The 144,179-nt window shown below is 35.1% G+C and overlaps 1 protein-coding gene across 2 annotated transcripts; it reads right to left on the reverse strand.

Annotated features, from left to right (window-relative positions):
* Positions 1–3,927: 3,927 nt before the first annotated feature.
* Positions 3,928–107,436, reverse strand: LOC149547607 (Prolyl oligopeptidase family protein). Of its 2 annotated transcripts, none has more exons than XR_016353900.1 (11): positions 106,914–107,351; positions 103,444–103,727; positions 103,167–103,361; positions 100,979–101,325; positions 99,016–99,307; positions 98,305–98,463; positions 57,249–57,614; positions 56,944–57,064; positions 27,237–27,285; positions 27,031–27,154; positions 3,928–4,240 (listed from the first exon to the last, which is right to left on the reverse strand). XR_016353900.1 is itself a non-coding variant. In XM_089791719.1 (11 exons), exons 1-11 carry the CDS (start codon positions 107,251–107,253, stop codon positions 4,168–4,170), a joined length of 2,295 nt encoding a protein of 764 aa, XP_089647845.1. In that variant the 5' UTR covers positions 107,254–107,436; the 3' UTR covers positions 3,928–4,167. The 2 variants fall into 2 exon arrangements, 1 of the variants encoding a protein (XP_089647845.1); XM_089791719.1 differs by having other exon boundaries at positions 56,999–57,064; positions 106,914–107,436.
* Between the last annotated feature and the right edge of the window lie 36,743 nt (positions 107,437–144,179).

Consider the following 144,179-nt stretch of genomic DNA (forward strand, 5'->3'; position numbering starts at 1 on the left):
AATCATAATCATTGGTAAATAGTACGTAGTGAACAGATAGATCTATCAAGGGACCACATAACATTGAGGTCTTAAATTTTCATGGACAAATTAGAAGAAATGAATACACATAAAGGAATATACCTAAAACATTTATCATTGTCAAAACAAGAATGTGAAGCAATCAAAATATAGAGAGGATAACATTGTAACTTGGCAATGATAGTGATTGCTTCAAGACAATGAAATATTTTTGGCCAAGTAATTCATGGACGATATGATCAACTTGAGTGGGATTGCCTTCGGAACGATTTCACTTAGAAAGAGCTTAGGTCAAGCCTCATCAATTTAGCAGCTATAAAGACCACAAGAGTAATGATGGGGAGAATGTTGCTCTTGCAAGAAAGGGCAATCACAAGAAAGCCTCAAACAAAGGGAATCAAGCAAGAACCTTCAAGTTCAGATGTATTGCATGTGTCATGAATGGGTATGAATCTAATTTCAGTATCTATTATTCAAGATAAAGGATATAGCATACTACTCTTTTGAGGACAAAAGGTGTGTTTTAAGCACCAAGCTTGAAAATTAGTAAAACAAATTAAGGTCAGAAGCAACAAGTTATATAAATTTTAAGTAGAATCCCAAGTTATTAAGTGGTAGCAAGAATAAAAGAGATATGAGAGAATTGTGATATAGCAGGATGAGTCACATTCATCATGAAGCAATTAAGTTTCTCAGAGAAGCATAACAAGTATTCCAGGAGTAAGCACTGAACATGATGTTTTCAAAAGTTGTATATTTGGAAAGTTTTCAAAAGCATCTTCTCCAAGGAGTGACAAGGGTGTTTTACAATTAATACATTTTGATACTTGTTTGATACTTGTGTTCCATTATCCACTAAGTCTCTCAAGAATTATGAATATTTTGTAGCCTTTATTGAGGAATTCTCTAGGAACACTTGAATTTACTTCTTAAAGACATGATATGAAATCTTCAATCATTTCCAAGAGTTTAAGGATCTTGGGAAGAATCTATCAAAGAAGAAGATAAGGGTTCTTCATACAAATCATGGGGGTTAGTACATTGAGACATCCTTCAAGAATCTTTGCACTAAGGAAGAAATCAAGAGAGAATGGATAGTTCCTTACAACCCATGGCAGGATAGGGTTGCAAGAATTTAAAAATGGAACAATCATCGGTGCAACTAGCGCCATGTTAGTATGATCATAACTTGACTAGATATATTTGGACAAAAGCACGTAACACAAAGCCTTATGTTCAAAATAAAGTCTCACACAAAGTGTTAGGAAAGATGACAATTGAGGAGGCATTTACAAGACAAAAGCCAGAATCAATTACTTTCAAATTTTTAGCAGTATCGCTTATTGTCATGTTCTAAATAAGAAGTGCACCAAAATTGATTCAACTACAAAGAATGGATACTTCATTGGTTATGATGAAACATCCAAGGCATAAATTATATATATTCCTGTAAGATCAACTTAAGGGCACGCGTTAAGTTTTTGAAAGAGAATGCCTTCAAGAGATCTCATGATCAACAAACAATTGATCAGAATCAGCAAGCAAAAGCTCCAAGTATTGAACTACAATCTCAAACGAGCATGACAATACAAGTGTTTGAGGAAAATTATCATCATGTGAAATGATACGTGATGTGGAGCTTGAAGCTACAACCACTACAAGAATCACAAGGATACTGAACCATTAGATGAACAAAATTTTGTGTAAGTCCCTAGATCAAACGCAGGGGACAACATATCTCCATAAAGATCCTCAAACTATGTAGCATTAATGAGTTAGTAGATTGACAACGAGCCTTCTAGCTATACAGAGGTTGCACAACTCCAAGTTTAGCTAGATGTTATGGTGGAGTTCTACTTCATCATGCATAATGAAGTTTGGGAGGTAGCATCTGAACCTTTGGACAAATCAGCAATTGCCTCATGTTGGGTCTATAATATCAAGCACATTGCAATGGTAGCCTTTACAAATTCAAAGCTAGATTTGTGGCCAAGGGATTCTCTTAGAGAGAGGGGGGAAATTATGAGAAGACATTTGCTCTCGTACTTAGGTATACTTCCATTAAAATTTGTGAAGATGGCATGGCATATTCATCAAATGGATGCCACAAGAGTGTTCTCGAATGGAATCATTGAAGATGAGGTGTACATTGAGCAGTCGAAGAATTTTGAAAAACATGGGAGGGAAACAAGTGTATGTTGATTAAAGAGAGCACTATACAAACTCAAACAGGCTCCTAGAGCCTAGCATAGTTGTATTGGCATTTGCTTGCAAAATATGGGCTTTCTAAAGAGTGCGGCAAATGTAAAACCACATTATAATATGGTTCAAGAAGAAGCACTCATTCTCATTTTGTATGTGAATGATCTTTTTTTAACCAAATCACATAGCTCATAGGAAATTGCAAGAGGAATTTGCTACAGAGTTCAAAATGCAAGCCTTGAAGTTAATGCATTTTTTTCTAGGACTCGAGGTGCGGCAAATAGATGGGAAAATCTTCCTTAGTCAAGGGAGATATGATTTGGAGATATTGAAGAAGTTCAAGATGAGGGATTGTAGATCCATGTCTACACCTACGATAACCAATTGGAAGAAGATTAAAGCATCAAAGCATAAAGTTGTAGTTGTAGACCCCATCTTTTGTAGACAAGTTATTGGCTATCTCATGTATTTGGTTAACACAAGGCCTAACATTTGTTTTGCATTCAACACTCTTACTTAGTTCAAGGTGGGACCAAAGTTAGTTCATTGGACAACAACAAAACATTTGTTGTGATATCTACAAAGTACAATTTCAGCATTGGATTAGGGGTTGCCTTTGGTTCAACGAGAAGCAAAAGTTAGTTGCATTAAGCTCTATAGAAGCAGAGTGCATCAAAGAAAACATGGCTCCATGTAAGGCCATATGCCTTTAGAAGCTACCATTTGCTCTTTTTGGTCAATAAATGTTGTCATTCATTATTCATTGTGATAATGAGAGTTGTGTCAAGCTATATGAGAATCTAGTATTCCATGATCGACCAGAACATATCAACATTAAATGCAAATTCATCAAGAATTGTGTATAGTGTGGATTAGTTTGATTACAACATGTGCCTAAATATCAACAAATGGAAGACATTCTGATGAAGACCCTGAACAAAGAAAATATGTTTTCTTTAGGGAAAGTTGGGTGTCGTAGAGAACACTTTTCTCACTAAGAGGGAGTGTTAAACTTCGTAATTGGCCAAATGTTCCACCCTTGAGAGGTGTCGTGGAGATTGAAAACACAAAAAAATGTGAATGAACACCTGTTAGGATTCCAAGCCCTTTCACTTTGTGACCCTTCGGTATCCAAATGAGAAAGTATAAATAAGGGATCATTAAGCCGCATTGAAAGAGAGGATTTTTATGGGAATTAGTTGAGCTAGGATTTTTATGGGAACAAATTGAGCTTTAGTCAAACAAACGAGAGTTGTTTAGCAATGTAGGAAGGATAAACTTGTAACTCTCAAACTATAAAGAGAGGTACAACAAGTGACTAACAATTCCTCAATAACAATTTGCCAAACATATTAATAATATACCTCAAATATGGAAACTGGTTTTCCCCAGATTAGGGTTTCATTTGGTGCTAACTTTTGTATATAAGTAGGAATAATACTAGGCTAATAGCACATGTTGGGTAAGAGGAAATTCAGAATATGTTGATGCATCCAAAAAAACATGCAGGCCCAAAAACCTTTCATTATACCAACATTGCACCATGGATGTCCTTGTTGATAAAATGTTTATCATTATAACTAAACATTTGTTTCAAATTGACCATGAAATGTTAATTTCTTATAGACAAAAGGACTTTGAAAGAATAAATTAATAATAGCTAGAACTAAAGTCTCATTGCCAAAAATGTGAACATCAACCAAATTTTGAAGTCATGCAAACTATAATTTATTGAGTGCACCAAGAATTGATATATTTATTTAAACAAAATGAAGCTTTGGCTAAAAGAAAATGTTTCAACCAATAAAATGACATTATCATCATTACCTGATGGAAGCAATATTTTCATTGGAAACATCTTCTAAACAAATTTCCATAGGCAAATCTTAATAGAAATCAAAGCCTCCATAAGCTTACATTTGATCAACAACAATGACAATATTTTCATGTATTAACCATGCCCACTGATTTCAAAAAGAAAGCAGTTATAAAAGCATCTTCCTCTAGTCGATCAAACCTACAATAAAATAAGTCAATGTCATAATATTAGAACTCTAGACATAGATGAGAATCATCATGTAGTTGAGATAAATACACATGAAATAACAAACATAACATTTTAAATAACAAAGATACAAATAAAACGTGTTAATTTGATAGAGGAGAAAATTGTTGACTATTATTATTTGCTAGGAAAAAATTGAGTATAAAGTGGAGAATTGATATGGTATTATCAATTTGCATTAAACTGTATTTTTAGTTCCAAATTAAAATTTCATTATTATTTCTTACATAGCACATTTGTTTCATTGGGCAAAAGTTGAAATAAAACCAAGTTCTTTTGTAGGTCAATCAAAAAAGTCACTTTTAAATCAATTTACATGTGACAACAGGCAATTGCCTACAGTTATTCCATGCTAATACAAAAATTTTATGTATGATCTTGATTCTTACCCTCAAGCTCAAAAAGTGAAACAAAACATTGCATTGAAGATGCACACAGAGAAAACAAACAACTAAAATAACTCCTAATGAATAATGGAAGATTGGTAATAGACTAATAGGTGATGCAAATGTAGGCATACAATTAATATGGGAGGTAGCAAGGCCTATAATATCAGCTATCTTACTAAGGGTCATTCCCCATCCATACACATGCTATTACAGCTATTTGCCTATAGTTATTCCTTGTAAATAGGAAAAGATTTCCATATAAATTTACCCTCTAGATGAAAAAATTGAAACAAAGCATTATTGTGAAGATGCACATAGATGAAACATAAAACTGAAATAGCTCATATCCTAGAATGAAAAGTTTAATATTGGTACTAACTGACATGGATGCAAAGATGTAATTCACAAGGGAAATAGAAAGGCCTAAAATATCATCTATGTTGCCCACATCTTTCAACCAAAATTTTACAAGCACCATATGCTCAAGTGCAATGAGATTAGGTTGTAAAGAATGGAGTATCTAAACTAATCCTCAATTACAGTTAATCATAAACATATAGAACATGTGTTGTTTGCCAAAAAAGAAAACTTGGTCAAAATTGTTGGTTTTTCGAGGATTGTTGCAAATGTAGTAGCATTGTCTTATTGGTATTGTATTTTCCACATGCAACAATCACTTACGCTTATATTGAGTGCAAGTCATGAATAGACATGTCCCTTCATGGTACATGTCTATTTGTTAATCAAATAATTAATATAATAATATATTTAATCATAATCATATATATATATCTAACATAAGCTATCAAACATCAACACCCCCTCTTAGCTAGGGAGGATAGACACACGTATTACCACAAAGTAATATAAGTTAGCAAGATTAAGAATATCTTTGATCAGACGATATCCATCATTTTTGATATCATGAGTATTGGCCTTCAAAATATATGATATTCACCAAATACTCCAAGTAATGGTTTCTAGAGTATCAACACTTGATACTCACCATGTACTGAATAAAATAATTGTCTGCAGAATATCAACATATGATACTCTTTGAGTAATGGTCTCTAGAATGTTGAGATGCAAGTTATTCACCAAGTGTTGGGAGGTTGGTGCCTTTGTCCCTTTTAGGTGAAGGTATTGTTCAACATAGACAGGTGGATTTGTGACATGTGCTTAACCGCCTCTCATGGATCCTTGTCTCTGGTTGTTGTGACGTTCATCGATAGCTCAAGCTTTTGGTGTAATGGAAACTATGATTCCAACAAGTGGTATCAAAGCGATGGGTTATGAGTTCAAATCCCTTAGGTCATGCTGAGGGGGGGGATTGTTGGGAGGTTGGTGCCTTTGTCCCTTCTAGGTCAAGGTACCCTTCAACATAGACCGATGGATTTGTGACATGTAATTAATCGCCTCCTGTGGGTCCTTGTCTCTGGCTGTTATGACATTCATTGATAGCTCGAGTTTTTGGTGTAACGGCAACGGTCACTCCAACACCAAATACTGAGTAATAGTCTTCCAGAACATCAAGTTGCATAACACTCACCATGAACTCAAAAATTGTATATAAGGTATGTGCACACGCACTCTCATTATGCTTACACTAGTACATTAGGGGGTCATTTTCGACGACAGGCTAATTTGGCTTGTCAAATTCATTTTTTAAAAAATATGATCCCGATTACATCAAAATTTCGACAATAGTTAAGTTTATCGTTGAAATTTCGATGCCTGTTAAGTTTATCATCATAATTTCGACGTTGTTAGGGATATAAACAAAACAAAACAAAACAAAAAAGTGAAACTTCATTTATTCACGTAGCAAAGTGCGGGCGGGAGGCTTCAGAGGCGTGACGAAGATCTTTTCAGCACCATTCAAGTAAGGGTTCATGGATTAACTTTCGTTCTCGTCCTCTTATGTTTGGAACTTGATTTCAAGGTAAGGGTTCATGGATTAACTTTCATTCTCGTCCTCTTTTGTTTGGAACTTGCTTTCAAGGAAAGGGTTCATGGATTAACTTTCATTTCTGCTAGATACATTACCATAATCATTGTTTTGGCACTTGCTTTTAGTCCGACATGACGAAAGGACAGTTGCCCAGCTAAAAAAAGCCCGATGGAAAATTCATCTGCTCTATTTTCTTTTTTACAACAATTGCACCAAACTGCATTGCAAACAGTAGGCTCCTCTAGTTTTGACCCAAAGCTCTATGTCAATTTGCCTCTCCACTATACTTTGTCTGTCACTACGCAGCCTTTCTTAGCCTTGCCTCAGCCCATACCAAAAAAAAACCTCTGATTTTCTCGGCAAGTATTTTGGACAAGCAAGAGATGGTGTAGGTGTTCATTCTTCGACAAATTTTGTCACAGAGCCGGATAGATTACTAACGAGCATTAAAAACCTTTGGAATGTATTGAGCAGGAAAGTTAATAAAAGTGTGGGTGAAGACCCTGATGTCCATACCCTTTTTTCGTTACTAGAGGCTCTCATTATCCCCGACTCACACTTTAGAGAAGTTTATTATTGGGACGATTACTAGATAATAAGGTATTTCTGAGATTTCTATGCTTCTATCTTCTATAATGTATAAGAGTTAATATTGTATCCATAAATTGATAATCATTCATAACCACAACTATCTGTAGAATTTTCAATGCTTCATAGACACTTGACAATTTGGATTCCATCTTCTTAATCATTGGAAAATTGAACTCTTATTACATATTTATTGTTTATCTGTTGAATTGGTCACTATCGTAAATCTTCATCTCCATGTATTGGTTGTCACTACATATCTTTGTTTTGTCATCTTATCATTGAATGCAAACACTAGTGTCTCATTTCTTAGCCAACTAGTAAGTCACTATACTATTTCGTGAATATGCAAACCTCCTTTAGATGTATCGTTGGAATCGCGATCATTTCTTTTGCCCCTGTTATGACTCTGTCTTTTGGATTATCACGGTTTTTATTAAATTTTTAATTGTCTTCCTAACATGATGTGGCAACATTATTCCATTTTCTTATATTATATATGAATTGTTCATTCAAAATCTTCTCTTTATCTTTATATCACTGTCTTGGAGCATCGACAACATTATTGAATATAATTGTCTCAATCTTGACTATAAATGTTTACTCTTCTAATCATTTTCAACACCAACATGGATATCCATGTATTGGATGATGATTGAGAGGTTATTCAAACTATGTATTTATGTCATACATATGTGTGTTGTTTTAATTGCCACTCCCAAATAGTCGCTTGTATATGTCATTTATTGTTGTCATCACTTTAGCTTCATGTCCACTACATGATATATTTATCATAAACTTTGTCTTATTTAAGTCTAAAGAATTATATAGCAGCATTCATGTCCTACACAAAGTGACGTCTTATTCAAAACAGAGGGAAAAGATTCATTTTAAATCTATGTGTTCACTGTTTTACTTCTTAAATATTTGTGCCTTGATTACCTGTTTGGAAACAAACATTGTTGCATTAAATAAATCTTTACTTTACAATAATCATTCATAAATTGTGAACTACAACTCATCAAAATCAATGTAAAAATCAATCATCATGTGGTATCCCTAAAGAAGAAGAAATACCATGGATCAAGAGGAGGCACATAGTACACCATTGAGACTTCAACTTAATCACAAAATGGAACAAATTACAATCATGGCATAGATCATTACAGATGCTGAAAACATATAACCAAGGTATGACATTATTCTGATTTTCGTAAAAACAATTTTGATCATGAGGTAGCATCCATTTCACATGAACTAAATAACATGGTTGAGTCTTGCTATGTTCGTACTCAAGTTGATAGTGGTCCACACGAGATATATATTGTGGACTCGAGGCATAAAGGTCATGATTTTGTTCATCACATTGTCAAAGTTGTTAAAAGAACACAAGATATGTGTATGGGTGGTCACAAAAAGCTAAGAAGGCCAAACTATTTATTGCCCAATCAAGACAGCACTTACAAGAGATCTAAGAAGGCCAATTTTACACGTTTTCATTTCTGATTGTTATATGAGGAATCTATCATTGTATCTAATGGATTTTGTAATTCATCCTTTCATGAGAATTTTGACTATAGGGAACTATATGTCTTCGCACGCTGGCATCTTAAAACATCTTAGGTGGCTTTATCTCTTGCACTATCTCTACTTGCCCTCGAACTAGATACTCCAAGCAAGTGGGTGTTCTGAAAATAAAAAGTAAAACATTCATCTTCATCCTATACCCCTTCTACATAACAAAAATTAGGGTTTTCCACTGTGGGGATTAGGAAGGAGACTCCATTTCAATTAAAACCCTAACCACAGTCTACTAAGTCACAAGGTTCGAATTCGAATTCGAGTTCGGCAACTATAAAATTTGAATGAAGTTCGGGAAAGAGTAAAAATTCGGAAAAAAATTCGAATTAAATTCGCCTTATACAATTTTAATTATTTTCTAGATGTATGTAATATATCTTATCAATTATCAAAATAGTAAAAATTGCTAAATAGATCTCACAACTTCATAAGCCTAATGAGGCATTTATTAAGTACAAAACATAAGAAACATGTGAAATCACAATAGCAAAGATATTTTCAATCAAAAGTCAAGACTTCATAGCTTCAAGAAAGCTCGAAGTCATCAAGAACAATTGGCTCAGATGGTGTAGTATCATCATCAGTATCACTACCCAATTCTTCCTCAAAAAAGTCAGGCTCATCTGCGTCTGGTACTGCTATGTCTTCCAAAGTCTGTTGTTGTGAAGATGACTCATTTGTTGATTTGTTCATAAGCAATTTTAAATTGCTGCGAACATAGACAAGATCTCCCAACTTTCCAGACAACAACTTGTTCCTCTTTTTGGAATGGATGTGGTCAAAGCAACTCCAATTTCTCTCACAAGCTGATGAACTTGCTCCTTGACTCAAAATTCGAATGGCAAATCGCTGAAGTTCAGGAGTTTCTGCCCCATAGCTCATCCACCATCTATAACTAGGTACCTCATCTCGTGTCATATCATATTTGGCTGCTGCTATTCCAAACATCCCTTCCGCTTTTCTGTATTTCCAACATTGTTCTCTAATTAGAGATGCAATTGTTGGATCTGGTTCAAATCTACTAATGGCTTCATAAAACCCTGCCATAATATCAGCATCACCTTGTCTATCAATGTGAAACAGTTTAGGCTCCAAATAGCAAGTTGCTGCATGTAAAGGAGTGTGCATCATTTTCCATCTTGAATCAACAGTCTCCCATATCTCTATGTACTCTGCTTCCACATTATTTAGTGCTCTCTGAATAGCTTCCTTGCAACGGTCCATGCTTTCATAAAGCATTCCAAGGCAAGGAGTGTCACCATCAACCATGCGGAGCACGTCAACAATTGGACTACATATATTTAAAACCTTTGCCCCACTTTCCCAAAAGCTACTATTTAAAACAATTTGCTCTATCATCTTCCCCTTACCACTTTTTGAGAGAGTTGAATTTTCCCACACATTGGAACAAATTACAGATCTTAAAGCCGCTTTCTCTTCAACCACTCTTCTCAAAGTGATATAAAATGAAGCAAATCTTGTATCACAAGGCCTCAACAACTTTCTAGATGCATGTTGCCTGTAAAGGCTCAATGTGAGACGATGATTTCGTATGAAATTCGCAACTTCTCTTCCTCTATGAATTACTTCATGTATCCAAGGGAATTTTGCCAAATCATGAAGCAACAAATCCAAACAATGAGCTGCACATGGACTCCAATAAATTTTTGGGTACTTCTTTACAATCAGCTTGCCAGCTCCCACACAATTTGTTGCACTATCAGTAATCACTTGAACCACATTTGCAACCCCTACTTCAAGAATTGCTTCCTCTAATATCTGAAATATATATTCAGAAGTTTTTTTATGATTCATAGTGTCAATAACCTTCAAGAATACAACACCTTCAGGACAAGACACTAAAACATTAATCAATGGTCTTTGACAGATTTCCGACCATCCATCACTCAATATAGTGCACCCTGTTACCTTCCAAGAGGCTTTGACCACATCTAATTTATCAGTCACTCTATCTTTTGACCTCTCTAAGAGAGTTGTTCTCAAAGCCTCACAAGAAGGAGGTATGTACCCTTTGCCAAACTCTCCAGCCTTTTGAAATACAACACGATAAAGTGGATTTCTAGCTACATTGAAAGGAATTGCACTAGTATAGAATAAATCAGCTAGTAAATCATCAACTACTTGTTTCTCACATGGTTTCCAAAAGCTATTCAGAGTTCCGCTCTCTTTTGTTGCCTTTACAACCTGAGGTAGACATGAAGATGATGGTATAGTTGATGTGAATCTAGAGACGTCTTCAATTCTTTGTTTCTTTTGTGCCTTCTTCATCTTTTGAGCAATAGAAGACGAATGCTCTTTCTCTAAAATCGCCCTAAGCTCTTGGGTCACACCTGGACATGCAGTAACACCCCCACCTTTACCTGCTGTAATACCAAGCAAGTGATCCATGACCCTTGTTAAACTTCCAGTAATAACTTTCGGACACAAGTTACACTGAGCTTTATTAGGACCGTTTTGAGTCACATGTTTCCACGCCTCCGAAGTTGATTTGTGGGGAGCCATATTACAATCTATAAAATAAAAAACAAAATAATATGTTATTATTTCAAACTTTAAAACAAAATAATTCAATAAATAATTTAAAAATGTTAATTTAGAATTAAACATGTTAAAGTTTAACTTTTTACACTAATAATTATATTATTTAAACTAATAATTATATTATTTAAAAATTGAAATATACATTTACTAAACATAATATAATATATCTATTTATTTATTAAATTATAATAAAAATTATAAACTTACAAAGCAAAATAAAGTAAACATATTAATATATATCTAATCAACTCTAAACTCTAATATTTTAAAAGTTTTCCAAATTATGTTAATTACAAATTAATATATCACTATTTTAAGTCAATTTTAAAAAATAAATCAAATATTGAATTAACTATTACAAAATACATTACAAAGAATTATAAAAAGATTAAATTTTTTATAAACTATATAAAATGAAATAATTTTTTTATACAAATTATATTAATAAAAAACTATATAAAATGAAATAAATTTTTTATACAAATTATATTAATAAAAAACTATATACAAATTTTATATCTAAAAACTATATTAAAAAAACAAAACTAAATATAAACTTAATACCTATTGAAAATAAAAACTTATAATAATATATTACAAAGTTATAAATCTACAAATAAAACTGGATCATCATCATATTATTACAAATAACAACTATTGAAATTGCGAAAAATTGAATCAATAATTTACAAAGTTGTTACTATTGAAGTTGCGAAAAACAAATATATCGCAGGACATTCACGATTCACCCAGGCGGGCACGACAAGGGTTTAGACGTTCACCCAGGTGGGCACAAGAGGGGTTCAGACGTTCACCTAGGCCAGGAGAGGGAAAACGTGATGAAGGCAGGATGCAGGAGAGAGTTAAATGCCGCTTCAACAAAAAATGCCGCTGGACAAACGTTTCAGAAAACGCAACCTCAACAAACTCCTCATTTGCATTGGATTTTCTTCTTATTCGCATCGGATTTTATAGACGTTTTTGCTCGACAATACCCTACAAACTCTGCCGGCAATTTCTAAATATACTTGACGAAGTCCGTTTTTGGCAGTCGAATGAATGGCGGATTTGAACGAATTTTTAAAGCAAGTTTCAAATTCGGCAATATCTGAATATCAAGCTTGATATTCGCCGAATCTTGTGACTTAGAGCACAGATTAGGGTAACTAGCAAACACAAAAAAAATCAAAAGTACTTCAAGCTTAACCTACACACCTCAAACTAATTAGCACCTTTTCTAGGAAGAAAAAACACAACTTTTCATAATATAAGCATGTACCTACTGTAAAACTGTAAGGAGATCTTAAAATTGTACTTGTTGTCTGCACATATTTTCCCACCAAAATTGCTTTCTTAGTGATTCAAATCCGTACATATCAACTCCAACCCTTTCCTAGGTTGAAGAACATTCATTTATAGGCTATATATCTTGACCTTACATATTCATTCCTACTTGTTCGATCAAAACAAAACTCTTGTTGACCTTCCAAATTTGTTAAAAAGTTGTTCAACAACAATATTTGTTGCATGACAACTTTTTACAACTTTCCCATATTTCTAATCAAATGCCTTCCAATGCCTTCTAAGGTGATAAATTTGCATATGCAGATGTGGCGGCCAGGCGAGCGTGCGCGTGTGTGCGTGTGGAGAGATCATGTGGATTGTGGAGATCAATGGAGCAAGTGAGCAAGCGTGCGTGCATGCGTGTGTGTGTGTGTTATAACATTGTGTTATAACACTAGCATAGGTGTTTGAAGTGGTTCCAAATGATTACACAATGGCATTACCTCTAAACCATGCAAAGGATGTTAAAGTGGTTCCAAATAATGAAACAATGACATTACCTTTAATCCAAATAATAAAACAATAAAACTCACTCAACCCGTGCTAAGTGACAAGCCATGTACATCTTTTTCAAGTTTGACATTTCTCTTTTTCTAACTCACAATCCAAGAATAATTTTTCTAAACACATACTCACTAGTAAGAGATTGAGCCAAAAGAGCTAAAAAAATGATTGCGCACAATAATCATCTTTTTACATTCTTTTAGGCATAATTGTTCTTATATTTTATGATATTTGGTAAGAACAAAATTCCAAACTAATCAAGTAGGTGATCCAAAATTTAATCATAATTGGTTGAGGCATGTTTAAATGCCTTATTTCACATGTTATTGAATGTCTCTTAAATGTTCAAGGTAGTAACTCCTTACACACTCTTCGCTGAAGTTATTCTCACTACCACAATGACATTACCTCTAAACCATGCAAAGGATGTTGAAGTGGTTCCCAACCTTGAAACACTCTCATAACTTAAGAAATGGCAAAGCAAATGCAAATGCAGTACATGACAAAATGCACAACTTGTAGTCTGTATATATATAGAGAGATCTTTTTTAAGTTGCTTATTACATATTAGCACAATAGAAAAATTGTTCCAAGTCCATATATATTTCAGAATCCAAATAATAAAAGAATAAAACTCACTCAACCCATGCTAAGTGACAAGCCATAACCTAGTTCAATTGGTGTAGTTGTTGATTAGCTGGGTTGATTACAAATTCCTATAGAATTGTCATCAGATTAGGTACAATAAAACAAAAATCCAGTTGTTCCTAGCTAGGATTACCTTGACTGCTCTATTTAGACTCATTGATTATTGTCACAAGCTTTTAAACATAATTATATAAGGAGTGAGTTAGGACATTTATAGGTTAACCTTACATTAACTATAAACTACAACACAAAGGTTGCACTACGGTATTACAGGGTTGTAATTATAAAAAACCGCCCAATTCACCTGAGTGGGTGTATGATGATGAAGAGTTGTATGAGGTGAGGAAAGCTCACCAATGGTTATAGGAATATAGCTACATCGAAACAATTAGAAACCAGAACTACATATTCGTTAGAGTGAGTAGTTCAAGGGTCTTGTTCCTATGTATATGGGTATGTAGGCAGCCTGGTAGGCGGAGTGTGCATCCAGTGTGCAGACGCCTTGGACATAGTTAGGTGGCACTTAACCATGTATATATGTATGTATGTATGTAACCATTCTCTACATAACAATGCCATTCACATGGGGGAGGCGAGAGGGGGTAGGGCGGGTGGCAGTTGAGCTTGCACCTTCGGCAATACTTCATTTCCATTATTTGCACTCTCTAAATCAGAGGTATATAACTTTATCACTTGTAACTATAATTTTCAAATAGTACAAACCACAATAGTTTCTTATAATTCTATGCTTCTCTTTGTAAGTTTATAAAATTGAAGTTTAAAAATTAATTGCATTTATGTACATCTTTTTCAAGTTTGATATTTCTCTTTTTCCTTGGACATAGTTAGGTAGCACTTAACCATGTATGTATCAGGTAGGTGATCCAAACTTAAATCATAATTGGTTTATGCATGTTTAAATACCTTATTTCACATGTTATTGAATGTTATGTGTTTATGTGCTACTATTAATGAATGTTAAAGGATATATGTTCTAGGCTATTATACCAGTTCTTAAGCCCAAAATAGATAAATCATGATTTGAAATGTAAACTTGGGTGCTTAACTTAATGAATTAGCACACCAAGCGAAAGACCTTGTGTGATGAAGAATTATATGATTTTCTACATATTTCACCACATAGCAGTGCATTGCAAATTCACATACATTCTTGAGTAGACATTTGTGAGCACCAAGGGTGTGAAGGCTCCATGCAAAAACATGTAGAAGCAAAAAAGGTCATGATGAACATTTTCGATAACATGTTTGCCAAGAGCATACACAAGTTCCTCAAGGTGACTTCGCATTATTAAATTTTCATGTTTGCCAACCCCACTGCTCTTCCTCCATATCCCGCACAAATAAAAAATGATGCCTCCAACATTGCAACCATATGATAAATGGGAATAGCAGATGCTCGAGCCATAACCTAGTTAAATTGGTCTAGTTGCTGATTAGCTGGGTTATTTAAAAATTCTTGTAGAACTGTCATCATATTAGGTACAATAGAACGAACAATCAATTGTTCCCAGCTAGCAGGACCAAATACAGTTTTCCAAGGTGATAAAATTGCATATGCAGATGCATCACTTAACAAACTAATTATATAAAGGGTGCATCATTGGAATATTTGAATCAAACAAAATGCAATCAAAGGAATGAAGTTGTAGTGCTAACCCACATGCAAGAAGAGATTCAAGATGACAAGAAGATGGTGATGAGTCAATGCAAGACCACAGACAATATAGAGTAGGTGTCTCTTAATGCAAAGGCAATGAGTTATCCATGGACGATAAACACAATTGAGTGCAAAAAAATGAAGTGAAAACAGTAAGGTTAAAGTTGTTGAATTGGATAAAGCCATCATTTTTCGCAATTGGTATGTTGAAAAGTCAAAGTATTGTATAGGTTAGTGAAATAGTTATTTCAATTCATGCATTCATGCAACTAGCGCTTGCACCAAGGTAGGGTGCAAGTGTATAGCCCATAGATTTGGTCGGGTTTGAACATTTGACTCTGCCATGAAGTCCTATTTGATTGACGACTTGAATTATTGAATGTTCACAAGATGAAAGTACATTACAAGTAGGTCAATCTAAACATTTTAACCCAACCACATTTAAAAGATAATACATAATAAATAGTACAGATAATGCACATGATAAGAATAAGTTTAGCAAATCAAGACCAACAATGCTGTCAAAATAATAAATTTAAATTATTAAAGACATCCATTTTCAGCCTCATGGCTCAAAATGCACTATCTAAATAACAGGTATACATACCAATCCCAAAAACGTCTCTTGCAATCACAACCAATGTCAAATATTTTCAAACTTGGTAGTAGCTTCTCCAAACCAACGTCTTCTAAAAGCAAGTACTACATGTACCAATAAAAGTAAAACTGGAACCTTAATTAAAGGTCCAATAGTTGCAGCTAGGGCTTCCTCAAAACCTATACCAAAACTTCCAACAGTTATTGCTAGTTCAAAGTTGTTACTTGACACAGTGAAAGATTGTGACAGACTGCAAATATGTGATTTTCTGGAAAAATGTATATAAGTTTTGGACAGGCCAGTCCATGTCAATGTCACTGGTCTAAACCCATAGGTGGCATAAAGGATAAGACCATTTGCGGCCTGCAGAGATGCTGGCAATGACCATGTTCCTCAACTGGGACTACAAAAATATTTGGACTGGAAACTAGAAAACATATGCAAAATGTTGAGGAATGAGCCATACTGAAAGTGTTCCTATTTATTCTGCAACGTTCTAACTGTCCAAGGATCTTTAAAATTGGGGTTGTAAATATATACATTGGTGAGAAGAATTAATGCACGCTCTCTGCATATACAATCCTAACATGTGATATTGCATGGCCACACAGGGTCTCCAGGGCACTTGTCATGCCTAAGATCCTCATTCCTTTATAATAATATCCAAAACTAAGATTTACTATTAAGAATTGGAACAATATTGACAGAATAAATGCTCTGAAAGAAGCTATCTATTTCATTTATTATTGGGAAATAAGGCACCAATAGACTTACATGAACTGTTTATTGGACTATATAAACATACAAAAGAAAGGAAGAAGTAATGAATAATTAGGTCAAAAATTTTATGTCAATAATTAGATGATTACAACTGTTGATTCGCAGAATGACCAATACACATGGTGTGCCATGAGTAAAGTAAAATGGAACAGAATAAAATTTTACATTCAGATTCATATACTAACAAAGAGTCCTAAATTGAATCCCAAAATGACAATAGTGTGTATGGCAATGGCAACCAATTCTAATTTGCTCAGCTGTCCTGCAAAAGCCTAAGGTACTTGTTCCATTTAGAGCTAGGCGACTAAATATGGCAGGCCATGCAATAGCCCATATTTTCATTGATTCATCTGCAATCCTCTTTCCTAACTAACTTGAACATGTAAATGATCCACTTTTATTGCTCCCTTGCAAATTACAAGAAATTTCATTGCCCCTTGCAAATTACAAGAAACTTCTACATCCCCACTCAGTTCATCACAAATAAGGGAATCTTCTAAAGAGTCTACCATAACTCTCATCTTTATAGCCAAATTTTAACATACCAGAGTCAAACACACCATATATCTAAAAAATATAGCCCCAACGTGCTAAATTTATAACACATTCGTACATCAATGGAGGTGTTGACAATGTTGATTGAAAAAATGGCGATCCTCAAAAGTGTCATAGAATGAACATGTGTCATTACGGTCTTCTAAATAGCAGTCTATTGTCAACAAATACAAAATACAAATGAATAACGACTATAATATTCTCTGATAAATCTTTTCAATAAGTAAAAAAAAGAAATGGACCAGTGCTAGTTGAATTTCAGTGATATATAATGAATCTCCTTCACATTTTTCATGGTTGTAAAAACTTCTTTATTCTTGTGGACTTTGTTGAGGACATCAGAAACTTGTGTACTCTACTCTTTAAGAGGTTATTCATGAAAGCACAATCTTCTCTAATCTTCTGGCCAAGATAATTTTATGCGAACAAATGCAGTTCAAGATCTAATGGTAGGACTTCACATTCATTATAATTGATAGTTTTTGCAATCTTGTAAGAAGAATCCATAAAATCATCAGGTTAGTTTCTCTCAGTCCCTGCATGTAAAAATCCAGGTTATTTTAGTGTGTTGATTCCAACCAAATCAATTGTTTTGAGTTTTTTCTAGATCATTCTTGTTAGCCTGTCATTAGCTTGATATACAATGAGAATATTTCTTCTTCTTTTTTGAAAACTTGAGTTGTCGTCGAAATTTCGATGTGGTTTGTCGTCAATGGTATGACAAAATCATTGAAGCATCTCTAGTTGGAGTCAATAGTTCGACGGGGTTTGTCATCGATGGTATAACATACCCGTTGAATCATCTCTGGTTGGCGTTGATAGTTCGACGGGTTTTGTCGTCAATGGTATAACATACCCATCGAATCATCTCTAGCTGGCCTCGATAGTTCGACGTTTCGAATTAGTTGTCTAAAGTCGGCATGTGACATAGATGGGGATGATTTTCAACAGATCTTCTCATCGATACATCAACGGTCGTGAAGTGCGTCAAACTTTCGACACAATTCTAGTGACATTGACTTTCAATGTTTAATTGTCGAAATTTCAACCACCACCACATCAAAAAATAGGTCCAAATTTACTAGTGTTACCTTGTAAACATTCACCATGCAAAGCATAATCTATCATGATCTACATAGACATCATAAAATATCCATCATAATAGAAAATTAAGTTATTGTAAGATTGTCACAATTCAATAACTTCTACAAATACAAGTGACATCATTTGGAAGCCGTCACTTCCTCATGATATACACGGGAGACAGGCTCATTAAAACCACATAGTCACAAGGTATATTCATGAAGCGCAATCCTCTTGACTGCTACAATTTATTGATCACTGGAGGATCCATCTCAACATGGTTTACTCCCTTTGAATCAATAAGACAAAGATCATTGAAGGCTGACTGAATCACATCCTCTATCTGCTCTCTCTCTTTGAAGGTTGCCTCTAATGAAATGGCAAACTCCCTCTTCCTACAGTAACATTCTCAGAGGAAAAACTCAAGGCATGTAGTTCATATAGAAATATGGATATGAGATAATACTCGACGATAATAATTTTGCATAATAATATAATATCATCTCAATATAATATAGATAAATGTATATGCTTTGAACATATAAGCATGTCTTCCATTTTCTATATTTATATATATACTACGATCTATATTTTCAAATATATTATTTCCTTTATTAATATCACATATAAAAATCAATTTCATTTATTTTCATAACAAATTGTTTAGAAAATATATTTTATATTATTTACAAATATAGTCACCATATATTTTCCATTATACTATCTCATATAATATAACTAAGAAATAGTTATTAATGATGACACATCTTTTAAATAATTTTCTAAAGATCCAATAATGAAAGGAATAAACATATACTTACCTCCAATATCACTCTAAGAGTTGTTTGTTTCATGCAAAATGTTGGAAGTAGCAAGTTTCCATATATATGAAGCCCGATAACATTTGACGACTTCTTTTGTTGCAGGAAAGGCAGAGTGGTGAGGTACACAACAAGTGCTACTTGTTGCTCCACCTTCGAACATGTGTATCCCATTTAGAATGCTCAAGTATAGCATGTGAATTGAATAGAGAGTACGTATTTCTCCCATTTCCCCCTCCTAATCCCAACATTCCATGAAGTTTGATATTTACCAATTAAAATCAAGTTACACATCGTGATTAAATTCCCCATAAAATTGTAACGTGTATGATTTGTTGCTATGTGGACGAAGACACTTGTTAGATGCGATGGAATTCTCATTATGCCTATGAGGAATAGCCTTTATCTCTTTGATGTTGCTTGTTTCCTTTGTAGCAGTTGTTGTATTTACATTAACCAAGAGAGCCACTACTTCCCCGTCAAGAACCCTTGATTTCTTTACATTGCTATTTGTCAACGATATGATGAACTTTGTTACTTCCTTCTACAGTTAAATTCACTATGTCAACCATATATGAGCATTATGTTCAAAAGATGTCTCTTTGTCCCTGTGTGTCCTTTCTAGCACAAGAATGGTGCCAACACGCCCGGGTGAATTTGTTCGACCAAAGAACAATGCACACCCTAATGTAATTATGCATTCATAGTGATGGCAATGCCCTTTGATTAAAACTACTTGCCCCTTTAATTTAGACTCATGCAAATGACACTCAAAATACATAAACAACCCCCACTTGAATTACGTTGTCACTGTAATTTTCCCTTATGTCCACTTGAACTTGATGCTTCCCTTAAATAATGCACCTCTTTTGTGAAAGTGAGGCCAAATTGAAAGATAGTTGTCCTCATAGATATCTTGCTATTTGGGTTCCAATATTCATCAAAGACGATGCCCCTATGGAAAACGATCAACCTTGTTCAAAATGGAATAGGTTGCATGGTTCAAAATTGGCATTGACGCAATACAAGGCAGGAGAATCACCAAAGGAGATGTCCTAGTCCCCAGCAAATAACCACACAGCGGAAGAATAACAATAATGTAGAGATATACATACAAATTAATGTCAATAAGATTTACATCCAACGTGCCCGACTGTTAGGCCTTTCGAGTTACGGCCAAATACATAAGCAAATACAACAATAGCTCTACAAGACCCAAACCCTAGCTAGTCCAAATCCACACTCTGATAGAAACCCTAAGAAGAATCTAAACTTGTGCTCACAAGCCACCAAGCAACTTTATTGTTTCCCAAGCCCCAACTACTAACTCTACTCAACTTTGCTCTTCTCGGCTACTCCTCTCTAGCTAACTTCCTCCATGTTGGATCTCATGCCGAATGAATAATGCCTATAGACTCCACAAGACCCTCTACTTACACTAAACCAAGCCACAAGTCGGCCTAGCATAAAAGACATTAAATAAACACTCTCATTAAATACACCTTCAAGCTTGGCAACAAACATTAAATACATCAAATCAGGAGCATTCCACTAACTTTTAAAATGCCACCTATGCACCTCAATAAATGAAATGACAACTATTTTTCTTATTTTTCTTTTTATGCCACCCATGTGCGTCAGTAAATGAAAAAGTTTCTTTTCTCTATTTTTGCCATTTTTATTTTTATTATTATTTTTTCTCTAATTTTCATCACTTTCTCTCTCCACAATTTTTTTAAAAAATGTAAAGTATGATCCATTTTATTTTGTGATGCAAGATGCTCCTGCATCAGGCATTCCTTCCTTGTCTGCAATCTTCCTTGCCACTGTGACATGAATTCACCCGATTCGATTTCAATGCAAACATATTTTTCAGCCTACGAGTCCCACACTTGGCTGTGAGTAGTGAAGACAAGGGAACACCCTAGCAGTTCATTGTGAATATCATCATATCTTCATACAGGTTTGGAAAACATTGACACAATCTTTCCTTGTACATCAAACTTGGCAGGGTCAACGTATCTTCTATTTAAAACACCCACCAATCTCGCTACCATCTTTTGTATCTTTTGATGATTTCCATCACATCATATTCCTCGTGGATCATTACCTCTGGATCCCTCTAAGCAACATACCAAGCCAAATCAATATCCAATGCCTGCCTATATGCCAAACAGTTGTTAATTTCATTATTCCATGCCTTTCACCACTGCCATTTCTAATCATTTTACATTTGCACCTACTCTGATACCATGTTGCTTTCTCAAGGATCATTGGAAATGTAGTAGCGTTGCCTTATTGATATTGTATTTTTCCAAATGCAACGATCTCTTACATTTATATTGAGTATAAGCCATGAATAGACATGTCCCTTCATAGGACATGTGTGTGTGTGTAAGCCATGAATAGACATGTCCCTTTGTAGGACATGTGTGTATGTGCGCGCGCGCGTGTGTGTGTGTTTATCTCACAGAAGCTATCAAACATCAACAAAATATTGTGATGAGCATGTTATGTCGTCAATGAAATTATTAAGTGAATTTATATCTTATTCAATCATCATCTCCAAATCAATAAGACAATTGATCATATATATATATATATATATATATATATAGAGAGAGAGAGAGAGAGAGAGAGAGAGAGAGAGAGAGAGAGCAATGATTCATGAAAAAATAGTTAATAATATCTATAGATAGATAGATAGATAGATATATTCATACAACTATAAAATTATAATTGTCATTATATTAATTACATAATAATGAATGGACATGTCTAATAAAAGAGCATGTCTCTTCTTGGCTTATTCTCAATATAAATAAGAGAGATTGTTGTCTTTGAGAAACACATACTTTTTAAGCAGTGTTATTAAATATGTAGCGATCCTTAACTCAACGTGGTATCAGAGCAAGTTCCCTACCAAGCCTGTGCACTTCAGAAATACTCTATTGGCGATAATAAATTGCTAGCAATAATATCTAAAGGCAACTAATCAAAAAAAATTGCAAATCGAAGCCCTTTAAGATAATATTTCAGGCATTAACAGAGCTAGGAAGTCAATCATTTATATATCACTGAGTTGGCAACATACAACTGGTGAATTGAAAATTTGAACCAAGCAGTTTGGAATTCAAATTAAACCTATGCTTAAAAAAAGAATTGTGATATATTAGTTAGAATTAGCGATCCTTACCTAAATTGAGTCACACAATATGTAGTAGCGATTCACTCATGCTATTTTCACAATATCAGCCAATGATACCCAATGGAAGATATCATAGCAATGCGAACATTCTTTAACCCCCAAAATTGTGAAGATATCTGTCCTCTCTACAACTCAATATAAACACAACTTTATTCAATGGAAAGAATCCATTATAAGTTGCATAAGCTTCAAAGGGTATGTCACAGTTTTCATCGAGCCAATGTCTTCAATTGCAACATCCTCCCAACAGAGTGGGATAGTGTTACAAGATTCAAGAATTGGCAGATTAACGGATTTTCGGATGATTGATTGATTAACAGAGGAACAAATGTGTTCCTTATAAAGAATTAAAAGGACGTTGTTTCTAAAAGAAACAACATAGACTAAAGACGGAATTAGAAACAAAACTAGAGACAAGATAGGAAACATTCCTATCTGGACTGAAGAAAAAAGAGACGGGATAGGAAACATTCCTATCTAGACTGAAAGACAGACTACAGACAAGTAGATGACTATTATAGAAAGTATAAGATATTATCTTAATACCCTCCCTTAATGGTCAACGTACGAATGTCGGAACATTCTGGGATAATTGAGACCCTCCCTGGATCTACATAATGTTGAAACCAAGAAGCTTTGCCAGAAGAGTGCTATGACTCAAAATAGGTTGCATTTACAAAACTTCGTTTTTGTGGAAAAAACGGTAAAACCCAGAATCTCACGCAACCTTGCGTATTACAGACAACTTGAAATGATTTTTGAGGAGAAAATCAACAAACCCAGAATCTCACACAACCTTGCGTATTACAGACAACTTGAAATGATTTTTGAGGAGAAAATCAACAAACCCATAATCTCACACAACCTTGCGTATTACAAACAACTTGAAATGTTTTTTGAGGAGAAAATCAACAAACCCATAAAAAACAGAAACAGATTCAAAAGGCGAAAAATGCAACTTCGCCTTGATCAGGACCCGAAGAAGTCGGATGCTGCCTAACACCCAGAACAAGTTGATCGGTGTTTCGATATTCGAAGATTGCGATGATGCGCTGCTTCCAGGTTCCATCATTGCAACCATTGAATTTGGAATTATGTTCAAGCAAAATATTTGTCAAAGATGCCATGGCACGTTTTTCAATGAAAAACTATGAAAATTTGTGAAGGCACGTTCTTCGAGGCAAAAAATACGAAAGACCCAGAAGAATCAAAGAATGACCCAGAAGAGAGCTCGAAAAAACCAAAAGGAATCTGCTGTCATTTTTTGGATCCGCTGGCTCGAAAATCAAGGCACAAAAATCGAGGCACCCAAAAAAACGGACGACAACCCAGTTGAGCTCTCGAAAAACCCACCAAGAATCTGCAAACAAAATATTTTTTCAACCCAAAAAATTAGGGTTTCGAAAAAAACGGCCCTAGCTAAAAAAAGCTTGAAAAAATTTCAGATTTCTTGATAAAAAATGGCAAATTTTTCTTCAAGGATCGATGTGCATGGACGAATGGGGCTAGAGTGTGCTGAACAAACACAAGTAGACCCGAGTTCGGAAATTTCTCTAAGCCGAAAACCCTAAGCGGGTTTTTAGAGAAATTCAATAGAAATAATTTTGAAAAAATTTAAACAAATAATTTCACGAAGAAATTATAAATTTTTTCGAAAAAATTTAAGTAATAGCTCTGATACCATGTTACAAGATTCAAGAATTGGCAAATTAACGGATTTCCGGATGATTGATTGATTAATAGAAGAACAAATGTGTTCCTTATAAAGAATTACAAGGACGTTGTTTCTTTTAGAAACAACGTAAACTGAAGACGGAATTAGAAACAAAACTAGAGACAGGATAGGAAACATTCCTATCTGGACTGAAGAAAAAAGAGACGGGATAGGAAACATTCCTATCTAGACTGAAAGATGGACTACAGACAAGTAGTTGACTATTATAGAAAGTATAAGATATTATCTTAATAGATAGTCTACCTCAAGCCTTCATCCATGCCAACAACACCTTCTATAAAGGATGAATAGAGCGAGGGAATTATCAATGATTGAATGATCACCCATCATACTTAAAGACTATAAGGAGAATTGTTAACACTAATGCCAATATCAAAATAATAGGGGGGTGGGGGGTGGGGTTCCTTAAAGATCACTTCTTGCTCTAAAATGAGTCACAAAAGGCACTCAATTGAAAATGGAAGAAATGGAGGAATGACAAAAGGCCAGCTGAAGTGCTCTAAAATCGCCCAATACAAAATAAGGATAGTGAATTCGAACTTCCCCAAACTACTCAAGCACACATAGAAGTTGGTCAAAGTCAACCATTCATTTGAGATTTATACTTCATAAGCATTTGATGCAACAAGGAGAGTTAGAAAATAGAATTGAGCAGTCTCCAAATACATAGGAACAAGACGTGATGAGGGATAAGAATGCCATGTGGAGTTAGGAGATCAAAAGTGTCATTTGAAGTTTAAAGAAGAATTCATAATAATAATGTTGAGAATAAATTGTTAAATGCAAAAATCAACATAAGTTTGTGTGATTATGATTAAGGAAAGGGTGTAATTCATTTCTAAAAGGACATGATTTCTTATACCTAAAAAGTCATATCTTATAATGTTTAAGATATAAATATGACTTAGGGTCATGTGCAAAATGGTAGGGAGTAGATGCTAAAAGAAACTACAAATAAGACTTTCACATACATGTAGAAAGGACTCACATTGTGAAGGATGTAATTGGATATTTGATCCAAAATAAAGAGGTGAGTTTTTTTGTTCTTTTTTTTTAGAACTACCTTTATTTACTTATTGTAATTAATCTCTTATTTGTATTTCTATACGTATTATAAGAGTGGTTTGCCTTGAGTTTTCCCTTCCTCTCTAGGGATGTTCTCGCAAGAAAAGGAAGATTGAGATCAAATTCAAAGGGAGTCTGATACTTCACCAGAGGCAACATTGGATGAGGAGCCCAAAAGATTGATTTTCAGAGGAAGTTTGAAAATCCATGTGAGTGACTCCATAATTTTAATGAGTCTTGCCCCCCGTGTACATCATGAGAAAGTGACGACTTCCAAATGATTATCACTTGTATTTGTAGAAGTTATTGAAAGGCGGCAATTTTACAATAACGTAGAAGGTTTTGCAAATGGGGTTGCAAGCTTTGGGTTTAATTGTGGAGGAAACTCCGTAGTTAAGCGCGCTCAGGCTGGAGTAGTACTGGGATGGGTGACCTCCCGGGAAGTCCCGGTGCTTCACCCCTGTGAGCATCACCTAGATCCAATGAGTGCTAAGTGTTCCATTTATTCTCATGAGAGATGGATTCATGTTGAATCACTACTCATGAAACATGGGTCATCAAGTTTGACTCAAAATCACACAGTTAAATCCTGATATTCACATCACAATTTGACTAGTTGTGGAAATCATGTCCTACTTATCAACGCAATCTTCTATTATGTGGATATCTTATGATGTCTAAACAAACCAGGATAGATTACATCTTAAATGGTGGATTAAATTCCTTAAACAAACCATGAATGTTCCTATGGTAAGTATCATGGAGGATACATGTGCACATACCTTATGAACATTTTTTAGTACTTGGTGAATGTCATGAAACTTGATGTTCAGGAGGCCATTACTTAAGAGTACTTGGTGAATATCATGCAACTTGATGTTCAGGAGGCCATTACTCATAGTACTTAGTGAATATCTCACAACTCGACATTCATAGATCATTACTCAGATATTTGGTGAATATCATGCGACTTGATATTCTAAGGCCATTGCTCGATGTACTTGGTGACTAGCATGCAACTTGATATTATGAGGCTGCTACTCTTGATATCATGAGATGATATCTAGTGGTGAGTATGTAGTATGTTTTGATCAAAGATATTCTTAAACATGTCATCTTTGATATTACAATGAGGTAATATCAAATTTATGTGTTTATCCTCCCTAGCTAAGAGGGAGTGTTATTGTATTTGGTAGCTTCAATCAAATAAACCTATGAGTCTAAAGTATTGAAGTTAACTAATATCATGTGATATATAAAATATTGTCATCATATTAATTATATAATAATGTATAGACATGTCCCATGAAGGGACATGTATCTTCTTGGCTTATTCTCCATATAAATTAGAGAGAGATCACTGCCTTTGAAAAACACATACTTTACAAGCAGTGCTATTACATTTGTAGTGATCCTAAACTCAGCAACAACCAATAAAACATACTAAGGCTATTCATATGAAGGTTTCAACAAAAAACTTAAAGACGCTATAATTAGAGCTCTATAATTATGTATGATGAAATCATAAGGCAAGCATTAAAATATATTCTCAAAATGTAATTTGGGTCAAATAAAATAACAAAGACAGCTTGATAAAAGCAAATTTCTACATCTTAATTTTGATAAGGAAATAAGTAATGATATATCCTTACCGGCCAGATTTTGAAAAGTGTCCAGCGCCAAGTTCACACCTGAATAGTAATAAATTATCATTTGTCTTCTTTTCTCTTAACTTCGCAACATATTTCGCAGGCTCCGAGTACAAAACACGTGGATCTGTTTCATGTGTTACCACATTACAATATGTACAAAAAAATTTTAAAATTGAAATAAACCAACGCTAAAACTCTATGCTTACCATGAAGACCTCCAGTGACTAAAATGTTGGGGTAATTCTGTGCCTGAACCTGTAATATTTCGGCCCCCAATTTGGAGATATGGTTAGACATTTCTAGAATAATGTGATAATGTTTTCCATGATATAAAAAGAAAATAAGGTTGATTAAAAACATTTCAACGCAAACTAAATAGATGGTAGTAATGTGTTAAAAAGTGTGAATAAAAAGATAAAGAACAATACCGTCTGGCATATCTCCAAAAGAAAATGAGAAAAAAAAAATGTTCATTAATAGTTGCTCATTCATTGCATCACCCATGAAAACAAGTTGATCTTCTCAAAAAGTAAAAATCTTGAGTTTTTTCGGTCTTTTGAGACTGCTAGGGATATCTATATAAACATATTTTTAAAGAAGGCATGGAATCTGTGGACATTCTGGATCACAGATTGTGCAAATGATAAACTTCTCCAAATGTTTGACCTGCAGCTGACAAGTAGATGACTAGGATAAACTTAATTTCATGCAATAATCATCCATGCAGCAGAAAACTGGCTTAAATTCTTTTGGACTGCACACAGCTGTAAAATGAACCAGAGTGTGACTGCTATCCGTTGAAAGAATGCATACAACTGTAGAATACAAATATAACTCTTTTCCAACAATGGGCAAACATTCAACTGCATACAGCTGTAAAACAAACAAAACTATGCTGAATAGAGCTGTAGAATGAAAGCATACAGCTATAAGACAAGAATAAGAGAACATAACTGTAACCACTTTTTGCCAAAGGAAAGGCATATGGCTGCACACGGATTTTGAATGATGACATATATAATAGTTTAGAGGGATATCACACTTATTATTTCAAGAGACATAGCGACTCGTAGAAATGTCATGTGCGCTAGAGCCATTTAAATAGCAAATATAGAGTGAAAAAGTTTGATATAAGTGGGGAATCGGGGATTGATAACAGAACAAAAGGTAAACAGAAAAGGTCCGAAGTACTGGTAGCATATTGACATTTTATCAGCACAAATAAATGGAAATCAATACAGAAACAACAATAAAAGTGAGGCTTTGAAACAAGGGACTATGGATGTTGAACAATAATATCATAATAGACTGGGAGAAGAGGGATTTGAATCTTGGTAAGACCATTTGTTGGTTATGTAATTTTATTATTGTGAGATAAATCCAAATGCTATGGCTTTCATGGTTTGAAATATATTAACCATAGCACCAGTTGGAAGATCATGCGTGCCTTGAGCTGTTCCACCAAGCCCAGGAGTACATAAATACAACCCACCATTCAACCTCCCAGCCCCTCATGGGTTGTCTCTACTGGAATGGCTTCCTAGCTACTTGCATTCATCATATGCACTATCTTGCCTCAAAAATGTGTTGGCCAATTGCATTAGAATTTTAAGTGAATTACTATCTCTAGTCCATTATGCATAGGCAGATTCATAGTAAGAATAACAATATAAAGCTCTCTCTCTCTCTCTCTCTCTCTCTCTCTCTCTCTCTCTCTCTCTCTCTCTATGTATATATATATATATATATATTCTTGTGTATAGCAATGTGTAATATTCTAGTTCCAAACAAATAAAATACCAATAATAAACAGCCAAATCATTATGCATTATACACCACAAATTGGATAGGTGTACAAGCTGCTGATTGTTATTTATATATTCTGAGTTCAGCAATCTGATTAGATTGAATGCTCAATGATTCGCCTTCTTAGATCTACCTTTCTTTAGAATAATAGCAGATGTTTTACTAAAGCCTAATATGAATATGTATGTTATATCCTGCTCCTGTACATAGTATATACCCAGACATATAGATGTAAAAGGGGTTCTGATTTTCTTCAGGGATCCAAATGACATATAAAAGATTAGATATGTTTAGATCTATTTATCCATACTCATACTCATTCCTTGCTGGGTTACCCCTTTACTGTTTTTTAATGCAGATTTTGTATTCTTCTGATCTCCTCATACCTGCCCTCTACACTGAAAAATTACCTTTTTATGGGGAGAAATCCCATCTTTTAGCATATCCCCTTCTCAAGAGGCACATCACTTCCTTCTCGGTCACTTACTGTTTAATGCCCTAAATGATGGTTAATTATAAGTTCACCTTGACACCATAACTAGCAATACAATCTTGGTCAGCCATTTACTAGCATATGTTTTATTTATTTTTGATACCAAACAAGTTGATCATCTTGAATGACTATCACCAATATTCCTCACTTGCATCAACCTTTTTACCTATTGAATCGCCTAGGTTCTCTAAGTATTTAAGATACAATTATTATGTCTTTTGCCCTAGTCTCAGGCAAGGCATGACAACTATATTGGCAGCTCAGGGTTTATTCAGTTCATTAGGCATCAGTTTTTCATTCGGCCCTTTTCATGATGGAATCAGGGCAGTATTGAAGCCATTTTTTACATTTTAATTGATCAAAGCATTGGCACTTTGGAAGCTGTGTTTTACCAAACAAAGTATGGCTCGTATGGAGTTTGTACAGATGCAACGGATCAGCATTGAATAGGATATTGTTTTGTGAATGGAGTTTGCAAAGTATTTTGTGGATTCGTCACCCAAAAATTTAAAGCCATTTCATTAGCAAATGTCTCTAATGTAAGCTATGGATATTTGGCCATTAGCTTTTTGTCATTCATAGCAAGATATTGAGCGTCGCTGCAGCGAAGCAGTGGAACAGGCTGTTCTTTTGGCCTACAACATTTTATCACACATTAGAGGCATGCAGCTTTTTGGGCCTTTACATAGCCCACATTGCTTTGGATGTGAGCTAAGGCTCACACTGACAAAGCCTCCATCTCATGCATGCTAGATGCTTTGACCATTGTTGTGGCTTATTGCTTTTACCCATAGTGAGTTGTTGACATGCTGTCATGACCCAAGAACCTAACCCATCTCTCATCTCTAAGGAGCTCCGTTTTTGCTGCCACATTGTTCTTTGGGGTCGTATGGCAGGACCAAGAACTATTGTGGATTATTAAAGTGCCTAAAACAGGTCTGATTTTCCATAACTTTCAGAAATGAAGTAATTCTTTGGAACACAAAATATCGTTAAAAAGTTGCTTTGACAAGCTTTGTTGTGGATGACGTACCTTCTAATATTTTGCCATTTTATGCGAGTTTTACTATCTTGAACTTGCAAGTTGTTATTGTCATTTATCTAGGAAAATTGGTGTTTGCAAATTGTAATCACAAAATACTGTACAAAAGTTGCTTCAAGGAAATTTGTTGTGGACAATGTACTTCCTAAAATTTTGCTATGTTATGCCAGTTTTACTAGCTTGAATTCGCAAGTTTTTATTATCATTTATCTTGGCAAATTTGGTGATTGTGAATTGTAAATCAGTCTAAATCTATTTTGGGATGGTGCAGTATTTTGCATATTAGTCTTTCGTGTGCCTTTGTGTATCAAGTCAAACCCTAGAATTGAATTCCTCACTCCACACAATTATCACACATGGAAGCTCAACATGCCACTGCATGTTGTTGCAATCTTGGGTTCTTTGGCTAATGTTGGATACCGACCAACCCAAATTCACTAATGCACTTGAGCAAATTGTTCACAGAAACAAAATGGATGAGGCAAAAGGACTCATAGGTATTCATGGGTTAGAGAATTTGTTGTTACACATTACTATTGTAATACAATGAAAGAGGTGGGATAAGTTTATAGTGTTGTATGGTAAGGTCAATCATTCAATAATCTTGTAGCTTTAAGCTGATCTCACTTCTCTCCCCACAAATGCATTTCCCACAATTCCAGATTTCCTTGCACAGTTCAAGTTGAAGGATATGGTCATGCCAAAGAAAATAAGGAGTATATTTCTAGATCTTGTCTAAGCTAGAGGTCTTTTTCAAGTGTTTTCCTCTATTTTCTACTATACTATAGATGCAATGGGAGAAGACCATTAGATGCCTTCTTTTGAGGAGTTTTGTGTTCAAAATGACCAGGGAGCAAGCCAAGTTGATTCAAATGGATGTTCTTCCTTAGAGTAATGCTTTGATAGCTCATTTTTCTAATGGCAAGGGTTACAATAAGAAGTCGTCCAAAATAGACTCATCTTCACGTGGTGAGTGTACCTCCAACCCTCAGGAGAATTATGATAAGAGACTAATCCTCCTCCTTTCTTAGAAGAGTCATCTTCCAGGTCTAAGAAGAACAAGGAAAATTGTTCCTTTTGTGGCAAGTGAGGGCATAATAATGCACATTGTTTTGCGAGGTTAGCAACATTAGAAGAAGCTATGAGGAAGTGTAATCTTGACATGCCTAAGTCTTCTTCTTTGGGAAAAGGGAAAGCTCTTTCAGCTATAGCTTTTTCCTCTAGCAATTCCAGTTGAATTCTTCATATCAGTGCTTCTCATCACATGACTCGTACTGTGGATCTTTTTTATTCTCTTTTTGATAGTCCTGCATCACATATTGTTGTTGGGAACTGAAGTCAGATTCACCATTTGGGGATATGCTTAATTCAAATGCAGGATGGTAGCAGTGATGATGTTCTTGATATTTCATAAAATCTGTTTTTCATCTATCAAATTCACAATCATGGAGATATTAGGCTTGTTGAGTTCTCTCCTACTGGTATCCAAGATCTTGAGAAAGTCGCTGCTACAAGAACACTTGATCCTGCATCGTGTTCATATTAGCTTCATGGATTTGAGTCTTCATCAAGTTATCCCTTATTGCTCATTCAAATTTTACAAGCAAACTTTGGCACAAAAGGCTCGGGCATCTCAATTACATATCTTTTCAGGATACAAGTACACAGCATATGGTGATTGGTCTAACCAAGATCTCGTGTTCAAAGGAAGTATGTTAAGGTCACGTTCTTGGCAAACATCACAAGGATCCATTTCTCGAGGGTTTGACCACACAAGCTTCAGCTCCACTTGATTTAGTGGATGATGACCTCATGTCACTCCTCACTTCATTTATAAGGGCCAAGTATATGCTGACATTTATTGATAACTTTTCTAGGCTCATATGGGTGTACTTTATGAAGCACAAGGATGACGTTCTTCAATATTTCATGATCTTCCTTGCAATTGTGGAAAAGTAGTCAAAAGATTCCCACAATTGATTGGGGGGTGCGGTAGCCAATCAAGCCTTTTAGGAATTTTGTCATGCTCAAGGAATTCTTCATCAACACCTAGTGTCATACGTTCCTCAGCAAAATGGTGTTGTGGAGCAATAGAATAGAATCTTACAAGAGGTCGCCAATTGCTAAGTCACAAGGTTCAAATTCGAATTCAAGTTCAGCAAGTATAAAATTCGAATGAAGTTCAAGAGGACTAAAAAATCAGAAAAAAATCGAATTAAATTTGCCTTGTATAATTTTAATTATTTTTAAATATATGCAATATATCCCATAATTTATAAAAATAATTAAAATCGCTAAATAGATTTGACAACTTTATAAGCATGATGACACATTTATAAAGTATAAAACATAAGAAACATGTGAAATCACAATAGAAAAGATGTGTTTTATTCGCAATGTTACAATCAAAAGTCAAGACTTTATAGCTTTAAAAAAGCTCTAAGTCATCAAGAGCACTTGGTTTAGATGGTGTAGCATCATCATCAATATCACTACCCAATTCCTCATCAAAAAAGTCGAGCTCATTTGTGTCTGGTACTGCTATGTCTTCTAAAGCTCGTTTTTGTGAAGATGACTCATTTGCTGATTTGTTCATGAGTGATTTTAAATTGCTGTGAACATAGACAATATCCCCCAACTTTCTAGACAACAAAGTGTTCCTCTTTTTGGAATAGATGTGGTCAAAGCAACTTCAATTTCTCTCACAAGCTGATGAACTTGCTCCTTGACTCAATATTCTAATGGCAAATTGCTTAAGTTCAGGATTTTCTGCTCCATAGCTCATCCACCATCTATAACCAAGTACCTCATCTCGTGTCATATCATACTTGGCTGCTCCTATTCCAAACATCCCTTCCACTTTCCTGTATTTACAACATTGTTTTCTAATTAGAGATGCAATTGATGGATCTGGTTCAAACCTATTAATGGCTTCATAAAACCCTGCTATAATTTTAGCACCACCTTGTCTATCAATGTGAAATAGTTTAGGCTCCAAATTACAAGTTATTTCATGTAAAGGAGTGTGCATCATTCTCCATCTGAAATCAACAATCTCCAATATCTCTATGTACTCTGCTTCCAAATTATTTAGTGCTCTCTGAATAACTTCCTTGCAATGATCCATGCTTTCATAAAGCATTCCAAGGCAAGGAGTGTCACCATCAACCATATGGAGCACATCAACAAATGGCTCGCATATATTTAAGACCTTTACCCCACTATCTCAAAAGATGCAATATAAAATAAATTGATCTATGATCTTCCCTTTAGCACTTTTAGAGTGTATAGAATTTTCCCATTCATTGGAACAAATCACCAGTGTTACACCAGTAGGGGGGTACTTCAGAACGCCGGGACGAGTTTCCGTGACACAGGAAAAATGGGCCTCATTTTCAGGATGACAGGGGGACAGCCAAGGGATGGCAACAAGGGGAGGATGGGCCAGAGAGAAGTATTATACATATAGAACTTGAAATGCTAGTTATGAAATGATGTTTTCAGCAATTCACTAGAACATACCAAATTAAAATACTTGAACATAGCAAAACTGCAACATGAATTAGAACCATTGACATTCAACATAGTAAGGTATAATAGTAACATTCAAAAATCAAAATTCAAATAGAAATTCAAGTACACATCCTAGCGGTGGCATGGTTGCAGAATGGCGGAGGTGGGGGTGCTTGGGTACTCAAGTACCCGGTGCGGGGACATCTCGAGGGTGGGTACTTCAAGGTTTGGGAGGGGGTGCGAGTCTCTGGGTTACACTGCAAATTACAGATCTCAAAGTTGCTCTCTCCAACCACTCTTTTCAAAGCGATATAAAATGAAGCAAATCTTGTATCACAAGGCCTCAACAACTCCCTAGATGCATGTTGTCTATGAAGACTCAAAGTAAGACGATGATTTTGTATGAATTTGCAACTGCTCTTCCTCTATGAATTGCTTCATGTATCCAAGAGAATTTTTCCTTGTCATGAAGCAACAAATCCAAACAATGAACTAGACATGGACTTGAATAAATTTGTGGGTACTTCTCTACAATCAGTTTCCCAGCTCCCCCACAATTTGTTGCACTATCAATAACTATTTGTTGCATATCAGTAACTACTTGAGCCACATTTGCAACACCTTCTTCAAGAATTGCTTCCTCTAACATTTGAAATATATATTCAGAAGTTTTTTTTTTATTCATAGTGTCAATAACCTTCAAGAATACAACACCTTCAGGACAAGCCACTAAAACATTAATCAATGGCTTTTTGACATATATCTGACCATCTGTCACTCAATAAAGTGCAACCTGTTGCCTTCCAAGAGTCTCTGACCACAACTAATTTCTCAATCACTCTATCTTTTGACCTCTCCAGAAAGGGTTGTTCTAAGAGTCTCTAAAGAGGGAGGTATGTACCCTTTGCCAAACTCTGCAGCCTTTTGAAATACAGTACGAAAAAGTGGATTTCTAGCTACATTGAATGGAATCGCACTTGTATAGAATAAATCAGCTAGTAAATCATCCACTTCTTGTTTATCACCTAGTTTCCAAAAGCTACTCAATGTTCCAATCTCTTTTGACACCTTTATGTCTAAGGTAGACATGAAGAGGGAGCTATAGTAGATGTGAATCTAGAGATATCATCTTCAATTCTTTATCTCTTTTGTGCCTTCTTCATCTTTTCAGCAATAGAAGATGAATGCTCTCTCTAAAATAGCTCTGATCTCTTGAGTCAAACTTGGAAATGCAATAACCCCTCTACCTTTACCAGCTATAATACCAAGCAAGTGATCCATGTCCCTTGTTAAATTTCCAATAAGAACTTTTCGACACAAGTTACACTAAATTGTAACCCCATTACAAGTCACATGTTTCCATGCCTCCGAAGTTGATTTGTTGGGATCCATATTACAATCTGTAGAATTGAAAACAAAATAATACATTATATCCAATATATTAACTAAACTTTTTTTAAATGAAAAGAATGTTAATTATTTTAGACTTTAAAACAAAATAATTCTATAAAATTAAAGTTTGATTTAAATATGTTAATATAAAATAAACCAATATCATATTACATATTAGTATGAAATTAAAATTAAACATGTAAAATTCAACATTTAACACTTTTATAATTACATTATTTGAAATATACATTTATAAAACATAATAAGATATACTTTTTTATTTATTAAATATTAATAAAAGTTATAAAGCAAAACAAAACAAAAAATATTAATATATATCTAATTCACTATAAACTTTAATATTTTACAATTTAAAGACCTATGATATTAAAAAGTTAATAATATATCAATATTTTAAATTATAATTTTTTTAAAACAAATATTACATAACCATTATAAACTATTATATGGCAAATCAATTACCAATTACCATTACAAAATATTGTAAGAAAAATTGTGATTAAAACAATTACCAATTATAGTCAAGAAATTTAAAATATTATTTAATGACCATAATTTTTCTTAATAAGAGATTTAATTTTCTAATAGATATTCATTACCAATTTAAAATAATTCTCTAATTAATTTTCTAAACTTGTCATTTAAAATTATTTGCTACAATAACAGATATAATAAAACTAAAACATATATTGCATAACATTCCCATGTATTTTCTATACCTTTAAATGAAAACCTAAACTTTTCCTAGGCACTGATACCTCATGCGACGCAGATTTTCCTGGGTGCCGAGAAGAATTCCAACCACCTCATACGGCAAAAATAGCAAACACTATTGCAAATCCACCTTCCAACGCTTTAGAAATTGCAGATGCTGCTCTCAAATTGATTCGCCTCTTTAGCTCTCCATAGAACAAATTTAAATTGCAGAACAACTGGCATTTATTTTTGTGCCTTTATAGGGCTCGAGAGCAACAATTTGGCTCGAGAGCAACAATTTATAGACAAAAATTGGTTGAAAACCCTACAAACGTTGCAGGTTCATTAATACAGTAATTTCTATTTTTTTACTGCAGTAAAAAACCATTCCGCTTTTTGCCTACAAATTTCTAGCGATTTGAATTTTTTAGGAATATTCCAAATTTGGCAATTTTCGAAATTCATGCTTCTTGTTCACCGAATTCTATGACTTAGGCCAATTGTACTCTTCAATCTAGTTCCATGGCTCCAACATTTTGGGCAAAGGCTATCAATTGTGTTGTCTACATTCAAAACCATATACCTTACAGGGCAATGCAAAATATGACTTCCAAGGAGGCTTGGTCTCATGTCAAGCTCAAGGTTTCCTTTTTTTAGGGTATTTGGTAATGATGCATGTAAATTCATTCAAGATGGTAGGTGCAAGGCAACAAAGGAGAAGAGTCAATAGTTTATCTTTGTTGGCTATGGTGAGGATGTGAAGGTTCTTGGTTGTTTGATCCTATCACTAGATAGGTATATTTTCATCATGATGTTCATTTTGATAAGTCTTTTCAATCTAAAGGATTGTCCATCCCAAGCCTCTTCCTCTATTTTTCCCAATTTTTCTTTAGAAGAAGTTTTGATTCTAAAAGAGGATGAAGATGGTATTGATCTAATTGTTGACATGACTCCATCTTTTCTTTCTCCTCCACCTGTAGTGCGTCTCCCATTTGCATTATGCATGATGTCCTGATGGATGTGACCTTGGTGTTCTTATCGAGTAATCATCATGGGATCTATGAGTGGTCTACACCCTTTGAATGATATGACTTGTGTTGTTACCAATGTAACACCAGTACTAGGGAACGTTGGGACAGCAATACATTGGGATGGTGAGACATTGGGACGAGTTTTTAGGGCAAGGGGAAAATGGGCCTCATTATTGGGACGACAGGGGGATAGCTAGGAGACAGTGGCAAGGGGAGGACGGGGAAGGTATGGGTGTTGTATAGTATACATATAGAACTTGAAATGCTTGTTATGAAATGATGTTTCAGTAGAACATACCACATTAAAATACTTGAACATAGCAAAATTGCAACGTAAACTAGAACTGTTGAAAATTCAACATAGTAACATATTACATACCCAATAGTAACATTCAAAAAACAAAATTCAAATAGAAATCCAAGTCCCCATTCCAGCAACAACATGGTTGCAAAATAGCAGAGGTGGGGATACTTGGATACGCGAGTACCCAATGTGGGGATGTCTCAGGGACGAGTACTCCCAAGGTTTGGGAGGGGGTGCGAGTCCTCGTGTAACATTGGTTGTTCCGTTAGGCGACTGGTTATGCTTTATGTATATGGAACTTATGTAGTTGATGGTGTACCAATGATAACCTAGATTGGTATGGTATCACGATGTTATTCTATGAGTACCTACGAGATATGAATGGTGGTTGCACTGTGATGCATTTGGCTACTGCACCTGGTTCTCATTCCTATAGTACTATTGACTTATATGTTAGATTACATTGTTAGTAGTATTTTGATCATATATGTATGATGATGCTTTATGATGACACCTAGTTTATTCTATATCTGGACTTGGACTATGGTTTGTATATTATCAAATGAATATTATTGGATTCATTATTAGTGTGCTTTTACATTGTGAATATGTCCTTTACCTTCAGTAGATATATGTCATATTACTAGGAATGAGAATATAAATGCTCTAATTTATAAGCTATATCATGTGATTATATGTCATTATGTTGTATTGCACCATTGTTATGTGTTGATTCCCATTGGTGCTAGTGTGAAGTGTGAACAGAGTCATAGTCACTTGCGAGATTTGCACGATATCTCATTCTCCTTCAACATGACTACGTGTCTATTTGTGCTTCGGCTATTTATGTACTAAGTATTTGCACTTGATGTTTGTTTGTTTACTTCACAAGAACTAGGTAATTATAGGATCTAACCGTGTACCTAACTCAGCAGTAGTACCAAGAGATGGTGACCTTGACCTTCATGTTGAGTCAATGTCGTCCCTATATGGGCGACATATCCATATTATTGCCATTATTAACCCTCCAGTTATTGTGGTAAATTTGGATTCATAATGCATTATGTGATTAAACTCGTGAGTGTCTAAGCATTTAGGGTTCTCTAGTGTCGTAGAAGATATTATTTAAAATGCTGATTTAATTAAATTTAGGGGGATTTTAATTTTTTATTTTATTTTATTTACCGACCATATTGGCATAGTTGATTTCAAAATATTTGGAATTGTCTTATTTAATTTGAAAAAGGGGTCACTTAGTCTATTAAGTGATTTCATATTACAATTTATAAGTCACTTTAATAAAAGTTCTTATATTAGGTAAAAAGGGAGTTTTTAACCTCACTTATTACCGTTGAGTTGTGAAATTGGAGATTTTTTAATTTGTTCATTGTCAAAGATTGGCTCGACGAATCATTGTCAAGAAAGGCTCGTTGGATTCATAGCAAGATTCTCCATCTTCCCCAAGGTTTTCATCATCTTCTAAGTTCTCTCCATTCATTTCTTGCATTTCCCAATTTCTAGCTCTCTTGTTTTGAATTTTTACTTCATTTTATCAATTTTTTTTGGCTAAATGAATGGAGGTTGAGAACTAGTGTTCCTCTCCATTTTCATGCAAATCCATAACCCGGTTGGTCAGCTATGAATATTTATGTGGTTTTGTTATTTAAGAAGTTTTGGTGTTGTTATGCTGTCGGATTTTGCATGTGTGGCCAAAATGGGATTTTTATTGGATATTTGGGAGTTTACGTATATTTTAGAAGCAGGTTTTTGATTTCATCAGATTCTGAGATGTTTGGTTTTTGGGCATTTTTCTCGTGCCCTATTTTGCGTGCCGCCCAAATTTCAGTTGGGATTTTGTGGCATGAGGTTGGATGATGAAAATGGACTATCCTCCATGTTTCCATTCATTCTATGTTTTCACTTTGTGACTTTCGGATTCTTTGGTGAATCCTTACTACTGAAAAAGTGCCCAATTAAGTGTATTTTCATACTTGGATCTTTGATTGCATTTCTCGAATCCAACCCTTGCATATTTTTATATCATTGTTTTACATGGAGTTGGTTGTGCCCACCCACAAGTGCATGCACGTGCCTATGGTGGGATCTTGCAAGACACAAGCTAGTAGATTTAGGCCAATTGAGTGATTGTTTATCTAGGGAATGTGTTGGGAACTTGCATTGCCTCATGGCACTCATGATGAGAAGGGTATGTAGGGTAGAGGGGTAGTGTGGCCTCTCAAGAGTACCCTAGCCAGAAAGTGGCCGACAAGGTAATGTGGGGAGGTTCTAAAAAGTGACAACCAAATTAAACACATGGGATAATAAAACTTAGTATAAGTGATCTACCCATCCGAGCAGTAACCATGTATCCCAAGGAAACCGATGCAAGGATGGTGTGTTAGGGCGATAGTCATTCTTTATGAAAGTTGATGCAAGGACATAGTATGAGGCCTCTTGAGGGAGTTGAGCTACCATACCCATACACAACTTAGGCTAGTATGAGCCAAGCAATTACACTCTACCAAAGTCCCTACATAGTTATCCTATAGAGTGTTCTAGCTAATGACCTAATGTACTGCATTGCATTCATGATAATGTGTACTTGTGTCATGCACTGTTTGGCGTGTGTGCAAGCCTACCAGATGTTTATGTCTTATGTGACTGATCCAGTCATTATCTCCATAAGCACGAAGGAGTGGGCCTACGGGTTCCACTGTATTGGGAGGCATTGCTATCTTAACCACTATTAAGGATCGGAGAATAGGGACAGCTATCTTCCAGATTCAGGATTATGTTGATCTATCTTGACTTGTGTATTTATACTTGCACTTCTAGTGCAAATTCTCCCGTGTATCAACCTGACTATATATCTTGTTAGTTAGACGATCAAATGTGCAATTAATGTATTATGTTTATGACACGATCGAGTGCATACCTCCTCGAGTCATTAGTATATTGTACTCCCCAATGTGGAGATTTCTTATTCCTATTTTCGCTTCTAAAGCTTTTTCCCACGGCTAGCAATTTCTTTTATCGTACAATGAAATATTTCATCATACCATAAAAGAATTTCGTCATATCAGCCTCTAAGTTTCATCAACAATGAAAGCATTTCATCGTTTGGCTATTTGAGTTTTACCTAGTCACTTAAGCATTTCATCGTTATGGGAGTCTCATCGCACTAGATTATCGTACACAATTCCAAGTTTCATCGTATGATACTATGTAATGTGTCATTGTTTCATGGGTAGTGAGCACTTCTAGACACATTGGGAAAATGGGAGTTGGTGTTTCAAATACCCATTTGGGAGATGTACATTCCCAATTCGGAACAAATCGACTATCACCTTCGGGGTAGTTAGAAGCCATTTCACATTCTCTATGCATTTAAAATTGGAAATGAACTTGAATGGCTAATAACCTAGGAACTTGTACTTGGGCAATAAAATGAATGTCGAATTGAATACAAATATAGTAATCGGAATGAACCTTGCATGTTGATCACCTAGGTGGGAAATGGAATTGTATGAGCATAATCGTAGACTTGGGAATTTCTAGATCATCGTTAAAGTCTTTTGCTGGCAATTGTTTTAAGCATGTCGTATGTATGCATAATATCCTTATTTAACAAAAAACATGTTAGTCTATGTATATTCCTTGTTTCCAAGGATTCCTAAGCAGGGCATTACACCACCTACACCCAGTTGACCTTTGTGGGCTCGTACAATTCTAGAGGATGTTGGTTCTCTTGCATGTAATCCCACACCCACACACTAGACTTGTTCCCGCACTTCAAGTATCAGTCTTTTAAGTCATGCAGTATTTACTTACCTTCGTATGTTTTCCAAGGCTTTAGGTGCTCTAGAACAAAATAGTACTATGATAGAGAAGCATTCTTCTTTGATGAAGAATCATTCTTTTGATGATATGACTACATCAATTGATGTTATCTTGTAACAGCACTTGGTAACATTTTGCACATGACCAGTTATCTTGAGACCTCATTTAAAGTTGGCCTTGCCTCTCATTTCTCTCAAGATCCTCATGAGATTCATTAAAAGGTAGCCAAGTGTATCTTAAGGTACATTCAATGCACTACACAATTTGGCATTTACTACTCATTAGGTGCTAGCAAGATTGTGGGCTTCTCTGACTCAAATTGGGACCGTGATGTTGATCATAGGAAGCATACTAGTGGCTATATTTTTTCTTTATTCTAGTCAAGTTGTGTGGTTTTGCAAAAAGCAAACTACCATTGCATTATCATCAATAGAGGTTGACTAACAAGGAGCAATTTTAGCTAGTCAAGATGCTCTTTGGTATTCCTACTGATCATCCCACTACTCTCTGGTGTGATAATAAGAGTGCCATACATACTTCATTCAAAAACACATTTAGGATGGTGTTTTTGCTTTGGTGTTTTTGCCTACACCAATCTTTTTCATCTCCTCACTATCTTTTGTTGTAATCGATGGTATAGGTTAAGAAAGTTACCCTTGGGTGGTCTTGAGGAGTGTTCACCTTTTGCTTTCAACATTTTATGTTTTCTCTTTTGTAGAGAAGTTCTCCCACATGATTTTTCTCCTTTTCTCCTATAATGAGAGATTTGCATTTGATTGCATTGTAGTTGTCCATTGTTGCCTAATATGGCAATATTGCCAGGACCCATAATACATCTCATATTGCTTTTTTGTTCACTATTTGCAACTCTTGCATATTTCTCTCTAAGTTAGGCAGGGTGTTACTGTATATGTTTATTCCATGTACATTTTCTTAACTTATTTTATGTTTTCTCTTTTGTAGAGGACTGTCCTCCCACATGATTTTTCTACTTTTCTCCGATAGTGAGCGATTTGCATTTCATTGCATTGTAGTTGTACATGGTTGCCTAAGATGGCAACATTGCAAGGACCAATGATACATCTCATATTGCTTTTTCGTTCACTGTTTGCAACTCTTGCATATTTCTCTCTAAGTTATTTTTAACGCAGTGTTACTGTATATGTTTATTCCATGTACATTTTTTTAACTTAATAAAAACCATTTAGTTGTATATAGTTATAGATTGGCTAATAATGTTAGGTATACTATTTTTGGTTACTGAAACTGGTTATACCACCTCTCCTTTCTCATTGGGATAAATGTCCTTATCAGATGATATCTCATCTCCCATCTTCTACTTTGTAATTGTTAAAGTATGTAGCTTCAGTCAGACAAACTCTATGACTAACAAATATGAGCTGTATGCATATATCATATCAATATGAGTTGCATATTGATATGTATATATACACATTTATCAAACATAAGTTTGATGTTATTCTGATATTGCTTTCTGAATATAACTGATGCACTTATGTATATTTCATTGAGAAAAGTTTGTATGTATTTCATATGAGTGTTGGCATGACTGTATATGCCAACCATTATTTATCTCATATGATTATCAACTTGATTGGAAATGAATATCCTTATTTGGCATCTTGATATTATCGATCACGCAAGTATTATGTGTGAGTTATACACAATAGTGAATCAAGTGCTATGTAAACTGATATGTATTAGCAATTGTTATTGATAACTAATCTATGTTGAGATATAAGGGTGAATGGTCATGTCTCTAATTAGAGAAATGCCCATTCACAAACGTACCCTACCATAGATTATTTATATCAAATGAATTCATTCTTGCAATTACTGAAATCAATAAATACAAAGCAAGATCTGGATAACAATTCCAGTTCAGTGATTAAAAGCATTTATTATCTTTATAATAGTACATGTTCTGCAGGAAATCAAATCAATTAACACTGAAGTTTGAATCTGCAACATATCCATATACAAACAATAAGATTCTGAACCAAAAGAAAGTCCTGCTACAAATCTGATATAAAATTAGTAACATTTACATGGTATCAGAGCCAGGTTAAGCAAAACCAATATCAGATTCATTATGTATGCATATTTACCTGATATATATCTTTTCATCTTTGGTATCTGCCTGGTGTCGATTAATTGGCAAGAAAATCTCAGAGTTTTATCGAAGGATTTAATATTTCTCATGACCCAGGATTATAATAAGATTATGCTAAAAGAACATAGATGTCAAATAATCCGGATCAAAACATTACCATCTTCCAGACCATGTTTTGTATATAGTACTTGACTTCAGACCTGCGATTTGTGGCAGGCATAAATATTATTGATGCCGTCACTTAACGATCAGTAGTGTTGCATTTGTTGTGGCAGATATCGCTATTTTCACAAATTGCGATAGAAGGAATCCATCGTTCAAGTCTTCAGAGGGAGCATTGATGATTCTTTAAAAGTGGTTCAGTTTGTGGTGATATATTTTCCATTTACTCGTTCGAATTAATATATGTTCCTTATCATGGGAATGGTCACCACGTTTTATAAATGAAGAATTGCTCACCTCCGGACATGCCATCAGGATTAAATTTGGAATGCAGATGAAGCATTGGAATGGTACTTCAATTGGAACAGAAGTTATAAACATACAGGAAATTCATTTCCGTAGTGAACTATCATGCAACATCCATCCTCTCTTATTGCAAAGATAAAATCAGTGGCTTTACAAACCCTGGATACGATGCAAGATTCTATTAGCAAGAATTGGATTCATAGGTTGAAGAGACATACACTGCAGAACAAGACAAGAGGTCGGTTGAAAACTGTAACCCAAAGAACTGAACAATGTATCAGTTCACCGTGAATAACTTCATTGCCAGGTTGAGATAAAATTGTTGATTTAACTAAGGATCATTATCGATTCTATATGAAACTGGGGATGACTAAGCGATCATAATGTTATGGAGCTCGTGTGCTAATACAAAGATTTGAATAAGGAGAATTGTAGCAGAACTTTTTATTATTTGAGAACTATAGTATATGAGTGGCAGAACATATTTATCTGAGTACTGAAATAGTATAACTGCCTAAATATTTCATCCAAACTATATTATCCCTGGAGGTTAATGGAACATTACAATGGTTTTCATGAATATTTGTTAGATTGGTTCTACTTCATTTCATACATGCAACTCGTTGATTGTAGCTCTCTCTCAATTATAGCAGTACCTCAATTTTTGTACTGTGTAAATGCAAGTTAGTGACGAGATTGCAAATGAATCTATGCTGAAGCAATGATAAATGAATATTTGGATTTGGAGTGGAAAGGAGATTCCTAGATCTGACGGATTCTCACTGTTGAAGACGTGGAAGAAATAGTATTTGAAATCATAAAAGTCTTCATTCCTTGTATAACAATCATTCGCATATGTAGTTGCTCATTCCATTGTAAGTTAATTGGAGATATTGCTATGCAACAGCATCCTATGAAGATTGTTATTGTTTACCACTACTCAGAAGACGATAGTATGAGAGTGCCTGGAGATTCATAGAAGAGTTCAAAGATGAACTTTTAATGTTTATACTGAAGGAATGAAATCTGCAGAACATGATGATCTCACCTTGTTAGGTATTGCTGTAACTGTTCAATAAGCACAAGCAAATTGTTTTTTCCTGATATTGAGCATATATGAGAATTCTGCTACAAGCAACCTCAATCATCCTGCCTCAAAGGAGTTCTCAAATTTGGAAGCATTCTAAGCTTGATATCTATATGGAAGTAATATGGGTTCAAAGATAGATGCCCAATCAAATATATTTTCTATTATTTATTTGGGAAGCAACATACATTAAATCATCAGTATATCTTACAGCCTTTAAACTACACTGAGATGGAAGACAAATTTGTATGCTCAAACATGATGGAGGATGCTCTTGATTGAAGGGACATTTGGTATCTTTGTTGGGAAGCCTTAGGTACTTTGGTCACTTATTCGGTGGTACTCATGTAGATACTCTAATGAGCTGGCATATTGATGTGGAAGATTAAAAGGCCAAAGTAGGGAGCTGAGGAAAGTAAAAGATTGGAGCATGTAAACAAGTCTGACTTCAATGTTGTTGGATGCTTATCTATTGACTAAGGACAATCCAAGAGTATAAAGAGAATGGCACAAAGGTTTGAATACCAAATGTGTTTGAGATTCCTCTTACTAGAGAGCAACTTCTCTTCGTAACAAGTTGCAACGGAAAAATCACGTAGGCTACTTCCTTGATACATACAGTTGTATCTACCACCCTCTGCAGGCAATGCAAAGTGAAACCACCTTTTGTGAGAAATACATGGTGATGCTGTAGCTCTCTTTGGGAGAAGATTTGAGGTGTAAAACCTCTTCTATTCCCTGTATAATGCAAGGTAGATCCATCCTTTGTGACACCATTTAAAGGAACCCTGACATTGTATTAAAAGCAACCTTGGGTGAGGAGGTCAAGAAGTTGGCGAATGTACTTTGAGGAAGATGAATTAGAATGAACACATGATATAGCCAAATTTGAGGATAAGCCCACAATTTATTACATCCATTCATGTTACTATTGAATCAGGTAAGATATGTCTCTGTGAAAGGGGGGCAACTAAGGGATCTACATCTATTAGCATCCAATGATATTGATTCAAAGGGAGTAGACCATGTTGAGATGGCTTCTCTAACTTTTAGTTGAGGTACATTATCACTGAAGAATAGACGACCAACATTCTTACCAAGCCTCATGCTAGAGAGAAGTTTTCTGTACTTTTGGGACAAGTCTAACACGTTGGAGAATAAAGCCTTAGCTGAAGAGAAACTTAAGCATCAATGATATATTGTATCCTTGCATATTCCTTCTTTTGAGAGAGAAGTTTGAGGTGAAAGCCATTGTTTTCACCCTATGGATTGAGCCATAGTGGATACACCCTATGATATGGTTCATGGTAGATGTCATGTGTGTGACACTATGACAACTCCATGTGATAGAACCTGTGGTGACTCTGTGAGAGCCTTTTGTCATGTGAGTGATTCCATGACTTGATGGACCCCCTGTTTACATTATTGAAAGGTGACGATCTTTTAGATAATATACACTTGTATTCAACATTGTAAGGTGACCACTTTATAATGTTCACTATCATGATGAATATCATGTGACTTGATATTCATATGTATGTCATGATAGTATCTCTTGAACATTTTGATAGACATCATGAGACATGAAATCTCTTCCAAGTCATTATGTTCTTTATGACATAATCATGGTGGATATTATGTGACATAATATATGTGGATATGCCATGATATGTTATGGTAAACATCATGAGACGGGATGTCAGTGCACATACCATAACTAGGATATAAGAATGTCATGTGACTTGATGTTCTATATTCCTTGATATCACGAGTTAGGTGATATCTAAACTGGTGTACACTAAATTATCTTCCCTAGCTAAGAGGGAGTGTTGATATATGCAGCATCGGTCAAACTCAACATCATGTAAAATGCATGTTCCAAGCCAAAACCATCGTTCTTCGAAGAATCTAGCATCTGATCAAACCTCATATAAGTTAAGTTTGCCAAATTTGTATATTCCAATTATCTATTGGATCAAGTATATGATCTATTCATCAAACCGATCGTATTGTTTACATCCTCAATATATTGAAATGGATTGAGCATATAATCCTTCAGGATCAGAGGTCTTAAATAGAACTTAATCACACCCAATTGGGATCCGGTCTATTAGTCATCTCATCATGAACCATTGTGATTAATCATTAGGAGATGTACTATGAACAGCAATGAACACTCATAATCTTGGCCCCGATATCACTATAAATATCATGAGACTTGATATTCATGGACATGTTATGATAGTTAGTTGGACATATTGATAGATATCATGAGACTTGATATCAGTTGAAGATCATTATGCTCCTTTACCATGGTAGATATTATGAGATGTAATATCTATGGACATACCATGATCTGTTATGGTAGACATCATGAGACTTGGTGCCAATGCTCGTACCATAACTTGGATATACATATAAGAAGAATATCATGTAACTTGATGTTCTTAAGCATATTATATTTTTCAATGTCACAAGATAGGTGATATCACTCTTCCAAATAAGATAAACTTATTGAAATATATACTTCATCTCCCCTAGCTAAGAGGGAGTGTTAAAGTGTGTAGCTTCAGTCGGACAAACTCTATGAGTCACAAATATGAGCTGTATGCATAATATATCATATCAATATGACTTGCATATTGATATGTATATATACAAATGTATCAATACATAAGTTTGATGTTATTCTGATATTGCTTTCTGAATACAACTGATGCATTTATATGTATTTATTGAGAAAAGTTTGCATGCATTTCATATGATTATCGGTATGGCTGTATATGCCAATCATTGTTCATCTCATATGATTATCAGCTTGATTGGAAATGAAGATCCTTATTTGGTGGGTTTTTTGAGATCTCAAGTAGGTTGTCAATTTTTTTTGTGTAGCTTGATTTTGTGCCTCAAATTCTATTTTGTCAAAATTTTATTCTGATTTTGGATTCCTTTTGGGTTTTTTGTTTTTCAAAATCTCTTCTGGATCTTTGCCAAATTTCTCTAGGTTAGCTTGAAAATTTTCGAAATTTGTACCAGTCATACTTCATTATCTTTTTGAAGTATGTACCTACATTCATCTTTGTTTATATTATGCACAAGGTCACCGGGAGACGGGGAAACTTCAAGGTCTCCGGTACTGGTACTGGTACCGGTACGACAATTTTCCAAATAGGAGACGGGGGTACTTGGAGATGGCAATTTTGTTTTATTTTTTTTTTATAGTTTAAAGAGTCTAATACTAAAAGTAAATATAAAATTTGAAAATAGTAATACTGTAAGACTAAAAGACTAAAGTAAATAATAATAGTAATGTCACATTAAAAATTTAAATAGTAGGCGATATAATAATACTTTCTCACAAACATAAATATCTTGGAAGTTCAATCAGATATTTGTAAACATAAATATCTATAGAAATATCACAATATAAATATCTACATTTTTAATTTAAAAATTTAAATATTTTTTGTTGTTCTTAGTGGTTTTAATTATTTCTCAAATATTTCTAATTATTGTTGGTTCACTTGGAATTTAGAATAAAAATATTTTTTTAAAAGTGTTTCTAATGTTTTTTAAGTTATTAATTTATTAAATAAAATATTTTAAATGATTTAATCATTTTAATTGTCGGTGGTCTTAATTTTTGCATTAAAAACATTAAAATGAGGGCTAAAATATATAAAATTATTTAATATTATATTTTACATTTATATTTTATCAGGAGACTTCGGGGAGACTTCACTTTTTGGATTAGGAGACAGGGAGACTTCAGAGGACATTGTCATGAAGTCTCCAACCTTTTTGAGGTCTCCAGAGATGCAAAAAGTCTTCGAGATGCATCTCGGTCTCCGAGACGCGACTTTTAGGGGGGAGACAGGTCTCCCCGTAACCATGATTATGCATTAGGATTCATCTTTTAAAATTTGCACTAACACCTCTTCTCTATATCTTATTTTTTGTGCATTGGGAAATGTCCAAGATGGCCTCATTGACCCACTTAATGTTGGAAGGCAATCAACGATTCAATGAGAAAAATTATAACACTCGGAAGTAATGCATGCTAATAATCTTCGAATATCATTACTTGTCCTACCACAATCCAAGCAAATTAGTACAAGTATAACGACCAAAATCGAGAAGTTTTCATGCTTCTTAAGCTCTCTAGTATAGATGACCAATCACCTCAAATTCCTTTTGGCAAGTATGCAACAGACATCTAGAAGCATCTAATGGAGTTGCATTAGACATCCGACAAGAGTCAAGCCTTCTTTCTGATGACCAAGATAGGTTTGAAGACCGAAATCAAGGAGACATCATGCTTCTTAAGCTCTCTGTTACAGATGATCAATCACCTCAGTTCCTTTTGGCAAGTCTGCAACAAACATCTAGAAGCATCTAAAGAAGTGGCATGAGACATCTGAGTTTTCATTCTGAAGAACTAGTTGTTCTTCATCATGATGAATGAACTCATGTCCTTACAGGAGCATCTCACGAAGATTAAGGACATCTAAGAACAACTCGAAGCCATTGTTCAGAAAATGGAGGAAGAAGATATGGTAGTCATCACCCTGAAAGTCTTAACAAAAATCTTATAAGCACTTTATAGAGATTAAACATTACTTCAACTAATGTTCATCTGAGATTTTCAGAGTTGTGCAATAAACTTCCATAGTAGGATTGTTGGAAACAACAGTTTGGTAGCAGTCCCCCCTCGTCCTCCCCCGAACAAGCCTTTTCAGAAAAATCCTTTCACAGGGATAAAGGAAAATCTCAGCAATCTCAGTTATCTCAGTAGAAGGGCCCTAGTCAGTCTTAGGATGGTTCAAAGATGAAGGTGCAAGTCATCTATTGTCACAAATATAGCCATTTGCTCTAGGATTGTCACAATCAGTTGGCTTTTGAACAACAAATGCAAGGAGAGTCTCAACCTAAAGGCAATGCTACTGAGAAAACAAAAAAGAAAGAGTTTTCCTTTTACGCCTTCATGGCTAAAAGACCTACAAACCAAGTGAAATTGTCTACTTGGAATATGGATTTTGGTACTTCTCGGCATTTCACTCACAGGCGTGATTGGTTTACAAATTTTTCTCCCTTTACTAAATTAGCTATATTTAGAGTGGGTGAAGAGTACACTGTTGTAGGCAAGGGAAACATCTACATACACTCTAGTGGGAGGCATCTCATTTTTCCTGAGTGTATACTATGTTTCTGGCACGGAACTAAACCTACTCCTTGTGAGTCAAATCATATGTCATTCTCATCAATTCGATTGTTGATCATGTGAGATGCAATACTGTAGTTGTTGGCATTGAGGATCATGATCTATACAAACTTGTGGGTATTGGTGATTCTCTTGAGCATGCCTTCGTAGAAAAATCTTCATCTATTAGCAATCTCTGGCATCAACAATGTGGTCACTTGTGCAGAACACAATTCCACTACTGGAGGGTGAATTAGGAGTGTATGAAAACCTTTGAACCAATTTTAATTTGTTGACTAGTCTATTTTTATGAGCATCTCATTTTAACATAAGATCAGCAACAAAAGTAAACAAAAGACAATGCACAAGATGTAACATGGAAACTCAATGCGGGAAAAAGCACCAATACAAAGACTGCGAGGAGTTGCTGTCCTAATCCAGTCTCACAATTCCTATTACAATATTAGAGAGTTTATATTTAATCCCTCTTCCGTCTTTTCTAATGGTGACTCTTTTTTGTAATGTTTCCATAAACGCCTTCTGTTCATTATGGAAACTTTCTTTTTCACTCTACAAGAATGTTTTGTTTCTATTTCCTCTCTTATGTCTATTATAGAAGCATTCTCTTGTATCTTTTATATATAGATCATTCATGATCTTTGTTTAATAATACATTCATTATTTTACCATAACATGGTATCAAAGAAAATTCCTGGCCTATTCAAAAAAAATTAATTTCTTTTTTGAAATTATTAGTTCAAATTTTTTGAAATATTTGCCTGAAATGATGCCATTTAGTATACTAGTGAACCATTATCATACTTTCAATTACAGATGGTCACAATTTCCACACAACAGGCAGATAGATTATTCAAAATTTTCAAAGTGCAGACAAGTAGAAATCAATATATCCCAAACCGCATAAAATGAAATTGATACATTCAAATGTATGATGTTTGCATATTGTATACTTGGACAAGTGTTGTGATCACTGCACAATGTATGTTGATAGTATGAAAAGGTATCCAAACATTCATGTCCAATTTTTTAATGCAAATCATTCCTGACACTATGGTTAATGCAACATCCAAAGTCTTGACATCAATGACAAACGAAATCAAATGACTAACAACTTGAACATTCATTATCTTTCTCAGCTTGTTCAGGATGATTTAGTGGTTGGCCTACCTGAAATTCAAACTCAGAATCAGTGAGTTTGTGAAACTTGTCTGGCTAGAATGCAGCATAGGACGTTGTTCAAGGATGGCGACTCATGGCAAGCCTCTAAGGTACTAGAGCTGGTCCACGCTGATGTATGTGGTCCAATGAATTCTCTTATTACTAAGTGCAGGTATTTCTTATTTCTTCTTGATGATATCAGTAAAAAATGTGGGTGTACTTCCTTAAACAGAAATTAGATGCATTTACTGTATTTCAAAAATTTAAGGCCTTAGTGGAAAAAAATCTAGTTCTTCTATTATAACAAGACAGCATGGTAGAGTGTTCCAACCACACCATTACAAAAATGGTTAGGTCTATGAGGGAACATAGAAATGAAATATTGATCAAAAGTAGTGTTTACTATGGTTTATCTGCTTAATCGGTCTCCTACACATGATGTTAAGCAAAACACTCCTGAAGAAGCCTGGACTGGTCAAAAACCTAGGATCAGCCATCTGAATGTTTTTGTCTCTTTAGCATATGTTTGGATTCCAAATGCCTGATGCTCTAAATTCAATTACAAGAGTCAAAAGCTCATGTTTACACAATATAGTGACAAACATAAGGCTTACTGGCTAATTGATGCAGATATTAATCGTCTTATCTTCAGTCGAGATGTAGGCTTTGATGAAAATGAGTTCCTTTTCTCTCTTCCTTGTCTAAGAAGAATTCTAAGGATCGGCCTTTGAAGGCCCCTAATTTAGGTGTTCATCTTCTATTAGGTCCACCTGATGGGAGGGATGATGCAAAATCTGAATTTGATGATGTACTAGCTGACTTACCACAAGATGATGCTAATCTTCCACCTATTGCAGATCATTTTCTACCTCCAGCTCCAGCTATTTATCATCATCTGATGTTGGCACATCTACTCTCTGGCCTAAATGGTGGGCCATGACCATCAGCGACCTTCGTCCTGATGAACTCATTGAGGGTAGATCTTTTCCAAATAATGGCAAGCAACCAAATATAGCTAACTTTGCTCTCATGGCCAACCTTCATAGTATTTACGAGCCTCAAACATTTAAAGAGGCAAAAGGGATTCCAGAGTGGGAACAAGTTATGGATGCGAAATACCAAAGTCTTATAAAGAACAACACTTGGGTTCTCTCTGGGTTCTCTCTGATCTTCCTCCGGGGAAGAAACTTATTAGCTGCAAATGGGTGTATAATGTCAAGTATCATGCAAATGGTATCTTAGACAAATACAGCACCAAATTAGTTGCTCAAGGGTTCACCCAGTAGGAGGCATTGATTTATTAGGAGACTTTTGTGCCTACTACCAAGATAAGTACAATTCCTCTTCTTCTCGCCATTATAGCTCAAGTTTGGATGGAAAGTTTGTCACATGGAACTTAAGAGTTATTTCCTCAACGCTGATTTGTAGAAAGAAGTCTACATGATGCAGCCTCCTAGTTTCAAGGTTGTTGGCAAGGCCCACCAAGTATGTCAACTCAAGAAAGCACTCTATGGACTCAAATAGGCCCCTCAAGCCTAGTACATCAAGATTGATCAATATTTGGTTGCTCATGGTTTTAGCATAATATGAATACCTCCCTTTCTATTGTCAAGAATACCATGAATATGACCCCTCCAATGGGGATGCCCTAAATTCAATCATGCAACAATTTCAGCAAAAACTTTTCCTCATCCGGTGCCTAAGGGTGATAGTGGGAAAGCCCATATGACGAATAGGGTTGCAAGTAAGGAAGGATTTGTTCTTGTAAAGGATTGCAAAAAGGGAAAAGGACTAAAGAAACCAATTTGCCTCATCTTCATTTTGGAAGACAACATCCTCGAATGGATAAAGATATGCCTCAATCTACTCATGAGGAATTTGTGGCGAGTGTAAATAGGTGAAAGTTGGTCTTGTCATCATCAACTCTAGCTCTGTTGTAGAGAAGAATGTTGCAAGCATTGGGAAAAGCAAAGGAACCACACCGCTCTTGGGTTTATAGCAAAATTCCATGAAAAACCTGCTCTAGAAAAGCCTTTGAATGTAGGACAAAAGGAATATCAAAAAAACGTGAAATTATTCAATGAGACATTAGATGGATTTGGGTTAATGAAAACCACTGATCTCTACTTCTCTCCTCAAATATGTTTGTGCTCTCGTGCAATGTAAAAGATGTCAATAGCTTCCCTAATCAAAAGGTATTTGAAAGTTGGCATGCATTGGTTCTCCTAACATTGCTTTCATCCAAGAGACAAAGTTGTTTGTGGAACGTATATTGAACATGGGCTCCAAGTTTTGGGGTAGAGGTCATTGTCACTATGTAGGAGCTCAGCAATTCAAATGATGTTTCTTGCTTTTAAGAACTGCACAAAGTTGTTATGTTTTGGTGGATCTCTAGAAAGCCTTCTATTTCTTTGGCGGCTTTAAGTTTGGAACCAAGAAAGGGTATCAACTTTTCCAATGTTGACGCTAAGATTAAACCCCAAGGAAATTCTAGTTTTGGTCTCATATTAGTTTTTTGTGTTCCCTTCCCCCTTATCCCACTTACATCCATACAGGTGGCTTTAATGTTGTTTCTCGTTTGGAGGAGAAGAGGGGAGAGGGATCCTGGTTGGTTCTTTCATCCAAGCTTCTAGGGGATAATACTGTTCACTTGAATCTAATGAGCATCAAGCCTAGCAATGGCATGTTTACTTGGAATAACAAAATAAGGGAAGATTGCATCTCTACAAGACTAGACAGGTTACTTGTTCCTAGCTTTTGGGTTGTAGATAGTTGAACCATCAACTCTAAGTCCTAGATGTGGAGAGAATCTAATAATTGGCCAATCAAATTCTCTGCAAAATCCTCAAGAAATTATGCCTAAATGGTCACATGGGAAAGCCTACTTATGGCACAATACTGCAATCTTTTTAAGAAATTCCAATTTGTCAAATATTTGCTCAAAAGATGGAACAAATAGTGCTCAAGTAATGTCTTTTTTTACTGAATTGATTGCCCAAGCCCATTTAGAAACCACTACTCATCAAATCCATTATCATTGTTTAACTAAGAAAAACTATAAAATGGAGATAGTAACTATGGAGGAGTTGGAAGAATGGGAACTATGAAAAGATATTTTGGAAGAAAAAGTCACATAGAGTGGCTTTAGAAAGGTGATAGGAGCACTTCTTTTTCAACAACTTAGTCAAGGATAAACAGAACAAGAACTAAACATAATCTCTAAGGTCCTTTGACAGAAATTAACTTCTTCTTTCGCCGAATTTTTGCGAGACAGAGCAGTTTTTATCATCTTTAGTTCCCAAGTACTTTCCTACCAAATAGGAAGAAAAGCTCATTTTGGAGTGTATACCCTCTCTAGTCTCCAATGAGATGACTGAGTCATTGATCAAAACCGATTTCTATGGCCGAATTGGAGGATATGGTGCTTTAGATGAAGAATGTGAAAGCCTCAAGCGCTAATAGATTTCTTGAAGAATTTCATCAAGAATTTTTGCAGATTGTCACGCATGATCTTATAATAGTTGTGCAAATATCTCGAAGGAACAAACAAATTTTGAGAGACGTGAAAGCTACATTCCTTGCTTTCATATCAAAAAGAGAGCAAGTTGAAACTATAGTCCTTTTTAGACCAATAGCCTTATGCAATATGGTCTACAAAATCATAACTATTAGTGGTCATCCCCTCATGAACGGTTGACAATCAATACCAATGTGTGCTCCACACAAAATCCTTAACATGATCAGAACTGTGGCATTGGAAGGGACAACTTGGGTATTGTCTTATTTCTCTTATTTATACATTAGGGGAATCAAAATAAAAACTTTATGGAAACTGTGGCTAATGCTGTGCCCTTTGTTGGAGAAACATTTTTCTATGAATCTGAATAGTAGGCAGTAATTGATATGTTAAACGAGCACCAATGGGACAGAGAGAACTAGCAATTTGAAAGGTTTTCCATGAATCAGGCTAAAAGGTAGTAATTAATATGTTGAGCAAATGGTAGTCGGATGGAGCAAGCTAGCAAGATGCTCTAGTAGTCCAACTGATTTCTAGTTCTAGTGATACTTTGGGCTCTTATCACACTTCTCAAGAGTGGAACAAAGTTGTAGACTGCTTAGCGAAATGCCCTTCAAAGTGGATAGAGGCATGAAGTGTTGAGTGTCAGGATAACATATACATGGAATATGCTCATGTGTGAGAGGATTTACTTGCATGGGACATGAGAGGCTATTCGGGAACTTCTAGAGGTCTTTGACAAATTATATTTCTCCAATTATGGCCTTTTGTTGGCTTTTATTGAGCTTCTTTGCCTTGTATTGATTGCTTCCAATTAATAAGGGAAAAAACTATTACATTTTTTATTATATATTAATAATATGGAATAAAAAAATTTATTACAAATGATGTAAAATATAAAACTTATAAATTAAAAAGCTTGTATACTTATAAAATATTATTAATATAAAAAATATTTATTTTTTAATTAATATTGTATATATTTAATTTTTTATTTAACTAATATATATATTTTTATTATATATACAATTGTCATTTATAATTAATAAAACTGAGTTTTAATATATATATTTATAATTTTAGTATAACTGATATATTCAATTTTAATCTGTATATATATTTTATTTATAACTACTATAAATAATTTTCAATATATATTTATAATTTTGGATTGTTTTTGTATGGATGTGCCAAAATGTACCTAGACCCTCAAAAAACTGGCACACTTACCATGTATCCTATTCTGATTCTGATCTTGATTTGGCAACTTAGCCCAACACTGATAGCACTGCTAGGGGTCATATGCTCATAGCTTATAGTGGGCCTCAACATGTCGCTGCTATGATATTTGCATGTCTCAGACATACCCAAAGGATCTAATTGCTCTCTCTGCCTCTTCTATTATGGCTATTGCCCCTACTTCTAAGTCAACCTAATCAACCCTACTTCTAAATCAACCTAATTAACCCATGGATGGTCAACGTCAATCAGCACAAGTCCTTAGCCTTGGTTGTCCAATCTTTTTGTAGACAAACATCCTTTAAAGTATGGCAAGTAAATCAAAACCCATAATTTCTTCTGACAGAAGTAACAGTTATAATTAACATAAACAAAATCCTTCAACATTTACAATAACAATATTGTGCCTCTTAAAATGCATGTGCTCAAGCATACTCCAATAGCACTCATATCCTAAAGTGTTTCATTATTGGCTCAAAACACATGAAAATCCTCTAAAGACTTGGCGGCACATCAACGCCAAACCTCTCTCAAAATGCATCTAAAATGAGAAAAAAATATCTTATGATTTCATGCATAATTACTTCTAACCTCCTATGTTAGACAAACTAAACTCATTATTTATGTTATCTAAAAGGAACAGTGGGGATACAAAATGTTCAAAAGAGTCAATGCGTTTGTGCAATACAAACAATGCACTAGGACAATGAGAATCACAAAAAATGTGTCTTTGACCATTCTTACCATTGTGTAGATATATCTTGATTACTTTTGCATTTAACAATGTCATTAGTGATGGTAATACATTACCATAAAAGTAAAAGTATGGCACAAAACTACCCATTTCTACTGCCAATTCATATATTTTCATTAGAAAAGTGCTATTATGAATAACAAAGATAACTAGTCTGATAGCAATAAACTTAAAAAGAGTGGGATATAGCTTATAACTGTATGTATATTGCACCAAGAAGACATGAAAATTGAGTGAATGGCAAGCTCTCACATTGTCAATTGGAGAATAGGACTTCATGTAAAAGTAGAACTCCTCTTTCCGTGGATCACCCCACTCCTACAATACATTGCAAAGAATTCAACATATTTATAGTTGGATATTTTGCAGTAACACACATTTGCAGATTTTAAACAGTTTTAAACTAAGCAAAGTAAATAAAATCATCACATATTTTTCCGCATACTCTTCTTGATCAACTTATCTCCAATATTGACAAGAAATTTGCCAAGTAAGAATTTACCTCCCACTCAGAAGTTGTCAATGGAATGCTAGGATCTAACATTGTTGTAACAACATCTACAAAAGGCACTCCTGCCATAGCTGCTTTAAATAAATCCGGTCTCATATTTAAAACTGCACCAATTAGTAAGCCTCCTGCACTTCTTCCATCGATGCATAACTTGTTCTTTGAACCATACTTATGCATTAACAAATATTCTGCACAAGCAATAAAATCAGTGAAAGTGTTTTTTTTCTTTAAGAGCTTTCCATCTTCATACCACTTCCGACCCATCTCACCCCCTCCTCTGACATGAGCAATTGCATATACAAAGCCACGATCAACCAAAGATAGTCTTGTTGATCTAAAATCAGGATCTATGCATACCTACAGACAAAACCTTAAGTTTAGCACAAGAAAAACCTCTATAATAGTTGCAAACTTGCAAGATACAAACAGAAAAGTAGCACAGCTCTATTAGACCATTTCAGTCTGACATCACCATTTTGATATATTATAAGTGGAAAATTATTATAACATTTTTATATCTTCATAGTATCATCACTATTTAAATCAAGAAAACAAAACTTCATTTAAGAAGGAAGATCATCTATTTGTACATCTTCCCAGCATTATTACTGCTGAAAGAAGAAAAACAAAACTGTATTGATATCCATCAATAACAAAAGTGCAAGCACGAAATTGGACATAATATTATTATGATAAAATAAATAAGACATATGGCACTGTATTTTGCAATACAAGTCAGTATCTAATGTAAGTGTAGTCAAATAATATTGAGTCACTATTGATTGGTAACTCTTACGTTCAATACAAAAATCATGGCCAATCTTACATTTGTCATTCATTATAAATCTCAAGGGGTTATGTCTCTCTGCATCTTATGAATTCTTCACATATGCGGACAATACCTAAATGATTTAGAAATTCGTATAAATGATTCCATTCCTTCATTTTTATGAATCATTGTTACCTTGTGTTCTAAATGGTGTGATAGGAATGTTCTCTGTATAGTTTTCCTGTTTGTATTTTTTAAAACAGATAAATAAGACTTGTCAACAGTACTTGTCTATTTGAAAAAGAGTGAGCATAATATCATATTCAATTTAATCCACACAATACTGATAAAACATGGTTGAAAATCATTACGCTAGAGGACTTTATCTGACTAGAAGGAAAAGAGTATTTTTTATTTCTTCTAAACTGGAAGACCTTAGTGTGCAAGAATTCCCCCTTTCTATTAGCTTGAAGATCCTTTTCTTAAAGTAAAATTGGCATATCTCTTATTCAATATTGAATGGTATCTTTATGTACTTTAGTAAGGTTAGCTAGTTTCTAGTTCTAATTTAAGTTAACATTTGTTTTGTTTAGAAACATCATTTGTAATTTCTATAAATGGAGCTTTGCATTTCCACTGGTAAAGCAATCAATTACCCTTTCGTTGTATTAAAGCTCAATAAAAAAATTGCAAACCTTTTTCAGAACAAAATTCATATTTTATCATAAAAACTTTTTTCGATTTTTCTTATTGATTTTTCTAATAAAATTTGTTTTTTCTGCAAATTGAAGAAATCACAGGTTTTATCAAAATTGTGTTTTCTTCTCAAGGACAAAATTTCCATTTATTTGAAAAAAATGGTGATTTTTTAGGAGAACTGGCACCAAAGAAGAATGAAGAATGGAGGATGTGCACAAATTCTCGAGCTATCAACAAGATCACAATCAATTGCAGATTTCCATTTCGCGGATGGATGATATCATGGACTGTGAATGTAGTTGTGTGTTTCACAAAGATAGATCTGAAGAGTGGGTACAACCAGATTCGAATCAGAGAAGGAGATGAGTGGAAGATTGCCTTCAAGACAAGGGAAGGATTGTACGAATGGTTAGTCATGCCTTTTGGGCTAACCAATGCACCAAGCACTTTCATGTGACTCATTAGTGAGGTACTAAAGGAGTCTCTAGGTAAGTTTGTCATTGTTTACCTAAATGATATATTAATCTTTAATAAGAATTTGGAGGAGCAGTTGAGGGAGGAAAAGTTGCTAATAAATTTGAAGAAGTCTAGTTTTGTGAACAGGTTGGTGTACCTGAGATTTGTAGTATCAGTAGAAGGTCTGAAAACAAACCCTAAGAAAGTGAAGGCTATCCTCAAATGGCCTACTCTAACGAGTGCAACAAAGGCAAGATATTTTCATGGATTGGCTAGTTTTTACAGAAATTTTATTAGAGGTTTTAGTAGTATTTGTGGACCCTTGACTGAAACAATGAGAGGGGATAGGAAAGAATTTAAGTGGATTGTAGGAGCAGATAAGAGTTTTAATTTGTTGAAACAAAAAGTTACAAGGCAGCTTGTTTTAGCACTTCCAGATTTTAACAAGGTGTGTCAAGTAGAGTCTGATGCTAGTGGTACTGCAATAGGAGTTGTTTTGAGCCAAGAAGGTAGACCTGTTGTTTTTTCAGTGAGAAATTAAATGATGCCAAAAGAAAGTATTATGTTTGTGATCAGGAATTTTATACTATAGCTCATGCACTGAAGAAGTAGAGACACTATCTTCTTCTAAGGAGTTTGTTTTGTATACGGATCATCAAGCTTTGCAATATTTGAATAGTCAAGGAAAGTTGAACTAAAGGCATTTGAAATGGGTTGAGTTTTTGCAAAGTTTAACATTTGTTTTGAAACATAGGAGTGGAAAGTCTAAGAGAGTTGCAAATGCTCTTAACAGAAGACAACTTTTGCTGACAAAGATGCAGATTGAGGTGATTGGGTTCAAGGAACTCTAGAATTTGTACCCAGAGGATCCTGATTTTGGTAAAGCTTGTAAAGCTTGTACAGAATTGGTTACACTTGATAGGACGAAGTGGTTGGATTTTATAATCCAAGATAGAATACTATTCAAAGGAAGTCAGTTGTGCATTTCTTTGGTTGCTAAGAATTATTACTAGCCACAATTGCAGCAAGATGTGAAGAAGTTTGTATAGAGTTGTAGAGTACATCAGATGGCAAAGGAGTGAAGCAAAATATGGGGTTGTATTAGTCATTACCTGTACTTGAGAACCTGTGGGAAGACGTTAGCATGGATTTTGTTCTTGGTTTACCAAGGACATAGCAAGGGCATGATTCTATATTTGTGGTGGTTGATAGGTTTTCAAAGATGGCACATTGCATTCCCTACAAGAAGACTAGTGATGTTGTTCATGTGGCGGAGTTGGTTTTCAAGGAAGTAGTGAGACTACATGGTCTGCCAAAGAGTATACTTTCTGATCAAGATACCAAGTTTGTTGGGTATTTCTGGTGAACATTGTGGAAGAAATTGAAGACAGATTTGAAGTTCAATTCATCACATCATTCACAGACTAATAGACAGACAAAGGTGGTGAATAGAGTTTGGGGAACTTACTGAGATAAGCCAAAAGGTTGGGATCTAATTTTACCACAAGCAGAATTTGCATACAATAATTCTATCAACAAAAGTATTGGTAAATCACCATTCTAGATTGTTTATGGGAGTAGTCCCAAAAATACTTCTAAATAGAGGAAGTTGGATAAGGGAGAGATAAGAAGTCTTGAAGCGGAGGATTTTGCAGAGCATTTGAAGAACATCCATGAGGAGGTGAGGAAGCACATTACAAAGGTGAATACACAGTACAAGGCTAAGGCAGATGAGAAAATGAGGTATAAAGAATTTCAAGTTGGGGATGAAGTCATGGTTCATTTGAGGAAAGAGAGATTTCTAGTGGGTACATATAAAAGCTGAAAGTGAAGTTTGGACCATGCAAGATAGTGAAAAGGCATGATTCTAGAAATGCCTATGAAGTAGAGTTGCTTGCTAAACTAAATATTTGACCAGTATTTTACATTTCAGATCTCACAGAGAATCACAAAGGAAGTGACGGAGATGCAGTCACAGAAGCACAGTGGAGTATTCCAACAACTATTTCAACTACAAAGGAGATTAAAGACTTACTAGACAGCCAAGTCGGTAGAAGTACAAGGAATGAGGAATATCAAAAATATCTGGTCAAGTGGAAAGGATGACCTATTGAGGATTCATCATAGCTGACAAGGGAGGAGGTTTTCCTCTGACTACCTAAGACATGACTGGGTCACTTGTCAAATTACCCTGGGTGTATGTTGCAGGAGCATCCTAGGTGTAAGGGCAATCTTTCATCACCCAAAAATATTTTTGTTTTGTCATTTCCAATAAGGGTTATTTCAGTAAAGAGTTACTATTTGTGGAAACTTACTATCCTTAATAAGTGGGTCATACAATCTTGGAATGTTCTAATTTCACAGATGGAGGTTCATTTTAGTCATATCAGCCTGCCAATGGAGCTACATTGTCATACATATGTATTGCAAAAGTCATTGAGGTTTTTGAGTATGAAACCTTTGAAAGGCCTTAGAGGCTCTAGAACGAGGTCATGCCTAGGTTAACTGGCGCTTGCACTTGTCAGGCGTTGTAGTTCAAGCATTGTAGTTCAAAAGCTGATGATTCCGAAAAATACTAATAGTTGAAAATTGGACATACAGTTTGAAAGTCGTGGCCTCTGGAAATTGGGGTACCTAAAAACATAATTAGGGCCAACCCTATGTAATAAATTGGGAAATAATTTTTAATTGGAGTTCTGTCAACCTCCAAGGCTAGGGTTAATGTCTAGGAACCTTCCCAAGTGGTGAAAAATTGCATATCTAAGGAAGGCTAGCAGTGATGTTTAGGTAGTTCTGGGTGGTAGTTTGTGGCTTTGCGTTGAAGAATATTGTAAAGAAATTTCCTTTCATATTGTATTTTTGAAAATTTGTAATTCCACATTTGTGGAAATAATAAAAAGCCCATTTATGTTCTTGTGAAATTCAGTTGTTCTCTAATTTTGTGTGTATTTGTGGTATCAAGGGGAGCACACTTATCTGATAATCTCTTGCACATCATGAGCTTAACCTTGACCAACTTGCGAGCTCACCCTATCAAAAGGATTTTCGCATAAGTGCAATGGTTTTTTTCAAGGTGGCATTTTTCACAGAATGGTAGTAGCTTTTATTGTTGCAGATTTTCTTATGTTCTTCTGATAGGAAGGTTTCTACTTGCAACTCACGCATTTTTTGATGCATTTTTCTACAAACACAACCTTGCACAAGAGCTTTTTCCTTGTATTTGGTGGTATCGTTTCTATAGTCCTGATTTTTCCAACTCAGTTAGCATATTTGCGTGCTTCCAATAGAGGTTTTGTGTAAAAAAATTTACAACCATAACTTGTCTATGACTTTTTAAAATCCTCGCCATTATTTTACAATTTTCCAATAATATCATGGATCATCTCAATAAAATCATAGTGGCTCTGTGTTTGCAATTTTTTGTGTTCTTCAACAATTTTTTTTTTCTAAAATCACCATTCTTCTATAGATCACAGCTAGAAATATCCCGAATGGATATTCTACTAAAATTTCTCATAAACAAAATTTCAGCAAATGATAGATAACTTATGCAAACCCAACCAACAATGTAAACCAGAAAATGAACCGATAATGCTCATTAAAATATTCAGTTCTAACACATCAGATTTGCTATTGTATTATAAATCAGCAATACAATTATAACATACATAGAGTCCAATCTTACAAACAGCAATAACAGTCAAATTGGAAACATATAAAAGAACCTATAAACCTAGCGTGAACTGTCTTGAATCCACTACAGTGATGAACCGGGGCTACGTCTAATCCACCAACAATGGCCTGAAGGTCCTCAGGTCTGAAATGGAAAATGTACTCTCCCAATGTTTCTCCAAGAGAAACCCAGATTCTCCAAACAAACAATAATTCAAGCATGCCAAAATGAGTCTCCCTTCCTTCTTTAAATGCATCAAGTTGTGACACTTCAATTTCAGCTTCTCTGTCTTGTCGTCATCTTCCTCTCTTGTCAACTTTTAGCCCCCTTTAAAGTATTAAATGCACTCCTTTTTAAATGCACATTAAGCTCACAAAAGCGAATTTTAATTTTTTATGAATTTGATTTATAGAATTTTTGATGTCCCAAAAAGGGGATATTACAAGTCCTCCCTCCTCAAGATTGCTTGCCCTCAAGCAATCATGAGTCCATAATCCAATACCAAGGTCCCATGTCCACCAGCAAGGCACTCCATAGCTCATACTAGTAACTATATAATCAAGATATGCCAAACTATGGAACCAACAATAAGGATGCAACCAGTCTACCACTATGATCCCTGGATCCCAAATAAAAAATTGTGTGATGTCCCTGAGATCACCCACTAACTACTGTAATACATGTGCCCCTTAAGAGGATAATATATGCCAGACTACCTCATAAACCATACCACGATGCTGGAAATCATAGAGTAATCTAATGGTAGGTGATGCAGGAGTGAGTATCTCAAAAAAGAGCGACTCGAAGAGTCATCCCGTGTCGCCTCCCTCAACTGTGTAAGGACATACATCACACCAACTATCCAAATTCCACACACAAGAGGAATCAATCAAAATCAAAACATATCCAAGAATATCATCAGACTCCCGACGCACAACTCCGACCTCATCTTCACCATGCCAAGATTGGTGAAGCCCATCAGTGAAACCCAACCAAGCTATATTGCTAACTCTGTCAATACTTGATTCCGAAAGAAAACAACTCTCACATCCATCGTCCATAAGGAGATACAAATTACTAAAGGAAACAACAACCTCATAACTACAACCAACCTTCGTAAAACCCCTATGGATGTGTTGACTCTACAAATAATCCACCTAGTGGCAACTGACACCATAAATACCATATAAACCTATATCTACATGAAACCCCTGTGACATAGAAGTAGGCAACCCACTCATATACATATCACTATAGTGAGAAACTAGTTGGTGCCCCTATAAGTTATCTCCCATCACCACCTGATACAAATACTTACAGCCTCTAATGCCATCTTCCTAAGATGGCAGACATTCATCGCACAATGGATGATACAATCTTTGAGTTAACCCACACGTGCGACTCATAAAATCCTCCACGTGCATAAAACAAAAAGCGATGTGCACTCATCATTGTATAGTCACAATGCATAACCTCAACCTCTGACAATGGCTCATCATAAAGTACAATATGTCGGCGGGAAGTGGATGAACCTGGCTTAACTTGATCAACCCTCGCAATATCATCACTGATCACCTCCTCAATGGCCATATCTGAATGTTGGACTGAATTAGAGCATGCAAAATCTAATTTTTGATTCAACTCAGCACTCTAATTTTATGCTTCATGAAACGCCACTAAGGTAGCCTCAAGGTTGTCCTTGGCATTCATGAGCTCATAGGTACATACATCTACTTCCACCACCTTCTTCCTCGATGCTTCTGAGTAAATCTGTGCCAAGGTCAAAGAGATGATCCCGATCTAAAAGATGGTATAGGTAGTCTGATTTCATTGTTTTCATTCCTTAATTACCTGCAAATGTGAGAACTCCTCTTGGAGTCCTCTTTGTCTTCCCTCTAATTGTTCCCTCCAAAAGTGTTTTTCAACCATCTCATAAAAGTTATCAAAATGTGACAGAGCTGCAATAATCTTTTGTTTTGTTACTTTCATTTTACTCTCCAAATAAGGTGAACAAGTAGCTGTATGAAATAAGTCAAATGCATATGAGGTGGGAGAAAGGGTCTCATATATATATCCACATCATTAATGCCATCCTTCATACCCAGCTGCAAAAAAGAGTTAGAGACAACATTGTGATCACAATTAAATTCATCATAAGAATAATCCATACCATATATTGAGACCCTTAAGTCTGAATCAAAAACAATATCAGCACTCTCAAAACATGTTGAGTCCTCATTATGGGCTACTTGGTTAGTATCCTCCAATTTGCTATCAATATACCCATCAAGAACATTAGTGTCGGCAGCCCCGGACAAACCTGTACCATGTTTAACATTTTCTATATGATCACGAGAAGGTTATGAATTAGTAGTAGTTGGCTGCTCTTCCTTTTCAAGACTACCAGTACGATGATTATTGTCCTCATACAAATTTGTGCACTTGTCTTTCGCAGGAGATCCTGGGCCAATTCATAATATTTCTTTTTTGCCATATCAGTCATGTTTTGCATCTTTGGATGGAAATCCATGTAATCCATGAAGGGTAACACATTCTGAACTTATGGAGGGAATCTCTTGTACTCATCATATATGCTTGTTATTTCAGTTCGTGCATCAATTGGGAAATTGTTGGCCAATTGCTGCTGTAATTTAACAAGATCTTTTTTGAATTTTTCTAGAGTGTCTTTCCCATTGCAACAATCCAAATACTAAACCAAACTGTCAAGGGGACTAACCTGATGGTTAGTACATAGATTTGCTTTCAAAATATTTCCTGCAGCTATTAGTATGTAACAACAATGGTCTAGCATGTAGTCCCAGCGACTAAGACTCAAACATCTAGTAGCACAATAAAACCAATGTTTCTCCTAACATCAATATTCAAAGAATTTCACTCCCACAGAAATTTTTGCCAACTCAGATTTACATAACAAAAGACGATGTTCCTGATCTGATTTGTTTAAACGGTCCAGTTCTGCAAATTCTTCATTTTAACCCAGTATCATCATGAACTGTATATATATTGCAGTTATAAACCACTGCGACCAGATCACAGAAGACTTATTCATGCACAAATGTGTGATACATTTGCCCAGCCTAATACATCTACACTCATAACGTACTCAGAATGTAACAGGTAGTTGCTATCTTCTCTAGAGTAAGAACAGAGTGATAATTTTAGCGTATAGGCATTGTATTGGATTCTGTTTGAGTCCATCCACCATATAAACTGGAATTGAATGTTAACAACCAGAACTCCTCAACCAACCCAAATTTTTCCCAATCTTCACCAGTGCTGACCATTAGTGGAAAAACAACCCACAAGAAGCTTCCAGCTTCATGCGACTGAATATAGTTTGGTTATTGATGGCAGTAGTAAAACATAACTCCATCGTTAAATATAGTTTCCAATATTTATCTTAACCCATATTTCACTTGCCCCATCAACGGATTTACAACTCCCCTGTTCTCTGCTTGAAAGCCTTTGCTGGAATAATCATTCATGACAAATAAAAGAAAAATCCAAAATCCGATATGTTCTCCTCAACACTGTTCAAGTTGTTGATGCCACGCTGAGCTTGCAAGATCCAGCTTCCTTTGGATTCTAGAAATGACTGCCGGGCACAAGATATAGTATCGTGAGTCAAATATCAACTGTCCTTCAGAGAAATGGGTCTCGGCAATGATAATGCTTCCAACTCTCAATGTACCGCATATAACACACACTCGATGCTACTAATAAAGACTGCTTACGCACACCACTGGCAATGATGTTTATAACTCTTAACTTCAGGTTTTTTTTGTAACTCTGTCCAAACCAAAACAAATCTGGTAACACCCAGATTATCACCACTCTGCAGAAAAAATGCCAATGACACAAACACGGAAGTCTTGAATCTCAGCAAGGACTAATTGGCATTAATTTCACAATATTATTCCCTGTTGTAATTCTCGAAAGACCATAAGAATCTTATTTACATCATCAGCAAATCAATTCTCTCTGTCAAATTGAACCGTTCAACCTGGGTAAGCATCAACGATCCGATGAAGGCAAAACTCCCTTGCCAACAACTCAAAACTTGACCTCCAACACGATGCATTCCTTGCCAATACCTTTCTTGAAACAGTCTGCCTTCAAACTACAAATACTTCACGACAACCTTTGACATGGTGGTGTCTTAAATCACCCAACAAAATATTTTGCGCCAATTTAACTTCATGCAATTACAAATTATTTCTTTCGGACGGAATAAATGGTTCAGTCCGTTATGAAACAGCGTGTCTATATTTGTCTGCTCCTGACCAGATCATACCGGCAAAAAAAATTGTTTGCTTGTGCACTATAGGAGATATGTCTTCGACTATTAGCATATATGAAAAGCTAAAGAGTTTCGACTTCCTCTCTTTTGCATGATAATTTGATTTGGCATACTATTTGGGATTCTTGTCAAGGCTGGCGCCTACATTATCTCCACTTTGATTAGTGGCTCTAAACTGACAAAAGCTCCATCGTTTCTAAGAATGAAGCACTTGAGGCACCCGAAGAATGGTTGTTTTCGTACTGACCACTGCCGGCCTTACAAATCTCACAATTAGCGTTGTTGAGGGGATCTATGATACTCGACTCACCTTTAAACCACCACATGCTAATTCAACGTCAGCTGATACAAGTCTACCCGCAACATCTTATGACTTCGACAATTGAATTCAGTGAGAAATATGTCACTCTCAACAGTAATGGTTTTCGGCTATTCAACATGCTGTTTCTTCCTTATATAATACGCCTGAAGCAATGCCTTTTTGTTCACACCGTTAATTCGAGGAAACCACATGAATGTATAGTATGTCGATATATACCTTATGAAGCCCAATATAGTTAAGTCATCTTACTAATAAAATGGTCTTCAAGAAGAAGTCACAATAATGAAGGATTGCTTCACAATTAATATCTCTGGAAACCAGCTCAATATCTTCCGCGACTGCTTATTTCACTAGGTCTCATGGCACTGTGTATGCGGCTAGAAATATCAAAATATGCCCACATAATATTTTTCTTGTCTCGGCAATATTAATGCACCTTTAATAAGTTCTTTGAATTGTTTATCAAAGTTGCAAACTTTAGTATTGTCGTGAATATTCATAATGTAATTTCTGAACTAGATAAAGTGATCTATAAAAACTTCCACTTCAAATACATTGCCAACAATTTTTAATCCTTGCCAAAAAAATATTAGAGAAAATTCTATAAATCCTTTTGAAAATTGTTTTCAACAAACTCCACAAAATGGCAAGATCGCCACTCTGATACCATTGAAATATCCCAAATGGATATTCTACTAAAATTTCTCATAAACAGATTTCAACATATGATAGATAACTCATGCAAACCCAACCAGCAAATGACCCATACTGCTCATTAAAATATTCAGTTTTAATACATCATATTTGCTATTGTATTATTAATCAGCGATACAATAACATGCATAGAGTCCAATCTTACAAACAGCAATAACAGTCAGATAGGAATCATATAAAAAAACCTATAAACCCAGCGTGAACTCCGTCTTGAATCCACTGCAATGATGAACCGGGGCTACGTCCAACCCACCAACGATGACCTGAAGGTTTGCATCCTAAGGTCTGAAATGGAAGATGTACTCTCCCAATGTTTCTCCAAGAGAAACCCAGATTCTCCAAACAAACAATAATTCAAGCATGCCAAAATGAGTCTTCCTTCTTTTAATGCATCAAGTTGTGACTCTTTAGTTTCCGCTTCTCTGTCTTTTCGTCATCTTCCTCTTTTGTCAACTTTTAGCTCCCTTTAAAGTATTAAATGCACCTCTTTTTAAATGCACATTAAGCTCGCAAAAGCCAATTTTAATTTTTTACGAATTTGACTTTAGAATTTCTAATGTCCCAAAAGGGGGACATTACACAACACAATTTCTGCAATCCTGCAAATTTGTTGACATTGGGATTTGTGCCAACAATTTTTACTTTTTTGACAGAGAAATTAGAATCTAAGCCTTTCATGAGTTCTTAACTTGTTTTATGTGCATTGAAAAATGAGAGGGATGGCGTCGTTGACCAATATCATATTGGAAAGCAATCAATGCTTCAACAGCAGGAACTACAACACGTGGAAATAGCAAATGCTCCCAATCTTCAAGTACCAGTGTTTTAGTACTTGGGAAAGTCACTCACCCATGGTAGTAAGCAAAGATCAAGACAAGTATAATGAGCGCAATTAGGAAGCGGTCATGCTCATCAAGTTGTGAAAAGTTGATGAGATGCTTCCAGAAGTGTCATCTGGCAAGACAGTTGTGAAGATTTGGAAACATTTGGATAATCTTCGTGAACAATCTGAGAACAGCAAAGCGTACTTTAGAAGACAATGTTTTCCATTAGGATGGATTAAGGTGTCTTTGCAGGAGCATCTTCTGAAGGTAAAGGATATTTGCAATCAGCTATTGGTCGCACAATGCAAGAAAAAGATATGCAAGTAATCACACTGAAAAGCCTACCATGATCCAACAAGCACTTCATCAAGACTATGAACAATATATCCATAATTCTTCATTTGAAGTTTGATGAACTGTGCAACAAGCGCCTACAGCAAGACAAGTGCAAACAACAGATTTGGAGCAGGTAGAAACCTATTGTGAAACAAGCATTCATTACCAAAGCCAAAGGCAAGTTCATCTAGTAGAAAGGACTAAGAAAAGAAAATCAAAGGAGAGGTCTAAGAGGGTAATCAAATATTTTTATTGTACTTAAATTGGTCATATAATGTGTAATGTCCCCTTTTTAGCATTCATAGCATGATGTTGTCATTAGCCTATTTCCCCACGGTCCCGTAGGCTAACCAGGACATTAAAGGGGCTTAGAGGCCATTTGGCCTAGATAGTTTCAGTTGCAGGTCTTTTTGAGGGGTTTTGCGGCAATTTTGGGCATACTTACTATTTATAGTAAGTCATCTTGGATATGGTCGGACATCTAGTGGCAGCGGTATGTCGATGGTAATTGTTTAAAATCGGCAAGAAGACTTGTTTATCATTGATAAGATTTGTTATGCATTGATAAAAATATTTTATAAAGTTAAATTTAAATATTTAACTTTATTAATGCATAGACTATAGTTTGTGAGAAATATTTAAATTAAAAGAGTCCCCTTTATTTTATAACACATTGGAGACATAAGTTATATAAAGGGAGTGATGTTTTATCCCACATTGAGAAAACGAAGGATTGAGCTCTTGTGAGAACACTATAAAAGAAAGAGAAGAGCTTCTTTTTAGTATGCTTGAAAATATCAAAAAAATTGAGAAATTTTCTGGAGATTATGTCTCAATAGTTTGAAGGACGAAATCCCTTCAAGCTGAAAATATTGACGCTATTGAAAGATATGCTCTTGAGATTCAACAAGCTAGCAGTCTGAAAAAGCAAATACGAAAAAGCAGTCCGAAAAAGCGGAACCCAAAAAGCAAGCCAAAAAAGCAATCCGAAAAAGTGGAACCGAAAAGGCAGGCCGAAAAAACAGTCCGAAAAAGCAGTTCGAAAAAGCAAATCGGAAAAGCAAAATAGAAGGGGCAACATTGAAGAAAATTATTACAGCCATCTACAACCAAGTTCCTTTATTAGTATTGTTTTTTTAGGGTGTTATAAGTTTCAGCTGAAAGTGTGCATTATACCAGCATTATCATTTTGTAATCCATGTAAATGTCAAAAGTCTTGGCCATATTTCATGAGCATTGTATTAAAAATTTCATTGCAAATTAAGAAGATAATAGTTGTTGGTGTCATTTAAGCAATTCAATATCATTATTTATCTGCTAGTTAGTTTGCACACCAACTGTTTGTAAAAATGCCAATTGGCTGTAGGTGTTCATTTCCCATGCTTAGACCATATATATGCACTGAATATTGTCAAAATTAGTAGCACACTCATGTTAGGCCATTGTGTAGTTCATTTGGAGTCTTCTAGTACAAGATTCCCATTGATGCAAATTGAAAAAAGAGTCATTTAAAGCCAGCTGAAATACTATATCAGTCATACGTCCCTTGCATGTGAATTGTTTGATGAATTTCTTTGAGCTTTCATCAGCATTTTTTTGAGAGCAGATTTGAGGAGGGTCATTACAGTGGTATCAGAGCTTGCTTGCAAAGTGTTTGACGATATGTCAAACAACTGAAGTATAAAGATTTTTGGTGTTTGAAGAAGTTATAACCTATTGGGGTTATTACATAATGTAAAAACCACACCGGTTATAACCTTGTCAAACACCAATTTCCTTAATTGTTTAGTTATTTGACATTTTGTCAAACACTTTGCATGCAACCACTGTAAGGAGCCTGGTTGGCTCTACTGGCTATGGTGATAAGATTATTAAAATAATCTTTATGTTTCTTTTTAATGCTCACTATTGTATCTTATTATATCTTTGTAAATATTAGAATGTTTCTAATTTTTAGGTGTAGTCTAGAATAGAATGTTTCTATTCTATTCGACTCTCCTCTTTGTATATATAGATCATTTTGATCTCTGATTAATTAGAAAGTATTATGCCATTTATGTTTGTAACATGGTATCAGAGCCAGTGCTTCAAAATTTTTAGAAAAAATTATAATTTCTATTGAAATTATTTGTTACGCTTTTTCGAAATTATTTCTGAGATTCCACCAAGAACCCGGCTAGGGTTTCTGCAAATTGTGGACCAATCACGCGCGTCTGAAGCAGCTCACGTTTGTATATTTTTCGTAACCTACTGGTTTGAAAAATCTATGCCTATATCCTTAGGAAAGCTCGCGATTTTTTTCTGCAAATTGCTTCCAAATCATGCGCGTCTAAAGCAACTCGCGTCCGTATATTTTCAAGCTCATTGACAGCAAAATCGTGATTGTAGGGTCAAGGATCAGTTTGTTTTGTCTCCATTCTTCATCGTTTGCGCTCTCCCTGCAAAAAATCCACCATTATTATCAAGAAATCTGACTTTTTTCAAGCTTTTTTCAGCCAAGGCTGTTTTTTTCAAAACCCTAATTTTTGGGGTCGAAAAAAATTTTGTTTTTAGATTCTTGGTGGGTTTTCCAAGATCTCAAATGGGTCTTCATCAGATTTTTGTGGGTGCCTCAATTTTTGTGCCTCGATTTTTGAGTCAGCGGCTCTGGATTCCAACAGCGTATTATTTCTAGGTTTTTCGAGCTCTCGCCTGTGTACTTCAATTTTTCTAGGTCTTTCATTTTCTCACCTTGAAGTTTGTGCCATTTGAGATATTCGCATATTATGAGCATCTGTATCAACAGCATCAAAAGTCAGAGTCAATTAAAAGGCAAGCCATTGCTGCCCAACACTCAGAGCAAAAAAATCTAACATGCCTTTATGGCCAGCATACCTGCAGATCATGTGAAATCTTTTGTTTGGTACATAGATTCCAATGCCTCCCGACATTTCACTCACAGGTGTGATTAGTTTGTTGAATTCACTCCCTATTCTAACTCAGTAATCTTTGGAGGCGATGAAGAATACAATATTGTCGGCAAGGGCAATGTTCAGATTTAGTCCGGAGGAAAAAGACTCATGTTCCTCAATGTATGTTATGTTCCTGGCATGAAACATAATCTTCTGTCTGTTAGTCAGATTATAAAGCACTCCCCTTAGTTGGATGTCGTTTTCAGTGGAAATAAGTGTTCGATTATTGATCGTGATTCTCGCACTACACTTGTTGTCGGTCTTGAGGATCATGGTATTTATAGGCTTGTAGACTCACGCGATTCCCTTGAGCGTGCCTTCATCACCAAATCATCTGCTCTCAGTAGCCTCTGGCATCAACGATACGGTCACCTGAACATTCAATATCTAGCACAGCTTGCTCGAGATAATTTAGTCCATGGCCTACCTCATATCCAAACCCAAAACCATCGCGTTTGCGGAGCTTGCCAAGCAGGGAAGCAACATAGGACACCATTTAAGGATGGTGAATCATGGCGAGCATCTAAAGTACTCCAACTCGTCCACGCTGATGTATGTGGTCCTATGAATACTCCTCCTATTACTGGGAACAGGTATTTCTTACTCTTTGTGGATGATTTCAATCGCAAAATGTGGGTATATTTTCTTAAGCAAAAATCAAATGCTTTTCCTATATTTCAGCAGTTTAAAGCTCTAGTAGAAAAAGAGTTTGGTTCCTCCATCCATACTCTTAGGACCGATAATGGGGGGGAATTCTGTTCTTCTGTTTTCTCTGCCTTCTATACTACTCATGGCATTAGACGTCAATTCACCACACCTCACACCCCTCAGTAGAATGATGTTGTAGAGCATCGAAACCGTACCATCACAAAAATGGCTAGGGCTATGCTAGAACATAGAAATGTTCCCAGAAAATATTGGGCAGAAGCAGTATCCACAGCTATCTACCTTCTTAACTGGTCACTCACCCTTGCAGTTAACCATAAGACTCCTAAGGAAGCCCGGTCTGGTCGCAAACCTAAGATCAACCATTTGAAAGTTTTTGGCTCTCTAGCATATGTATGGATTCCTGATGCCAAACGCACTAAGTTGGATTCCAAAAGCCAGAAACTCATGTTTACAGGATACAGTCACACACAAAAGGCCTACAGACTGATTGATGTAAATACTGATCATTTAATCTTCAGTCGTGATTTTGTGTTTGATGAGGAACTCGGACCATTTTCGCTCTTTGCCACCCCGCCGCATTCTGAGATTCAATCTTCCACAACCTCTGACTCGGGATCTTCTATTTTATATGAGTCATCTGATGCTACTGATACACCACCTCAACCACTCCCAGATAATACGGCTCCTACTCCTGCCCCTCATCCAGCTATTCCGACAATTTCTGATATTGGCTCCTCAACTCTTCGGCCAAAATGGTGGGCTCAAACAATTAGTGATCTTCGTCCTAATGAACTCACTGAGGGTAGAACCTCTAGAAATAAGAGCATTCAGCACAACATGGTTAATATTGCTCTTATGGCCAACATCCACAGTATCCCTGAGCCCCAGACATATGCAGAGGCCAAAGGAATTCCAAAATGGGAACAGGTAATGGATGCTAAGCTTCAGAGTCTTCAAAAGAACCACACCTGGGTTCTTTCAAATCTACCTCCTGGGAAGAAACCTATTAGCTGTAAATGGGTCTATAAGGTCAAGTACCATGCAGATGGTACCTTGGACAAATACAAAGCCAGACTTGTTGCTCGAGGATTCACCCAACGCGAAGGCATTGACTATGAGGAGACCTTTGCTCCATCAGCCAAGATGAGCACTATTCGCATTTTCTTGCCATTGCAGCTCAGTATGGTTGGACAGTTCATCAGATGGATGTGAATAGTGCTTTTCTCAATGTTGAATTACAGGAAGAAGTCTATATGACGCAGCCCCTAGGTTTCAAGGTTGCCGGTTCAGAACCAAAAGTATGTAGACTCCAAAAGGCCCTCTATGGTCTTAAACAAGCCCCTAAGGCTTGGTATATAAAGATTCATCAGTACTTGGTTGCTCAAGGATTTCAGCATAGCCCGTCAAACAGTAATCTGTATATTAAACACTCTGGTAATGATATTCTTTTTCTTGTTGTCTATGTGGATGATTTGATCATTACTGAGAGTTCAGAACATTTGATTTCAGAAATCAAACAAGATCTATGCAAAACTTTTGATATGACAGATCTCGGATTGCTTCATTATTGTTTAAGTATTGAGGTTTGGCAGACTGGCAACAGTTATTTTTTGTCTCAGTCCAAGTATGCCAGAAATTTGCTTGACAAGTTTCGAATGCAGGATTGCAAACCTGCCTCCACTCCTATGGAGACTGGTCTGAAATTGTCTGCACAATCTGATTCTCCTCCTGTAGATGAAACACTCTTCAGGAAGCTAGTAGGTAGTCTCATCTACCTTACTACTACTAGACCTGATCTCAGTTTTGCAGTCAGCTACATCTCACGGTTCATGACGAAACCCCAAGATTGATCATTGGATTGCAACGAAACGTGTGTTACGCTATGTACATGGTACTTCAGATTATGGTCTTCTTTACACAAGGAGCACTACTCAGCTCAGTGGATTCACCAATTCTGATTGGGCCGGCTCAATTGATGACTGGAAATCTACCTCTAGCTATGTGTTTAGTATCGGATCTGCAACAGTTACCTGGATCAGTAAGAAGCAACAGGCACATGCACTCTCCTCTACAAAAGCAGAATATAGAGGAGTTGTCAAGGCAACTTGTGAAGCAGTTTGGCTCTGTCAGATGCTTGCAAATATGCATATTCCTCAAGCAGGTCCGACTTCTTTGTTTTCAGACAATCAGGGAGTACTCAAACTCACCAAGAACCCCGTGTTTCATGAATGAACCAAGCACATAGAGTTTCATTGCCATTACATCTGACAATTAGTACAAGATTGATCTATTCAGTTACTCTATGTCCCTACCTTAGAGCAACCAACAGATATTTTCACAAAACCCCTTGGTCCTGACAAGTTTGTTAAATTCAGGGGATCTATTGGTGTAGTAAATAGATTGAGCATTAAGGGGGGGTATTAAAATAATCTTTATGTTTCTTTTTAATGCTCACTATTGTATCTTATTATATCTCTGTAAATATTAGAATGTTTCTAATATTTAGGTGTAGTCTAGAATAGAATGTTTCTATTATATTCGACTCTCCTCTTTGTATATATAGATCATTTTGATCTCTGATTAATTAGAAAGTATTCTGCCATTTACATTTGTAACAAAGATGGTAGGATGTTTGTGTTTTGAATTTTGTGTTTTCTGATTTTTGATATGTATGCTTTGGTATTTATGTATATATATATATATATATAATGATAAACATATGCAATGCTAGGAAATAACTTAAACGACAGCCTTCTACACGTGCAATTTTGATAGCGAGTATGATTAATAACGAGTGTAAATGCAATGATATCTATTCAATTTGTTTACAAATGGAACCTATTTAATATGCAGAGAATGTAGCCTAAGAGATGCCCAATTCTGCCTAGCTGCAACCTTCCAAACTCCATGTGCACCTACAGAAGCCTCTACCAATTCCCTTCAAAACCCACATTAAACAGAATTACAACAACTGCTGCCTCCCATTTGATCACAGCTCCCAGAATGAAGGGCACTTGCACATAACAGTCAGTGTGACCTTCAGATTATTGAATGCAGGCCCTCTAAACTTGATTGTGGGCCCTCAAAGTTGATTGTGGGTCCAATCAAATCACCAAGCGCTACATATGTGATGAACAGCAGCCTTCCTCATTCAATACAAAACCAAATATCAGAGCTATAAACTAGAATATGCAGAACAGAGTCACCCATGTATGCAGAAAAGAATGGTGATTATGTGCAGACAAATCCTATGCTAAAAGATGACAAATTTGAACACCCAGTTGTTACAATATCAGCCATTATGAATTGCCCTGAATTGCAAATATAAATACCATCAACTTCAGCAATCAATCGATGCCTTCCAACCACAGTAATCACAGCTAATGGAAGATAGCAACAATTCTAGTATTGCAATTTCCAATTCCACTTTACTTCAGCAATGAATTGGAATTCACATCTCAATCTTCAAAATCTCAGATCAAACCCTTATGCCTCAGCAAGGGGATTGAAATCACCAAATTCAGAAACCCTCACAAAGGACAATAAAAAGATAAGACAATTGGATGCCTTTGTCTCACAAATGGACTCATATTTATAACACCATTTGGCACTTAGCTTCTTCTTCACACTTTTCACTTAAGAAGCTTCATCTTCACAATTCCATTTTATAACATTAAATAACTCAAAGTGCCTTTATAATAAAGGAGCCTCAATAATTGATTAATAAATATGAACCTAACAATAAAAAGCTCCATCCAATCCAAATGATGACCAACTACTAGTGGCACCAACTGCTCTGCCAAATATGGCAACTGCCCAAATAGACTTACTAAAACTAGCAAGTCCACAACTAAGACCCTCAACTATAATACATTGGAAGCATAAATAAAAGCTATTGGGGATTTAAGGAAAATCATGTGCATGGCATGGTAAATATTAAAGAAAAGCAATCACAATAAAATAGGGGCCAAAAAAGTAATTGCAAGAGAATAGGGTCAAAAAAGCAAAAAATCTCAAAATTAGAAGGGCGAAAAATTGATTTTGATTATCCCACATTTTCAAGATGAGTGGATGAATTCTTAGAAAGTTTTATTAAAGAGATTGAAGAGCTCTCTTCCAGCATGCATGGATAATATGTGAATTTGACAAACTTGTGGAGATTTTCTCTCTAGGGTTTGGAGGACAAAATCCCTCTATGCTAACATTCTTCTTGTTGTTGCAAGACACAAAAGGATTTGGATTGAGCTGTCAAGTAAATCTTATTTATGATATTTTATATAATATTGTTATTTATAATAATACTAGTATAGATATCTTAAATAAATCTATCTAAAGAAATGCCAATAGATATCCACTACAAAATAATTATAATTTAATTTACTACATCTAAAATTATTTATATTTCATTTATTTCCATTTATTTAGTTTTTTTTACTAATTAAGCTTTTTATTTTGATATCTTAAAAAATGTGTGATTTATATCTCCAAATATTATAATTTAAACAAATATTTTATGTGGTATTTATTAAATTATTTTTAAGAGTATATTCCATTTATAATAAGATTTAAACTTTTGACTCGTAGATGGTTGTCAAATTTAACCTAGAAGTTAGAAGTTAACATTAACACGCTCACACCATCCCACTCCACCCATTTTGCTATTGTCGAATGCCTATCGGCATTAATTATTTTATTTAAAAATAATATTGACTTATTTAGTTTAATTATTTAGCAGATTCAAACTATTTTGATAATTTTGTGGATAAGTTACTTATATATAAAAATAAATAAATTTATATAAGTTAAATTGAATGTCGATTTTTTTCCCTTGTTGAATTTCATCGAAATTTAATGATTGACGAACTCAAATTCGAATTTGAACTTTGTGACTTAGCCTATAAGTGGTGTCAAGGTGAGGTCACAAGTTCAGATTCCCTTACATAATGGTAAAGGGGAAGAATCTTGGTTAACTATCCAACATAATGCCTCAGGAATTGTGACATAGTTTAACATCCTCCTATGAGATCCTAATGTATCATTTTGGATAAATGGCCAACTTGTCTCCCTATACAAACTATGTCTTCTATTTGTACTTCTCCTTTAAGTCTGCATATGCTTTCCTTTCAATTTGCATCACCATATTCCCCTACACCACATATAGATCTCTTTTATTTTTGCATACTTCCCACTTTTACATCTGCATATACTCATCTTCTACATTTGCATATAAATTTCTCTTATATCTGCATTTATTTCTCTTTTGTAACTGAATACACTCTTCTTAAACTTCTATTATAAAATCATCTTACAATTATGCCTTTAACCTCTCTTTGATGATCTTCCCTCTTTATCTTCCCATTCACAGATCTGCAAATGTAAGTCTCATATCAACTCTTGCTCCTTCAAAAGCACTCTACAAAATTTGTACTATATCTTCCTAAGATTGTTGCCTCTTCTACTTTCTTATTTGCTCCTTAACCAATCATAGTTGTTCCTTATTTTTGTTAATTTTAAATCTCCGCAAATGTAATAGCACTGCCTGTATTGTATGTGTGTTCCAAAGGCAGCGATCGCTCTTGTATATATGCTATGGATGAGATATGGAGGGACATGAAGGGAAATGTCTATTCATTAACACACTATTTCATTATATATGAATTTTATATAGTAACAATTATTTATAACTTTGTGTGTGTGTGTGTGTGTGTATTTTTATTTATTTTTATTTTTGTAAGTACATATATTATATATATAGTTTTTGTCTCATAAGATTTATCCGACTGAAGCTACAAAAACATCAACACTCCCTCTTAGCTAGGGAGAATAAGCAAATGATTTGATGTTACCTCAATGTAATATCAAGAATGGCATGATTAAGAGTATCTTTGATCAGAAGATACTCACAATTTAGATATCTTCTCATGATATCATGAGTAATGGCCTCAGAATATCAAGTTGTGTGATATTCACCGAGTACTCTAAGTAGTGGCCACAGAATATCATGTCGCGTGATATCCACCAAGCACTCAAAATGTTCATAAGGTAGGTGCACACATATCCTCAATAATACTTACCATAGGAACATTATATTCATGGTCTGTTTAAGGAAATTAATCCACCTTACACGATAAAATCTATCATGATCTGCTTAGAAATTAATAGACATCATAAGTTATTGTAAGATTTTCACCTTCTGATAACTTTAACAAATACAAGTGATAATCATTTGGAAGTTGTCACTTCCTCATGTTGTACACATAACCCAAAATAGTCATGAAATAACATTCTTGATTCATAGTCCTCTTACTACTACGGTTTCTTGATCACTGAAGAATCCATCTTGACATGGTCTACTTCCTCTGAATAGACATGATCAGGATCTTCAAAAATCAACTAAAGTATATCCTCTATCTTTGATCAAAAGATACTCACAATTTAGATATCATCTCATAATATCATGAGTAATGGCCTCAGAATATCAAGTTGTGTGATATTCACAAGTACTCTGAGTAGTGTCCTCAGAATATCATGTCACGTGATATCCACCAAGCACTCAAAATGTTCATAAGGTATGTGCACACGTATCCTCAATAATACATACCATAGGAACATTATATTCATGGTTTGTTTAAGGAAATTAATTCACCATACATGACAAAATCTATCATGATCTGCTTAGACATCATAAGATATCCATCATAATAGAAAATTAAGATATTGTAAGATTTTCACCTTCCGATAACTTTAACAAATACAAGCGATAATCATTTGGAAATCATCACTTCCTCATGTTGTACACATGGCCCAAAATAGTCATGAAATAACATTCTTGATTCATAGTCCTCTAACTGCTACAATTTCTTGATCACTGAATAATCCATCTCGACATGGTCTACTTCCTCTAAATAGATATGATTTAGATCTTCAAAAATGAACTAAAACATCTCCTCTATCTACTCCTCCTGACAAATGTGTCAAACTCCCTCGATATGCGAAATTCTTCTCTTTGAAGAATTGTCTTCATCTATCAATCTTATGACTGCAAACATCAAGATCTATCTCCCTTCTTAATATGTCTTGAAGACATTTCATTTGAAGAGATTACAAATAATTCATAGAGATAAGCTATCCCAAAGGGAAATATTAATGCTACAAGCATATATGATTCACTATTCTACATAAAATTCATGATCAATATTCAAGGGAATAATCATAAAAATACTCATCTCTTGTAGTCAAAAGTTAATGTCCTCCAAGCGATACTCATAGAAGTGATTCTACTACTGGTTTCAGCAACTTGACATAATCCTTCATTTTTTTAGCGACCAGTAACAAGAAATTATAGTACCACCTAGTTTACAATCGATGACAAATAATCTCCAAATGATAGTTGCATATTCATATTCACCCATCTAAACTCCATATGGATTTGCATATGAGACTATTGACTGTGACGAATCTCCCTATGATAGGTTGAGCACACGCGTTCCCCTTTGAGGTCGTTGATAATATACTAACGCTATTCAAAATTGTCCAATTCTTGTTGTTGCTGCTTGACCTCTACATAGATTCTCTTCATTCATCTCTACAAAGTTCAATTGACAAATACATCCACAATTGTCATATGTGTTATATGAAATGTTAAATATACAGCTATGCCTGCAATGATTGCTTCTAACAGTAAAGAGGGGTTGATCAGACCTCATAAAAACTAAAAAGACATGCTTATAAAGATATTGCATCTCTTAATGTATCACTTCATAACTAAGTCAAATCAATCATTTGAATGCACACTTTTAGCTGAAGCACATAATTACTACACCGTCTCTTTGGTCGCTACCTTTTCCACAGTTAATAATTGCTATTTACAACAACTTTAAAATAATCCCCATTACCATTCTAGATATCCTTTTGCTATTATAGATTGAGTACACCTAGCAAACCATCTTTAAATTCATTGGCATGTGTTACTAAAGTTATCAGCAATAACTGGCCTGCAAATTGATGCATGTCCAACTTTAGAAAGGGACCAAATAATATAGTCACTGACATAAAAACAATATGGTTGTTTCCACATTGATCAATTACTTTTAATTCCAGTCTAATGTTCACTAAAACGTATTCATCCAAAATATACAGGGCAAGTATTTATTTAAAACATTGCATATAATTCTAGGATGCCCAAATATTTTGTCTTAACTTCCACACATGGAAATATTATTTCCCCTTCGCATTTGTTTCTTCCCTCTTTCGTTAAGATTGTTTAATCAACTTTTCTAAATGAAATCTCACACACTAGTCAAATTATTCGTAGGTATCACACCATGAAGGACAGTGTCCTCTACAATTAGGGTCGAAATTTTCACAAAGACAATTGTTGGCATGCACTTCGTAGGATTCAAACACCTACTGCAATGAATGGAGAACTCTTTGACATGATTTAAGGTAATTTGCAAAGTTATCAGCTTAGTTATCAGGGTCTATTTGATAGGGACTTCTCTGTTTGATAATTTCAATTTTCAATTAATAAGCACAATCTTTTATATTGGCAAGACAATGCCTAAGAGCATCTCTTACATTAAAGTCGTATGTTGCCTCATTGTAGATGATCTCATTAGTTTCCCCTTGCTCTTTTATTTTTCCATTTTATAATATCTTTCGTATTTGATGACTTCCAACTCTGTAATTCCTCTGCTCCTCTACTGCCTTCAAACACTTGCTTACATTTGCAGCCTGGCTCTGATGCCATGTAATTTTTAATGGCTACAAACGTAATAGCACTGCATGTATTGTATGTGTGTTCCAAAGGCAGCGTTTCTCTGATATTTATATTGTGGATGATACAAGGAGAGACATGTCTATTCATTAACACATTGTTTCATTATTTATAAATTTAATATAATAACAATTATTTATAAGTGTGTGTGTGTGTGTGTGTGTATATATATATATATGTATATTTGTATAATATCTCTTGAATCATTATTATATTAATATATTAATCTCTCCATTTAGATATATATATATATATATATTATATTTGTTGTGTGTGTGTGTATACATATTATATCCTTATATTTGTTGTGTGTGTGTGTGTGTGTGTGTGTGTGTGTGTGTGTGTGTGTGTGTGTGTATCTTCGATAGTTTATGTCTCATAAGATATATATATATATGTATATTATATTTGTTGTGTGTGTATATATACATATATATATATATCTTCGATAGTTTATGTCTCATAAGATTTATTCGACTGAAGCTACAATGTAATGTCTCAAAGGTGATCCAGATCCGAAGGTGATCTATGTCCGAAGGCAATCTCGATCCGAAGGCAAATCTCTGTCTGAAGATGATCTCGATCTGAAGGCAATCTCGGCCAAAGGGGATCTCAATCCGAAGGCAATCCTATTTGAAGGCTTCACAGTCTAAAGGCAATCTCAATCTAAAGAGGATCTAAGTCCAAAGGCAATCTCGGTTTGAAGGGATCATAGTCTAAAGGTGATCTCGACCGAAGGCTATCTCGGTCCGAAGGTAATCTAAGTTCGAACGGAATCTCGATCTGCCAAAGGCAATCTTGGTCTAAAGGGGATCTCGGTCCAAAGGAGATCTCAGTCCGAAGGGGATCTCAGTCCGAAGGCAATCTCGACCAAAGGCTATCTCGGTCTGAAGGCATACGACAAGGATATTGACCGTACGGGTGGGACTAGATGCCAACGCCTGAGGTGTAGGGTATAGTGATCATACAATGAATCTAGAGACGTCAATTAACTTGTAGATGCCAAACAGATGTGCATTAAGATATTAACTGGATGCTAAATACAACAATCATTCCCTAATGGAGATATTCACCACAACACAATCGAGAAGATCCACACACAATAGATTTCAGAGATAGACGCCAAACTTTTGCAAGGCAAATACATTAATTTACAAGAAACTTGCCAGATAGTGATTTGCAAACCAAGAAGAGACATGTATGCAATTTGTCACCAAAACATAGAAATATATTCTCAACAAAGATGGTGCTCTGTATGTGTCAAATCCAAAGCAAAGTAATACAAAGAATCGGAATAGGGTGAGTGTTGACTCTCACCGAAACCGAAAAATGCCAAGTAGGGAAGATCTTCTACTTCCAAAATGGTGAACAACATAGAACTCCAACAGGAATTTGTAGTGCAACAAAATAATCCAAATCGCATACTAACAACTTCCTACATGTCACACATAAATACCCCTTCGGAGAAAACTCTCGAGGGTTTAGAAAGAATGCCGACATGGCAAATACCTATGGGTAATTTAAAAATTGGGCCCACTTATTTATTAACTAAGTCCTTGTGATATTATGTAATTTTTTGGACCATTTAAATAATTATCCTATTTAATATATTTTATTAAAAATTGGGGACATTACAAATCCTCATTGCCCAAAGATTGCTTGCCCTCAAGCAATCCATCATCAAGCAGTCTGCCCACTACAGCTCCAAGGTCCCAAACCAGTCGTGAATAGTTGTATCTACTGAAGTCTTCATGTTGCATCATGATCGTGTACATGCACTTGGATGTAGGAGAGAAAAGTAATGTCCATCAAGCTTTCACTGCGCCACTCTAATATATGCATGGCCATTCCCAAAGTCATTAAGATCCCATGGAGACACCTCGATGATCAGTTCCAAAGCCTTCATACTGTATGCACCCAAAAATGGTCACCTAGACTATGGGCCCCCATTATTCAATTTATCAATTTATCAAATTTTCTGAATCAATGGTTTGTAATATTTTATTAAATCAATTCAAATCAATTTCCTTGATCAAATTCGATTTATTTCATTTCTAAGATTGATCATTTTATTCCAAGTCTTATTTAATTAAAAGAAAATCTTCTCTTTTAATTAAATAAAATAAAATCCCCATTTAATTAAAAGAAAACCTCTCTTTTAATTAAACAGTTCATCCACATTTAATTAATTAAGAGAAAAACCTCTCTTTTAATTTAATTAAATATCTTCTATTTAATTAAAAAGAACTTGCTCCCTTTTAATTAAATAAAAATCCCACTTAAATATCTCTTTTGATGAAAAAAGGAAATAAAATAAATTCTTTTTATTTAATTTCTCTACACTTAAAAATGTGATCTAAGTGGGATTTATCTTTCCACTTTCTCCTCAACCACTCCTCTTTTCTAATTGGTGGAATCTTGTTTCACATGGATCACCACTTTCTTCTCAACCACTCCTCTTTTCTCATTGGTGGAATTTTGTCTCACATGGATCAAGCTCTATTATCCCATATTGGTTGTGAGAAGCCTCTCACCTCCATAATTTCCTTTATAAGGGAGAGCCCTCTCCTCATGTTAGACACCCATGATTATGCTATCGTTATGCTGCAAGTTTGAAGACCAATTTTTGAAGGAGTTTGAATACAAAAGCTTTTTGTGGAGAACTTCTATTTTCTTGTCTTTTTCTCTCTTGCACCCATCATGGGCTTTTAGCTTAAATCTTGCATTTATAGATTAGATTTTTCTTTCATAGATTAGATCTTATTTTCATGCATATTTGAAGAACATGGAGACTAGCATTCTTGCTTTTCCTCTTTGAATCTCTCATCTCATGGTGTACTTGCATGGGCACAAAAATAGGTCAAACTGAGGGCCTCCATTGCAAACCCTTGCACTCTATGAGTAGAAAGCTATGGATCGATTTGTGAGGGCTCATTCTTGAGTTTTCTTACATGTAATGATTCATAGAAGTGTGACAACATTTTAGCACACATTTTTGGCGCCCACCGTGGGGCTTGAATCAAGTTTCTAGCTCCATTTACTTTTATTTTTCATCTCTGATTTTTTACAGCAGCATATTGGATCTAATCAAGTGCTCTTGTAAATTTTTCACTTTGGTTTTAAGGCCAACCCATATATAGATTGGTTTGCAAGCAAAAAATCTAGTTGGTTTAAAGATTCAATCATATCTTTTAAACCACTTAGAGTTTGGTTCTAAAATTTTTTTTGTGGGTTGGTTATGTGCCCGACATGTCCCAGTTCGATTTTTAGATCATTTTGACATGATTTGCGCGAGTTATGAATTTCTCTTTATTTTTCATAAAAAGTCGTTTCTGATCGCAAATCAGAGTATTTTTTGAAAAAATTTACATTTTCAGAAAGCTTTTTGAATTCTAATGGGGGTTCTTTCTTTGTGTTTTGAATTTTGAGGCCGTATTAAAGATCAAAAACTCGATTTGATGAATCTGGCCTATTTTGAAAAATTGGGTCCCTAGGGCACAAATGAAGAAATTTTTTTGAATTTCTTACATTTTTGGAAAGCTCTTTAGTTTTTACTAGGGGTCTCTTCTTTTCATTTCTATTTTTGGGTTCAAAATCATAGCAAAAAAAAGGTCTAATCATGTTGACTAAGTTATTCGTATTTTTTTTGCAGGGATTTTCGTGTTTTTCTGATTTTTTTCTGTTAACTGCTCACTGTTTTGGGTTTTTCAATGTTTTCTGATTTTTTTGGAACAGCATAGCAACAAGTTATGATTTCATTGGAAAAAAGTGCTAAAGTTGTTAAAAATAGGTAAGATCTACTAAGCGCGTTGCGAGGACTTCAGGTATTCTTCTTTGGCTGATAACACTTTGATTTGGAACTTTAAAATGAACCTCTCATGTGTCTAGCTTGTGTGTTTTGCTTATGCTTTTATTTTTCAAACACATGCATAATTGATACTAGGTTGTAATCTTCATTGATTTTTATTTAGCAAGCTTGATTATTAGTGATAGATTGAGATAGCTATATTGGGTTATTGGACTCGCTGAATCCGCCGGCCCCTCATTCCACCCCGTGGTTGCAAGATCAGTGCCACATTAAAGGGGAGGGGTCTACAGGATAGAAGCGTTAAGTGCTCCACTTGGCAAACCTCTTGTGCTTTCTAGAACTCACTAATCTTTGAGTTGTGGACTCGTTTTGGCTTGTGTGAGGAGTTAAGTGTTCCACATCTTTGCACTCACCTTGCATTAGTTAAAGCGTTAAGTGTACCACCTTGTGCTTTTTGATTATTCTTGGATAGATTTGCTTTTGGGGAATTAACATCTGTACACATATAGTAATTAGGCCCCATGAATACTATTCGTGGATCTTGAGGGAGTGAGTTCCTAGTGAAACTCCTCTCAAAGATGGATTCCTTGTAGGTGGGGAGGATACTTTGAGAATCTCTTAGATAGATGGATCTTCAACTTGGTGATTGAGGCATCCTTTCTCCGGAGAGGTTGATAGATCACTAGGGGTTGATATCATAGATCTTGAGATAATCTTAGTTAGCGTGTCGGATTAATTTGGTTGCTTTGATTGGGCTAAAAGTGAAAAGGTGTCAAAACCTTGGATCTGAAAGCTAAGTCCCCTTGTGGTCCACTATTGTGAGTCGGTCACCTTTAGAGAGGGTTAACCATAGCAGACAATCACTATACAGGGCAAACTGCGGACGGAACTTCAAGCGGTAATAGCCACTTCTGCCGTGGTTGCAACAATCGCTATATAAATGTCCTCGTGGAAGAAATCTCCATGGGGTATGGTTCATTGTGGGTTGTTAGATCTCCCTAGCAGCTCTTGAAGATTAAGTTTTCAGACTGTGTCAAAACCTCGGTGCGCCGGGATTGGAGGTCACCCCTGTGAATCATAAAAGTTGCAGAGTTAAACCATTACTAAAAACCTTAGAGAGGCCAACTTTTATTTTCTAGGGATGTATGCAATGATTGTGAAACTCTTTGAGAACATACACAATTAGCTCTCCTAGGGATTAGCATAAACTAAGTCACTTGATTGCTCATGCGCAAGGTTGCTTTGCCCCTTGTTCATTGTTTGAAGACTGTTTGCTTGAAATCCCTATTTTCTATCTTGCGTGCTTGGTTTATGATAAAGAATCTATTGATACATCTAGTTGGATATTTAAAATGAACAAAATCTGAGTTCTTGAGTTGAGACTTTACGATCGAATAACTTTGTTATCCCATTATTTCTAGTCTCCCTAGGTTGGTCCTATTTGGATTAGGCTACTTTTCTCATTGTTAAAAGCCTTTTTGCACCATGGGTTATTGTGCTTTGACCTCTTGAATTAGTAATCATTGATTTCACAAGAGACCTTGTTTGGAGTTGGTAAGTTAGAAACCGTCCTTATTGAGAAAGATATACACTTAGATCCTTTGATATTACACTTGGAGAGTCTTAGTAATCTCTTGTCCATTCACTTTCATCAAAATTCAATTTTAATTATTTAAAATTTGGGTCAATCATCCTCCTGGTCCATATGTGCTAGGGTATTCACCCAAAGTTGTGAGCACCTCTGTGGCAGTGTTGGTTTACACCTATTGCAAAATTCTATCTTATCACATCTATTTTGGACAAGTGAGAGCTTTTACTATCCTAGTTTGGTACCAACGTTTCTTAGGGTTATCCTATCAACTAGTGCCTTTTCTTTCATGTTGATTATAAGTGCTATTACATGTTGCTCAACATTCAAATGATCTCAAATGCTATCAAATTTTCCAAAATGACTCTTGGTCTTCTTTCTTCTTTATCTTCCATGTCTTTCTAATCTCCCATTTCCATTATTCCTCTTCTTCATGTCTTTTTGATTCTTTTCCTCCTATTATCATATAGTCTACCTTCTTCTATTCATTCTTTCTCTTCTTCCATACTTGTTTCTTCTTCTTCTAGAACCATGGATCTTGGATATCTTTTTAGGGATCCTCATTTGAGCTCAGATGAAATCCACCTCCTTCTTGAATTTGAAAAGTGTTGTCACTCCAATAGATGCATGGATGCTAACGTTGCAACAAAAATGATTAAAAAAATGGATAAATCAAACACCTTTGCTAGGATCATGTGCAAGATCAAATCACAATATCCTTCTTCCAAATATTTCCCATCTTCCAAGTCTTATCATGATTCTTCTAAATATCATACAGATTTTCCATCTTCCAAGTCTTATCATGATTCTTCTAAATATCATACAGATTCTTCATCCTCTAAGTCTTATCATGATTCTTCTAAATATCCTTCATATTCTTCATCTTCTAAGTCTTACGATAATTCTTCTAAATATCATTCACATACTTCATCTTCTAAATCTTACCATGACTCTTCTAGATATCATCCATCTAGGGCTTCACCTACCTCTTTTTCACGATATCATTCTTCTTCTACTTCTACCAAGAGTCTTATTCCTCTTATTAAGACATATGATAATGAACAACATGAAAAGTCTTGTGATATGCCTATCTATAATTTTTCTAGTGACAATGATTATGATGGTGATGATTATTACATTCCAACAGTTCCTAAAAGTCCTCCTAGTCCTATGCTTGTGCTTAAAGGGGATGAGTCACGAAAAGATATTGATGGTAATTCACATGAATCAAATCTTGAAAACAACATTGATAAATTTTGTGAACAATACCTAAATGATAAATCTGCATTTTTTGATGAAGAGAAAGCATTTTTTTGTGCTGAAATACAACATCAATGGGATAAGAGTTCCTCTTCTAAGAACCCTCATGCTGAAAATAAAGATTACACTCTTGAGCAAGATCATGTTAATGTTGAACCTTTGTCTTCTAATGCTCCCCTTCCATCTTCTACTTCCTCCACTATCCATACATTCCCTAAAGATTCTAAGACTCTCAAATCTTCTACCAATCATTTGTCCAACAAAGATCCTAATGCTTTGCATGCAGTTCCCTATACTTATCCTCAAGGGCTAACTCTTAAAGAAACTCAAGCTAACCTTCACCTGGCTGCAAATACTTTTGATAATGCTAAATCTAAAGATCCTAAGCCTTCATGTGCTATAATGCCTACTTCAGCTAGTCCTTCATCATCTATTCCAAAGTCTTCCATACAATTCCAACATGCTTCCTTCTCCTTAGGAGTGGTTTCATGTCAAGAGGACTCTAAAAATGATAAAGAAAAAAATATAAAGAAAGATCAAGATCAAGAACCTTCCATGTCATCCAATCCTTTTCACAATGTTTCTGATACATTTCATGGTTCTTTTGATCCCTTACACCCTTTCTCATTCATTCCACCATGTCTTAAGTCTTCTCCTAAGCAAGATCAAGATACTACTTACACTACTGAGCTTATTGACAATCAAAATGACCTTAATATAGTTGCACCTTCCAAAGATGATACTTCCATTAAGGTTATTAAAAATAGTGTTGTTACTTCCATTGTTGAGCCTATTGAAAATCAAGAGAGAAACTCTACAGTTATGTTATCTAAAGATCCTTGTCAAGATCAAAGTCTTCCATCTTCTTGTTCTACCACACCATGTTCCCTTCCACTTTCTACTCTTCCTAAGTCTTCCCAAGCTTTAAGTGCTCCTATCAAAGAAGTTGCTCTTATTCAAGATGTTCATGATCCTATTGAAAATTGTAATGATCACTCTAAAGATGTTGATATCCTTGATTGTCATAAAGATGTTGATGAACTTATTCATTACCCTTTTGCATCTTCCACATCCATCCTTGGACCTCCCCCACCAATACTAAATGCTTCATATCTTCCTTCCATCTTGGGTCCTTATGTTCCTTCACTTTCTCCTCCCAATTCTCCTAGTTCTTCATCCATCTTGGGTCCTTACATCCCTCCCTCTCCTATCTTTCCTCAAGATCAACGTAGATGCATATCCTTGAATCCTTTTCATCCACCCACTCACCTAAACCAGTCATATCATCCTTCTTCTTCCACAAGTCCCAAGTCTTTTGGAAGTAACTTGAATGTTCAATACAAGAAAAAGAAGCAATTCAAGAATCCATATAAAAAAGAAGACCACCATGTCTCTTCTAATAGACATGGGGGCATTAAGTCAAAAGAGATATCTAAGAAAAAAATTACAAGACAAGTATGGGTTCCAAAATCCATCATTGAAGATATTATCTCTAAATCATCAAAAAGAAATGAAAAGAAGCCTAACGCTATATGGATTCCAAAATCTCTCTTGAGAGAGTCTAATGTTGAACAACAATTAAATTTGACATTCAAGCTTCCAAAGAATTCCGCTTCATCCTCTTCCAAAAGCATTCTTCCATTCCATGTGCCTAAACTACAACCTTTTCTATCCACTCACCATATTCCTTCACATATTCCTTCATTCACATTTTCTCCATCCTTTCGCCACCCTTCAAGGTGTGTGTTGATATTGATCTTGCCTTCATTTCCATTTTTCAATCTCACTCACTTCGCATAAAGCCATATCCTCCATTTTTGTCTCCCATCTTCCTTTCCCTATTAGCATCTTTGAGCATATCATTTGAATTCCTTTGTATATCATGGTTTAAACATTCAAAGAGCATTATCTCAAAAGCTTGACTTCTTCCAAAAAAAAATTGAAAAAGATTGATAAAAAAAAAAAAAAATGAAAAAAAAATGAAAAATTTGAAAATGTGCCTTGGTGAAAACCTGGTAATCAGGCACCTTGGTAGCAAAAGTAAAGAGAAATAAATTCATCCTATGGTGAAAACCACTCCCTTGTGGTGCCTTGGATAAGTACCATGATGAAAACCTAACAAATAGGCATCATGCGTCGTTCTTCTACATCTTTCATTCATTTCGTCTTCTCTCTTTGATCTTGACAATGTTGACCTATAGACAAACATTTGGCTATCTTTTGAGATATCTTATGATGATCTTGTTTTCATTCCTTTCATGTTTAGCCTTCATATCTATTTTCCTCCATTCATTCTAGTCTTTTGCTACCCTTTTCCCATTTACCCCTTTGGTCTTGATCTAATAAAATAGAGTAAAATATGATGCTATAAAGTCTCTTGACGTGTCTACTTCTTTGGATTGCATCTTTCCCACTTTTACATTATGCTTTCTTGAATTATCCTATACTGGCCTTTCATTTCTTGTCCAAATGTTCTTTACATGACAAATTTTCCCTAGCTTGGGTACTCTTGAGGAGTCAACCTTTGAAGATCACTTTCACTTGCTTCATACACTCCTTGTTTATCCATAATATCCATTAGCTTATTGCTTCATCATGTCCTCCACCTTGTTAAACATTGGGACTGCACGATGTGATCTTGCTTAAGAGTTTAATGCCCATTCTGTCTAGGGGCATCTTTGTACATATTTATGGATCCTGAAAAAAAAAATCCAAAAAAATTGATATATTTTAAAAAAATCCAAAAAAATGATATATTGTAAAAATTCTAAAAATTGAAAAATGTCCTGAAAAAATGATCATCATAGTGACAACCTAGCAAAAGGCACTTTGATGTATCTTCAAAAAAATTATATATTCCAAATATACAAAAAAAATTAAAAATTCAAAAATTCAAAAAAAATAGAAAAAGTGCCTTGGTGAAAACCTGGAAACAAGCGCCTTGGTAGCAAAAATACAAAAAAAAAAAAGTTATAAAAAGTCCTGAAAAAAAAATTAAAAAAATCCAAGTGGTGAAAACCTGGAAACAGGCGCTACTTGAGGCCTTTGCACCCCTGTTTCTTAGCACATGTCCTCGACACTTAGCCTTTCTCCACCATGCCTTGTCCTTGTTACTTGGTTTGGAATTGGTCTTTGTCTAGGGGGCATAACTATGTTAGCTTTGGTTTCTTAGATGTGTGAGTCTTTAGGACACCTCACAAATGGTGTTTTTCAACACCCATTGACATCGAGTGTTTTTCAACACTTATTGGTTTGGTCTTACCCAGTATCATCATGTGATCTTACCTTCTTGCAAGCATTTGATCCTTGTCCTCAGAACTCAGTATCAATTAACACACTTAAATTTTTAAACGCAACACTTAATGCTTGACTTATGTCATGATTTTTTTTCTCTGTGTATTAACTGTTATTGATTTTTGTTGAGTGTCTTTGTCTGATAAGTCTCTCCATGATGCATCGCTAGAAGACTTGGGGCATGAGACATGTTTTTATTTATTTTATTTTATTTTGCTTGTGGTTGTGGTCTTGAACTCTAGAGTGTCTTTTGTTGTCCCCTTGAAACACTTAGGAGATTTGAGACATCATCCTTGATTGTTTTTGCACAACCATTCTTATAGTCATCTTGGCATCTATGCCTTGATGCGAGCATAGTTTTTCTATATTAAATTGGGTAAGCTAACATCGAAGTCATCTTGACCTTTATGTCTTTGATGCTTATGTTAGAATCTTTCCACATTTCAATCCAATATAAATCGCATTCATATCTTCATAGTTACATTTGTAACTAGTGATGATTGTGTGATTTTTCGATGTCCGTTAATAATTGCCCAATGATGAAAATAAGTTCTTTTACATTCTCTAATGAATGATGAACACAAAATCCTATGTTACAATTGCTCTTTTGCAAGTACACCATTGCATTTCATGTAGCTTGCATTATTAGACTTCATGTTACTTTGCATTTTTAGGCTGCATTATGAGTTTGAGAGGGTTCTCCTTTCATCTTTATTGTGGACATTTAATCAATTGTGGTCACATTTTGATCTTCATTTCCTTATTTTCTTTCGTGATCTCAATCGAAATTTCTATCTTAAACAGTTGATTGATTTTTGGAGCATTTTCTTTTCTTATTTCTATTTCTTTCCATATCTTTCAAACTTCTATCTTCTATTTTCTTTTTCCCCACTTCTTTTCTTCTAAATCACCTTTGGGGCATAATATTTCATGCTTGATGATCTACCTTGGTTCTATGATTCTTATATCTTTCATCTTACATCAAGAACCTTATCTTTTGTTCGATTTGATCAAATTTATCAATTTGTTGTTTCTCCTCTATCTCATTTCGATTTCGATCACGAGGGGGCAGTAATTATCAATTTCAATCCTTGATTCAGTTTTATCAATTTTATCCTCGACTTTTTCAAGTTAAAATTTATTTGTATTCTTTGTCCTAATGTGTTCCCGAGTCGACCACACATCTGGGTTGTTTTGTGATCCCAAATTGACCTCACACTTCAATTTCTTTCTTTGACTACATGTGTTCCCAAATCGATCACACATTAGTCAAAGAGGGGCAAATGTATGCACCCAAAAATGGTCGCCTAGACTATGGGCCCCCATTATTCAATTTATCAATTTATCAAATTTTCTAAATCAATGGTTTGTAATATTTTATTAAATCAATTCAAATCAATTTCCTTGATCAAATTCGATTTATTTCATTTCTAAGATTGATCATTTTATTCCAAGTCTTATTTAATTAAAAGAAAATCTTCTCTTTTAATTAAATAAAATAAAATCCCCATTTAATTAAAAGAAAACCTCTCTTTTAATTAAACAGTTCATCCACATTTAATTAATTAAGAGAAAAACCTCTCTTTTAATTTAATTAAATATCTTCTATTTAATTAAAAAGAACTTGCTCCCTTTTAATTAAATAAAAATCCCACTTAAATATCTCTTTTGATGAAAAAAGGAAATAAAATAAATTCTTTTTATTTAATTTCTCTACACTTAAAAATGTGATCTAAGTGGGATTTATCTTTCCACTTTCTCCTCAACCACTCCTCTTTTCTAATTGGTGGAATCTTGTTTCACATGGATCACCACTTTCTTCTCAACCACTCCTCTTTTCTCATTGGTGGAATTTTGTCTCACATGGATCAAGCTCTATTATCCCATATTGGTTGTGAGAAGCCTCTCACCTCCATAATTTCCTTTATAAGGGAGAGCCCTCTCCTCATGTTAGACACCCATGATTATGCTATCGTTATGCTGCAAGTTTGAAGACCAATTTTTGAAGGAGTTTGAATACAAAAGCTTTTTGTGGAGAACTTTTATTTTCTTGTCTTTTTCTCTCTTGCACCCATCATGGGCTTTTAGCTTAAATCTTGCATTTATAGATTAGATTTTTCTTTCATAGATTAGATCTTATTTTCATGCATATTTGAAGATCATGGAGACTAGCATTCTTGCTTTTCCTCTTTGAATCTCTCATCTCATGGTGTACTTGCATGGGCACAAAAATAGGTCAAACTGAGGGCCTCCATTGCAAACCCTTGCACTCTATGAGTAGAGAGCTATGGATCGATTTGTGAGGGCTCATTCTTGAGTTTTCTTACATGTAATGATTCATAGAAGTGTGACAACATTTTAGCACACACATACAATCATGCTCATAAATTTAATCAAGGATCTCATAGCTCAAGTACAACTTTTAGTTTCCATGAGGATGCCCCTCACACAAGGAGGTGGCAATCATGTATGTTGCATGCCCAACCAAAGGGCAAACTCCATATTCATCCAACTATAAATATTGCTTCTGCAAACAATCCTTGATCAAGTCGGCATCACCTGGAAGTTGAATAAAAACTAGTAGAGTTTGCTTATTTGGAGGGTCTCTGGTAGAACCCATATTTTCATCTGAATGATCGTCGGGTGTTGGTTCAACAATATTTGTGCAAGTATCTTCCTCCAAAATACTTTCCTTCATCTTGGACTCGGATACCAAATAGATTTTGTCTTTGTGGTAAATGATATTGCCAACCACCTTATATTTGTCATCCTACACTTAACCATCCAACAGTTGGCATGCAAAAGTATTCTTGGAGTATTCAACCAACAGATGTGCCTTCCAATCAGTTGGAGACCATATGGCATCGTTGAGTGTCATAGTGTGATCCAAGTCCAAACTCTCAATTCTCCCAATAGACTAGCATAATCACCAGCTTTGATGCCACTGTGATGTCTCAAAAGTGGTCTCGATCTGAAGGTGAGCTTTGTCCAAAGGCAATCTGGGGATCTCACTCCGAAGGTAATCTCAGCCAAACGCGATTAAGCCTGACGGGGATCTCAATCTGAAGGCAATTGCGTCAGAAGGCTATCACAATCTAAAGGCAATCTCAATTCGAAGGGCATCTTGATCTGAAGGCAATCTCGGTCTGAAGGGGATCTTAGTCTAAAGGTGATCTCGACCGAAGGTTATCTGGGGCCGAAGGGGATCTTGGTCCGAAGGTGACCTCAACCAAAGCCTGTCTCGATCTAATGGCAATCTCAGTCCGAAGGCAATCTCGATGGAAGGCAATCTCGGACTGAAGGGGATCTCGGTCGAAAGGCATACGGCAAGGATATTGACCGTACAGTTGGGATTGGATGCCAACACCTAAGATGTAGGGTATAGTGATCATGCAATGTATCTAGAGACATCAATTAGCTTGCAGATGCCAAACAGATGTGCGTTAAGATATTAACTGGATGTCAAATACAACAATCATTCACCAACAGAGATATTCACCACAACACAATATAGAAGTTCCACACAAATAGATTCCAGATATAGTCCCCAAACTTCTGCAACGCAAATACATTAATTTACAAGAAACTTGCTAGAGAGATGCATACAATTTGTCACCAAAACATAGAAATATCTTCTCAACAAAGATGGCACTCCAAATGTGCCAGGTCTGAAGCAAAGTAATACAAAGAATCGGAATAGGGTGCTCACTGAATCCCACCAAAACCAAAAAAGCCAAGTAAGGAAGATCTTCCACTTCCGAAATGGCGAACAACATAGAACTCCAACAAGCATTCGCAGTGCAATAAAATAATCCAAATCGCATACTAACAACTTCCTAAATGTCATACATAAATACCCCTTCGTAGAAAACTCTCAAAGGTTTACAAAGAATGCCAACACAGCAAACACCTACGAGGAATAAAAAAATTAGGCCCCTTTATTAATTAAATCAAATAATTAAATAAGTCCTTGTGATATTATTTAATTTTTAGGATCAATTAATAATTAGCCTAATTAAAATATTTATTAAAAATTGGGGACATTACATACAAAACCATCCACAACTTCTTATTAAGGTTATAAATTCTTCTCTAATTCTAACTTGATTATTCCATATTTCATTCTCCAATTTTTCTTGCTCCCTCAATATCCCCTTTAAATGAACTCTTCTCCCTTTTATATCTTATGGTGAGGGAGTGACAACTCTTCACTACATGCCACTTGACCTTTCATTAAATTTAATCTACTTGTAAATTTATTTATTTTAATAGTATTTAATATTAAAATTTAATTTTTTGACTTTGTTAATTATAATCTATTTTTAAATCCTATTTGAGAAAGTGGACATCAAATCTTATTGTTTTCATTTATGAGTTTTAGTCTAGCAACAATGTCACTAACAGTATGTGATAGCAATTGAGAATTTGTATGGTGTTTTGGAGAGCATCCATGAACAGCTTTAAAAGGTAGTAAGGTATTTTTGTAAACTACCAGGGGGGAAGTTAAATGCTAACTCTTCTATGGTTTTTACACAAATTGGACTTCTTCATATAACATTGTTCTTGTCTCTTATTTATAGTGTTTCTCCAAATATTCAAGATGAGAAGATAAATATGAAGATGGTTTTGAGTATATATTTTTTGTAGTTTACGTTAAGATAAATCAATGTTGTTGTAGTTGTATTTATTAGAGGAGATGAAGCTCCTTAGATAGATTTACAAAGACGATGTTTCTAAAAAAAAAATCGTGAACTAAAGACAAAAATAGAAACTACTTAATAAACTAAAGACTAACGAAAATGACCATTAAAGAAACATTATAATATTATAATACCTTCCCTTAATGGTCATTGTCTAACTGATGTCTTTTACTTACAAATGCTTCAAAATAGTTGATGTTGTTGAGACCCTCCCTGGAACTGCAAAATCTAAATGACCAAGAAGCCAAAATCTGCCCAAAAACAAACTAAAAAGGGTGTCCTCTTCTTTAGAATGTTTTGCAACAAAAGACAATGAGCATGCCACTGACTCTACCACTGAGATGAATCCGCCACTAACCCTCCCAAAATCAACAAAACACTTGACCAGAAATCATCACAAAACATCCAACCTGATGTTGGATAAAGAAGTTGCTCTTCCCTGGAGACAGAGACAAACACTAAGAAGAACTAGGACGATTTTGAGGAAAACTCATCAAACCCTCCAAACTTTGCAGGTGGGCATGATGCTCCAAATAAGCCATGATTTTTTAGGGCAAAATTTGACGAAACCCCAACACAATTTTGAGGTGAAACATTGATCAAAATCTAGCATGATTTTTTTAGAAAAAAATCAATCAAAACCAAACAACAAAATTTGAGGCATGGATTAGATAATACATAGCTTCATTCTTTTAAGAAAAATGGTAAAACCCAACAGATAATTTTTGAGGACAAAATTATAAAGCCGCAAAGGAATCCCACATAACTTTTGCAAATTACAGAATCAGAAATTTTTTGAGGGAAAAATTTATGAAAACCCATCAGAAAAGCCTTCATGCAGAAAAACATGAGGCTTTGCATGGTAAAACAGCACATGCAAGTGTATGCAACAAACATGCTAGTACATGCAACCCTCAAAAACCTAACACCTTTGCTGCGACCAAGAAATCACGAGATCAAAACCCTCAACCAGGTTTGTGACTTCCAACAAAAATCTTCAAAGACGAACCACAAAAGTTTCATAAAATACCTCTAAAAAAATGTATTTCAAAAAATCAAAAAGACAGATTAATGGAGAAAATTCTAGATCAAAAGAGGCTCGAATTTTTCTGAATAAATTCACCAAATTTTATGAAATCCCATCGGCCTACTCCGATACCATATTATGGTAAATCAATGTTGTTTTAGTTGTATTAAATAAAGGAGATGAACGCTCTTTATATAGATTTACAAAGACAATGTTTCTAAAAGAAACAATCGTGAACTAAAGACAAAAATAGAAACTACTTAATAAACTAAAGACTAACTAAGATGGTCATTAAAGAAACATTATAATATTCTAATAGTTTAGGGTCAATGAGCTCATGGCTATTATCATAATATAAACAAACTATAAAAGGCTGAAATTTTTAAAATTAAATAAAATATTCTCAATATGTGATTGCAATACTCCCACTTAAGTTTTTTAGGGGGTTTGCAATTTTTTGCTTTATAATTTGCATTCTTTAATTTCTAAGCAGGGTGCAGGCTGACTAGCCCTCCTGGAACACTGCCTTATTTCTAAGCTCTCATACTTGTTATTGCAAAGTTCCTTGTAATCCTAAGCACACTCATTTTGTTGCACATAGTATCCTAGAAATTGTTTCTATATTCCTGCAATTGAACATTCAGTTCTATAATCAACTCAAAAGGGATTCATGTTAATGAAGCAAGCTATGAAGTCTCCTCCCTATTTTTGGATCAGAGATTCAAAATGACATGAATTTTATTAGTGTATTTTATGAGTTATCACTTCCTTTTAAAATAAGTAACATAAGAGATGCATTCTGTGGATTAATTTAGACATTCATGTGGATCTAATATCACATTATTACAAAGCAATCATACCTCATATGAGCCATATCCATAGAGAAGAAGAGGATCTGTGCCATCTAATTTTACTAAATCTCTTCTATATAGGATAGAAATTGGCACTTTTGTCCCATCAGAAACTTCTGCCCATTCTCTAACAGTTTCATATTTCTCCTTGTCAAATCCTCCCAAGACCTATAAAATAGAAGTATTGAAATAATCAATTCATTAGAAATAAAGGAACATGAAATGCAAGTCATATTAGCTTGCATTTCAAAATGTAATATACCTTTACAGTTGGCCAAAAAACTATATCTTAAACTGTCATAATCTCTTAGAATTTTCTTATGTTTTAAAGGGTGGATGTAAGGTGGTAATATGGTGCAAACTAAACTTGCGTCTTTCTCTAACAGATCTTGTTTTGGGCTTTCTACACAGAATATAAGAATCTGATACTCCAAGTTAATCCTGCATGCGTCATTAATGGTTTTCCATTTGGAAACATGCACCAGTCCGTAAATAACTTGAATATTTTTTTATCTGTGAGTGTTATTTTGAGTAATTTATGTATAAAGAGTTTACCTATTCAGATGGTAAATCAAAATTCTATATTTTAAAATGAAGATATCTTTAAGAAACAATATTAATTCAAACTCAAGATAAGGGATTTCGAATTAATTAAAAGGATAAAAAAAATGAACAATAAATATCATCAATTACCAAAAAAACGAGAGATAAATCCCATACCGGATGAACCTTCTTCAAAACTGACTTTCCAGTGTTCATATCATAGTCGTAAACAGATTGAGGTGTGCGGAATGAGCTATACTTATATCGTAGTACATGAGAATTGAACAGTGATTCCATAGATGAGACATAATATATTGGTTCTATAAACTCAATATCCTGCCCACCATAAAGTTTTGTAATAGCCTCCCCTGTAGGTGGAAGATGATAAACAGTTACTCTAACCAGACCATTATCACGCTCATACACTACAAGGTGATCTTTAAATGCCTGCACCTCCGTCAACTTTATTCTGCAGGAGCAACAATTATTCATGAGTGCTCTGACCTCATTCAAAGGAATTACTTCTTTAGAATTTTTACTAAGTAATTACATCCCAGTGTAGAAAGATGTAGACAAAATAAGATAAGACAAGATAAATTTATTGATGTCCAACAAGAGACCACTAAAAGGGTCCAAGGGACCGAAAGCTACAAACAGGGAGACAACAAGCAATAGGAACACCAAACGGTGGCCAGTAAAATGCAAAACAAGAAGCAATGAGGGGAGGACTACAAATCCTTCCTCGGCTGAAAGAAATCTGTAGTCGAAGGGTGTAGAAAGAAAAGCTATTTTTTATGACTGCGTATTTCCATGTAAGAAAATGAACTTATGCAAAATAATCTGCATTGTCTTTTAAGAAAAACAAAAGATAACTAAATATGGTTTGTATTATCAAATAGAATATTATAAAAGGATTTTTCCATCCACATGGCTAACAATGGCTTATGGGACAGCAGACCCTGCCTTTTTATCCTTCTGATTTGTTGACCTTCTGCTAATAAGCTAGCTGACTATTTCCCCTATTTTCCCAACCTTCATTTCAAGCAAATCCTGCAATGAAGCAACAATTAATGTATTTTCCTATTTGTCCAGAATGTCCCTGTAGGGTTCAAATTCTACAATAAAGTGCTCTTCTAACTCAATTATCCCAGCCAAGTTAAAGATGCAAACTCTTTCCACCCATTCTTCTTTAAATGTGAGCTAGGTCTGCATCGGTCAATAAGAGTTTATCCCTCCAAGGGGTATTTGTCCCTATATACACCTTCTGTTGTTGATTATATGTGTGGTGAAACTCAAGAAGATACATATTCCTCTTTCTCCAGCATCCTCAAGTAACCTTGCAAAATTTGTCCATAACAAAAGCCTTCATTACCTTGTTATTATTTGGACACACGCTTAGGGGGATGCAATTAGTTCATCCACTTGAAGTTTTGTTTCATCCAAGGTTTCTTACTCTTGTACAAGACAACATTGGAGGCACATCATGTCAATGGCCTCAACAGGAAAGGTGCCTATTTCACTAGGAGATTCTCATGGGCTTTGAGTTTAAATATTCTTTCAAGAATGCTTTTTGAATCCTCATTATTAAATTGCAATCTAAATACCTCATTCAATAAAGGTTATTATATAGAACTACACATATCCCAGCCTATGGATGATTGTAATTCTTCTTTCAACTCTAAAAAGGTCAGAAAAATGTGTATGTTCAACATGTGTTTAATGCAAAAAAACTGGATAACACAAAAATAAAAATAATAAGTTTGATATGACATGGCAAGCAAATTTTCTATGAGCATACTTATAGAAAAAAATATCTTTCCATGGAAAATATTTATTTATTTGTGACTACTTCTGCAAACATTGAAAGACGGATTCTCAGACACCTAGAGGAAATTGCAAGACAGACCCAGGCTAAACTGTGCATCAACAAGATGGGAATAATATATACATGTTATTAGGTCAGCCACTCTTTGAAAACTGACGCTCAGGAATTTTTGACAAAACAAAACTGTCATTTATTACAAAATGACAAGTTCATTTATAGATAATCCTCGAGAATATCGAATCAAGCACTCTTGGGCACAGAACTAAGAATTAAATAATCTAGCTGAAAACATTAAAATGTAAAACTGAACTTTACCTTGGCCTGTGAGGTATGAGCACTGTTGTAGCACTAACGTCATCTACAGGGCAAACAAGTAACTCAGAGTTGAAAATCTCATCACTTCTCCTTCTAAGGAAAAAATGATTTCCTCGATGAGTTGGATCTATATCAACTCCCTCAACGCGCTGTGTTAGGTATTTTAGTTCCTTCCGTGCATCTGAAACATTTAGAAATAACACAAACTGTGTAGTTTTACTTCCTGACAGAACAAAAAGGTATTGCTTGCTTTCTGATGCAGTAAGCTCTAAAGAGAACTCATCATCCTTTTCATGATAGAGGCAAGAATCATCGGACTGATCTGAACCCAAAATATGCCTCCATACCTGAGAAATAACATCTTGTATTATTAACCTATTTAAACTACCTAGAGAAGCAACTGTATATATAACAGACATTAAAACCAAATTTGACACAAATAGCATCAAGTATACTAAATCCACTAATTAGAGGCAAATAAAAGAATATCAGACGATTTTTTCTTTGTCTAAATCCAAGCAATGGCTACAGTCACAAGATAGGGTAGGCATTAGCAACCCTAAGCGCCTTGCAGACATAGTCCCAAGATGGAGCAAGGGCTTGAATCTGTAAAGTTTGAGGAAGCCCGTTGCAATTGGTCTCTGGGCACCTTGGTTATACACCTAATCCTTCCTTCAGCAAGTTTGATTAGTAATAACATCACTATAAATGTCCATAAATATACATAAATAACTTAGTTGTATTAAATGAAAGAATAATCCTTTTTACTTGATTAAATTATTGTATCTTTACCCATTGGGCTTGGACATAAATATTAGAATTGGGTTAAACTGGTACTGACTAAATCTAAGCCTAACAAGGGAAATTACAGGGGTTTGAAGTCTCAATCTATTATGAGATGTTAATTTGTTACTTGATAATTGTCCATTGTTGCTGGTTTGATAGTAGCAGTGATATGTGAGGACGGAAACCCTTGGATATTCGTAGGTTGGGTGGAAACCCAACACTACTTGAGAGGCGGACTCACTCTGGGTTCATCATTGAGCAGATTTTTATTGTTTTAAACAGGTTTTGGTGGAAAATTTATGCATTTTCTAGCATTGGAATAGCTGTATATTTGATGTAACCACCATGCATATTTTATATCTGAATCATTATCAATAGATTTGTGTTTGTAATTGATTATTTTCTTGGGAATCTATACTGTTTCCTTGCATGTTGTTATTTTGCAATAAAATGAAGCAAAACATGTCAAGATTTGAATACCCAAATCAAATTTGAGAAAGTATACAAGTTTGGGATATTTCAGTTTGCAAACTTACTTTCAGCAAAAATATTTTCTAAATGTGGTCGTCAATTATTTTCCACGTCACTTTGATCATGTCCACAGCTTCGGCACATCTAAGCATACATGTGTATTGTACCGCAACATCTGAAACTCACTATATCTTGCTACATTGTATTTTGTTGCTAAACTCTTCCTTCAAGAACTCTCTACAACTGAATATCATCCAAGTTCCAACATCAATTGAAATGATTTCAAATTTTTACTCTCAAGCCAGCTTAAGCTTCCAGTCATCATCCACAATCTATATTCAGTTATGCACTATATACTTTCTTGTTTGTTTGAGGCAGGTATAGAGATTTATAATAATGCAAGTCAACGATTTTTCCTTCCCAAGCCATGTGCTTATGAACCTTCATCATATGTATGCCTATAATTGTTTGTCATCTAACTTTTGATGAAAGGCATCCTGGTTCTTAGTGTATCTTCCTTTCAGCAATGTGGTTTGTCAATTGTTTAGCTGTAAATAAACTTCTAGTATCTAAAAGTATGGATATGCAGACATGCCAATGAGAAACTAGATGTGGAAAATAGAGGACATCAAACATCCAAAGGTAAGACAATAAGCCCATTCAGCTAGAATACCAACATTAGTTTTTATAACAGGCTAAAAACATGTCTAGTTACTTTCTGATTGCTACTAAAATCCTGAAACTCATTTGGCTTCTCTTGGAGAACAGAGAGGAAGAAAAATCAGGTTTCCACAACTTGTCCTCTGTGCGGTTTTGTAAATCTTACTGCAAGTGTTTTTTAAACTAATGTTTAACATTGGCATCTTCCATAGCTTTCATGCATCATATATTCAAATAAAACTCAAATGTTAAAAAAAGAAGGGATGCAAACCTTATCATTACGATGTATATTATCCATAGTAATGTACACAAGGGTCTCATTATCAGCCCATTCCAGGTAGTCGGTAATTCCTGTTAAAGGTTTGCCAATGAACTCTTTGGTTTCTGCATCAATGACATATACAGTATATATTTCATCCCCTTTGATGTCCTCTGCATATGCAATCAACTTATGATTGGGGCTCATCTACAAACACATCAGAATTGGGGTGAATGTCAACATACCTTCCTTATATAAAAGAATAGATAATCATGTGCACAAAATGTACCTTGAATGCTCCAACATTATAAAATTCATGTTTTTCAGCCTTCACATTTTCATCAAGTAGAACCTCCTCCACTGGTTCATTAGGTCCCATCTCCATTATTTCATCAACAGAGTAAGGCCTTTCACCCTCAACAATGTACCTTCTGCAATATTGTGTATACTGCTTTCCCTCCAGTGTTTTCTCATAGTAAAAGTAAGATCCTTTGCGAAGAGGAGCAGTAGTATCAGATTCTTGGATTCGGCCTCGTAACTCTTTGTAAAGGTCCTCTTGCAATTGTTTCGTATCTGCAGCAGTCCAAAAAGAAAGAGTGTGTCTTGAGTTACAGCATTATAAACAAAGGACTACCTGTCACAGTTGGAGAGAATCACTAGTATATAGCCAAAGTTCAGGCAGCATAAAACACAACCAGTGTCATGTTGCTTTTCTATTTATTTGCAAACTTCTATATTAACTTTTGCACATCTCCCAGCCATATGTAATGTCCTATAATTGAAATAGGATTAATAATAAATAATAAGTTTAAAATATGAAAGATAAATAAATAAATAAAGTAAAAAATATAAAATAATAAAATTAATATAAGAAAATTTAAAATTCAGTTTATAAGACAATGATTCTCTCAAAAGACAAAAAGAAAATAAGGAAATGATTCCCAAAAGACAAAGGTTGTGAAGGGTTGTGACTGTTCTAAAGGGTGGTTATTATGGAAGGTTGTGACTCTACTCTTCCAAAGGGTGGTAATTATGAAGTGTCGTGACTCTACTCTTCCAAAGGGTGGTAATTATGAAGTGCCGTGACTCTACTCTTCCAAAGGGTGGTGATTATGAAGGTTTCTGACTCAATCAAAGTCACAACTATGAAGGGTATTTCAAAGGGTAAAAATGGTGAAAGGTTGTGACCACTGCAGCAGGTGGCCATCACGAAGAAGTGTGAATCCCCACTATTGAAGATATAAAAGGGAGATCAACAAACTTGAAAGGTATAAGGAATATCTATCTATTCGTTAGCATTGATATAAGCAGATCTAAGAGATGATAGAAGACCTACATGACAAATAAGAGCAGATCTATAGCAGTCTAGAACAGATTCTGCATGGAGGGGAAATGGAAGAAAATTCTAAAGGGTATGAGCGGACATAACAAAGATTAACCAAAATCAGAAACAGTGATCATGGCAAGAAGCAGTGATCATCATAATATAAGAGAAAGTGATCTCTACAAATAACTATGGCAGAAATCAGAAACAGTTAATGGTCCTACTGTTGGGCCTAGGGTAGAGGATACTTGGGACACCTCATACTTCTCCCAATGTAACCCTGGAATGGAGTCAAGGAGGGGGACCAATGAGATTCCCACTAGGTGTGCCACCTAATGATGACAGTTAAGGACCACATGAACCCACCTCATAATGATGGTTATGGACCATATGAGGCCAAGTAGGATGAGGCTCCGTAAGACCTAGGGTTGAGGGCCAAAGTCACCCTATTGCAACTCCCCTACTATCCCTACATGGATCAATTATTGAAGTAAATAAGAAAGGGATATTCAATCATAAGAGAATGGGTTGATATGATGGAGGAGGTCAGTATAAAACCTTTACTAGGTATGCCAACTCATGATGGTTAAGGACCACATGAGGCCACAGAGGATAAGGTCCTGATGTCGGGCCTAGGGTAGAGGATACCTGGGGCACCTCATCATGTCTCCCAACACCGCCCTTGTTTTGGTTGAGATTCCATGTAATCATGGAGATTTTGTTGTGTAGATCAATATGTAAATATGACGTGACCCTAAAAATAGATGTATTGCATGTATTATGATTATATTATTATTATCCAATTTGATTGCAGGTTTCCAAAGCAAGCTTATCTCATCTTATTCTGGAGTGAGAAGTATGTCTCTAAATATATTTTGCTCCTTGTTTCTTTTGGATCTGTAAATTTTGGACAATATATATGATAATCTCAGAAAGTGACATTACACCACATCATATAGACAGATTCTGCATGGAGAGGCAAATGCAAGAAAATATGGATCAAATGTATCTCAAAGATTTGTTTTAAATATCTCTCCAACCAGGTGAGAAACAGTCCATATGTTGTTATTCTGTAGCGTAAGAAATTAAAGCATTTTTTAAATGATAATTTTTAAATAGACATTGACATCAATGGTATTAAAATACCTCAATGCATCGAGTATCTGATATATGCAAAGCACTTCAACTCCTTGTTTGAATCTTTTAGCATGTGCATTGGAAATCCCATGGCTATGTAGGATGAGATCAGCAAAACTTAACATAGGTGTTATATAAATAAAAGGTCTCTATCAATTATAAGACATAGCTATTCTTGCATTGAATTATTGCTATTGTATGGCAATATAGTCTTACTGGTTAGATGTAGTAGTTGGTAGCCTTTGAATCTAGCAAACATGTGAGGTTATGATCTCACATTTATTGCGTTTGTCGACATAGCTTATATTTACTAATCTTTATTGCACTGCTAAAAGCCAATCGATAACCTTAGCAAACATGTGAACTGGTTTTAGTGTATTGATTATAGACCACCTAATGCAATCCATGGCAACAAGGTTCAAGAAGTTCTGTCAGTTTGAGATAGTTAAAGGCTCTCCAAAGTTTGCAAAATGCTCGAAGTTATATAATTGACAAAAAAAAATATAATCACATTGATATGATTTGAAAAAGATATGAAAAGATTAGGGGTATGGCTTCCTACTTTTATTCTCAGAACAATTTTATAAATTTAAAAAATAAATACAATTATAAGATTAAATTGAATTTTTCACTTTATAAATTTACTAATCAAATTGGTGTTTTGGGTTAAGGAGACTTTCATAAAAAATGGAATTATAGAGATACCTGGTAAAATTACAAAAATATAACTGACTGCAAAATTTGAGGAAGTCTGCAGAGAAAACTTTGAACACCACTCTCAATGATACACCATTAAAATCTGTATCTACAATATAGGGACTCCTATTTTCTTGTACATTATTCTAGTTTATCATTTAAAAATATATCTTCCCATTGAATCTCTACACAAAAAATTAACTTCTGAAACGATTCCATGAAATCTGAAAATAAAAAGATCTCTCCTAATTTAATGATTTAGGTTTATTTAATGAATTTATTTTAAAAAATTAACTCTGTTAATTAATATTTATAAGATTGATTATATCATTAACTTAAGTGAATCCATTCATAACTTCACCTAAAAACGTTATCATGAGAGAGCTTTTAGAAGACGGCCCATGTTTAATATCAGGACAAACGAAATCTTTAAAACTACCTCACATTAGCCTGGAGAAACGGAAAAACTTTCAAAGGCAAGCAACAATCTCAAATAAGGCACTCACAAGGCAACCCATTTTCTTCCCTGGGACTTACCAAACAAAAGACAACCTTTACAAACCATGACCTCACCATTAAATAATTGAAATGCATGTTATTACCAGACATGACTGCATTGGTGTAATCATTCTCCTGCTGAAGATGAGCAAGGACCTTGGGATTCGATCTGGTATCATCTCGAAGCCAATAATAGTCATCATTTCGAACATCTCCGAATAACTCCATTGTGTGTTTTGTTTTCTCTGCAACAGGAGCTGAGATTGTAGCCATGTTTACTGTGAAGCTGCTCCTTCGCACCCGACGAATCTCAAATTTTGCTCTATCTTTTGTGCCTCTATTGGTTGTTAAAGGGGGACGCAGATTATATGCCCTCACTCGCGTATGTCCCACGGTATAGGCATTAAATTTGAAGAGGAAATATTGACGGACGATGATTCCCATTGTTATTAATCCGATTCATTGGAGGCCCCGTCCGCCCGGTAGACCCGTTGAGAAAACAAAATCCAGAGGAAGGAACACAACCGTTTTTTACTTTTAAAAAGCACAAAAAAAATGGATAGCAATTTTAATCGCGTTTAATAGACTAAAATAGTCAATGAGACTAAACTTAGAACAATTGGACGTGGTTTGATAGAGGATATTTGTAGTCTTATTAAAACTTTGTTAGGGAGAATTTATTCATAGTAGAAGTTTAACAATGAGTGTCACATTTTATTATTTTTCATATCAAATAAAAATCATTAACGCTGCTTTCACACTTCTCCGACCATAGAGAAAATAAAATTATCATATGGTTTATACTATTTTAATGTCTTTAATTTCGGTTTTATTGAAATTTCCCTACTTTTCTATTAATGGGCTGTCATTTTCCTAGTGGTTTTATTATTATTATTCTAGTTTCTGTTTAAAATAATCAATAAATAAATCAAATAAAAAAAAGGAGTGAGCACATTTCGAGGAGCCAGTTGGCAACTTACACGCTTAGATATTTAGTGTTGTTATTATTAATAATAAATATTGCAATAAAAGTTGTAGGTAAATGCAATGTTAAAGGCGAGAATAAAATAGTGCAACTGTGTTTAATTTGCCTTCGTAATTTCGAGAGTAGAGGGTGGAGATCTTTGGACTCTCTAAGCTTTCGCTATCGTCTTGTCTGAAAACTAGGGCATTTGCATTTGTGGGAGTCAGAAGCCGAGACATTGGTTTGGTATAGATTTTCCAATTCGCCTTGTCCTTTTTAAAATTTTCTTTCCTACAAATTTTCTCTTGGTATAGGTAATTGGCTTATGTTTTGTATTGTTCAAACCGTCAAGTTCAAGAGTTTTCGATTTTTGTTTATCATATGTAATTTTCAAACTCTATATCAACCAACACGTTGTATATTTTACAGGTGAAAAGGCCATAGACAATACTGATAGCAAAGCAAAGGGAACATTGGATAGTAAAAAGAAATGCTTGAAGCTTTTGGAGCCACTCAAACTGTATAGGCGTTCAATTGAAGGTAATTTCAATCTTATTAGATTTCCACAATCCATTGGAGTATAATTTGTGCTTCTGGATTTGATTGTGTCAAATTTTTTTAGCATCACAATCAAATCCAGAAGCACAAATTATACTGAAGGTAATTTGTTTTCTCATGTCTGTAATTCATCCATTCCTACAATGTATTTTAGGGTTTTACTTTGGCTACAACTTTCATACGTCTCATCTTTTCAATAATGAATTTCATTTTTAAATTGATCAAAGTTACCCATTTAGTGTCTAAAACAAAAAGGGTAAAAAAAGTGGTCAGCAGCGGCTATTTACTCATGCCAATTTCTTCGTCTTATACGTTTAGTTTGTTTTCATTTTAGATCTTGCATTCTATTTTTATGGAAAGAATAGGGTATATGGATTTATAGGACAGCATTTGTAGATTTTGGGAGTAGGGAAGTAAAAGTGTGTGATCCCATTTCTTGCTTGTCGATTCTGAGCATAAATCATATAGATCCCCCATTCTGATAAAGGATCATGGGCTATGATTTTAAATTTTGTTGAGGAAAATGATTGTGAAAATTTCAAGCTTAACTGTTTAATCTCAGCAAAATTATGTGAAAAGTTTTGTAGGGTGGAGTTTTTATCATGATTTGGGTCTGAAACGTTATAGATATTTGAAGTATAATATTGAGGATCACAACGAGATAGTTGAGGATACTCATATGCCTATTTTAAATTTGTCTTAGGGTTTGTGTCACTGGTATCTACTAGTTTTTTGAGAGATGTATGGAAGTTTAAGAGGTTTTCATTTAATCCATAAGTAAAGTGTCTCTGTTTGAGATTGTGTATTGTAACACAAAGCTGGAAGAATCTTTGATTATTATATAGTGAATGTTTAACTTATTTTATGTAGTTTCCTTATACTAATAAGGGATTGAAGATTATGATTTTAAATTTTGTTGAGGAAAACAATTATGAAAATTTTAAGATTAACTATCTATTCTCAGCAAAATCATGTATACAAATTTTTAGGATGGTGTTTTGAACATGATTAGGACTCACCTACTATAGGTTTTAAAAGGAAAATGTGAAGGATTGAAAGGAACTATTTAGGGCTTGTATGGCATCTGGTGGTTTTTTGAGCAGTGTATGAAAGACACGGTATTTTCATTCAAAACATAATTAAAGGGTGTTTGTTTCCAATCTTCCTTTTTTTAAGACAAGGTTGCAGGATTCTTTGATTTTTGTTTTTGTGTTTCTTTGATATTTTTCTTAAAACCAAGGTTGCAAGATCCTGTGTGAGTTAGTTAGATTATACTCTTAGAAATTGATCTTATTATGTGTTTGTTATTTTTCAGTATCATCCTGATGTCTATAACATTGGACATGAGTTGTATCATTTTATTGCTTACTTCTCATGAGGATAAACCACAAGGGTAATTGTGTTCTCATCAAATCCTTATAGGAGCTATTTATGCTTGGCATAGAGAGATAGCTCTAGGTGTCTCTTCTTTGGATTCCACTCAAAGATAGCCTCCTTGTATTGTGTCCTCCATATGGACAGTATTTAAACCCTTGGGAGGTTTTTGCCTTTATTCGTAACCCTACAAATGCTTCCCATAGCTAGAATCAAAATATTACAGCTTGTGTCCTTGTGACTTCATATGTTTTCCTCTCTAAGTCAACAATAAAGGGTATGTGGTACACTATGTCTACCAAATAAGGGTTGAAATTATCTAACCAAGAAGGTTCAGGACAAAGGTTTTCTATTGAAAAATCACCTTGCTTAGCTTAGTTTATTTGTGAATGGTTCTTCTCCCATTCCCCCATCAAATACCAAGAGCCAGTTTGTAAAATCCCAAAGGTCATTTCATAGAGCGCATAAAGTCCCACTCTTGTTGAACTTCCTGACCACCCTTATTTAGGCATGAGCCTCTTAAAAATTGATAGTAAATTATCTTCATCTACCCATGGAATGTAAAGTGATGAATTATACTTAGTTGTAAAGAGTTTTGATGTTGTTGCCAGGTTTAACCTTTTTAGACTTGCTTGTGCTCTTCATAAAAAGTACAATATCAATCATCATTCAGCTTTATGTTATGCTTCATGTCAACATCCTTCCTTTTAGTACCCAAATCTCTATCAGCTTTAAGCTTCCAACCAACTTTATTTTCCATATTTTTCAAGAGTTTAATATGTTCTTTTTTAGCTGAACAATACAATTCACTATTTATCTGAGACTTTCCATATCATACATCCCTTAATTATTCATTGGTCTAACTTGGATGATTTTTCATCTTCCATAGAAAGAGTATTGATTTCTCAAGATTGTTGATAATGTTTCTCATGTAGCTGTTGCTCTATTTGGAGTTTTTGTTGTGTTAATTTTCCTTCTTCCATCTTCTGCTTAGATTCAAAAGTATGGTGCTTAGAATTTCCTTCCTTTATCAAACATTGCTCATTCAACTCAATATTTCCTTTATATCAACCCTGTTTCTTTTAGCATCCAAATTTCTATCATCTTTATTTTCATAACTTTATATTATTTGTTGTTGCTTATTCATTTCTCAGTATTCTTTCCATAATTCACAGGATGGTAGGATGTTAGTTATGCTACCAATTACCATGTCCTTTTACATTAATAATTTGATCAATATATTAATAATTTGAACTATTTCAAACATATCCTTACAATTGATCCTATCAAGTGCAATCTCTAGTCCAATATCAAATATTTGGTTTTATGCTACCTATTTTAGCCATAGTATACAGTGGTAAAAATAGATTTTAGGTTTCCAATATTTCTACACATACGATGATGTGATAACTTCCAATTATTAATTGTTACGCATGTGTTCAGTCATCATCCTTCTTCTCTTCTATTTGTTGTGTCAAGTGTATCTATAGGTAGGAGTTTCTTAGATTATCATTTTATGGCATTGAACATAGGTGGTTTCTTCAACTTTAGGCTAGGTTACAACCTACTAGGAGTAGTAGCAATAATTTGTAGATGGCTATTGAATGTTATTCTATTTACTGCATTTGAAATTTTGGTCAAAAATCAACATTTGTGTAGATTTCAAAATAGGTCCTCCTCATCCTATTGTGTTAGAAGTTGTAGTTAGACATGTCAGCAGTCATATTTTCCTTTGTAAGGTTGTATAAATATTTCATTCCCTATCAAATCTCCTAATGGTGTTTGGACATAGGCTAACAAGAATCATACTTTATAAAGAGCCTTGGTAACTACCTATGTATTGAAAAGCCTTCTTCATTTAAGGCTTGCACACCATGTAAAATTGTACATGTACAATATAGATATATTAGAAAAATACATATACATGGGACCATACACCTCTGATCATATACTAAATAAATATATGAATGCCATGGAATATGCATGTTGTACAGATGGGCTAGGGGGGTGGATTTTTGCTCCAACTTAATGCTTGCAGGAAGATATTTTGAAAAGATTGGAGCCATAAATTGTGCATCTAAAATGTGATAAGGGTTACGGTGTTCTTAGAATGTAATCGATGTGTTTTTGCACACATACTTTTGTGCTTGCAAGGGATGCACATATCATTTTTTCACATATTTTCTTTATATACTATATTTGGAATCGTACTGAATTTTGTTTTCATACTTTATATAACCAAGCATATATCTATTTTTCCCCTTCATATAATTGGATTATTAAAATTGAGTTCATCTTTGCCGACTTCTCAATAAGAGAATTTCTAAGAAATAAATATACAAAAAAAAAAATCTATGAGCTTATTTAACAACGATCAATGTGAAGCCATAGTGACCTCACAGGATTTTGGAATGTTAGGCTCCTAGTCCTACCCATGGGACGATCTACTTGTTGTGATGTCATTGATTCTAATTTTGGGACCAACGTCAAATTCTATAAGTAGCAATATAAACAAACCCATCACCCATCTAAAATAGTATATATTTTGTAAAAAATGATAGCTACCAAAAGAAACGGTATTAGGAAAAATATTAGAATAACATCAATCAATAATATTTGTCATATAAAAATAAAAAATATTCAACACAGTTTTTGGTTCTCTCTTCAGTAATTTTTGAATTAATATCTTTGGAGATAGACTATTGATAATCATTGAGTGATTAGACCAAGATGTATTCTGTCATCATATTCCAACACATGGAGATCTATGGTTTGTACTATGGCCTTTTTTCAAACATACCTCTACCATCGATACCTCATTCCGTACTATAGCTATCAAATTCTAAAGAAAGTGAATTAAGTGCAAGCTCTTTACATAGATTACCTTCAATTTGTGTAATTGCCAATACAAAGCAGAGTTGTCAAATAATATAGTGGTCATTATCCTTATGTGGACTAAATCATGAGTAACTTATATATATTTCTCTAACTTTTGATTCAATGGACTCAAAAAACTTGAATACACAATTAGCAATCTGAATGTTACAGCAAGGGTCTCATCTTGTCAAGCTTAAACATTAGACCTTTAGATTGCATAATGTTTTAAAATGGGTATCAATTTTCATCCCATGTTTGCATGGCTCACATTGGTGATGGTAGATTTATATCAATTTTATATGGTGACTAAATTTACTTATTTATACTTTTTTGATAACTTTGTATGTTGTTATCAATTATTAGTTGTCTAATCCACAGTTGTAGTACAAATGAAAGAAGCAACAGATTGCAAGATGAGATTTGATTTGTTATAAAAACATGGTGACTAGTAACCCCTTATCAATGGTGGAGTATATTTCGCATTCCCTGCAACAGATATATGCTCATCATTATAGTTTTAGACTTGATAGTAGTGCTACTATCTAGGGTTCAATTCTTACTAAAGTACTACAATTTATTCCTTTTATTTGGTACCAAGGCTAAAATTTCTATGCTAGAAAATAGACATATGATGGGGATTGTAAATTCTCTTCCCATGCAAATGTGCTTCCAATGACTTGAAAGTCTATCAAGATGACCTATTACATAAGGCTAAACTTTACATATTAGAGGACATACACCTAAATGGAGACTCTAGAGAGCCTCTCCATTCTTGCAATGACTATCCAAACTTTATCAAAGTAGGTTATTACATAGTCCTAAATTTTCCATATTAGAAAAGATACATGTTGATGAGGACTGTAAAAGAGCCTTCCTATGCACACATATCCCTCATACATTCAGAAAAATGCTTTCAAAAGTTGAGCTTCTTATCAGCTCCCATGGACTTTGGTCCATTGTGCCCTCTCACAACTATTGGATTCATATCCCTCACACCATCTATGAATTCCAACAACTTCTTTCTACCCCTCTCCAACATGTCTCACAATCCCCACATGCAATTCACTATCATTATCTCATCATTTTTCCAATCTATCCTTTTCTTCAGATTCTCCAATTAGGTTTCTTGAAATAAAAATGAGATCCTAACTAAGCTTTCATGCTGACACAATCTTCTTCCTGTGTCTTTGGGCTAACATAAATCACCACCTTTGTTATCCTTCTCCTCGTCATCATCCTCATCCTCCCATCTAAGGACTTTGATTTTGAGATAGACAATATTGTAGTTTTCATTTTTCAAAGCTTCCATCAATGGTAGCCATTGCATTCCCTTCATGATGTCAAAATCAATGATGTACACCTTTTGTCCTTGATCAGGTATTGCTTCTAATATGCTCTGGTTAGCTGTGAAATGAACAACCCTAAGGTAGGAATAACCTTGGTTTAGCAAACTTAAAGCTCCCATGTAAATGGAATCTTTAGTAATGTTGTTAGAACTCCTCCACTTTTGATGATGGTAGTACTGATGCAGTGATTGAGATAGTTAGAAGGTCACTCTCTCCATGGTAGACCTAGTTGGAGAAACCAATTCTCTCAATCTTGCAAGAATGATCTCAACTACATGATGTGCTCCCTTTGAGATTACATCAGTAGAGTTAGTTAAGAGATGCACATGCCTTTGACATTATTTTTATTTTATGGTATAAACAAGATGCTTCCAAACTTTAAATCTTCTAATTATACAAATTTAAATGTACAATCAAAGACAACTCAAGAATATAAGTAGATATATTACTAGATTACCATACATCAACACTTTAGTACAGATGCCCTCCATAGAAATAAGAGAAATGAATTATTTTTCCATAGGAGCAACCATTTTTATAAATGGCAATTTCAAATTTAGTAATGAAACAGATGCAAACGAGGGCTATGTCGAGCTGGAGTCCTTGCCTTATGCATAGAGCAATAACAGATTTGGGTAGGCAGAAGAAAAGTTGGGTATATTTACGTTAATGTCTTCTGACTTGAAAATAGCTTAATTTACATATGCTTATATGCATGCACCTTATTAGAAAAACCAATCTATAAAAAAACTCGTCATAGATATTGGGTTAGATTTATTCGACTTTAATTTATTATGTAATTGTCTATGTTGAATAGATCAGAAGACTATATCTAATAACAAAATAGAGAGCGGGTGCACTTAAGTGACATACTTCAAAATTGAATTGAAGGTATTCTATCTTTTCTATCTTTGTATTTCATCCATTATTCAGACATTTTCACTTCTAGATAACTAGTGAGTAGTCAAATTATATATCAGTTTTACATTGAAACAAATATTTTCCACTTCTTTCTTGGATGTTATTAAAAATATTTTAAACATTGATTAATATTACCAATTTAAGACCCATTTTAATTGTTAATTTCTCACTAGACTTTGCTAAAAAATGGCGTCAATGTGATAGGTTCCTTCTAAATACCTATTTTAGTTGTTATTTTCTCAACAAACTTTTCTTAGAAAATATTATGAATAAGATAGGAGAGGGTTTCAAAATTATTAGTTTGTCAACAAAATTATGCTAAAAATGATGTCAATGAAGTGAGAAAAGGTTTCTGGAAGATTAGGTTTGACCAGAGAAATCATTCCATAGTCTCCCAACTATCTTTCACCAACATTTTCCAATGCTTGGTATATACAATGATAATTCCTTTCGTAGCCCTTGTTGATGTAAAATGCATCCACAGGGGAAACAACCTGAAACAAACTCACAAGGAACACCTGTGAGCTCTCTCCCATTTCTTTAATATCCAATGAAAGGGGGTTGCATGTATGATGAAGCCAACTGAAATGCTTTTGTCTCCAGAGGTTATTTGGTTTTCTAGTGTTTTTTATTAACTACTCATTGTTCTACTACTCATAATAGTATCAATTACTGATGGAGTAACTAAGAGTGGGGTGAATCAGTTACTTAAAAACAATTCACAAATCCCTTAGATGTCTTTAATACTTATTTACTGTTGATACTCGATAAAAAATGTAAGAATACTGTAACTCGATAGATTAACTAGTTATTGATCATCTAGTATTCATAATTATTAATATGCATGGAAAAGTTAAATAAAATGAACACAAGAGACACCAAATTTAACGTGGAAACCCAATATGGGAAAAACCACCAAGTAACTAGTCACCAATTTTTCACTCTTCTGAAGTGAGCCTTGTTAGGAGCCAACTCTGTTAAAGGTTACAATACACATTATTAGGTGTGACCCTATTAAAGGATTTAATCACCCTGTTAGGAGTGGCCTTGCTAGAGGTCTTTAGAACAATTCAACTGAACTGTCACCTTGTTAAAGGATTTACAAAATGGCTGTTAAACCAACTCTATTAAGAGATTTGAAATCACTACTACAATGGTTAGAAAGCAACAATGAATTGACCTGAACAAGGTGCAACTGAATTTGCTGGCTACAGGTCTCTATTCAACATCATTAGATCCTCCTTGATCAAATATAGCTCTGCTGCTCCTCAATGATCTCTAATCATCCTTCAAATTCGCTTCCACAATAATCAGTCTTCATATCACATTAATTCCACACTCTTCCCCACTAATAGAATTTGCAAGTTGACCTCTTACTTATACCATTCAGATTGTCAAGTCAGCCCATTTACATGTTACATTTACCAATAAACCATAAATCAGTCGGCTACAGATATTACTCTAAACAAATAAGTGTTATTTCATAAAACAATGAAATCCTTTACTGGCCGACCCTGCTCAGTAAATACTACTTCCAGAAATTTCCTAAGTTAACCTTCTTGACTTGGTTAATATTGCAATATCTATAAAATCTGTTGGTTGCTAAGTTTACTCGGTAAGAACTGAATTCCTTCATGAGAGCTCGGTAAGAACTGCTTCTGCCACATTCCCTTTGGTGACCGAGTGATCTTAGTAAGAACTATTTCTGCCACATTTCTTTTGATGACTGAGTGAGCTCAGTAAGAAATTTTTCTGCCACATTTCCTTTGATGATCAAGTGAGCTCGATAGATTCTGTCCTTTTGCCTTGCTGACCATTTGAGCTCGGTAGACACTGTCATTTGTCTTGCTGACCTTCTGAGCTCGATAGACACTGTCCTTTGCCTCGCTGACCTTCTAAGCTTGGTAGACACTATCTGATGATTGATATGACATTTGTGTGACATCAAAGACAACACACAATTTGAACAATTGTATCCAACAATCTCCCTCTTTGGCATTGATGGCAACACAACATGTCATAGCAGAATGAAATTTGAAAACTAGTCTTTTACTGCTAGAATACTTCACTTCCTTCTTCAAATAAAACAAACTCCCTCTTTCATAAAAATCTATCCGTCTTGCACAAACTCTTATTATTTTGCAAATTTTAGAAAGGTATGATAGTATATTCTCCCTCTTTGACAACACATGCCAAAGACAACTCAAAATAATTGAATAGCATTGTACCTGATGTACTGATTCATATGCAATGTCTTCATTGGTTTGCTGCATCAACTGATAGATCTTCAATTCTATTTTTGTTGATGCATCACTAGAACTGTATTCTAGTGAGCTTCAGATAGGGGAATGACCCCTAACTTACCTCTTAGATACAAGAATGCATCCTTAGGTAAAGGCTTTGTGAATATGTCAGCAATTTGTTCCTTTGTATGGACATATTCCAATCTTATTTCCTTTTCTTGGACCAATTCTCTAACAAAGTGATACTTTATGGCAATATGCTTGGTTTTTTAATGCATCAATGGATTCTTGGAGATGTTAATTGCACTTGTGTTATCACAAAACATAACAACAGGTTCTTTGATTTCTTGCTTCATACCTTCCAATAATTGTTTAAACCACACAATGTTTGAGCAATTTACTACTATTGCAACATATTCAGCCTTTGATGTGGATTGAGATGTACAATTCTGCTTTTTGCTTGTCCAAGAAACCAACCTTTTCCCAAGAAAGAAAGCTCCTCCACTTGTGCTCTTTCTGTCATCAATATTTTTTGCCCAATCTGTATTAGTGAACACCTTAAATCCAGATTTCCTCCAAGTTTATACCATAATCCATATTCTTCAGTTCCTTTTAAGTATCTCATGATCTTTTTGATTGCCATCATGTGATTTTCTTTTGGTTTTGCTGAGAATCTTGCTACAATTCCTACTACAAGGGCAATGTCTAGTCTTGTGTGCACTACATATTGCAACTTTCCAATTATGGATCTATAAAATTTCTGATCCACCTCCTTTGATTCATCATCCTTGGTCAGTTTTAATCCAATACACATAGGAGTCCCAACTGGTTTGCAGTCTTCCATACCAAACTTTTTCAGTATCTCCTTGATGTATTTAGATTGAGTGATATAGATGCCATTCTTATTCTGTTGAATTTGAAGACCAACAAAGAATTTGATTTCACCAAACATTGACATTTCAAATTCCTTGTTCATTTGTTCCAAAAATTATTTGCAAAGATCATCATTTCCTGTGAACAAAGTATCATCTACAAATATTTCTGCCAAAACAATCTTATTATCCGGTCCTTCCTTTATGTACAAACTACTATTGTCATTAGTTCTTTGAAAACCAATCTGAATGAGATAGTTATGCAATCTTTCATACCATGCTCTAGGGGGCTTGTTTCAGACCATATAATGCTTTATGCAATTTGCAGACCATGTCCTTCTTATTTGGATCAACAAAACCTTTAAGCTGTTCAATATAAACCTCTTCATCCAATATGCCATTGAGAAATGCTGACTTGACGTCCATCTGATAAACTTTGTATCCTTTGAATGCAACATATGCAAGTAAGGTTTTGACACCTTCCAATCTTGCAACAGGAGCAAAAGTCTCTCCATAGTCTACACCTTCTTCTTGAGAGTATCTTTTGCATACTAGTCTAGCTTTGTTCCTTGATATCTTACCATCTTCATTTAGTTTGTTTATGAATACCCACTTTGTTCCAATCACATTCTTATCTTTGGGTCTAGGTACAAGAGTCCATGTTTTGTTTTTCTCTATCTGTTCTATCTCTTCATTCATAGCTTCAATCCAACTTTCACTATCTAGTGCATCTTTGACATTTCTGGGTTCAAAATCAGCAAGTAAACAACTATCTTTCAACTTACTTCTTGTTATTGTTCCTTCTGATTTGTCTCCAATGATCTGATTTGGTGCATGATGCTTCTTGACATACTTGGCTAATATAGGCTTCATGCCTTTTGAATGACTTGCACTATTATCCTTTTGTGTTTCAACTTCTTGTTCTAGATCTAGTTGCTCGGGCACGGTAGATGTTGATTCGGTTTCTGTTTGCAACTCGAGTTCTTGCAACTCGGGAGGCATTAGCTCAGTTTGAACTTCCTGTGACTCGGTAACTGAAGACTCTGGAGTTGAGGATTCCTAATTAATAGGTATGCTTGGCATTGTATTAGGTTCAAGGTAAAAAAATCTCCTGTAATCTTTAGGTACCCTTTTGCTTTCTTCTTTAGATCTTTCTGCAAACTCATCAACTTTCACATGTGCACTTTCTATGACTTTGTGAGTAGATAAGTTCAAACATCTATATGCTTTGTTTTTGCAGAGTATCCCAAAAATATTCATTCATCACTTTTTAAATCAAATTACCTTTTCTAGATTCTTTCAAAATGTAACATTTACTTCCAAATACTTTTAGATAACTTACATTAGGTTTGTAGCCATACCACAACTCATAGGGTGTTTTGAATGAGTCCTTTTTCAGCTATACTCAATTCAAGGTATGAACTGCAGTGTTGATAGCTTCCTTCCAGTATTTGATAGCAATGCTCTTTTCAATCAATAGGGTTCTTGCACAATCCATGATAGATCTGTTCCTTCTTTCTGCTATTCCATTTTGTTCAGGTGTTCTAGGTGTTGAAACATGTCTTTTGATTCCCCTTTCAATGCAAAAGTTATTGAACTCATGTGAAATGAATTCACCACCTCTGTCAGATCTTAAGCATTTCAGTCTTTTGCCTGTTTCCTTTTCTACTCTGGCCAAATACCATTTGAACTTTTCAAATGCTTCTGATTTCTCTTTGAGGTACATGCCAATCATCATTCTTGAATAATCATCAACAAATAGAATTAAGAATTTATCACTCGTATAACTTTCAATGCCAATAGGTCCACACAAATCAGTATGCACAATTTCTAGAACTTCTTCAATCCGAAAGTTCTTGCTTTTAAAACTTGTCTTTCCCATTTTACTAATTTGACAATTCTTGCATAGACCAACTTTAGGTTTCTTTATGTTAGGAATATCTCTTACTTTCCTAAATTTACTGATCTTTATTAAGTTGTCAAAGTTTAGATGACATAACCTCCTATGTCATAACCAACTTTCTTCAATTTGAGCAATAGAACATGAACATTCACCAAGTTCAAGATAAAATAAGTTACCTTTTGTTTGAGTGCCTGATCCAATCAGCTTTCCTTTGTCATTTAGCAATCTTGCTTTTCCATGCATAAATTCTACTTTGAATCCATTATTGAGTAGCTGTGCCACACTCAACAAATTATGCTTTAGTCCTTCTACCCAATATGCATTATCACATACAAGTTCCTTGGTTAGTGAGATTCTTCCTTTTCCTCTTATACAACAAGGTTCATTGTTACCAAATCTTACACTGCCACATCATAGTCTTCAAAGTAGTCAAACTTAGTTTTATCACTAGTCATGTGATGAGAACAACCATTGTCTATGATCCATGTATCATTTCTGATCATATGAGAAATAAGTGTCATTTCTTCATCATTATCAGACTCATCTTTCACAGCAATGTAGACAATTTCATCTTCTTCTTCATCATCAGAATCATTAGAATCTTTAGCCATAAAACATGTTTTCTTACCTTTATCCTTGAATGATTTGAAGTCTTTCTTGCCATTGTACTTGTGACCTTTCTTCTTATATTTTTTCTACTTATTTGGACACCTAGCTGCAATATGTCCAATTTCTTCACAAGAAAAGAAGATTAGAGGAACCTTACCTTTGTATTTCCCTTTGCCTCTTGAATATTTTCTTGCTAGTAGAGCTTCAACCACTTCAAGATCACTATCTGAACTTTATTCTGATTCTTCATCACTATTTGATTGTGGATCCTTCATCTTTTTCCCTTTTTCTTTGAGTGAAAGCTTGGCTTCAAATGTTGATTCAACATTCTTGGCAGCTGGAACATAATTGCCATAATTGTCTAGCTCAAATGTAGTCAATCTTCCAACTATGGCCTCTAAATTTATTTTATGATTTGCCTCACATATTCTTTCTTGAATTGTAGAGACTCTGATTGCATAAATGAGAAGTAGAGTTCTAAGAACTTTACTTATAACTATCTCCTCATTGATGTCTCCTCTAGATGCTTTGATTGCACTAACACATGCTTTAACTCTTTCAACATACTTTGCAATGTTTTCATCCTCTCTCATCCTCATTTGATCAAATTGTCCTCTCAAACTTTTTGCTTTGGCTCTTCTTACATTATCATCTCCTCCCTATATCTCTTTCAGCTTGTTCCACATTTCAAAGGTAGTTTTGCAGTCCTTGATGTCATCAAATTCTTCATAACTTAGAGCAGATGTTGTATCTATCATCATGTTGTTGTGAGTCTTCTTTTCAACAATATTATTGATAGATAATGTACCAGAAGGTTCATATTTTTCATCAAGGTACTTCAGCCCTGTATCACCAATAGAAGCCAGATGAAACCTCATCAATCCTTGCCATGCTGAGAAGTTGTCCCTGTTAAGTCTTGGAATTTCTCTTTTGTAAGACATCATGATCTTTAGCTTAGATCCTTGAAATCTTTTCTTGTAAGCACCAAAAGCTCTGATACCAATTGTTGGAATTATAGATGGAGTAGCTGGGGGGGGGGTGGGGTGAATCGGTTACTTAAAAATAATTCACAGATCCCTTAGATGTCTTTAATACTTATTTACTGCTGATACTCGATAAATAATGCAAGAATATTGTAACTCGGTAGATTAACTAGTTACTGATCATCTAGCATTCATAGTTATTAATATGCATGCAAAAGTTAAATAAAATGAACACAAGAGACACCAGATTTAACGTGGAAACCTAATATGGGAAAAATCACCAAGTAACTAGTCACCAATTTTTCACTCTTTTGAAGTGAGCCCTATTAGGAGCCAACCCTGTTAAAGGTTACAATACACACTATTAGGTGTGACCCTATTAAAGGATTTAATCACCCTATTAGGAGTGGCCTTGCTAGAGGTCTTTAGAACAATTCAACTGAACTATCACCTTGTTAAAGGATTTACAAAATGGTTGTTAAACCAACTCTATTAAGAGATTTGAAATCACTACTACAATGGTTAGAAAGCAACAATGAATTGACCTGAACAAGATGCAACTGAATTTGTTGGCTATAGGTCTTTGTCCAACAACATTAGCTCCTCTTTGATCAAATATGGCTCTGCTACTCCTCAATGATCTCTGATCATCCTTCAAATTCGCTTCCACAATAATCAGTCTTCATATCACATTAATTCCACACTCTTCCCCACTCATAGAATTTGCAACTTGACCTCGTACTTATACGATTCAGATTGTCAAGTCAACCCATTTACATGGTACATTTACCAATAAACCATACATCAGTCGGCTACAGATATTACTCTAAACAAATAAGCGTTATTTCATAAAACAATGAAATCCTTTACTGGCCAACCCTGCTCGGTAAATACTACTTCTAGAAATTTCCTGAGTTAACCTTCTTGACTTGGTTAATATTGCAATATCTATAAAATCCTTTGGCTGCCGAGTTTACTCGGTAAGAACTATTTTCGTCACATTTCCTTTGATGATCGAGTGAGCTCGGTAAGAAAACTTTCTGCCACATTTCCTTTGATGACCGAGTGAGCTCGGTAGATTCTGTCCTGTTGCCTCGCTGACCATCTAAGTTTGGTAGAAATTGTCCTTTGCCTTGCTGACCTTCTGAGCTCTGTAGACATTATCCTTTGCCTTGCTGACCTTCTGAGCTCAGTAGACACTATCTGATGATTGATATGACATTTGTGTGACATCAAAGACAACACACAATTTGAACAATTGTATCCAACAAATAGTATCAATTAATGAACTCAGAATTAAGTGAAATGTGGTAGTTCATATGTTGCTTGGACCTGGATACTTTTGTGAATCTCAAAATGTTTGGCTACCAAACTACTCAAACTTATCGATGTTGACCGAAGGTTTAAAATTAGGATGTTCCTGTCAGAACATGTCATGAAACCTATATGACATATGATCGATATATTGACATATGACCACAATCTAGCCATATGAAATACAATTCGACTATAGAACCTGGATATCTTTTTGCTTCAAAATTTTTAATAAACATATTCCCAATATAGAACCTGGTAAATAATATGTATTGGGAATAAACATATTATTGATGTATCTTCCTCTATTCAAGTGAAAATTTTGAAACTATATCTTGCTATTAACACCTTTTAACAAAAAATATGTGTCTTGTGTTGAGTATTCCATTCATTCTTTTGTTTCCAGACATAGTCTCTAATAACTAGCTTGAAGCTGTAAAGAATTATTTTTCCATGAATCATATGCTTGTAACTATGACCTGTTGTATAAAATATAACTAAGAGAAATTTTAAATTTATAAAAAATGGCCATATTCAATTTATAGCCATCATTATTGATTCAAATCATCCTTGAATGCCATATGACTTTTGACTAGGAATATATTCCTTTCTAGTTTTAAAAATAGCTAGTCAAACCAAAATAGTTTTCTTCAAAATATGTTGATAATATTTAGCATATTACCTTAATCAATATTTCTGATTCATTACTTAGCATGCTATCTTTCCAATCTTAGAGTTGATAACATTTTTTCCCCATTGTCTTGTAGGGGCTAGTGTAGGAGGATTAACATATCCTGTACTTATCTTGAACCCACTACTACTTCATCTTTGTTTCCTTCATCAAATGACGAACATATTTTTAGCTGTACCAACTACATTAGGCCAGTCATAAGAAAATCTAATAATACCATACACATACAAATCAAATGACACATTTCAAAATAAACCAATTGACGATGTTCTAGTCACTTGTAGAGGCCAAAAAGGGGTCCTAGAAGCCAATTTTAATGAAAACCAAGTACCCATGTGGTAGGGGTATGGCTTGGGCACCTTTTTAACCCTCTAGAACCTTCTATTGACTTTTATGACCCTCAAAATATCCCATTTTCCTTTGGTTGCGAAAATTGAGCAACTCCATGATCCTCCCAAATCCCTACTCTTGCCAAAAGATTTGCATTTATGGTAGAATCAAGTTGGAAAGCAAGCATCTTAGAGTCAACTATGAATTTATTATCACTTTAGGTGGTTGAGTTTTAGAATCTATTTAGAGGCCCTTTGAGGAGTTGGAGGATGTACACCTACTCTCTACTTTTAGACACATTAGGGTTTTGGATTAAAGGAAGCAAAGGAAGGATTGGGCTCTTCTCAAGCACCATTATACCATAATAGTTGTGAAGGTTGGTCTCCCCATTGCCATGGAAGTTCTTTTTTCTTGTTGCAAATATATTATTAAGTATATTCATTCTCTTGCATTTGTGATCATTATATTTTGTGTTGGTCTATGTAAGGGGATACGATTTGATTTTGATTTCATATTATTGTGTTCTTCTTGATTGAATGATGGAGTTTCGTAAAGGGTGTATGGTATTAATCACCCTTTTGGGTAACAGAAGAAGTGGCCAATATGGGGGAAGGGGTTAGTTGGACACCATGATAGTGTAGAGTCTCTTATCATGGTAAGAAGAGGGAAAGAATGAAAGATGTATGGGCCCTCGCATTCCAACGACATTGATATTTCTTTTGTTGTTGGGGGGGGGGGAGGGGAAGGCATGTATATTGTATGTTTTACATTGAGAAATCTCCTACTTGGTAGTCTACCTTCACCACTATGTTATGGGTTCGATGTGAATCCGATTGTGTAAGCCTTGGATGAGTGTTTTTGTGTTGTGTTTCATGTTGTGAGAATTGAATTGGTTGTCACCACCCATTGGTTACTGGTTCTCCTAGCTTAGTGGGTGGTCTCTTTTGAGATCTAGGACAAGAGGTGGACACTCCATGGTTAGTTCTTTATGTTTTTATAGATTTTGGATTTTCTTTATGATGGAGCCATTTTGGAATTGGAGCATTGAAGGTTTTCTTGATGTCATTGTTTTGGAGATTTCTCCTTTGTAGTACCATATGTGTATTGTGCATTCATGTTCAAGATGAATTTGTAAGGAATGGATTAAATGTTGTGAACTCTAGTTTTATTAATAGAAATGCAATTATTGTATGAAAATAAGAAATTTATGTAATCAAGTTTCATTGGATTGTAAATCATATCTTACTTTCAAATGTATTGCTTTGCAACAAAAATTTCAAGTTGAATACTCTCTATTTCATTCTTGAAATCTTGGTTCAAAACAAGGTGATCAAAATTTCATGTTATATAATATTGATGTATGAATTATTTAAAATTAAAGTTGTAATAAATTATTCCTAGGAACATGAGTTTAGTACAATGTTCAGTATTTATTCATTCAATCCAATATTGCACCTTAAACTCTATCTAGGGAAATCATGATTGTTCAGCAGATTATTGACCATATTGCAAAATAAATTTAAAAAACTATCTATTATCGATACTCAAATAAATAATCCAATTAATGAAATGTATAAAAATAATATTCCATGATAATATCACTAAACTCCTAAAATGAAACACATTTCTAAGGAGGGACAAATAAAAAATACAACCCCCACGTATTTGAGAGAGCTTTTTTGGCTCTCTAGAAAATGTAACGAAAAACTTTTAATTCCCAATTTGGTTACATAGAATATTCCTCTAAATGATCTCCCATTTTGATATTAAGGTTTTTTTTTTTTTTTTTTTTTGGGTTAAAATATCATATAAAGTCTTTATTTTAAAAGGCTCCTTCAAACTAATACCTATCTCCCCATTAAACCCTTTTCAAGTGGGAAGTCTTTAATACATTTAAATAGATAAATAAATAAAACATGATGAAGGGTGATGGGACACCTCGTAGGCCCCACCTCCACCTCACATCCTCCTCACCTAAGATGGGCACGAGCCTGCACAAAGGGAGGGGCAAAGTCAATAAAGACTATTAATGCAAACAAAATAAAAAGTTTATAAACTTACCTTTCCACCTTCCTTGATTCCCCCCCCACACTCCACTTCATTTGTCATGCGTACATGCCTAGGGAAGCCTCACATTGACCTTGGTTTAACTAGAAATTGATTTTGTTGTGATATCATCCACCCCCTTATGTCCTTAACTTTGATTGGTGATTTGGTGAGCTTTCTACATCACCCATCACAATCCCCTATGCATCCCAATGTACTCCAAGCAGGAAGTACACTGTTCTAGTCCCTAAAACAGGCTTGGAGCTTGGGAAGTGCCCAAGCCCACTTGGGTCACTTGTAGCTACTTAGGGAAGTGTGGGGAGGGGTTAGGTGGAGGATCCACTTGCCAAGTGGTAATGGGCTTAGGTGTTAGTTTAAGGTGGTTTATGACATTGTTAATACAATTTAGTATATTGTTAAGAAAGTCTAGTGTATTTTAAATAAAATGTAGTTAGTGCATAGGTTTAGTATATGTTTAGGAGTAAGTAAAATTATGTAGTAGTTAATAAGGAATAGTGTAGATTATGTTTAGATTACTAATGGTTGTTATTAGTTTTTAGTAATAAAAAAATTGTTGCATGGGTCTTGATTATTTAGTTAGTAATATGTAGTGTTAATGATTCCTAAATGTGTTTTATGATTTAGATAGATGGAGGTTAGTAGTAATAAAGGAGTTAGTTGTATGAAGTAAATCTAGGATAGTTGTTAGTGTTAGATGAATAAGTTAGGAGTAGTATCATATGCTATAATATCATTTTTATATTTTGTATTTTTAAATTGTTTTACATTTAAAGTTATTTTAGTTGATTTTAGCTTTAGTGGTTAAGTACAAGGATTAAGATTATATAGTCAAGAGATCAGTGTTATGTTCTATATCTTTACTCCCTGATAACGTATTATTCAAAATGTTCTATATCTTATTAAGGGAATTATTTTTATAATGTTTTCATAATAATATTATGGATTTAATTATGGGTTTTAATTAGTTAAATGTTGTGAATGTTAGGGATCATAAGTGTTAGAGGAAGGGTTGTATAGATAACTCAATAGATCCTTTGGGGTTATGTCGAAGGATAAATTGCATGTCACAAGTGGTTTAATAAAAAAATTATAACATTTTTTAGTTAGATCAAATAGGCCATGTTAGCATCTGGGATCAACTATTAGTATATTGATAGGTTAACCTACAAGTGTAGATTAGTACACCTAGGGGGTTAAACTAGTATAATAAATTAAGTGTAAAGGCATGTAATCAAACCTAACATAACTTATGTTGCTAATGAGATGTTCCTCAAACATGGTGTCACACCTTCCTATACATGGAACCATGGTTTAATCAATCGATTTGATTCACCTGACTTAAGTTTTCCTATAGCACTAGAACATAGGGTTTCAAACCCATGCAATATGATGGTATACTGACTTTGCATCCTCATGTGATCTAATCGAAACTTAATTTTTTCCTAGACCTTGTCTTGTTGACATCCCTCCCCAACATATTTTATGTTAGTATGTGCTTAATGTAGTTGTTGCTACTTTTAAAAAATATGTTGGTGTGTTTTCACTATATTTTTTAGCATGACAAGAATGAAGCAAGAAATGTATTACTAAGGAAGTTTGGTATTGGATGGTATATTTTATAATGTGTTGCCTTAAATGCCAAAGGGATAGATTTTTGGATACAATTTATGAACTAATGCTATTATTGGATGCAACTAATATTGATATATGATAAGGAGAGATTATCAAATATGAGTAATGCTAATGATGAACAAGGTTAGAATAGAGCTATGAGATGCATGTAGAAGAGTTAGATCGGTTGGTATATAGTCATTGAAGTTAACTTGCTTGACTATGCTAATTCATGTAAGTTACCTTCATCTGAAGGATGTGGTTTTGAATAGAGAAGTGAAAGTAAAGCTAAAAGTTGAGATGAATAAGAGATGTTGATTATGTGATATTAATTGGGTAACTGATGATTTGGTCTATGGAAAGATAATAATAATTTGATTATTTTACATGATTCAATGGAGAGTTGAGATGTATTAGAAGTGTTTAGAATAACTAAGAGAGGGGGTTTGGGGGGGGGGGGTGTGTGGGGGTGGGTGAATTAGTTACCCAAGGTCCATAAGTACCATTTGAACAATTAAACATTCACTACTATTATGCTTGTCCTACTCTTGATTAGTCTCTAATGTATTGATAAAAAAATTACTATCCTAAACATACCATACTTGCTAAATGTAAACTTTATCAAATGTACAACATCATAAAATATTCATCACAAGTTTGACGCTACAATTTTACATGGAAACCCAATTTGGCAAAAACCACCAGCAACATGTCACCACTTTTCACTATTTCGATGTGATCTCTCTTAGGAGCCAACCTTGTTAAAGGTTAGAATACACTGTTAAATGTGACCTGGTTAGAGGATTTAATCACCCTATTAGGAGTGGCCTTATTAGAGGACTTTGACCATTCCATTTAGAATGCCACCTTGCTAAAAGATTTGCATAGACTATTAAGTCTTTCAAATGACTATTAGGTCAACCTTTGTTAAAAGGATTTCAATATAAATTCTTTAAAATTATCATAAAGAAAATAGTAGGGTTTGATCTATATGATTACAACTCACTTTTGTAGGTACAAATTATTGTGTGGTTCATGTCTTTGCAACCCTTTCAAGCAGTCAATCGTCTCCTTTGAAACTTTAGTCTTCTGTTCATATTTACTTATCAACTTCAACAAAATTTGCGCAATAAATTCCTTTATCTTGCTTCTCTCTTACCACATTTTCCTTCATATATATGCCTCCTTAAATAGTTAATTATTTATTTTCCACTTTCCGCAATCACCACAAATCTTAGGGTTTACAATCTAGTTCAACATGTTTAGTGAATCTGTCCACCTTCTTGATCATCCTCTAGAAACTTCTCTAGATTCTATCTATTTGGTCTTTACCTAATCCTCTCCTTGAATTTAGTGATCCAACTCATCAATATTATCTTCAATATGATTTCCATATCCCAAGAAATCAACTGAGTCAACTAGAAATTGCAATTCCTCAAATACATTCAAATATTGTTACTCGACAATCACTAAGTTTTGACATTCGAGCATCACTTAATCACTCGATCACTATAGAAATTATGGCTCGACATCAACTGACTTGCTTGGTCAATAATAATGCTCAGTTAACACTATATTTTCTCAGCTTGCACTAGAACTCAATTAACATTAGCATCACTCAACATACCTTAGTATTTTACTCTTTTGCTTAGTTAACCTCTACATCCATGATATAAAAAATCACTATTTCTTATCAAAGCCTAACTAATCAAATCTCCATTGTAACTTCCTTTTCATAACTCAACCTTTCTTCTTAGGTGGTATTTTTATGAGCAATCTCTCAAATCCTCTTCATCAATCAAATAGACATGACATTTAAATCAAATAGCAACACGTCTTATCAGTAAATTTGACTTCAATGACAAAAAAACAATTGTTACAATTATAAGTTTTTAACAATCTCCATCTTTGGAATTGATGGAAACATGTCAATACATCTTACAATACATATCATTTCAATAATACAATCTCCCTCTTTGCTACCATGCAATCCAAAAGATTTCGCTTTCATGAGTGATCAATACCTTAGTTTCATTGTAATCATTCTGATTATCATCTCTACAAGTTTAGTAACTTCCTTTATCATTTTCTCCCTCTTGGGAACATCTCTCTTCTTCTTCAATGATTCTCTCCCTCTATAGTATATCTCTCCCTCTTTAGTATGTCTCTCCCTCTTTGACAACAATGCCAAAGACACTTAACATTCTTGACTTCAATCACTTTATGCATCTTGACCATGTAGATATTTGCATGTCTAGCTAAATTCTCTATCATTTGTCTACAATTGATCTATTATGTTGTTCTTGATTATCTATCTTAGGCATCTCCCAAAGTAGAACCGTTTTGCATCAATGTGTAGGATATTCTAATTAGCACATTTGATGCAATACACCTTATCTCCTTAAGTTGCTTTGTTTAGGGGAATTACTCCTAATTTACTTCTAAGACATGCATGAGCATCTTTAGGTAAGGATTTAGTGAATATGTCTATAATTTATTCTTTGTTGTGCACATATTCTAACTTCACTTCTTTGTCTTGAACTAGTTCCCTCAAGTAGTGATAGTTGATAGCAATGTGCTCTGTTTTAGTGGGCATCAGTATAATATTTGAAATGTTAATAACACTTGTGTGATCACAATAGATAACCACTGGATTTATAATCTCATCTTTCAATCCTTTTAGTAATTTGTTGATCCACATAATGTTTGAATAATTTACTACAGCTGCCACATACTTGGGTTCAGTTGTTGACTGGGAAATACAATTTTGTTTCTCACTTGTCATTGACACCAATCTCTTTCCTAGAAAGAATGCACCTCCACTAGTGCTTTTTTTGTCATCAATATTTCCTACTCAATCCGAGTCAGTGAATACCTTTATTTCAAACCTTTTACTTCTCTTGTAATACAATCCATATTCTTCTGTACCTTTCAAATATCTCAAAATCCTTTTCACTGCTATCATATGATTCTCCTTAGGATTTTATGAAACCCTAGAAACTATCTCAACTGCTAATGCAATATCAGGTCTACTATGAACAACATATTGCAATTTTTTAATCATTGATCTATATAATGTGTGCTTTATATCAGTAGATTCATAATTTTTAAATAACTTATGCCCTATAGATATAGGTGTGGTCGCCAGTCTTGATTCTTCCATTCCAAAAGTTTTTATTATTTCCTTGATATATTTGGATTGAGTAATGAAAATACCAAACTTCATTTGATATACTTGTAATCCAACAAAGAATTTGATTTCACCAAATATACACATCTCAAATTCCTTCTTCATTTCATGAGCAAATGATTTGTAAAGTTCTTCTTTTTCTCCAAATATAATGTCATCAACAAAGATTTTAGATAGCAATACTTCATTATTCTTACCAATTTTCAAATATAGGTTACTATTGTCATTTTCTCTTTTAAAACCAATCTTCACTAGATAATTATGCAGTCTTTCATACCATGCTCTTGGAGATTATTTCAATCCATAAAGAGTTTTGTGTAGTTTACATACCATATTCTTCTTTTCTAGATCCACAAATTCTTCAGGTTGTTCAATGTACACTTCTTCCTCAAGTATACCATTAAAAAATGTAGATTTGATAGCCATCTGATCTACCTTGAAATTCTTGTAGGTTGAATATGCAAGCAGGGTTATGACTCCTTCACGTCTTTCCATAGGACCAAAATTTTCTCCATAATCAACTCCTTCTTCTTGAGCATATTCTTTGCATACCAGTTTTGCCTTGTTCCTTGTAACTTCACCATTTTCATTGAGTTTGTTTCTAAAAACCTATTTTGTTCCAATAACATTTTTGTCTTTAGGTCTTGGCACTAGGGTCCAAGTATTGTTCTTCTTAATTTGTTTAATTTCCTAATTCATTTCCTGAATCCAATCTTCATTGTCTAGATCATCCTTTACTAATTTGGGCTCAAATTTACAAAGTAAGCATGTAACATCTTTGAGTCTTTTCCTTGTCATAAAACTTGATTGAGCATCACCAATGATTTGTTCAGGTTTGTGATGTCTTAAAAATTTGGCTAGCATAGGTGGTTTCCTTCTCTATTCTTTAATAGGCTCATCTTGAAAAATAATCTTAGGCTCATTAAATCTTTCTTGTTCAAGCTCTAGTCCAAGTTCAACATGCTCGACATTCTTTCTCTGATGGTTGACATTGCCTATCTATGACTTGACATCTTCACTCTATTGCTCATCACCCACTATCTGTTGCTCGACAACCTATTGTTGCACTTCATCATTTCCTATCCATCGGGAAACTACAGCTTGGTTTTCTTGTTCATTTGGAGTGCTGGGAGAACCATCTTCAACATAGATGAATGTACTGTAGTCTTCAGGTTCTTCACTAATGTAACTTGGTCACTTCTTTCTGTAAATTCATCAACTTTCACATTTGCACTTTCCATGACTTTGTTAGTATTAGAGTTTAAACACTTGTAAGATTTACTCTTGGTAGAATACCTAGGAATATACCTTCATCACTCTTTTCATCAAGTTTTCCATTCCTATTATCTTTGAATATATAACATTTACTTGTAAAGATTTTGAAATATTTCACATTAGGAGCATATCCATATGATACTTTAAAAGGTGTGGCATTTGTACCTTTTTTGACTTGTACTCTATTTATTGTATAGCCAATAATATTGACAACTTCTCTCTAGTAATTATTTGATACATTCTTCTCCATCATCAATGTTTTTGATAAGGTAAACAGGTTTTAAGGGGTCCTGAAACCCATAAGTTTAACAACAAGAAAGGCTAAAAATAAGCGAAAAAATGCCTAGCCAAAACATAAGCCTTACGGCTGAAAATAAGCCCAAAGGCCCAGCCCGAAACAACTGCCCACTAAAAAGGTCAGAGAACCAACCAGAAAAACAGAGACCAGAAAAAAAGCCAAAGCCAGGAGAAACAAAAACCAAAGGACAGAGACCCAACCTAGCAGACTACTTCTCCATCTCGAGCATGGTCTGGGCAGCTTCGGCGCACTCTTGTTGCTCTTCTGCCTTATGATCCTGGGCGTTCGTCAAATCCTGCTCCATAGTGCTGTCCTTGGCTTTATCCACATCCAACCTATCTTTGTCTCTGTTCTGTTTATCATCTTCCTCCATCTGGTTCCTGTCTTTGAGATTTTCCAAGAGAGAGAGGATGTTGTCGTTGATCGAAGCGAGGAGGGAGATCATTTATTATCCATAATTGCATTGGATTTGAGCCGTCCTTCCCAAGATTTTATCTTGGTCGATAAGCAACTTTGCCTCCGCCAGAAAATCTTTTCCAGCATGCCAGGTCAGATTATTGGTGGCGTTAACCCCTTTATTAGCAAACCAATCAGCGACTGGGTTTGCCTCTCTGTAAACATGAGTGACGTGGACCTTATCGAACTTTGTGAGAGTGGTGCAAGTCTCAGCAATTATGTTCGCAATCGTCCACGAGGGAGGGGAAATACCATTAATGGTATTAATAATGTTTTTGGAGTCCCCCTCAAGCCAGAGTTTAGTAATCCCGGCTTCAAAAGCCAACTTGACCACCTTACTCGCAGCTCTTGCTTCAGCCAAATGAATAGTCTGGATTCCCAGCGGGGAAGCAAAGGCAACTATTCCCTCCCCATAGCTATTTCTTATGATTCCACCGCAAACTGAAGGGCCTGGGTTACCCTTAGAAGCCCCATCAAAGTTGGCTTTTGACCAACCATCTGGGGGGAGAAGCCAGCTAGCATCCTGCCTTTTGAGGTTCCTGTCTTTTTCTTTAGCTATCTTTCTGTCCCCTTCTTCTTCTTCTTCCTCCTTCAGCACTTGGAGATTTTCCTTTATATTCTTCGAGACCTTCCTGCCAAGGATTATAGCCGGCTCCTCTCTGTCTCTAAATATTCTATTATTCCTTTCCTTCCAAATTCCCCAGCAAAAATGGGGTAAAATCCAGTCCGAGTGATCCTGCCGACCAACAATCTTACAAAGACCTTTCCACTGATGGAAAAAATCCATGAGATTATCCGGTTTGCACCAGAGGGTTTCATTATCATGTGTGATGACATTCCACACCTCCCTGGCATAGTCACATAAGATGAAAATGTGATTTCCGGTCTCAGCCTGATTCTTACACAAGGGACATCTACTGGGCATAACATGTCCTCGCTTCATGAGATTGTCATGAGTAAGGATTTTGTTCTGAAGAGCCAGCCAGTAAAAAATGTTGATCTTTGGAGTGAGACTCGAAATCCAAGCCTCCGCCCAAGGGGCATTCTCTTTTAAGCTCCAAAGGGAATTATAGCCTGAGGCAACAGAGTATCTTCCATTGGGATTATCCCTCCAGACCAGCTCATCCCCCAAATTGATAGGAATCATGGAATTGAGCATAAGCATTATAGGAGTCAAGTCCTCAGAGATGAGGGATAGGTCACTCCATTCCTGGCCATTCCAATAATCACAAACTTTGGACCCAATTTGATCAGTACAAGCTTGCATCCATCTCTCAAAAACAGGGTTATTGATAAGTGGATCTTGGGAAAGCCATCTATCTGACCAGAACTGGATGTCCTTCCCATTTCCCAATTTCCATGATATCCTGGCCTTAGCCAGGTCCCTGGCTTTCATGATCCCATTCCAAATGTTCGATCCTTTTGGGATATCTTCATTAAAAAGGGTGAAAAGAAGAGTGGGTCTTCTAAGGTACTTGTTTACCAGGGTGTCCCTCCATTCACCAGTGCTACTGAAGATCCGCCATATTTGTTTAGCTAGGAGAGCCTTATTGAGGTGGGTGATCTTTCTAATGCCCAGACCTCCGTACCTCTTAGGGAGGCAAACCTTCTCCCAAGCAACAAGAGGGTATCTTTTCTTCCCTTCATTACCATTCCAAAGGAAGTCTCTCTGGATTTTCTCCATTCTTTCAGCTATTTTCCTCGGAATTCCAAAGAGGCTCAGGGCGTAGATTGGCAGATTTTGAAGAGAAGATTTGACTAAGAGGCATTTCCCCACTTGACTAAGAGAGACCCCTTTCCAACCAGTCATCTTCCTGTTGAATCTGTCCAAAATACCATTCCAGAAAGACTCCGGGGGTGAGGATCCCAAAGGGAGACCAAGATAGGTAGAGGGGAAAGAGCCTACCCCGCAACCCAGAATCCTGGCGATTTTTCTTTGTCTAAACTCAGAGGTGTTGATGAAAAAGAGCGAGCTTTTGTTCCAATTAATCAGCTGACCCGTCCCACTGGAGTAAGTATCAAGAATCTTCTTCAGGGCTCTGGCCTCTTTGACAGAAGCTTCCCCCCCCAAGATAGTATCGTCAACAAATTGCTGATGAGTGAAGGGAACGCAATTAGAGGAGGGAAGGATCCCTTTGATACAAGCCTCACGCTTTCTACAGTCTATAATCCTTCCTAAGCATTCAGCTAAAATGATGAACAAAATGGGCGAAAGGGGGTCTCCTTGTCTGAGGCCTCTGGAAGGTTTGAAAAAATTAGAAGGGACTCCATTAACCAGAACAACCAAGGAGGAGGTGGACACCAATTGAGAGATAATTTTGCAAACTTTACTATCAAAGCCAAAAGTCGAGAGGACCTTCCCAAGGAGAGACCAGTCCACCCTGTCATAAGCTTTAGAAAGATCCAGTTTGAGAAACATACCTTCCCGTTTGGATGCCTCAAGAGAGTGGATGACTTCGTGCACCATCTGGACAGAATCCAAAATTTGTCTCCCTGGAACAAAACCCGATTGATGCTGCAAGATAATCATGGGCAAGATCTTGAGCATTCTTAAAGTGAGAACTTTAGAGATGATCTTGTAGAGAGAGTTGCACAGACTAATAGGTCTAAAGTTGTCCAACGAGTCCACCCCAGGGGATTTAGGAATGAGAACCACAAAAGTCGAGTTTAGCTCCTTGAGAATAGATTTGGCTCTAAAGAATTCCTGGATGGCCTAAGCAACCTCTCCCATGATCACCGGCCAGAACCTTTGGAAGAAAAAAGTGGGAAAACCGTCCGGGCCTGGAGCCTTGTCAGTAGGCAGAGAAAAGAGAGCCTCTCTAACTTTCGAAGCATTAGGAATAGCACAGAGCTGTTTATTATGGATAGGTTGAATGAGCTAAGGGATACAGTGTAACAAATCCTCCTGGTCCAAATTGGAAAGCATTGGGTCCTCAGAGAGAAGGCTAGAGAAAAAGGAAACAGCTTCTTCCGAGATGGCAGATTCTTCAGATAACAGCTCCTGCCCCTTTCTGATACCATAGATCCTGTTACTAGCACGGTGCTTGAGGGTGGTTAGGTGAAAAAACTTAGTGTTTCGATCTCCTTCCTTTAGCCAGGTGATCCTCGATCTTTGCCTCCAAAATTTTTCTTCCTTATTAATAATGTTATGAATTTTAGACAGGGTCTTGAGCTCCGAAACCCTGTTGGTCTCAGTGTAACCTTCCTTCTGAATGCAATCTTGGTTAATAGTTAGATTATCAAATAACTCTTTCTTTTCATGGAAGATATGACCAAAATCAGACTTGTTCCAAATTTTAATCATCCTCTTCACATTGCTAAGTTTTCTGGTGACTCTGAACATGGCTGAGCCCTCCACCTCTATCCCCCACCATTTCTTGATATTATCCAGGAGGTCAGGGTGAGAGGTCCACATTTTCTCAAACCTGAAAGGATGGTATCTCCTGTGTACCAGAGGGGAAACTAAAAGAGAAATGGACGAGTGGTCCGAACCAATTTTGGGAAGCAGAGATAGTCTGCAGCTGAAGGATTGAAGCCAGTCCGAAGATATAAGAGCTCTATCCAGCCTAACCTGAATGCAATCATGGTCTTTTCTCTTGTTTGACCAGGTAAAGGATCCGCCCTTAAGCTCTACGTCCATAAGGGCCAGATTATTTATGAAGTTAGAAAGATCCTGTTTACTTTTCCAATCCGGGGGCATACCTCCCTTTTTCTCTTTATCTTCTAGCGGTGTGTTAAAGTCTCCCATGATTATACCTTTCTTAATGTCACAATCTTGCACCATATTACCAACTTTGGTCCAGAAGTTTTTTCTATCTCTCTTATTATTGGGGGCGTAAATATTCATTAAAAACCAGGAATCATTGGTGTGCAAATGTTGAACTCTGCAGAAAAGAATGTTATCTTCATCATACTCAGCTACTATATTGAAATACTTATCATTGAAAAGTAACAGCAGTCCTCCAGACGCTCCTTCAGAGTTAGAGGCTATGCCCTTCATGCTATTGTTGAACTTAATATTTTCCATCCTTTCCTTCTTCATTTTAGTTTCCTGGATTAGAAACACATCAGGCCTTTGGTCCCTTATCATATTTCTGATAACTTCTTGCTTGTGGATTCCATTGAGTCCACGAATATTCCAAGATAAGATCTTCATGATTTAACTACTAAACATGCTTCCTGGATGGTGCGCTGCGTACCATCCTTAATGTTTCTTCTGGCTTCCTCTTTCCTGATTTCATTCTTGTTTTTCCTTCCCACTAGGTTAGATTTGTGGCCGAGATCAGCCTTGGCCATGCTTCTAGTAGAAGGGGGAGATACCGGAGAAGGGTCCCTGCTATTCTTCTTCTTTCTACTCCTGACTTCTGTCCAGGGATTCTCTTCTCCCTCTAGTCCTTTGTCCAGCCAAGCATCATTTCTCGCCAAATCTTCCATTGTCGATGCAGACAACCTCTCTATGATTCTGTTTACTGTTGAAGGGGGGGGACAACACACCGGGTTAGGGTCCTGGGACATGGGTTCCCCCTCCTTAAGTTCTTCCATGGAGTTCGGGACAAAGGATAGTTTCAAGTCATCCTCCTGAGAATCCAGAGGGGGAAGAGTCATATTTTCACCTGTCTCCTCAGGTTTCTTCTCAGATTCCTTCGCATTGGGGACAGGTGTTGAATCGTCTTTCACTCCTTTCTCTTCTCGCCCTCCTACGTTTCCAGTCGCCCGAGGAGGCCCTGATTCCTCTTGGGGCACATTAGGAGGAGTATTTGTTTTTCCTTCTGCCTCTCCATTTGCCTTGTCTTGTGATGCTTTTTTCCTCCATTCTTTTTTGGGATCTAGAGAATCTTTTATCCCCCCTTGTGGACGAGCCTTTCCCACCGTACTCTTCCCTTTGAAAAGTTGGCATGATCCAGCCTTGTGGCCAACCTTCTTACAATGGAAACAAGCAAAAGGCACACTTTCATAGTCAATCTTTTGAGATCTGTTTCCCAGACGAGATTGTAGTTCTAAAACTTGAGGCATGTCCTGGCCTTCGATGACTCCTACACAGATTCTTGCGTAGTTCAATCTTTTCTTAGCTGCTGTGACAGGGTCAATGGAGAGGAGCTCTCTAAAGGTCCTGGCAATGCCATCAAAGACATCCTCATGCCAATATTCCAAAGGAAGTTCTGGAAGTCTTAACCAAACTGGAACCTGAGATTGGAAATCATTGTTCAAATCCAAGTTGGATGTCCATTTTTGCAATATTAGGTTGGATCTGCCCAAAGACCAGTTCCCAGCACATAGTATACGGGAAAAATCTTCCGAGCAAGAGAACTCGAAAGACATGAAGCCTTTGGCCATAGCAGTCACTTCTACATGCCCTTTAAGGTCCCATTTTCTCCTGGTAAATGTCCTCACTACATCAATATTAGGTCTTGGCCCTACAAATTTTCCTACCAGAGTGTTCGCCATGCTTAGGATATTGTGGTCAATAATTTCCTTAGGGATTTCCAGAGCAAAAATACCTTTCTCCTTATCAGATTTGTCAATGACTTTTGGGAAAGACGATTTACCTGATGGTTTTATCCCGAATAGATTCGACCAGCGTCCCCATGCCCCAGACGGCCCACTGCCCACATGGGGGGGAGGGGGAATCTTCTCACCTGGATGGGGCATCATAACCCGTGGGTCCCCATCCTTTGAGGCATCCTCATCTTTCCCCTCCGTTTCCTGCCCTACGCTTGCTGCATGCCTTGCTGCATGCCCTCCTGCAGACGTGCTCTCCTGTTTCCCGCCTTTCTCCAGATTCGAAACAACGTGATTCGAATTGCAGTTCCCACCCGCTCCATCCCTCTCTCTCACCGTGCCCATCTCGAATTTCAAATTTTTTTTTTTCTCCATCATCAATGTTATTGAACAATCCATTATTGATTTGTTTCTTCTTTCAACTGTCCCATTTTGAAGAGGGGTCCTTGGTGTTGACATTTGTCTTTTAATTCCTTTGTCATTGCATAATGTATTGAACTCATTGAAAACGAATTCACCACCTCTGTCAGATCTCAAACACTTTAGACTCTTCCTTGTCTCTTTTCCAACTCTAGCTAAATACCACTTGAATAACTAAAAAGCATTAGCTTTAGCTTTAAGAAACAACATAGTCATCATCCTAGAATATTCATCCATAAAGAGAATGAAATATTTATCTCCACAATAGCTTTGAACATCAATAAGTCCACATAGATCAGTATGAACCTATTCCAAAATGTCACTAGAAGTGAATATTTTGCTCTTGAAACTAGACTCGGTCATTTTTCCCAATTGACATTATTTACACATAGCATTATCAGGCTTCTTCAGTTTAGGAAACCCTCTTACTTTCTTCATTTTACTAATTTTTATCAAATTGTCAAAATTCATATGAATTAACCTTTTGTGCCATAACCAAACATCATCTTATTGTGCAAACAAACATGTTTCATTAAATAAATCTAGGTAGAACAAGTTACCTTTTGTCTAATCACCACTTCCAATTATGTTACCATCAATGTCATATATATTGGCCTTCCTATGATGGAATTCAACTTTTTAACCCAATTTGTTTAGCTATGAAACACTCAATATATTATAGTTAAGTTCTTCAACCCAATAAACATTATCACACTTGGTTTTGTTAGTCAATTGAATTGTACATTTACCTTTTACAACACATGAAAATTCATTACCAAATTTAGCACATCCACCTTTGTATGGACCAATATCCTCAAATTTATCTTTATCACTAGTCATATGATTAGAACAACCACTATCAATTATCCATCTATCACTCTTGTTCACATAAGAGATTAATGCAGTTTTCTTATCTTCATTAGAATCTTCTTTCATAGAAACATAGAGAACTTCATCATCATTACTTTATGAATCAGTGTTAGTTTCTTCTTCAACAATATAACAAGATTTATTACTTTTTTCATCCTTGGTTTTCTTGCAGTTTTGGTCATCTCTTCTTCCTTTGTACTTACTTTCTTTTCTCTCATCCTTGTCTTCTCCATCAAGACACTAGTAGCAATATGCCCAACCTTATTGCATGAAAAACAAATAATAGTAGTTTAGCTTTGTATTTACCTTTTCTTCTTCCAAATATTTTTGCAATAAGGGCTTCAAGTTCATCAAGATCATCATCAGAACTATCATTGTCACTCTTCACATGTTTTCCTTTCTTTGTGCTAAGGACTAGTTGTGACTTAAAAAAAGATTCAATAGTAGTAGGTGTCTACTTATCAAAATTAGACATCTCAAAAGTAGCAAGTCTACCAATTACACCTTCTAAATTCAAAGTGCTACTTGGAGTACATCTCAATTTTGAATCACAAAAACTCTAATAGCATATATAGGGAGTAGGGTCCTCAATACCTTATCACTATTTTATCATCAATTATTCCATTTGCACCTCAAATAGCATTGACAACTTCCTTGATTCTTGTGTAGTATTGTACTATATTCTCAACTTCCATCATTCTCATTTCATCAAATTTACCTCTTAGACTCTCTGATTTGGCTCTCAAGACATTATCATCACCTCCATATATGGTCTTTAGTTTGTCCCACATCTTCTTTGCACTATCACATTCTTTTATGTCATCAAACTAACATAGCTTAGGGTTGAGGAAATCTCCAACATAGCTTGATTATGTTCTTGTTTTTTTTTTTCAGTTGTTTAGCTATCAAAGGAGTAGTCGTTATCTTCACATACTCATTCTCCAAAAATTTTATAAAGCATCACTTATATTGGATATATGCAACCTCATCAAGGTTTTCCATGCATGAAAGTTCTCATTGTTCACCTTTGGTACCTCTCTTTTGTGAGTCATGATCTTTACCTTCAAGTATCTTCAAACTTCTCTCTTTAAGCACTCAAATCTGATACCAATTGTTAGAAATGTTTAGAATAATTGAGATGGTGGGGGGGGGGGGGGGTGTGAATTAGTTATTCAAGATCCATAAGTACTTGAACAATTAAACAATTAAACATTCATTGTTCTGCTTATCCTATAGTTGCTCAGTCTCTACTATATTGATAAACAAATTACTATCCTAAACACAACATACTTCCTGAATGTAAACTTTATCAAATGTAAAACATATGAATTAAAAATTCATCACAAGTTTGACACTAGGATTTTATATGAAAATCCAATTTGGGAAAACCCACGAGCAACATGTCACCACTTTTCATATTTTCAATGTGAGCTTTGTTAGGAGCCAACCCTATTAAATGCTATAATAGATACTGTTAAATGTGACCTAGTTAAACGATTTAATCACCCTATTAGGAGTGGCCTTGTTAGAGGAATTTGATCATTCCATTTAGAATGTAACCTTGCTAAAGGATTTACATAGACTATTAAGTCCTTCAAATGACTATTTGGTCAACCTCTATTTAAAGGATTTCAATACAAACTGTTTACAATTATTAGAAAGAAAATAGTCGGGTTTGATCTGTATGATTACAACTTAGTTTTGTAGGTTCAAATCACTATTTGGTTCATGTGATCAAATTCATTGATAAGTTCCCCATTGTCATCTATGTTCTTGTTTTGCTTTGTAACCATTTCAAGAAGTCAATCTTCTTCTTTCAAATTTAGGTCTTTTGCTCAAATTTACTTAACAACTTTAGTAGCATCTGTGCAAGTTCCTTTCACTTGCTTCACTGTCACTACATTTTCTTTCAACTATATGCCTCCTTTAATATGTAATTCTTGCTTTTTCATTTTCCATGATCACCATAGATCTTAGGGTTTATGATCTAGCTCAACATGTTTAGTGAATATGTCCACCTTCTTGATTATCCTCTTGAAACTTCTCTAAAGTCTATCTATTTGGTCTTTACCTAATCCTCTCCTTGAATTTAATGATATAATTCATCAATATTATCTTCAACGCAATTTTTATATCTAAAAAAATCAACTAAGTTGGATAGAAATCACAATTCTTCAAATACATTCAAAATACTGTTACTTGAGAATCACTAAGTTCTAACACTTGATCATCACTTAATCACTTAGTCACTATATAACTTCTGGCTTAGCATCAACTAACTTGCTTGATCGATATTGATGCTTGGTCAACACTAGATTTTCCTAAGTTGCACTAGAACTTGGTTAACACTAGCATCACTCGACATACCTTACTCTTTTACTCTTTTTCTTCGTTAAGATCTACATACATGATATAAACAATCACATTGTCTTATTAAAGTCTAACTAGTCAAATGTACATTGTAGCTATCTTTTCATAATTCAACCTTTCTTCTTCAATTCTATTGTTATGAGAAACATCTCACATCCTCTTCATCAATCAAATAGATATGGCATTTAAGTTAGATAGCAACATGTCTTATTAGTAGATATGACATCAATGACAAAAAAATTGTTCCAATTGTAAGTTTCCAACAAAGATGATGTACAATTTTGGTTGGTACAGAAAGGAAAGAAGTTGTAATGGGAAAAGAGAAAGAATCAGTAAGGTACACCAAGCTAGAAATGATGTTTGATAAATGAAGAAGTTAGAAGGTTGAGTAAGTGACTCGGTATTAACAATGCCAGCATAGTGTTAATTGAGAAGAAGAGGTTATTGAGAAAGAACAATATTGACCATGGTGTTTGACAAAGAAAGAATATAGTTGAGTAAAAGATGAATAGTTTGAGAAAAATTGAGTAAAGGATGACATTAAGCAGTGATCTAGACTTTTCTAGAAAATTATAAGACAGGGACACAGTTATTTAGTGAGATCAATGATTGGAATAAACAAGGAAAAATCTATGGTTAATAGTTGAAGCATTTTTAGTGATCCTAGGTGAAGCACAATGTTTGAGGCTAAAAGGTATTCTTGAGTTTCTAGATTCAATGTATATGAGCTAGAAATATAGATCAATAATTGTGAATGAGTGGTAAGACCCGTGAATGAGATTCAATGGAAATTTTTTTGTCTATATAAGGAAGAGACAAGAAGGTAAATATTGTTAGACTATTTGTTGATAAGGAGGTGATGAAGTAGTTGAATAAATTGATCATATCAAGAAGATCTGAAGTGCGAAGTGACGATGAGTGATGATGTTAGTGTGATGGATAGTCAATGAAAGAATGATATGAGAAGAATGGAGGTTTGATCAAGAAAAGTGAGTTACATATTTATCATATCATTTCACTATTACTCTCTAACTATTATAGTAGAAAATTTGTTAACCAAGTGGACTTAATAGTCTCTTATTTGTAAATCCATTTGTATGGTGACATTCCATTGAATATTTTGTAAGTCCTTTAGATAGCCCACTCATTGAAGGGTTTGAAGGTCCATATGATCTTTGGTGAAAATTCCTTAATAAGGCCATACCTTCTTAACCAAGGTCACTTTAGAATAGTGAAAATATTTTGGTTGATTAGTCCCAGGTGGTTTTTACCCTAATCAGTTTTCCACATTAAAATACTTGTGTCAATGTGTGTATGAATGTTTTACATGTTATTTTATTGCATGTTGAAACTATTATATTATTGTAAGTTAGTTAATGAACATGATACTCAGTAGGAAGGACAAATTTGTTTACCAGTTTACAATTGATGAAGTTAATGTACATACTGAGTTGACTTATCAAGTTTAAAATTGATGAAGTTAATGTACATATTGAGTTGACTTATCAAGTTTTTCTAGTCTACATTTGAATTCAGCTAGGGCTATGCCAGATATCTCTAAGAATTTTATTGAGGATCTACATGAGAGTGGGGAAATGGGTGGTAACCTTTTCCATATTGAGTTGAGATCCATTGAAAACTACAAAGAGGCTGCCCAAAATTACCTCAAAGAGGGCAATTTGGTGTAGTTTATGTAATCTATTAAGGGATATGATGAAGTTGTCTCGATGCATTTTGTTAACTCTTGGAAAAATAAGCAGGGGATTGTGAATGGGATCTCATTTGAGATCAACAAGGAAGTCATCGCTAATCTTGGTGGTCTCCCTTTGGAGGGCCATAAATGGTAGAAACAAATCCATGTTGTGGATGAAGCTAGTCTTAACTAGTTTTTTTGGCAAGGTGAAAACCAATTTGTAGTCATGGTGAGTTTGTTAGGATGGAGTTACTGGATTCTTGGAAAGAGGTATGTTATGATATCATGAAAGATCTTACTTTAGAGGGTAGATTTCAAAATTTCTACTACTACCATTTCCCCATCTTGAACCATTTCCAAAACCGTGAGCTCATCTCACTCCCGTATTTCATCCTACATTCCATGGAAGACAATATTCTTAAGGTTAGGGAGATGATTAAAAAGGCAAATCCTATAATATCCTACACCAGGCCTTCATGTTTAAACTTTATTATTTCAATAAAAACCCCTGCCCTATCCAACCTATCAATGTGTAGGTTGTCCTTCCTAATCTAGCTATCTCCACTTTGACCTTTAAAATCTTGGCCGAGGCAATGTCCACTATGAAAACTAAGAATCCTAAACCCACCCCATACC

The sequence above is a fragment of the Cupressus sempervirens genome, chromosome 7 (assembly GCF_028749045.1).
Source record: "Cupressus sempervirens isolate cs-2001-9-10 chromosome 7, ASM2874904v1, whole genome shotgun sequence".
Classification (NCBI taxonomy): Eukaryota; Viridiplantae; Streptophyta; class Pinopsida; order Cupressales; family Cupressaceae; genus Cupressus; species Cupressus sempervirens.

Excerpts from the sequence above, each read along its gene's own strand:
- LOC149547607 (XM_089791719.1), bottom strand. The coding sequence starts at position 107,253 with ATGGGAATCATCGTCCGTCAATATTTCCTCTTCAAATTTAATGCCTAT. Across the intron at positions 57,615-98,304 it reads ATGGATATGGCTCATATGAG|GTATGCATAGATCCTGATTT; the intron begins GTATGATTGCTT and ends TTTTGTCTGTAG. Across the intron at positions 27,155-27,236 it reads AGTCACTGGAGGTCTTCATG|ATCCACGTGTTTTGTACTCG; the intron begins GTAAGCATAGAG and ends CACATGAAACAG.